The 138,740-nt window shown below is 35.9% G+C and overlaps 1 protein-coding gene across 4 annotated transcripts; it reads left to right on the top strand.

Annotated features, from left to right (window-relative positions):
* Window positions 1–42,238: 42,238 nt before the first annotated feature.
* Window positions 42,239–134,910, top strand: Ptbp3 (polypyrimidine tract binding protein 3). Of its 4 annotated transcripts, none has more exons than XM_026391133.2 (15): window positions 42,332–42,414; window positions 45,269–45,302; window positions 71,100–71,175; window positions 86,280–86,449; window positions 93,104–93,250; window positions 101,985–102,149; window positions 113,928–114,038; window positions 115,780–115,954; window positions 119,586–119,663; window positions 124,734–124,873; window positions 125,617–125,650; window positions 128,906–128,998; window positions 129,839–130,055; window positions 133,203–133,280; window positions 133,408–134,910. In XM_026391133.2, the coding sequence occupies exons 1-15, from the start codon at window positions 42,407–42,409 to the stop codon at window positions 133,538–133,540; spliced, it is 1,659 nt and encodes a 552-aa protein (XP_026246918.1). In that variant the 5' UTR covers window positions 42,332–42,406; the 3' UTR covers window positions 133,541–134,910. The 4 variants fall into 4 exon arrangements, with proteins under 4 accessions (XP_026246920.1, XP_026246918.1, XP_026246917.1 ...); XM_026391132.2 differs by having other exon boundaries at window positions 71,100–71,184; XM_026391135.2 differs by lacking the exon at window positions 45,269–45,302 and having other exon boundaries at window positions 42,239–42,414; window positions 71,100–71,184.
* The last annotated feature ends 3,830 nt before the right edge of the window (window positions 134,911–138,740 follow it).

Genomic DNA, 138,740 nt, shown 5'->3' with positions numbered 1-138,740 from the left:
AAGTCGCGCTGAAGAATTCATACTAAATCTCGGCAGCAAAAGCCAAATTTGGAGAAGGAAAGTTTTCCTCCTAGAATAAGGTCAATTCTGGGATTCGGTTTTCCTTTTGGAAGTTAAGCCTGGAAGTAACTCAGCCACCCTAAGTGAACCAAAGGCCATGGCATATTTGAAATGAAGAAATTGTTTTGTATTTTGTAGGGGCAGACAGAATGCTAAGGAGATTGATACAGGACGCCTACTTAAGGAAACTATTTCGCTATGGGGTATGTAACTGCCCCGTGTATTGTAGGCCTGTAATGGCTCTGTCACCTGCCCAACCTGTCAGTCTCTTATAGGTATTTCAACTTGTGAACCATTATATGGTTCTTCAAGACTTGAGGAATTTACTTATTCAGCAAATCTTAGCCCCTACCACGCACAGGTCACTTGAGACACAGGACAAGATCTCCGTGTATATATGGGAGGAGATCTATCCGAAAAGTGTCTTAGAAAGAGAGTTATAAAGATGGTTGAAAAGATGAACTGTCCACTAACTCTTGGAAGCTTTTGCTGAAGGGTACGTATAGGGTGGCATCTCTTGCATAACGTCTAAAAAACTCCCGACTTTTTGAAAGCACTTTGTCCTTGGTCTTTTAGATTCCACTTCCTTGAGTGGTGTGCTTCTGTTTCCATTTGTTAAAGAAAAAGAGTTCAGCTAAGTGGCAAAACTAAAAGCCTTAGCCAACTTTTCAGTCATAATGTTGCTATTTTGTGAAACTGAACACCTGTACTTATGCTGTTTTTTATACTTTTGTAGAAGATAAATTTATTCCTAAATTATTAGAGGTAGTTTAAATTTAATCCATTGTATTCAATATTTTGTCTAGTGTTAAAGTATGATTTTGAGTTATCTATGAGCTCCTATACTATTACATTGATAAATCTAGTATTAGATTAATATTAGAGGAGGTAAGTGGGATTGAGGAAAAACTGGTTTTAAAAGATGAATGTTTTTGGCTTAGAATGAACAATGTAGAAAGTGTTCTGGCTGCAATGTGAAGAATAGCTTGGGAATAGATGGAGGTACAGAAGCTCATAATAATGTAGTAAGAAAAGTGAAAGGTAACCTGACTTAAAGCAGTAAGAGTGGAAATGGAAAGAGAGGCTCTTAAGAACAGACCTGATTTAACTAATGATTAGATGTGGTGTCAAACATGACTGCTGGATTTCTAGTGTAAACTCCTGGGAGGACAGTGGTACCACAACCAAGATGGGTGATACTGGAGCAGAAATCCTGCAGCAGACCACTATTGTGCTTTCATCCACAGGAAACATTTAGCTATGTTAATCTTGCAGTGACATATAGTCATGAGATTGAGTCAATGAGATGTCAGCAGAAGTGAGTTAAGCAATGTCTATTGCTTGCCTCAGCTTTCCATCCTCCTTCCTGTAGGTTGGGACATAGATATGGACTTCAGTCAGTCTAAGACAGTGGTCCTCAAACTTTACCATAAATCAGAATCACACTGTGGGGGCTGGGGTTGTGGTTCAGTGTAGCACTCTTGCCTCACACATGTGAGGCACTGGGTTCGATCCTCAGCACCACATTAAAATAAATAAATAAAATAAAGGTATTGTGTCCATCTATAACTAAAAAAAAATTTAAAAAACACACTGTGCACAAGAAAGTAGTTTCTTGAAAAATTAAAAATAGCTAGACACAGGAAAATGTGCCTATAATCTCAAAGACTCAGGAGGCTGAGGTAGGAGGATCACAAGTTTGAGATCAATCTTCCCAACTTAGCAAAACCAAAGAAAATGTAAAAGAAAAATCACCACATGACCCTGCACTTCCTCTTCTGTGCATAGACCCCAAGGAAAAACAAAAGAGAGATTTGCATACCCATTTTTGTAGCAGCATTCTTCAAAATAGATTACAAGTGTCCCTTGAATAAATGCATAAACTAAATGTGGAATATCCAATGTAATATTAACTCACCCTTAAAGAAAATGGTGGCTTATGTGACAACATGGATAAACTTTGAAAACATGTAAAGTTAAATAAGCCATAAAGGGCATATACTAAATACTTCGATTTATATGAGGGATATAGAGTAGTCAAATTCAAAGAGACAAAGTAGAAAGGTGGTTTTGTCTGGAGCCAATAGGAGGGGGCATGACAGAGTTTCAGTTTTAGAAGATGAAAAAAGTTTTGGAGACAGATGGAGATGGATGTGTAATTGTTGTACACAGTGTGAGTGTACTTATTGCCACTGACCTGTATACTTAAGAAATGGTAGAGTGCTTGCCTAGCATGCACAAGGCCCTGGCTTCCATCCCTGCACTACCAAAAAAAAAAGTTAACAATGGTAAATTGGGAGGCTGAGGTAGTACAATTAACCAGCCTAGGCAATTTAGCGAGACCCTGTCTCAAAATGAAAATTTAAAACAAGGACTGTGGATGGCGCTGAAGTCATAGCACAGTGATAGAGCACTTGCCTAGCATGTGTAAGGTACTGGGTTCGATTCTCAGCACCCCATATAAATAAATAAATATTCATTGAAAACTAAAAAAAAAAAAGGACTGTGGATATATCTCAGTTGGAGATCACTTGCCTAACATGCACAAGTCTTAGGTTCATTGTCAAAGGAGTAAAAAATGAAGTGCTGGGTTTCAACTATAATGTTTCTGATTCAGTAGAGCTGCAATATTTGCTGAAAATGTGCTGTTGTTACTTATCCAGGGAAGCTACTTTGAAAACAACTGCCTTAGGGTATAATAGAGAAACAATGTGGAAGGTACTTGGGTCCCTGCATGTTCCTCAAAGGACAGAGTTGCCTTTTCAACCTGGACCATATACCAACCTCCATACTGTTATGAGAGAAAGAAATAAACTGCATTTTTAAAATTATTGTATTGCTTTTTTTATAGCCTCTAAACTTGTAATTTAATTAGTATAAACCCATTGCAGTGGAAAATGACCATTTCAAACTCAAGGTATTCAGAATTGCTATCAGACACTCAAATGAAGATGTTGGTGAGCAACTTTGAGCAAGCACATTATTTATTAAAGTTGGAAATAATACATTTCATAGCCTTTACCTTATAGGTTTCAAAGATATGTATATGAAAGTCACCAGCGCATATTCCCTTGATTGCCATAACACATTACACCACAAACTTGGTGGCTTAAAATAGCAGAAAGTTGCTGAGCATGGTGGCACATACCTGTAATCCCAGCAACTCAGGAGGCTAAGGCAGGAGGATTGTTAGTTCAAAGCCAGCCTCAGAAATTTAGCAAGGCCCTCAACAACTTAATGAGACCCTGTCTCTAAATAAAATATATGTAAATAAGAAAGGGCTGGGCTGGGGATATAGCTCAGTTGGTAGAGTGCTTGCCTCACATGTACAAGGCTCTGGATTCAATCCCCAGTACCATACACACACACAAAAAGGGGGGGGGGGCAAAGGGCTGGGCATGTGGCTCAGTGGGTAAGTGGCTCTTGGTTCAAGCCTGGGTACCAAAATAAGAAGAAAAAAAAATAATAGAAAGTTATTCTTTCACAGTTTTGGAGCCAAGAGTCTGAAATTAGTTTCACTAGGCTATAATCAAAGTGTCAGCAAGCCTGCACTCCTGACTGGAAGCTTTAGAAGAGAATCCATTTATTGCCTCTTCCAGTTTCTACTGGCTTGATGACTACCAGCATTGTTTGGCTTCTGACTGCATCACACCAACATTCAAGGCCTACATCTTCACATCTCTCTGTTCCATCTCCACATTGCCTTCTCTGTGTGTCAGATTTCCCTCTTTTCCCCCTTAAGTATATCTGTAATGGCATTTAGAGCCCAGCCAGAATACAATGTAGGAAAATCTCTCAGTCTAAGAATCTTTAATCACATATGCAAAGATCCTTTTTCTAAATAAGGTAACATTATCAGGTTCCAGAAACTAGGACCTGAAAAGAAATTGGAAAAGAAAAAAAAAAAAACATTCAATGAAGAAGAAATGATTTGAAAACTAGTTATTGTGAATGCCAAATAAGTCTCACTGGTTTCACTCCAAATCTGCTTGATAAAACCAACTCAAAATACTCCATATTTCCTTGATGGGCTATTTGCTGCAACACACTCTCCCATACCAATTTTTTCCTTTAAATGTTGTTTATACATAACAGTAATTTAATCTGGCTAGTTTAAACCAAATTAAAGGGGGAAGGTAGAGGGGAACTTACTAGGAGAATTCTGAGTTGGTTTATATAATTAAAGGGGTTTAATGACTAACCCTAATAGTGGGAACCAGAGTAATTCTAAGAACCTATCTTCTCTGTGTATCTATTCAGTTCCAAATACTAACAAAAACACTAGTAAAATTATTCAACCTGCAAATCAGCCATGACCAGGGATAAAAATAGACATGAACAACTGGGAAGTAATGAAACATTGCCTGCCTGCCTACCAAACACAGGTCATCTCAGTTGTGTAAATGTAGAATTAACATATTGGAATTCATGATTCAGGGAAGAAAGGGTTGGTAGTATTTTTCATTTGGAGAGCTTAATTAAGGCTTCTCTCCTTGGTATGTAGTATTCTAGGCAGGTCAAACAACTATATGCATAAAGAACCTAGGAACCTGGAGGTAGGGAAGGGATCAATGTCCGACCCATTTTCCTTGAGATCTGAGGTTAGTAAAGGAATTTTGGAGAGGTTCTGACAAATGATCAGGGGCAGAAAAATAATAAGCCCCCGAATTAAAATTAACTTACGTGAGACACCTAGGCTTAAGCTCAGGGCTCTACAAAGAGGCCTAACAATATGAAGAGGTATTCACATGTTTATGGCAGAGTTATTCATAATAACCAAAAGGTGGAAATAACCCAAATGTCTGTCAACTGATGAATACATAAACAAAATATGGCATATGTAATAAATGGGATGTTATTCCTCCATAAAAGGGAATGAAGTACTGATAAGTACAATGTGGATGAAACTCAAAAACTTGCACTAAGTGAAAGGAGGCAGAAACCAAATATCACATAATGTATGATTTCATTTAAATGAAATGTCATAATAGACAAGTCTATAGGGATAGAAACCAGATTGGTGGTTGCCATAGGCTGAGGGGAAGTGAGAAATAGGGAGTAACTGCTTTACATCAACCCTTTTGGGATAATGAAAATATTTTAGAACTAGATATCGGTCATAGTTGCACAACAGTGAATATGCTCAGTGTTCTGATTTGTTCACTTTAAAATGGTGAATTTCACCTCGAAAAAAGTGCTAGAAAAATATTCATGGAGGAAGGCTAACTTTGAACAGAATGTGGCTGGTAATAAATAGGAAGTTCTTCAAGACCCAGTCACCTTTGTATACTTATGTTTTGGAAAGCAGTGACTAAGCAATGAAGAATGAAGTGTAAACTAAGAAATGAAATATATTAGTGGGGGCTGGAGTTGTGTCTCAGTGGTAGAGCACTTGCCTTGCAAGTGTGAGGCACTGGGTTTGATTTTAGCACCACCCCTTTATTTAAAGAGGGCTGGGGTTGTGGCTCAGCTGTAGAGTACTTGCCTAGCACATGCAAGGCCCTGGGTTTGATCCTCAGCACCACATAAAAAATAAATAAAGGTATATTATTGTGTCCAACTGCAACTAAAAAAAAAATAGTAATTTCCTCACAAGCATTGGTTCTAAACTTTGAAGTATTCCAAAATTCATACATTCAGTACTCTTTCAAAAAAGGATATGAAGATACTTGAAAACTTTAATACTAGTCTAGTGGGTGAAAACTCACTAGTATTAAAAGTTTCTCAAGTTCTCATTCTCCTTGGATTTTGAAAGCAGAACTGATTGATGAATTGTGGAATCCATCAAAGTTTTAGAACAATTTGTGGAGGAAAGTACTATGTTTGTTTTGTATTCCCCAAGGTAATACCTTTATGTCTTTTCATGTCAAATACCCTCCATCTGCTTCTGCTCTTTTATTAGCTGATTGGGATAGAGTTTTTTATTGAGGTAGAAGCAACCAGATGCATTTTGAGTTCAGGTGAAAAATTCAACTGCAGTGAGCAGGAGCAACCCATATTTAGAAAATATGGCCACAAGTAATAGGTCAAGGGCATAAAATGAGGCAGTCGAGTAGCAGTAGACAACATGTTAGAATCCATGTGATAGGAGTGTCGATCACAGAGTTTAAGGAGAATGCCGTCTTTCAGAGGAGACTTGAATAAGCAAATCAGGTGCTATTCTAAAAGTGGGTGGGCAAAACAAGGATATCCACTTTGGTCACTTAGATTTAACATTATTGGGTGCTCTAGCCAGGTCAATTAAGCAAGAAAAAGAAAAGCATCCAGACAGGAAAGGAAGAAATAAAATATATTTTATTTCTAAAATATATTTGCAGATGACATGGTCTTGTTTTACATAATCCCAAAGAACACACACACACACACACACATGGATTAGAGCCAATAAGTGAGTTCATTTGGGTCATAGAATATGGAATATTAAAATTCAGTCTTTGGGGCTGGAGATGTGGCTCAAGTGGTAGTGCACTCGCCTAGCATGCATGCGGCCCGGGCTCAATCCTCAGCACCACATACAAACAAAGATGTTGTGTCCGCCAAAAAAAAAACTAAACAATAAATATTAAAATTTTCTCTCTCTCTCAAAAAAAAAACCAAAAAAAACAAAAACAAAACAAAACATGGTATCTTATCAAAGTTTCAGTTTGTATTTCTTTTAAAAAATGAATAAAAATAAAATAAAATAAAATTCAGTCTTATTTCTGAACACTATTAATAAATGATCCAGAAAGAAAATAATTTCATTTACAATAGCACCCAAAAAAATAAAATACTTAGGAATAAACTTAACCAAAGAAGTGTAAAACTTGTACATCTAAAATTACAAGACATTGCTGAAAGAAACTAAAGAAGACCTAAACAAATGGAAAGATATTTTATGTCCATGGATTAGAAGATAATATCGTCAAGATTACAATACTCTTAAAAGCAATCTTTCAGGGCTCGGGATGTGGCTCAAGCGGTAGCGTGCTCGCCTAGCATGCGTGCGGCCTGGGCTCGATCCTCACCTCCACATACAAATAAGGATGTTGTGTCCGCTGAAAACTAAAAAAATAAACATTAAAAATTCCCCCCCTCTTTAAAAAAAAAAAAAAGCAATCTTTGGATTCAACATATTCCCTATCAAAATTCCAATAGACTTATTTTTAACAGAAATGGAAAGGCCTGTCCTTAAATATGGAATTGTGAGAGATTTCCAATAGTCAGGAAAATCTTGAAAAAGAACAACAACATTGGAGGATTCACACTTCCAGATTTTAAAACTACAGAACTACAGTCATTAAAAGTGGAAGGAGGAGCTAAATGTATAGCTCAGCAATCCAGTGCCTGCCCTGCATGCACAAGGTCCTGTGTTCAATCCCCAGCACCATGGGGGTAAAAAGTAGAAGTAATGTCATCAGCAAGATAAAACAGGACTCCCAGTACCTGCGCCCTTATAGAAACCTACTTGCAAGAAATACTAATGGAAGCTCTTTAAATTGAAACAAATGGATGCTAACAAGATGAAAAATACAAAGGCATAAAATTATCAAGGTAGTAATACAGTCAAATTCAGAATGCTCTAACAATGAGCATTATTTATATATTATTTATTATATATTTATTATATATAGCATATTTTATACCCTAACAATGGTATAAAATATCTTGTAATTCTAGTATGAAAGTTTAAAATGTAATTTAAAAAAAATATATGCCCAGGGGCTGGGGCTGTAGCTCAGTGGCAGAGCACTTGCCTAGCGTGTATGAAGCACTGGGTTCAATTCTGAGCACCTCATATAAATAAATGAATAAAATAAAGGTCCATCAATATCTAAAAAATATTTTTTAAAAAACTGTGCCACAATATATTTGGTCATGAATACATGAAGTAAAAGTAAAAGGTGTAAATTGTGACATGAAGAACAAAATGTGGGGGCTGGAGTTGTGGCTCAAGCGGTAGCGCGCTCGCCTGGCATGCGTGTGCAACCCAGGTTCAATCCTCAGCCCCACATACAAACAAAGATGTTGTGTCCGCCCAAAACTAGAAAATAAATATTAAAAAATTCTCTCTACAAAGAGCTCTTAGAGTAACAAAAAGATAAATAACCCAATGTAATAAAATGGGCAAGGAGTTGGGAGTGGTGTCCTGCACCTATATAGTCCCAACTACTTAGGTCGCTGAGGCAGGAAGATCTCCTGAGCCCAGGAGCTTGAGGCCAGACTAGGCAACGAAGGGATCTGAATAAATGTTTCTCAAAACAACCTGTAATGCTCACCAGCATTGGTTGGTAGGGAAATGCAACAAGACTAGAATGGCTACAAATCAAAAAATGGTGCATGCTGGGCTGGGGTTGTGGCTCAGGGGTAGAGCACTTCCCTAGCGTGGGTGAGGCACTGGGTTGGATCCTCAGCACCACATAAAAACAAATAAGTAGGGCTGGGGTTGTGGCTCAGGGGTAGAGCGCTCACCTACCACATGTCCATCCACAATTGAAAAGTAAATATTAAATAAATAAATAAAGGTTAAATTCTTTTTTAAAATATTTATTTATTTTTTAGTTTTTTAGGTACAATATATTTATTTATTTTTTTATGTGGTGTTGGGGATCTAACCCAGTGCCCTGAGCATGCCAGGCAAGCGCACTATTGCTTGAGCCACATCCCCAGCCCTAAAGGTTCAATTCTTTAAAATAAAATAAAAGGTGTATTCTGTGTGTGTTGCTTGCCTGTAATCTCAGCTACTTGGGAGGTGGAGACAAAATGATCCCAGGTTCAAGGCCAGCTTGGGCAACTTTGCAAGATCCTGTCTCAAAATAAAAAATGGCTGGGGTGTATTTTAGTGGTAGAGCATTTGCCTATCATGTATAAAGCCCTGGGTTCAATTCCTAGTACAAGAAAGAAAAAAAGAGAAAGATGGAAAATAACAAGTATTGGTCAGAATGTGGAGAAATTAGAACCCTCATACATTGCTGGAGTGAATGTTAAATGGTGCAGCAGTTTTTGTTAAGGGCTTGGCAATCTCTCAAGTTAAATGTAGTTACCAGCTCCTAGACATCCCCATACCAAAAACCAATTCCTCTCCTAGGTATATACCCAAGGGAAATAAAAACATATGTGCAGGGGCAGGGATGGTAGCTCAGTGGTAGAGTGCTTGCCTCTATATGTGAGGCACTGGGTTTGATCCTCAGCACCCCATAAAAATAAATAAATAAATACATAAAGGTATTGTGTCTGAAAAAAAATATGTTCAGGCTGGGGTTGTGGCTCAATGGTAGAGATCCTCAGCACCACATAAAAATAAATAAATAAAGGTTTAAAAAATGTTCAGAATAACCACCAGATGGCACTGTTATTTTAAAGTTCAAATTTTATATTTATGCAGAAAAATGTTATTTAATAGTATTATGATATAATAGTATAATTAATTTAAGAAAAAATAGCATGAGGTTCTCTAAAGGACTAGTAAGGAAATAAGAGGATATATAAATCTGAAATACCTTAAAGAAAATAATGCTTTGTATCTTTAAAGCTGGATGTGATATATATATATATATATATATATATATATATATATATATATATATATATATATATTTTTTTTTTTTTTTTTTTTAACTCAGGGGTACTCAACCACCCAGTGACATCCCAACATTCATTAGTTTGTATTTTGTTTGGAGACAGGGTCTCACTGAGTTGCTTAGCAAGTCTTCCTGTTGCTGACCTGGCATTTTTTCTTTTTTTTTTTTTTGTGTGTGTGTGTGTGCTGGCGATTGAACCCAGGGCTTGGGTAGGCGAGGCAAGCACTCTATCAAATATATATATATATAATATTTTTATTAGTTATTGATGAACCTTTACTTATTTATTTATAGGCCACTGCCTCACACATGCGAAGCAAGTACTCTACCACTGAGTCACAACCCCGACTCTCATTTTATATTATTAATGTTTTTAAAATTACCATAAAAGGGCCTGGCACAGTGGCACATGCCTGTGATCCCAGCGGCTTGGGAGGCTGAGGCAAGATTGTGAGTTCAAAGCCAGCCTCAGGAAAAGTGAGGCACTAAGCACTCAGTGAGACCCTGTCTCTAAATAAAATACAAAATAGGGCTAGAGATGTAGCTCGGTGGTTAAGTGCCACAATTCAATCCCTGGTACAAAAAAAAAATTAAGAATATGATATTAAAAATAACTTTAGGAGCTGGTATTGTGGCTCAGCAGTAGAGCGCTCGCCTAGCAGGGCAGGACCCAGGTTCGATCCTCAGCACCACATAAAAATAAAAGCATTGTATTGTGTCCATCTACACCTAAAAAAAATAAATAAATATATTTTTAAAAATATATAACTTTAAACTTAAATTATCAACTAAGGACTCTTCTAACCCTGAGCTTGTGTATTCAGATTTTTTAAAAATGTGTAATCCATTAATCTTCAAATTTATTGATCACAACCCGTACAAATAAATAATTTAGTTATTATCTAGACCTAGTACACAGTTTTCTATTTTATTTGAATTCAAACTGTCTTGTTTTATTTTTAAAGTAGATCATAGCCTACTAAGTAAATTCAATAACTCATTAATGAACTCAAACCTACCATTTGAAAAGCATTGCTTTAACTGTTATAACTTGCCACTGTGATGTTTTAAGACGTTTTATGCTTCTCCAGTCAAATATAACTGATGGGCAGAAGCCAACAATATGTGCGACCAAGAGGAGACATTGTCAATGGCTTTGGGAGAGTCAAAGATCTCTTCAAAACTTTCTTCCCTTCATCCACAAGACACTCATCCTGCCTCAGAATCACCTTCTAAGAAGACTCTGGGGTTTTGAGTGTTTGGCAATTGCTCCTGATAACCTTCCCCATAAGACTCTTAGCCATGCCTTTTTTTGTTCATTAATTACTGTCAGTCATTATTTAATTAGTAATTGTAGGTCATTAATATCATCAGGGTATTTTGATATCTGTATTTTTTGGCCAATACATGATTTTAAAAATCAAGAAAGTGAGAGTTCTTTTCCCAATACCAGCCTTCATAGTTAATAATGATAAAGTTTAATATATATATATGTAGGTGGGCACAATGCCTTTATTTTTATTTATTTTTATGTGGTACTGAGGTAGAGTGCCTCACCTTCACTAGGCGAGCACTCTACCACTGAGCCACAACCCCAGCCCCACATTTTTAAGTTTTATATGTATGCTTTAAGGCTGAAATATTTATTGCATTAATTATGATGGCTTTTATAGTGAAGAGACCATGAGTGTTATATTTTTTGAAATCTTTTTTTAAACCTAGTATATTAGAGATATATTTTGCTTGGAGTTATCATAGATATCTTTCCAAATTTGCACACAAGTCAACCTTAACTGTTTAAAATAGGTGTACAGTTTTCCTTCATATGAATGTATTCCAAATTAACTTAGCAATTTTCATTTGTGGCCAAACACAAATATATGATATTTAAGTAGTTTCAAAACATATCTCTATAGTATAATAAATAGTGTTGCAATAAAAACCTTTATGTGGGCTGGAGGGGGGATGGCTCAGCGAGAGAGCACTCACCTAGCATGCTTGAGGCCCTGGGTTTGATCCTCAGCACCACATAAAAATAAATAAATAAAATAAAGCTATAGGAGTTAGGGTTGTGGCTCAGTGGTAGAGCGCTTGCCTAGCATGTCTGAGGCACTGGGTTCGATTCTCAGCACCACATACAAATAAATAAAATAAAGGCCCATTAACAACTAAAAAATATTTTTTATTTTTTTAGAATTTTAATATTTATTTTTTAGTTCTCAGCAGACACAACATCTTTGTTTGTATGTGGTGCTGAGGATCGAACCCCGGGCCACACGTATGCCAGGCGAGCGCGCTACCACTTGAGCCATATCCCCAGCCCAAAAAATATTTTTTAAAAATAAAAAAAAAATAAAGCTATTAAAAAAAAAAAAACTTTATGAATACAACCCTAGAATACATTTCTAGAAATGAGATTGTTTGCTTGGTGGATATACACACTTCTGCCCTTAGCAAGGCTATGCTAATACTTTACACCAGGATTTCTCAACTTTGGCACTTTTAACCTTCTGGGTTGGATAATCCCTTTTCTAGGAGGTCCGTGTATTTATCAGCTTTGCTGATTACAGAATCTGTAGATGCCCTAATACTGCCTTCCAGCTTTTTCATTTGCTTTGCTGAAGAATACCTAACATAAAATTTAACATTTTAACCATGTTTAAGTATATATATAGCTCAGTGGCATTAAATACACTGTTGTGCAACTCCACCCACCTCTAGTCCTTTGATTTTTGGAAACCAAAAATGTCTACAAAAGTTGCCAAATGTCCCCTGGAGGGCTAATTGTCCTGGTTATTTTACACCATCACAAAGATGAATAAGAAGAAAAAAATGTCAATGTCTTAAAAACAAAACAAAACAAAAACCACAATAACAACAACAAAACAAAGAAAAGCTGAAGAATTGCAACAGGTTAGAGAAGCTAAATGCAGTAAATGATCCTGGACTAGTTCCTGTATAGAAAAAAAAAAAAAAAGAACACTGTTGGCACAATTAACTAACTGAAAATGTCCTACAGATTAAAATATCCTATCAATAAAAATTTTCTGGTTTGACAACTGCAAGGAGTTATGTAAATGTAAATGTTATGTAAAATGTCTTTGTTCTTAGTACCATGTATTATGGGGTAGAGGGAAATAAATATTCATCTACTCTTAAATCATTGAGGACAAAGTGCGCAGGTCTCTTCATCTTTTTATTGAAGATACTAGTACAAATATGGAAAAATGTTAAGATATTGGTCATTTGGAGTAAAGGAATATGAGAGTTCCTTACTCTTGCAAATTTTTTGTAAGCTTAAAATTAATTTGAATTAAAAATTTTGTTATTTGCCATTATTGTGTGTTTTTAAATAATTTTTGTTTTTAATGACACTTAGTGAAAGGGAGTCAGGAATTTAAAAGGGGATTCTGGGGATGGGGTTGTGGCTCAATGGCAGAGCACTTGCCTCTACATATTTATGGATTACAATGTAACCTTTCAATACATGTATACAATGTATAACGATCAAGTAGGTATAAATGACATATTTATCACCTCGGATATGTATCATTTCCTTGTGTGAAAAATATTCTAAATGTTCTCTATGGCTACTGTTATGCTCGAATTCGGGACCCCCAAAAGACCACAAGAGACCAAGATGGATGTAAACAGCAAAGAGGTGTTTATTGAGAGCCAGCTGGATCCTCCACGCGCACACACAGCAATTGGTGACGCTGAAAGGCCCAGAGCCCAGGGTTTGCAGCAGTTTTATACATTCTTTGGAGAAGGCAGGGACCTCCACATACATCATAGCATCTCTTAGCAAATCATTAATCACTGCGGGAAAATCAAACAACAACTCTAAAACATGATTAGCACATTCACTGGAGGGAACAAGTTGGGTAGGGGTGATTGGTTACTACAAGAGGGAGATTCATTTGAACTGATTGGTTTAAGCCAAGAGGGGTGTTCCTGCTGAACTACATGGTTTCCCAACACATTATCAACCACCATAAACTACTGGGAGGGTCATCTGGCATCCCAGGTATTTCCCTGTATCATGCTGATTGGTGGCTGCTTGGGGGTTACTATGGATCCCCACCTAGCCTGACTGAGTCAGGGACACCTGGTGCAGTAGATCTCTCCTGTTATTCTTAGATAAACCACTTAGCAGGGTGGAAATGTGCCTAGGAGTGCTCTGTGGGTCTTTCCAAGGACAAAGGACATGTCCCTTCCTTGGACAGGCTTTGCTCTGAAGTAGAGGCTGGTTTTTCACTACTTTGAAATATTCAATCAATTTTTGTCAATCTGAGTTATAGAATATTAGAAGCAATTCCTCCTATTCAATTGTGTCTCTGTACTCATGAACCATCCTCTCTCCAACCCCCTGTCCCCCATTTGCTTCCAAGGTCAGTACCACTATTATATTCTCTTCTTCTTTTTTTTTAATATTTATTTTTTAGTTGGACATAATATCTTTATTTTATTTATTTATTTTTATGTGGTGCTAAGGATTGAACCCAGAGCCTCCCATGTGCTAGGTGAGCACTCTGCCGCTGAGCCACAACCTTAGCCCATATATTCTCTTCTTCACAATGAACATTTTAGCTTCCATATAGATGAGATATAGTATTTGTCTTTCTGTGTCTGACTTATTTTATTTAATGTATGTCCTCCAGTTCCATCCTCATTAGACACAATTCTTTTTATGGCTGAATAATATTTTATGTATCATAGTTCTTTATCTATTCATCCATCCAAGGACACTTGGGTAGATGCCATATCTTGGCTATTATAAATAGTGCTGCAATCAACATGGAAGTGTAAATGTGTCTTTGGAATACTGATTTTAATTCAGTAAATAGGATTGCTACATATCCTATGGTAGGTCTTATTCTAGTTTTTTGAGGAACCCCCCTACTCTTTTCCTTAATGGCTAATTAACATTCCTGTCAACAGCATGGGAGAGTTCCCCTTTGTCCACATCTTCAGGGGCATTGTGTGTGTGTGTGTGTGTGTGTGTGTGTGTGTTGATTATATCCATTCTAACTGGGGTAAAAATAATACCCCATTGTGGAATTTATTTGCAGCTGATGATTAGTGATGTTGAGCATTTTTTCAACATATTGTTGATCATTGGTACATCTTCTTTTGAAATATGGTTATCTAAGACATTTGCCCATGTTTTATTTTTTGTTTTCTGAGAAGAGGTCTTGATATGTCCCTCAGGCTGACCTCAAACTTCCAGACTCAAGTGATCTTCCTGCCTCAACCTCTAAAATAGTTGGGACTACAGATGAATGTTACCATCTCAATGTGCCCCCCCCCCTTTTATTGATGACACTGTAAGAGGACAAACAGATGAGGATGGTGGGAACACAAAATTAAGAGAGTAATTCTATAAAATGAGCCCACTCTACTGACTCCCTACATACTTTTTTGCCAAAAAGCAATCTGCCTGCAGTCCCTCCTGGCCTGAGGAGACAGGAAATGTCACATTCCTCAACAAATGAGGCTGGGGCAGAATGCCTGGCAGTCAGCAAATAAAGAATGTTGGGGTGGGTTGCTAACACCTCAGGGGATCACACTTCCCAACAAGAGGGATTACCAGCTATGCTCCTGCTTCTTCCTGCCTTTAGAAGAAAGGGAGTCAGGAATTCAAAGGGGGATTCTGGGACTGGCTCAATGGCAGAACACTTGCCTCATACATGTGAGGCTAGGTTCCATCCTCAGCACCACATAAAAAAATAAAATAAACAAAGATACTGTGTCCATGTATAACTAAACAAATATATTTTAAAAATAAAGGTGAATTCTGGGGTGTCTATAAAAGAGCAAGGCACACCCACGCTCCCAGGCATCCAGCTCTGGGCCCTCTTCTCTCCAGAGAAGTCCACCTCTACCTCTGTCCCTCTCTTAGATGAAACTTGCTTTCTACATTGTCTCAGCATTTTGGGGTGAAAAACCAGCCTCTATCTCAGAGCAAAGCTGTCCAAGGAAGGGACATGACCTTTGTCCTTGGAAAACTCACAGAGCATTCCTAAGCACATTCCCACACTGCTAAGTTGTTTATCTACAAATAACAGGAGAGATCTGCTGCACCAGGTGTCCCTGACTCAGTCAGGCTAGGTGGGGATCCATAGCAGCCCCCTAGCAGCCACCAATCAGCATGAGACAGGGAAATACCTGGGATGCCAGATGACCCTCCCAGTAGTTTAAGGTGGTTGATAACATATTGGGAAACCATGTAGTTCAGCAGGAACACCCCTCTTGGCTCAAACCAATCAGTTCAAACAAATACCCCTCTTGTACTGACCAATCACCCCTACCCAACTTGTTCCCGCCAGTGAATGTGCTAATCATGTTTTAGAGTTGTTTTTTGATTTTCCTGCGGTGTGTGATGATTTGCTAAGAGATGCTATGATGTATGTGGAGGTCCCTGCCTTCTCCAAAGAATGTATAAAAATGCTGCAAACCCTGGGCTCCGGGCCTCTCAGCGTCACCAGTTGCTGTGTGCATGCGGTGGACGGAGCTAGCTCCCAATAAACACCTCTTTGCTCCTTACATCGATCTTGGGTCTCTGGTGGTCTTTGGGGGTCCCGAATTCGAGCATAACAGGGGGTGTTTAATCTTCAACACCAGAGCAAGGAGGACCGGTTTTTGATCTTCAAGATCAGGTTATCAATACTAAGGATTAAACTCAGGAGCTGACTCCTTTTTATTTTTTAAAAGTGAAACTTGTGATCCTCCTGCCTTAGCCTCCTGAATAGCTGGGATTACAGGCATGCACTCAGATTTTAATCAGGGATTATTTGTTTGTTTTTCTGTTGAGTTGAGTCTCTTCTATATCCTGGAAATACATCTCAGATGAATAGTTCACAAATATTTTCTCTCATTCTATTGGTTACCTCTTCACTCCTGTTGATTTTTTTCCTTTGCTATATAGACATTTTTTTAGTTTTATGTAATCTCATTGGTCAGTTTTTGCTTTTGTGTCCTGGCTTTGGGGATTACATTTAAAAAAAAAAAAAAAAAAAAAAAAAAAAAAAAACTTTGTCAAGGTTTCCTAATTATAAAATCACATCATCCTCAAACAAGAATAATGTGACCTCCTCTGCAGCAGTCTGGTTGGGCACAAATAACCGAGCCTCCACGAGGCACATGTAGGTTCAAACAGGAACTACTTTATTGCAAGAACTCTCACTGGCACTCCACTCCTGCTCCCTGGGAACTCTCTCTTCCCTCAACTCACCAGGGAACTCCGCAAGAACTCAAAAGTATCAGGAGCCCCCGGAGGCAGCAGGAGCCGCCCTATTGCCAAACAGCAGGGGTCTATATACAACTGAATAAATACACAGCCTGTTTCAATCCAGCATCATCCAGTCTCAGCAATTATACACAGCTTAATTTAATTATCATCATCTTAATGGCTCGCTGGTCACCTCTCAACCACTCCTTCTGGCAATGCCAGGTGTCATCCAGACTGGGCTGTGGCTCTCAACACTCCTCCACTTCTATTTGAACATTCACTATTTCTTTCTTTTTTCTTATTGTTATAACTAGGACTTCGAATACTACATTGAATAAGAGCAGTGAAAGCAGACATACTTTCTTTGTTCCTAATCTTAGAGGAAATGATTTCAGGTCTTCCTGACTTGGTATGATATAGGCATGGATCTGTCATATATAATGCTTATTGTGTTAAGCTACATTCTTTCTTTCTTTTTTTTTTTTTTTTTTTTTGAGGGGGGGTACTGGGACTTGAACTCAGAGGCACATTACTACTGAGCCACATCCCCATCCCTTTTTTATTTTTATTATTTATTTTGAGACAGGATCTCACTAAGTTGCTTAGGACTGCGCTAGGCCTCAAACTTGCAAACCTCCTGTCTCAGATTCCTGAGTTGCAGGATTACAGGTGTGTGCCACTGTGCCAGACTTTTGTTTGTTTGTTTGTTTGTTTGTTTGTTTTAGGGTTTTACCCTGAGGATGTTGGAGCCAGGGTGCAGTTAATGGTTAATCCTGGCCTCATAGAACTAGTTTGGAAGGATTCCCTTCTTTTCAAGTGTTTGGAATAGTTTGAGAAGAATTGGCATTCATTCTTCTTTGAAATGTTGGTAAAATGCAGCAATGAGGTCTTCTGGTCCTGGGCTTATTTTGGTTAGGAGACTTTTAAAAATATATATATATTTATTTTTTAGTTGTAGTTGGACACAATGTTATGCTCGAATTCGGGACCCCCAAAAGACCACCAGAGACCAAGATCAATGTAAACAGCAAAGAGGTGTTTATTGCGAGCTAGCTCGGTCCTCCACACACACACAGCAACAGGTGACGCTAAGAGGCCCAGAGCCCAGGGTTTGCAGCAGTTTTATACATTCTTTGGAGAAGGCAGGGACCTCCACATACATCATAGCATCTCCTAGCAAATCATCACACACCGCGGGAAAATCAAATAACAATTCTAAAACATGATTAGCACATTTACTGGTGGGAACAAGTTGGGTAGGAGGGATTGGTCACTACAAGAGGGGGATTCATTTAAACTGATTGGTTTAAACTGTGAGGATGTCCCAAGGGGAGTACGTGCCACACCTAGGTGGAAGCCATCCGGAATTTCAGATATGTGGTTATCTTGGCCTATCTGCGGCTTTTCCGGCTTTTGCACAGAGCTTTTCTGTAGATTTTTTTCTTGACTTTAGGATTACAATAAGTCAGAGGTTAAGTTTCAGAGCAAAATAAGATCCCAAGCAGAATGAAATTGCTTAGGTCTTTCAGTTGACACATAGTTGTTCTTAATAATTCTTTGTATTTCTGGTATCAGTTGAAATGTCTCCTTTTCCATCTCTGATTTTATTTGGGTCTTCTTTTTCTTTTATTAACTTAAATAAAGATTTGTCAATTTTGATTATCTTAAAAAAAAACAACAATTCTGTTTCATTGGTCTTTGTATTGACCTTTTAGCCTTTATTTCACTTTTTTTTTTTACACAATACCTTTATTTTTATGTGGTGCTGAGGATCAAACCCGGGCCCCACCCATGCTAGGCAAATGGCTCTACCCCTAAGCCACAATTCCAGCCCCAATTTCACTTTTTTATGCCCTTTATTATTCCTTTTTTCTCACTCCTACTAATTTGGGGTTTGGTTTGTTCTAGTTTTTCTAGTTCCATTGGAAGCATTGTTAGGTAGCTTATTCAAAATCTCTCTTTATTGATAAAGGCACTGATTGCTATAAATCTCCCTCTTAGTATTGCTTTTACTGTATCCCACAGGTTTTGGTATGAGGTGTTTTCATTTTCATTTGTTTTAAAAAATTTAAATTTCTCTTTTGATTTCTTTAGTGGCCCACTGTTAATTCAAGAGGATGTTGTTTAATATCCACGTATTTGCACAATTTCTAAAATTTCTCTTGTTCTCATTCCATTATAGTAAGAGAAAAATATTTGCTGTGATTTCATTTTTTTTTTGAAGAGAGAGTGAGAGAGGAGAGAGAGAGCGAGAATTTTTAATATTTATTTCTTAGTTCTCGGCGGACACAACATCTTTGTTGGTATGTGGTGCTGAGGATCGAACCTGGGCCGCACGCATGCCAGAGGAGCGAGCGCGCTACAGCCTGAGCCACATTCCCAGCCCTGTGATTTTATTTTTGTTTTTAATTTGTTGAGACTTACATTGTGGATTGACATATGAACTATCCTAGAGAATGTCCCCTGTGCTTATGAGGAGAAAATATATTCTATAGCTGCTGAATGACACATTATGTAGCTAGTAGATTCATTGGGTGCATTGTATAGTTTAATTACAATGATTCTTTGTAGAGTTTTTGATCTGGATGATGTGTCCATTGAAGAAATTCTGGTGTTGAAGTCCCAACTATTGTTTTATTAAAGACTATCACTCCTTTTAGATCAAATAATGTTTGTCTTATATAATTGGGCTTTATATAATTTATATATGAGTACATATAAGTTTACACTTGCTATTTCTTCTTGTTGAATTTATCCCTTAATCATGATGTAGTAATCTTTATTGATTCTTTACAGTGTTGTATTTAAAATCTAATTTACTTGATATAACTACTGTTCACTTTTGGTTTATGTTTGAATGGTATATCTATTTCCACTCCTTGGCTTCAGTCTATGTGGGCTTTACTGATGAAGTGAGTTTCTTTTTTGGGGGGTAAGGAGGACCAAGGATTGAACTCAGGGGCTCTCGACCACTGAGCCACATCTCCAGCCCTATTTTGTATTTTATTTAGAGACAGAGTCTCACTGAGTTGCTTTAATGCCTCACTGTTGCTGGGGCTGGCTTTGAATTCACAATCCTCCTGCCTCAGCTGCTAGGATTACAGGTGTGCACCACCGTGCCTGGCTTGAAATGAGTTTCTTATAGGTGGTATATTATTGGGTCTACATTCTTTTATCCATTTTAGTTTATATCCTGTGTGTGTGTGTGTGTGTGTGTGAGAGAGAGAGAGAGAGAGAGAGAGAGAGAGAGATCCTGGGATTGAATCTAGGGGCATTCTACTACTGAGATACATCACATGTCCAATCCTTTCTATTTTTTATTTTGAGCCAGTGTAACAGTGGTCCATTTCACCTTTTGAGTATAGTTCTGAGGTTTATTTTTAAAAGGGACATTTTTTTCCTTTTCCCTTCACCTTCTCCCCCTCCCTAATTGGGGGTGGGGACCAAGATTACCCTGAGTTATCCGTACTCCACAGGAAGGAGATGTCTGCCAGAGGATCCAGGAAGTGACAAATTAACAAGTGAATCCTAATAGGGCTTCAAAGTGCCTGGGACCTCCTGTCAGGGCACACCTGGAATGTAGCCCTTGAAGAGCTCCTTTAAAATCCCCCTGTTCCTCCTGATGGGGAGAATCCCAGCCTTTGGGACAGAAGTTTCCTGTGTTCCTCTTTTGCTAACAAAGCAATAAACCCTCTTTTTCCTTTTTCTCAAAACCATGTCCTCATTATTAAATTGGCAATAATTGGCATTTGGGACTGTAAGAGTAAAAGAAATTGAAGTTAAAGTGTAAAAGACCCGGTATTGTAAAGTTTCTAAGCTGCAAGGCCTGAGTTAAAAAGTGAAGGACCAGGGGCTGGGGATGTGGCTCAAGCGGTAGCGCACTCGCCTGGCATGGGTTCGATCCTCAGCACCACATACCAACAAAGATGTTGTGTCCGCCGAGAACTAAAAAATAAATATTAAAAATTCTCTCTCACTCTCTCCTCTCTCACTCTGTCTTTAAAAAAAAAAAAAAGAATTAAAAAAAAAAAAGAATTCTCTCTCTCTCTCTCTCTCTCTCTCAAAAAAAAAAAAAAAAAAAGTGAAGGACCAGGTATTGTTAAATTCCTCTGCTACACCCCAAACCTGAAATTCCTGTAGCTATAAGGACAATGCCCAGAACTGCCCAGTAAATATTCCCCCGACCCTCTGGTTGTTTAATAACCTAGGACCCTGTGTAGCCTGGCACGTGGGCATTCAAGGCCCAAACCAATCAGTTTGAATGTGTACCCCACTTAGGAGTGACCAATCACCCCTGCCCGCCCTGTTCCCACCAATGAATGTACTAATCAAGTCTAAGAATTATTGTTTGATTTTCCCGCGGTGTATGGTGATTTGTTAAAGGAGACTGTGATGTGTGTAAAGTCCCCGCCCTCCCCAAAAAGTGTACTTAAGCACTGCTCAACCCCTGCCCGGGGCTCTGGGCTGCTCTCCCTTCTTGAGTGGGCAAGGAGCCCCAGCATGCTGGATCAATAAATCCCCTTCTGCCAATTGCATGAGTGGTCTCTTGGTGGTCTCTTCCTCCGATGCTTCGCCGGTCCCTTACAGGGACCAGGACCAAGCTTTCAATTACAACAGCATATCACTAAATTGCCAAGGTTGGCCTTGAATTTACAATCCCCCTGCTTCAGCCTCCCAAGTAGCTGAAATTATAGTCATACATCACCATGTCTGGCTTCTGGTGTTATCTTTTAATTGGGAGAATTTATCTGTTTGCATACAAGGTTATTGTTGATAAATAAAGACATAGTCTTATCATGATACTATTTTTTTTCTAGTTGTTTTTATACCTCTTGTTCTGTTCTTTCTTGCTTGTTCATCTTTGTGGTTTGGTGGTTTTCTGAATTGAAGAGGTTTGATTCTCTTCTCTTTGTCTTCTATGTATGAGCTCTACTATTGAGTCTGGCACTTGCTTATATTTTGAGATGGTGGTTACCATCCTTTCATTTTGGGTCTAGGACTCCCTTAATAATTTCTTGCAGGTCTACCTGTGATGAGCTCCCTCAGTTTTTGCTTGTCTTGGAAAAGTATTCTCTATTATTTCTCTATAGCTTTGCTGGGTATAGAATTCTTGGTTGGCAATTTTTTTCTTTTAGAGCTTTTAATATATCTTCCTACTCTCTCCTTGTCTACAAGCTTTCTGCTAATGGGGATTCCCTCATAAGTGACTTGACACTTTTCTCTTACTGTTTTTAGAAGTCTCCTTATCTTGTACATTTATTTTATATATATATATTAGTTGTTGATAGATCTTTATTTTATTTATTATTTATATACGGTGCTGAGAATTGAACCCAGTGCCTCACACATGCCAGGCAAGTGTGCTACTACTGAGCCACAGCCCCAACCTCCTCTTGTACTTTTTATTTTTATTTTTTTTAAAGAGAGAGTGAGAGAGGAGAGAGAGAGAGAGAGAGAGAGAGAGAGAATTTTTAGTATTTATTTTTTAGTTCTCGGCGGTCACAACATCTTTGTTTGTATGTGGTGCTGAGGATCGAACCCGGGCCGCACGCATGCCAGGCGAGTGCGCTACCGCTTGAGCCACATCCCCAGCCCTCTTGTACTTTTTATAAAAAAATTTTTTTTTAGTTGTAGATGGATACAATATCTTTATTTTATAATAGAGAGAGAGAGAGAGAGATCCTGGGATTGAATCTAGGGGCATTCTACTACTGAGATACATCACATCTCCAATCCTTTGTATTTTTTATTTTGAGCCAATGTAACCCAGTGCCTCACACATTGGATGAGCACTCTACCACTGAGCTACAACTCCAACCCCCTTATCTTGTACTTTTGATGGTATAACTATAATATGTCGGGCTGGGGATGTGGCTCAAGCGGTAGCGCGCTCGCCTGGCATGCGTGCGGCCCGGGTTCGATCCTCAGCACCACATACCAACAAAGATGTTGTGTCCGCCGAGAACTAAAAAATTAAAAATTTTCTCTCTCTCTCTCTCTCTCTCTCTCTCTCTCTCTCAAAACAAAAAACAAAAATAAATAAAATCCACAACATTATTTATAAAAAAAAAAAAAACTATAATATGTCTCAGGGATGATCTTTATTGGTTGAATCTCTTAGTAGTCTTCTAAGATTTGTGAACTTAGACGTCTATATCCTTTTCAATATTTGGAAAATTTTCAATAATGATTTAATTGAATGGATTTTGTATAGTTTCCCTTCTGTTCTTCTTTAGGAGTATTCATAATTCATAGGTTTGTTTGCATAAATGTGTGCCATAAATCTCAAAATGTTTCTTTTTATTTCTCCTTAGTATTTTTTTTCCTCATCTTACTAGGTTATTTCACAAAGCCAGTCTTTTTTTTTTTTTTTTTTTTTTTTAAGAGAGAGAGAGAGAATTTTTTTTAATATTTATTTTTTAGTTCTTGGCGGACACAACATCTTTGTTTGTATGTGGTGCTGAGGAAGGTACCCAGCCGCAAGCATGCCAGGCAAGTGTGCTACCGCTTGAGCCACATCTCCAGCCCCACAAAGCCAGTCTTTAAGTTCAGAAGTTTTTTCTACGTTTGATCAATTCTTCTGTTGAGTTTCTCAACTGTATTTTTAATTTTATTTGTTGAGTTCCTTAGCTCTAAAATTTCTGATAGGTTCTTTTTCTTCTTCTTCTTTTTAAAAAAACTATCTCTTGTTTCTTTGCTGAATTTCTTAATCTGCAAAGCACCATAGTAGTTCTTAACTTTTTTAAAGATTTAAGTTACTTGGAGGACCCTTGTAAAATTTTGATGTCTTATTTCAATATATACTTATGGAACTGTTATGGGATCATGTTGGTCAAATTTCCAACACTCTAACAAATACTTGAGAAAATAAACTTATAAAGAGGAAAGGTTTATTTTGACTCACAGTTTTGTAGATTCCAGTTTGTGATTAGTTGGTCCTTTTGCTTCTAGGGCTGTGGTGAGGCAGAACATCTCAGTGGAAACATGTGGCAGAGCAAAGCTGCACACCTCATGACCAAGAAGCAAGAAAGAGTCAAGAAGAGACCAGGATCCTAGAATCCTTTTGGAGGAAACACCCCCATTGACCCAAAACCATCCCACTAGGCCTCTCCTTTTAAAGTTCCTACCACTTCCCAATAGTGCTGTGCCAAGCTGGGGACCAAACCTTCAACATGTGGGCCTTTGAGGGGTACTGTAGATCTAAACTATAGCAAGGGTACACACAGGAAGTGGTATTTTAAAAAGCCCTTTGGGTAGTTCTAAAACGCAAGCAAGGATGAGAATCACTGATCTTGATCCATATAATTCCATTCCCTGTGGACATGTGATCCCACTCTGATAAGTGTGGGGTGGTCTCCTGGGAAACATTTTCACACTATAAGAAAGTGATCACAGAGCCAGATGTGGTACATGCCTATAATGCCAGCAACTTAGAGGCTGCAGCAGGAGCATCAAAAGTTTGATGCTACCCTGGCAAGTCTCTGTCTCAAAATTTTAAGAAAGAGCTGGGGATGCAGCTCAGTGGTAGAGTGCCCCAGTGTTCAATCCCCAGTACTGCAAACAAAACAAAACAAAACAAACTAAAGAAACAAACAACAATAACAAAAAACAACCCATAATCACACAATAGATTGCATCTTTTTTTCTAGATGTTATTCCTGGATATGTTGTGTAGAGCATCTGCAACTATCTTGTAACCATAAACAATGCTGGACTTCCCTTTTTAGTCAGCTCCTTCAAAGTTGAACTTTGTTTTTCATTTGTTTTTTTGTTTTTGTTTTGTTTTATAGGCAGTGCTAGGTATTGAACCCAGGGCATGTACATGATAGGCAAACACTCTACAACTGAGCTATATCCCAGCCAAAAGATGAACTTCAATTACTTTATTACATAATATAAAACCCACGAAGGAAAGGTTGCAGTTTGAGACAGTAGTCTCAGAATCCTCCTGAACCTTCCAACTAGCTTTCTGATACTTTGTTTCTTTTGATAAACTGGGAATTGAACCCAGGGGCGTTTAACCACTTAGCCACATCCCAACCTCCCCCCCTTTTGGGGGGTACTAGGGATTTAATTCAGGGGCACTAGACCACTGAGCCACATCCCCAGCCCTATTTTGTATTTTATTTAGAGACAGGGTCTCACTGACTTGCTTAAGACCTGCTAAGTTGCTAAGGTTAGCTTTGAACTCACAATCCTCCTGTCTCAGCCTCCTGAGCCACTGTGATTACAGGTGTGCGCCACCATGCCTGGCTTCTTTCTGATACTTCTACTGTTCAAATTCCCCTCCATAGACAACAGCTCCCTTTCCTTGCATGAGAACAAATAGTAGAGTGAATATAGGGGAGGGAGGGTTGTTATGCTCGAATTTGGGACCCCCAAAAGACCACCAGAGACCAAGATCAATGTAAACAGCAAAGAGGTGTTTATTGCGAGCTAGCTTGGTTCTCCGAGCACACAGCAACTGGTGACCCTGAGAGGCCCCGAGCCCAGGGTTTGCAGCAGTTTTATACATTCTTTGGGGAAGGCAGGGACCCCCCACACATCATAGCATTTCTTAGCAAATCATCACACACTGCGGGAAAATCAAACAACAACTCTAAAACATGATTAGCACATTCACTGGCAGGAACAAGTTGGGTAAGGGTGATTGGTTATTACAAGAGGGGGATTCATTTGAACTGATTGGTTTGAGCCAAGAGGGGTGTTCCTGCTAAACTACATGGTTTCCCAACACTATAAACTACTGTGAGGATCATCTGGCATCCCAGGTATTTCCTTGTCTCATGCTGATTGGTGGCTGCTAGGGGTTCCCACCTAGCCTGAGTCAGGGACAACTGGTGCAGCAGATCTCTCCTGTTATTTGTAGATTAAACCACTTAGCAGGGTGGGAATGTGCCTAGGAGTGCTCTGTGGGTCTTTCCAAGGACAAAGGACATGTCCCTTCCTTGGACAGGCTTTGCTCTGTGGTAGAGGCTGGTTTTTGAGGGTTCCCTCATTATCTCCCCCACCACCTGAGCTTTAGGGTTTTTTGGTTTGTTTTTTAGTTGTCGATGGACACAATACCTTTATTTTATTTGTTTTTATTTGGTGCTGAGGATCGAACACAGTGCTGCACATGTGCTAGGCAAGTGCTCTACCACTGAGCTACAGCCATTTTTTTTTTTAAATGTGAGATTGAACCAGGGCCTTATCATGCTAGGCAATTGCTGAGTTGTATCCTCATCCCTTCAACCTTAATTCTTTTATTTTTATATGTATTTTTTAGTTGTATACAGTACCTTTATTTCACCCATCACTTTATTTATTTTTATGTGGTGCTGAGGATTGAACCCAGGGTCTTATATGTGCAAGGGGAGTGCTCTACCATTGAGCCACAACCACAGCCCCCACCTTAATTCTTATGTGGCCTTTTTGTCTATGTAGAAACCAAATCAACACATGCAGATTGACAAGAGAAAAGCATAAAAATTTTATTAAACTTCACAAGACAGTGAAGTACAAAGAATACAAGATGATTTTAGATTTTTAGATTTTTTTTAGATTTTTTAGACAAACAATGAAGAAATTACAAAGGGATCTCTCAACTAGGGGTACTAAACTCTAGGGAAGTTCCTGAGAGATATCTGGGAAGACAGAAAGTTCATAGAGTAAAAAGGTTACTTCATTAAGTTTATTTCTTCAGGTTTGTCACAGCCCCAATTATCAATCTGTGCTGATAAAGGCTATTTTCTTACACTGGTGTGTGAAAAAGTCTTTGAAAAAGAATCTTTTAGGCTTACTGTTTGTAGAAAAAGTTAGACCAAATGGCCCAACTTGAAATAATAAATCTGGAATATTTGAGGGGTGTTATGGTTTGGATCTGTAATTTCCCTTAAAGGCTCATGTACTTTGAGGCTTGGTTTCTAATGCAGCAAGGTCCAGAGGTAAAGCTTTTAAGAAATTATTAGATCATGAGGGCTTTCACTTCATCAGTGGATTAATCCATTTGGTGAATTCATAATTTGCATGAATTACTGGGAGGTGGGATCTTATTGGAAGAAGTAGTTCCCTGGGAACGTGCTCTGGACGGGTATTTCTTATGTCCAGCCATCTTCTCTCTGTTTTCCAGCTGCCAAGAACTGGGCAGTTTTCCTCTGCCGTGCCCCTCTGCCATGATGTTCTACCTCACCTCAGGCCCAGAGAAATGGAGCTGAGTGACCATGAACTGAGACCACTGAAACTATGAGCCAAAATAACCTTTCCTTATTTGTTTATGTCCGGTATTTTGGTCACAGCCACAAAAAGCTTACTAACACAAAAAGGTAAGTCCTTACCTTCTCCATGGGTAAACGACTAAGTTTTCACTTTATATGATGGTTACCACATCAAGACTACTAGTTGCTTATGTACTCCTACTCATTCTCCACTTGTACTTACCAACCCTCTCTCTCTATTACTCCTGGTAGCAATATATTCAACAAAAACATTGTATCTCTCACTGTGTCTTTCAACTAGGGCTGGTTACATGACTGAATGATGTGTGAGACATAAGTGGAAGATGTTGGAACAAAGATCTGGGAAAGCTTTTTTTAAAAAACTGGAAGGGGCTCAGACTAGGGGAGTGATAGAGCAGGTGCTTATCATGCACAAGGCTCTGGGTTCTATCCCCAGCACCAAAAACAAAAACAAAAAGAGCTTTCAATCATTTTGCGATTTGAAAATGAGAATCATATACGCACATGATAAAATCAAAGGAGTCTAGGTCTTTGATGAATATGAATTGCCACACCAGCCCTGGACACACTACTTCTGGACCTACTTTGGACCTACTTACATTGAGTTTCCTGTTATATGACTGAACCTAACTCTTAAATGATACCTTGGTCTCAAGGCAAAGTATTTAAAAACTTTTGTTGTTTTTCCTGGTACTGGGGATTGAATCCAGGGCCTTGCACATGCTAGGCAAGTGCTCTACCATTGAGCAATATCCCTAGCCTTTTTAATTTTATTTTAAGTAAGGGCCTCACTGAGTTACCCAGGCAGGCCTAGGGGTTTACTTTCATGGTTTGGATCTGGAATGTCCCCCAAAAGCTCAGGTGCTGAAAGAATAGTCCCCAAGGCAACAAGGGTCAGGGGTGGGGCTTTTAAACAATGTTGGATCATGAGGGCTCTGAACTCACCAGTAGATTTCTTTCTTTTTTTAAATTAATTCTTTGGTAGCTTAACAAACTACTGGGAGGTAGAACCACTCCACCCCTCTTCCTAGCTACCATGAGCTAAGCCACTTTCCTTCATCATGCTCTCTGCCAGGCTGCTTTGCCTTACCTCACACCCAGAGCAATGGAGGCAGCTGGCCATGGACTGAACCCTCTGAAACTCAGAGCCAAAATAAACTTTTCCTCTTCTAAATTGTTCTTGTCAGATATTTTGGTCACATCAATAAAAAGCTGACTGACACACTTGCTATCCTCCTACCTTAACCTCCTAAGTAGATGGAATTATAGGCATGCAACACTGTACCCAGCACCATGACTACGTTCTTTTTTTTTTTTTTTTTTGTACTGGGGATTGAACCCAGGGGTGCTTCACCACTGATCCATATCTCCAAATCTCCAGCCCTTTTCATTTTTAAAAAATATTTATTTATTTTTTTGTAGCTGTACAAAATAACTTTTATTTATTTTGATGTGGTGCTGAGGATCAAACCCACGGCCTTGCACATTCGAGGCGAGTGCTCTACCGCTGAGCCATAACCCCAGCCGCCCCCCCTTTTCATTTTTTATTTTGAGACAGGGTCTCACTAAGTTGCTTTGAGCTTTGTTAAAATGCGGAGGCTGCTTGAGATTGTGATCCTCCTGCCTCAGCATCTTGAGTCACTGGGATTACAGGCCTGTGTCACCACACCCAGCCCATTACTGGGTTTTTAAGCACACCCAAATCCCTAGTGTTGCTCCTTGTCTTCACACCTGAATTTTTTCCCTGAGAACATCTCTTTTGTTCTAATTGCCCTCTTTAAAAATGCCTTTCAGAAGATCCATACCCCTGCCTTACAAGAGTTTATCTCATATAAAGATCCAGCCTCCTGTCATAAGTCAAACATTTTCTCAAATCTGAATTATTCATTTCATTTAGAATAGGACTTTAGCAAGAATGTTGAAGATGACTGCAGGTAGGTCAAGTTCAGTTCTCTTGGAGGTATTTCCACTTCATTCTCTCTGGTGTCCAGTAAGTAACTATTGATAGTTAATATCAAACACACCCACTTCTCCCAAAGATAGGCATTAATACTGAGAACCAGTGCTGTACTGAGTACATATACTTTTTTCATGCTGAGAAAGTGAAATATTTGACTCTCCCATAATCAACATGGCTTTACTCCTCCTCATTGATATAACAGTAAAAGTTTTCTTTTGTATCTTCTATTTTTCAGACTGTGCCTAATCAGACATTAAAAAGAAGGAGGAGAAGAAGTTCAAAATTAGCTTAAGAAGCAGGCTTCATAATTGAGCCATTCACCTCATAATGGCCTCGACTTTGCTACACAAAGGTCAGGTTTTGGAAATACCCCATATCTTTACTCTGTGCCAAATTAAATTCTTGTAGGTGTCCTCCTCCTCCTACTCTCTACAAAATTAAATTTCTGATTAAGTTTGCATACTACTGCTGCTTTAGTAGAAGAGAGGCAATATGAAGACTTATTATCTTCTGATACTGGTACTCCTCCACCCCATGGCTGAGGGTAAATGGGGAGATTTGTTTTTCTAGTTACATAAATAATATATTCTCATAGAGAAGGTTTCCAGATTTTTCTTGTTGTTTTTATCTTGTTTTGTTTTTTTGGATTGACCTTTTGCTTTTTGCCTAGTCAAGGCTGAACATTTGCCTGGTACCCCATGGTATTATCAGCAGTTAAACATTTTCCAGAACCATATTGAAAAGAGGGAACAACTCTGTTCAGTTGTTTTGCACCCCAGGTATACCTTCCCACTGAAATTACAGACTAAGGTCTGCTTTTTTTCCCCACAAGGTTTTTTCTTTTTAAAGCTATTATTTTAATAAAAGGCAAATCAGGAAAAGTAAAGAAGGTATTCTCTAACCAATCCACTTGGTTCTTTTTTATCCAGTTATGCCAAAAGGCTTAGAAAATAAGTTTAAATAAATTAGTGGCCAGAGCCTAGTATGGTGGCAGATATCTGTAATCCCAGTGAATTGGGAGGCTATATAAGAGAATTGCAAGTTTGAGGATAGCCTCAGCAATTTAGCAAGGCCTTAAGCAACTTAGTGAGACCCTGTTTCAAAAAATAAAAAGGGCTGTGAATAAGTATCTCTGGGCTCAATTTTGGTACCAAAAAAAAAAAAAAAAAAAAAAAAAACCAGTGTCCAGAGTACATAAAGGTATTGTTCTAGTTTCAAAGTTTATATTTCCTATTAGTGATATGGTGTCAGATACCTGAAAAGAAACTATTTTGTCTTATAGAATAATGACAATATTATGAGCATCTATAAACTTCATATTTCTGCAGACAAATAGAAATGCTAAGGCAAGAAAAGCAAATAAACTCTTTTAGCACAGTAGGCTATCGTGAGTTATACATAACAGGTTGAAGGGATAAGAGAAAAAAAAAGAAAAAGAAGGAAAGAAAAGGAAAAAAGAGAGAGTTGTTCTTTTTTCTGCTTCCTAACAGCTGTTCCTTCCACCTCCACTTCTTTGAAAAGATTAGGATAAATTACAATTTACTTAAATAATTACTGCTAACTTAGGAGAGAAGCATGTTAAGGGCAAGTTGAAGGACAATATCCACAGTTACAGGGGATAATGGAAATACTTCAGTGCAAGTCAGGAATCATTACATAACTCCTAGGAAAGATGACATTCTAGGAAAATGAACAAAAATGAACTGAAACTAGTAAAGAAATTTTAACTATTCCAGGGAACAGATAAAACCCATAACATAGACTATAAAAAATATCTTCCAATTCATACCCAAATCAAGGAAAGCAGTGGGACTGACAAGAAGTCAAATCCAAAAATTAATTCAGTATCATTTTTTTTGCAAGTAAATGAGATATTTCTGAAGACTTAGTAGCAACCTGAAGCTTGGAGGAATAGGACTAGGCAGGATGAGCCCTAGAAAAATTAAAAAGAACACCTTTAGGTTCCATTCTCAGGTGGTGAGGGAAGTGGAAATGATGAAGAAACCATGTAAATGTAAGAATACATTTTTATTTTCCAGGATTCTGTTTCCTGACCCATGACTGAAACTTGGAAGTAAAGGGAGTCTGAAGGGTTAAGAGGGATCTGCAAGGCAGAGATCCCACAAACACACTAGGACTTTCTAGGCAGACCTGCAACTTCAACCAAAGTAAACTGAACAGAGTAAATAAGTACGGACTATCTGGTAGAAATCCTACAACAGGCTAGATCTCCTCAAACTATCAAACTAAAAAACAAAACAACTTACTTGTAGCAGCAATAGGCACTCCCAGATCTTGTTTCTGGTTCTCAAGAAACCAAAGTTCTTTGAGAAATGGCTGATTTTAGGACTGGGAAATACAAAAGATGACATTAGAGTATTTATAGTGCCATAAAGTAAGGAAGTGTCCCAAGAACAGACAGCTGGGTGCAGTGGTACGTTCCTGGAGTCCCAGCATTCAGGAGGCTGAGGCAGGAGGGTCACTTGAGCCCAGGAGTTTGAGATAAGCCTGGGCAAAGGAGAGACCTCATCTGAAAATGAAACAAGACAAAACAAAAAGTAAACAAAACAAACAAAAAACTCCACATTGATGGATATATGTAAAAACAAAACAAAACAAAAACCACAGAAATCAATTTAAAAAGCTCCCAATGGCTAAAGCTTGAAAAATTTAGAAACCAAAATAAAGTAGTATTGGATGACAACCAAAGTATTAAATAAATATCCATGAATCCATAGTGGTATAATTAAATGATTAAACATAGAAATAAACGTCAAACTACTTGTACAGAAGAATTCCAAATAATTTATGTGAATACTGTCCATCTCAAGGAGGTGGAGCATAACTCCCTAGTCATTAAGCGTGACCTGTGTGTGATGACTTCTTTCCAAAGACTACAAAATGCAAAGGAGGAAAAATAACTACAATGAGGAAACCTGACCAACACTACCTCCATCAGGTGATCGAAGTTAACATTAGCTATGATGAGCCATGGTGATGAAAATGGCATTTTATCTTTGCTGGTTATGTAATCCCAGCAACTCAGGAGTCTGAGCCCACAAGGATCATGAGTTCAAAGGCAGCCTCAGCAACTCAGCAAAGCACTAAGCCACCCAGTGAGACCCTGTCTCTAAATAAAACACAAAATAGGGCTGGGGATGTGGCTCAGTGGTTGAGTGCACCTGAGGTCAATTCCCAGTAAGCCCCTCCAAGCCCCCCCCAATGCCAAAAAGGCATTTTATCTTTCTTCCCAAAACCTATAATCCTTGTTTAATTTTGACAAAAACAAATTCCAATTAAAGGAAATTCTACAAAATACCTAAACAGCCAGGTGGTGGTACATGTCTGTAATCCCGGCAATTTGGGAGGCTGGGGTAGGAGGATTGCAAATTCAAGGACAACTTCAGCAATTCAACAAGGCTCTAAACAATTTTGAGAGGCTCTGTCTCAAAATTAAAAAAAATAAAATTAAAAAAAAAAAAAAAATTATATATATATATATATATATATATATATATATATATATATATAAAATAAAGGGCTGGGGATATGACTCATTGGTTAAGCATACCTGTATTTAATCCCTGTACCAAAACAAAAATAAAAACACCCAAACAGTATTGTTCAAACTTTCAAAGTTGGAGAAACTCTCACAGCCAAGAAGATCCTAAGGGGGCACAATGACTTACTGTAATGTGAGATCCTGGAACAGAAAGACACTATTAGGTAAAAACTAAGCAAATAAAGTATGGACTTGAATTAATAACTGTAAGGGACTGGCGAAACGTCGGAGGAAGAGACCACAAGAGACTGGTTCATGCAATAAGCAGACGGGGACTTTTATTTAGGATCCAATTCATCGCGCTGAGACTCTAGGCCCACTCAAGAAGTGAGAGCAGCCCAGAGCCCAGAGCAGGGGTTGAACAATGCTTAAGTACACCTTTTGGGGAGGATGGGGGGGCGGGGGGGGGAGCTTTGCATACATCACAGTCTCCTTTAACAAATCACCTTATACCTAGGGAAAATCAAACAATAATTTTTAGACTTGATTAGTACATTCATTGGCGGGAACAGGGCTGGCTGGAGTGATAGGTCTTTCCTAAGGAGGGGGTTACATTTAAACTGATTGGTTCGGACCCTGAATATCTACGTGACAAACTGCACAGGGTCTTGAATGCTTACGTGAGGAGTTGCACAGGACCCCAGGCCATAAATCACTAAATGGCCAGTAGGGCCTTGTCCTAACTGCCTCAGGAATTTAACCCATGCTTTGCAGTTTTGGAAGCAGGTTTACAATGCCTGGTCCTTTACATTTTAACTCAGGCTTTGCAGCTTGGAAACTTTACCCTTTCAATAACAATGTATCAATATTGAATTTAAAAAAAAAATTGATACTGGGACTTGCTATGTTGCCCAGGCTGGCCTTGAACTTAAGATCCTACTGCCTCAGCCTCCCAAGTGACTGACTGGGTCACTTACAGGTATATATATATATATATATATATATATATATATATATATATATATATTACAGGTGTATATATATATCACCATTCTGGCTAGTATTGATTATTAACTATAACAAATGTTCTCTACTAGTGTAAGCTATTATGGAAAATGGGAGCAGGGCATGTAACTCTAGTATCTTCAAAAATTTTCTGTAAATTAAAAATTGCTTGAAAAATAGTCAATTTAAAAAAATTTTAAAATTTATGTAGCATTAAAAAATTAAATAAATTTAAATGCTCCATCTTTTTTTACTATTTATTTTATTTTTTATTAGTTTTTAGCGAACACAACGTCTTTGTTTGTATGTGGTGCTGAGGATTGAACCAGGGCTGCATGCACACCAGGCGAGTGCTCTACCACTTGAGCCACATCCCCAGCCCTAAATGCTCCAAGAACAAACAACAATAAGAATGAAAAACATGTGAGAAAGGGTTGGGGATATAGCCCAGTTGTGGAGCACATGCTTAAAGTAGTCAGGCCTTGGGTTTAATCCCTAGTATCACCCTGACCAAACCAAACAAAAAAACATGTGAGGGAAGCCCTGTATTTCTTTATACTCTCACACAACGCAGACCTTCTGTGCCTAAACGTATGGTGATTTTTTCCCCCCATGGACCAAACAATTCTTCAGCAAACATCAACTGTTGTCTTATAATTCAATCGAATTCTGAATCTATTTGGTTGATACCTGCACTTTTCACCACGTGGCATTGGAGGCTCCCACTGAAAAGGTCGGGCGAATGTCGGAGGAAAAGACCACCAAGAGACCGTCCCATGCAACAGCAAAGGGTTTATTGGGGGTCCAGCATGCTGGGGCTCAGAGCTCACTTCAGAAGAGCAGAGAACAAAGAGCCCCAAGAACAACTTAAGCAGAGTTTATATACATTCTTTGGAGAGGGCAGAGACTTTACATACATCATAGCATCCCTTAGCAAATCATCACATTTGAGGGAAAATCAAATAACAACTCTAAAACATGATTAGCACATTCACTGGCAGGAACAGGTCGGGCGGGGGTGATTGGTCAGTCCTAAGAAGGGGTATACGTTTAAACTGATTGTTTGAAGCCCTGAGATATATACGTGCTGAGCTGCATGGTTTCTCGGAGGGGGTTGTTAAGTAAATAGGTGGTCATCTAATGGGCAGTTCTGGGAATTGTCTTAACTGCCACAGGAATTTCAGGTTCTGAGTGCAGCTTAGAAACTTTGCAAAACCTGGTCCTTTACATTTCAATTTCAATTTCTTTTATCCTTTCACCACAACCCTCTTTTTTGGTTTGATAATTTTCTGGTATAGCTTAGAGAATTCAACAAAACACTTTTACTGGTTTATTATATAGAATACAACTCAGAAACAGGGAGATGGAACAGTTACACAGGGCAAACAAGGTATGGAGAATGGTGGAGCAGAGCTTCTGTGCTCTCTCTTCTGTGCGTCAACCTCTCAGCACCTCCATGTGTTCAGTAATCTGAAAGCTCATCAAATCTGGTTGTCATAGTTTTGCTTTGTTTTGGGGGTATTGGAGATTGAATACATGGTCTTGTGCACACTAAGCACATACTCTAACACTGACCTTTGCCCCAAGAGATTTTATAGAACTTAATCTCTTTTTTTAAAGATGGGTGGGTGGGCTGAAAGTTCAAACTTTCTAATCCTCTAATGGCTTCATCTGCCTGATAACCTGCCCCAGAAGAATTCTGGTTTAAGAATTCATTCTCAAGGTAGAAAATGGGAGTTACCAGTTTTAAGGAAAAAAAGATTAGTGCTTAAGGGGAATGATGATTCTTAATACACTGTACTGTTTATTACTCAGATGTTCTTTGGCCTACCCACATAGATTTATGCCTAAATTCTGAAGGAGGCTTTTCTCTGAATAAAAGTAGAAAGGAAGCCAGGCATGGTGGTGCACGCCTGTAATCTCAGTGACTCGGGAGGCAGGCAGGAGGATCTCAAGTTCAAAGCCAGCTTCAGTAACTTAGTGAGGCCCTAAGCAACTCAGTGAGACCTCTCTATAATAAAATATAAAAAAGTTCTGACTCTGTGGTTAAGTGCCCTTGGGAACAATCCCTGGAACGACAACAAAAAAAAGTAGAAAGGACTGTTTTATTAAAAACTCTTATGGATATAGGGACCTAGGTGATATACTATGACAAGACAGGGCAAAGAAATACTTCCCTCTTTGGAAAGGTGCTCCAGAAAGTCCAATGCAATTTTGGCACAGGCTGGATCCCAGAACTGTAGGACAGTGATGGGAGACAATAGCTTTGTTTTAGACATGCAAGTTCTCTGCACCAGGTGCTGCTCATGTTAAGACTTCATGTGGAGATTATCTCAGGGCCAGGCACAGAATGAGGAAAATGGACATGATGCACAGTAGCTGAGAAGTCAGTGAGCATACCGAGACACTTTGATGCTGTGTTTTCAAATAGGAAGGACTTTGCAGAAAGTCTCATAATTCCAAAGAAGGTGAAGTCTGTCACACTCAGTGTGTGCCAGTAGTTAATGACCTCATTTGACAACCAAGGTGAGATAACCTGAAAAATATGAATTATACTCCCACACATTTTTTCTTGAGGAAACATTCAGATAAGGTTTCTTTTTATCATTGTTTTATTTTGAAATAATTATAGATTCATAGGGAGTTTAAAAGATAATGTAACCAAAAGCTCAGTCCTCATCTTTGATGCCAGTCCAATAACAAAGACAAGGTCTTGAGAAAAAGGAAAGAGAAGTTTTATTGCTTTGCTAGCAAAGGAGAAACACAGGGGACTCCTGTCCCAAAGGAGTGATTATGCCCATCTGAAGGAACAGGGTCCGGGCTTTTATAGAGGTGATTCAGAGAAAATGAAAACAGGAAGGAGAAGTTTAGGGAGGGGATCAGGAAGGAGAAGGTTAGGGAAATAGAAGATTGGAAAAAGAAAAAAATATGTAAGTTTCAAAGCCACAAGTGAATGTAGTCAATGCAACAAGTGAATCCCTTTTACAATATACAGGTTCCTCTAATGGTAGTATTTTAATAATTACAGTGTACTATCAAAACTAGGGAATTAATTGGTGTGATGGTGCATACCTGTAATCCCAGTGGCTCAGGAGGCCAAGGCAGGAGGATTGCAGGTTCAAAGCCAGCTTCAGCAATTTAGTAAGGCCCTAAGCAATTTAGTGAGACCCTGCCTCAAAATGAAAAATAAAAAGGTCTTTGGCTCAGTGGTTAAGTGCCCCTGTGTAAGTCGGAATGGCACCTGGCATTTTGCCAGAAGGAATGGTTGAGAGGTGATGCCAGCGAGCCATTAAGATGATGATAATTAAGTTAAGCTGTGTATAATTGCTGTGACTGGATGATGCTGGATTGAAACAGGCTGTGTATTCAGTTGTATATGGACCCCTGCTGTCTGGCAATAGGGCGGCTCCAGAATAGGGTGGCTCCTGCTGCCTCTGGCGCTGGCTACTTTTGAGTTCTCTTGGAGTTCCCGTTGAGTTCCGGTTGAGCTCTCAGGTTGGTGAAGGCCCTGGGGAGGGAGTTCTGGTTGGTGTGGTGTTCCTGGAAGGGCCAGGTGGGTGGCGTTCTCTGGAGTTCAGGCAATAAAGGAGTTCCTGTTTGAACCTACAAGTGCCTCGTGGGGGCTCTGTTATTTTGTGCCCAGCCAGACTGAGGGACAAATAAATAAATCAGGAATTGATATTGGTACAATCCACAAATCTTCAGATTTTTCCATTTTTTCATGAACTTGTGTCTAAAGTCCTATGCAATTTTATCATGTGCAGATTTGTATAACCATCCCCATTGTTTTATCACTACAAACATTGCCCTTGATGGGCTGGGGATGTGGCTCAAGCGGTAGCGCGCTCGCCTGGCATGCGTGCGGCCCGGGTTCGATCCTCAGCACCACATACCAACAAAGATGTTGTGTCCGCCGAGAACTAAAAAATAAATATTAAAAAAATTCTCTCTCTCTCTCTCCTCTCTCACTCTCTCTTTAAAAAAAAACAAAAAAAAAAAAAAAAAAAAACTACTGCTTTACAGTCACGGACATTCACATCCCCTTCTACTGCCTCTTACCCTGTTCCTAATCTCCTACAACCACTCATCTGTTCTCTATATAATTTTGTCATTTTGAAAATATTATAGAAATGGATTGTATGGTATGCAACTTTTTGAAGTTGGCCTTTTTCTCTACTCAGTATAATTTTAGAGGTTTCTAAATGATGATGTTAATGATGATGATTTTTGTATTTATCATGCAATGAAATGAAATGAAATGAAAACGTTGACCTTCCCCAGATTCACCTGATTGGTATCATTTCTGCCCTACACGGGCATCTTTGCATTATTTTATATCTTAAGAAATCTTACCTGTAAACTTGAATAGGGTAATATTGGTTAAATGTTAACTAGCCACTGCATGCTAGAATGGCTTAAGGCCGGTGTTCAAAGGTTACATGTTGTCCAAATATAATAGGGAGGGGGGTATATCTCTAATTAGATCAAAGTGTTTCAGGGGAATTTATAGGCAAATTAGGATAAAACAGATTAAATATTAGAAAATTTATAAATTAATTGAAAGGGTAAAGTTTCTAAGCTGGAAAGCTTGAATGTAAAAGATCAGGTATTATTAAGTTCCTCTGTTACACCCAGATTCCTGAGATAGTTAAGACAACACCCTACTGGCCATTTAGCCTAGGGCCCTGTGCAGTTTGTCACAGGGCCCGAACCAATCAGTTTGAATGTGTACCCCGCTTAGGAATGACCAATCACCCCCGCCCGATCTGTTCCCGCCAATGAATGTGCCAATCACGTCTCAGAGTTGTTGTTCAATTTTCCTGTACCTCATGATGATTTGTTCTGATGTATGCAAAGCCTCCCGCCCTCCCCAAAAAGTGTACTTAAGCTCTGTTTGAACCTCTGCTCGGGGCTCTGGGCTGCTCTCCCTTCTTGAGTGAGCACAGAGTCCCAGCGCGCTGGAATGGATCCCCAATAAATCCCCTTTTGCCAATTGCATGGAGTCAGTCTCTTGGGTGGTCTCTCCCTCGGACGTTTAGCAGTTACCTTTACATAATTATAACTGTCTTCCTTTTCAAAGTATAGAACAATTAGCAAATAGAGAAATGTTACCATCAAGAAGCCAGTATAAGGGGGCTGGGATTGTGGCTTAGTGGTAGAACACTTGCCTAGCATATGTGAGGTATTAGGTTAGATTCTCAGCACCACATACAAATAAATATATTAAAAAAGAAAAGAAAAGAAACTATTATAAGGGCTGCAGGTAATAGCTCAGAGGTAGGACACTTGCCCAGCATGTTCAAGGCCCTGGGTTCAATTCCAATATACCAAACATAAAGTGCTCATATTAAGGTCAATATCAGATTACTCCAGAAACCTAGAAGCTTCTGAGATTATAGAAAGTCAATATTATTCCATTTCATGTAGGCTATGGAAATAGCTAGCATTCTAAATGTGGGTCTTCAAGAGCTAAACTCTATTTTTTTTATATTTATTTTTTAGTTGTAGTTGGACACAATACCTTTTCTTTATTTATTTTTATGTGGTGCTGAGGATCGCACCCAGGGCCTTGCACATGCTAGGCTAGTGCTCTACCACTGAGCCACAACCCCAGCCCCCAACTCTATTGTTTTTGAATCAGAGTAACTCACAAAATCACAGGCTAATTCATAGTCTTTGAGTTTAAGATCAAGGTCAAGGTCAAGATTTCACCTTGTTTTCCATTATAAACTGTTTTTTCTTATATAGATTTCTGTTGTAAAGCTGGACTTGTTGAATGTTTAGGAAATGCTGTACAGTTTTTTAAAGCTTATTGTTATTTAAGTGCATTATTTTTAAAGATTTTTGAAAAGATGGACACTTTTTAATTTTTTTAAATTTATATATGACAGTGGAATGCATTACAATTCTTATTACACATATAGAGCATAATTTTTCATATCTCTGGTTGTATACAAAGAATATTCACACCAATTCTTGGACATAATATCTGTATTTATTTTTATGTGATGCTGAGGATTGAACCCAGTGCCTCACATGTGCAAGGCAAGTGCTCTACCACTGAGCTATAACCCCAGCCCCAAGTGCATTATCTTTACACTGCAGACTTTTTAGAATGATTGTATGGATATGGAAAGGAAACATACTTCACATTTTTTTTTTTAATATTGAAATTTGCTATTTTAAGGAATGGAGTTAAAAGAGACTCTTCTCTTTCTTAAGAAACTGTAAATTGGTATGGACTTTGTGGAATCATTTTGGCACTATTTATCAGGTTTGAAGTGCTTAGATCCTATTTTTTTTTTACAATTCTACTTCTAGCAACCTATTTCTTAGATGTAATCATAACTGTGCAGTTGATGTTCATGCATATGTAATGTTTTCTGCCACATTGTTAGTTATATTGAATAACTAGAAAAAATGTGAATTCTAGTATATTGACAAAGGTTAAATAAATTATACATTAAGTTATGAAATTCTATGTAGTATTAAAAATAATTAAGTTGATTAAAAGTATTATAATAAAAAATAAAAAAATAGTAAAGATCTAGAAGGATGTACACAAAATAATTTCTTTGGTTATCATGGGCATGAGGGGTTTGGAAAGGAAACACATTTTAATATTTAATACTGTTTGGATTTTCTAAAATGAGCACCTACATTTATATTACTTGTGTAGCTTTAAAAAGGTTCAACTGAATATATCCCAAATACAATAGAAGACTGCATCAACTACTTTATTTTGCTCTTTTAAAATTCTAACAATAGAGTTGCAATGTTTACAAATGTAACAATATTTGGATTTAACATATAAAACAAAATATGCTTGACATTTTGGTTAGGTGTAGTACTTTAAAAATGTCTATACTGGGCTGGGGTTGTGACTCAGTGATAGAGGGCGTGCCTAGCATGTGAGGCACTGGGTTGGATCCTCAGCACCACATAAAAATAGATAAATAAAATAAAGGTATTGTGTCCATCTACAACTACAAAAAAATTTTTTTAAATGACTGTACTGAATTAGATAACTTACCTATTTGAAAATTGTTTTCTACCAAAACAAAAACAAACAAAACCTCATAAACACTGACTGAGCAATCCATTCAATCACCAATGATGGAAACTTATTTTGCACATCATGACAGTATCAGCAGATAGTAAAAATTCAGTAAATACTGACTGGATGAGTAAATCTTATTAGTAGCACCTACTTAAGCAGAACATAAGTAAGATTGCATGCTTGAGGCTCCTTTTACTTTTCAAATGGGGAGAGGAAGTGCCCTCTTCATTCTTAAGGAGGTTGCAAGCTTGGTTGAAGATAGGGCTTAGGTGGTTCACATTTTGGTGGTATGTGAACTGAAAAATCATTCAATTTTAGAATCAGACAGACTAAAGGAGAAAAAAAAAAGCAAGCAAAGTATCATGTTACATATGTTACATGTATATATACTATATAGTTATTATACACATATACACACACATGTATTTATTTTTGCTCAGACTAGAGGAAAGAGATTTGGTGCAAACTTTTCCTCACTGTGAAACTGTGATACCACTATTGGTTATACTTTCATCTGGAAAATGAGTATGAGTAATGAGTCCTTCCCAAAAGCCTCCCCCTCCCCTACTTTGGGACGTATGAATGAGTAATCTCATAAAATGCTGGTAATATAATGGCCATACTACACATATGTAATGAAAGTTTAATGTAAATTAAATATCAGACCACTAGGTAAAAAAGAACTTAAACCAAAATTATGCAAAAATGAAAATGTGGCTGGGCGTAGCGGCACGAGCCTGTAATCCCAGAGGCTCTGGAGGCTGAGATAGGAGGATCACAAGTTTGAGGCCAGACTCAGCAAAACCCTGTCTCCAAATAAAAAGGGCTGGAGATGTAGCTTAACGGTAGGGGGCCCCTGGGTTCAATCCCCAGTACCACAAACAAATAAAATAAAATGAAAATGTTCCAGCGCGATGACGGGCCTGTAATCCCAGCTGCTCAGGAGGCCGAGGCAGGAAAATCGGAAATAGTCTAGGCAATTTAGCAAGGCACCGTCTCAAAATAAAAAATAAAAAGCTCTGGGGATGTAATCCGGGGTACAGCGTCCCTGGGGCGGGTCCTAGTAGTCAACTCCCGGTGCCAGGCGGGTCCCGCACAGGCCAGAGGTTGCCCACTTCAGGGGCAGGAACCTAGAGTCTTCCTTGAGCCGGAGGGTCCAGGTCTCCGAAGACCACAACCGTGCCTGGCTCCCGGCCATCACGCCTGGCCTCGGCCGTGCTTCCGACAACCCGTCCAGCTCTGGCAGTACAGCCCGGATTCTCCGGTCCTAGCTGACACGCCGTCCTACTTTGGGGAGTTGGGTCCCAAGGCTTTTCCCGCCAGCAGGGGGAGGTATTCTGACCTGGCCGCCCAGGTCCGCGAAGCCGGAAGGCCCGCTGGGCAGAGGAGGGAGCGGGAAGCACAAGGCGCGCGCTCCCGCGAGCACTGGAGCGAGGCTGGGGACGCGCGCGCGCGTGCCTGGATAGGGGGAAGGCGGGGCGGAGAGGAGAAGACGAGCAGAGGGCGCCCTGGAGCCGAGCCGAGGGTGGGCGCGAGCGTAGGGGCGGGACCCGAGGGGAGGGCGTCGACGCCGAGGGGGCGGGGTCAGGCGAGGCGGGGGCGCGCTTGCGGGCTGGGAAGGCGGGGGCGCGGCGGTGGCGGGAGCGTGCCCGGTCCCCGCCCCTGTTTCCCACTCGCTTCCACCTCCGACCCGCCGGGGCTCGGAGAGGCGCCGCTCTCTGGTCCCCGGAGCCGCCCTGCAGCGGCCATCTACCCCCTCCGCTCGCGGCCAACCCGTCACTCTTCGCACGGTGCGCTCCTCCGTCTGGGCCATGGATGGGTAAGTGTTAGGCGGCTTGGCGGCCGCGCGGGGCTGCGGTGGCCCCGCTTCCTCTCTGCTCTCGGCGGGACGCGCCGAGGCCGGGGAGCGGGGCGCGGCGCGGGCGGCCGGAGGAGCTGCCCGGGCAGAGCCCGACGGCAGGGCTTCCGGGCGCCTTCGTGGGGCTCCCTGAATCGGCGGAGGCGCGGTCCACTGCAGCGTCTCCTCGCACGCGGCGCCCGGGTAATGTTCGCCCCTTCGCACCCCAACAGCGCAAAGCGGGAAACCGAGGAGAGCCCGGCTCGGAGTCCGTGCCTGGGTCCGCCCTCGGCGCCCAGAGTCTGGGGAGCCCAGCCGGCCTCCCGACACTTCCTCTCAGAAAATGGTGCGCGGCGCTGGGGGAGGCGGAGGCGGCGCTCGAGGCGGGCGGGCGTCCTCGGCTCGGAGAGTTGCTGTTTACCGGCGGGGTGGAGCCCTGGGGCTCTCCCCGGCGGCAAGGCGAGTGGCCGCCGGGTGGCGGACGGCCAGGATGCGCGTCGGTACACGTCTGGGCGGTAACCGGGTCCCGAACCGCGGCTCCGCGCGGCTGCCCGGGGGCCGGCCGAGGTCTTCCGACTTGCGCTGCGAGACTTGTTAACGATTTCTGTGTACCACACGTCTAGACTTAGTGACCATGGACGCTTCCCCTTCTCCCTATACCCCCTCGAAACTTCGTGAATTCGCTGCCGTGTGTGTAAGAAATTGTGTAAGTGCAATTTTCAGGGAGTTTTCAAATGCTCAGAAACTAAATGGGGTTCGTGATCAAAACGAAAAGATTTAGAATCGCCTGTACCCAATAAATATTTCTCTGGGAACTCAGGGATATAGGGTGGGATCAGATATATTTTATTGATTAAAGCGTTAATTGAAGGATCTTGGTGAATTAGTAATCATATTATGTTTACAAGTTTGTTTTTTTTTTTAAATTCCAAACTCTGTTGGGGATTCCAAATCTATTTATTTATCCCCATTAATGCAGTGAAGTTTATGACAAGGTTTCTGTAAGCTTCCTGGTTGTGGAATATATACAACTTGATGGAAAAGTAAAAGCCATTTTTACATGTTGCCATATAGTTGATGATTGTTGCAAGCTGTGAAGACACTAGAATCTTCCAACCATTTTTGTCCTCATTAGATTTCATTTATCTTAGGTTTGCAATATTAAGTGTGATAAATGGATTAATTTATTTGAATGCAGATTACGTACTTCAGCAGATGACAAAGTGCAATTTTAGATTTTATTTATGGTTGTGTTGTTCTTTAAAGTATTATTTTTATTTAATTGAAGCTATTTTGTTTAATTGGAGCTTCTCTGGGCATTATTGAAGACTTGTTTCACATTATCTTGTTGTTACATTTTATATATGTGCAAAGTTTGCTACTCTAATGATTTATGTCATTGTGCCAGTATTTTAGTTCAGGAAGCCTGTAAAATTAGTATTTCAGTATGTGAATTGTCCTTAAAAGGTTTTACTTCATATATAGAAGCAGGCTAGCTTTTTGAGTCTTAAAATTTATAGTAAAAATAAAGAGGACTCTTGAATTGTGTGTCTTGGCTCTTAAACTCTTTGATAGCTGTGAAGTGCAAAGTTACTCTTTGATAGTGTTAACTCTCCCTTTGCCTTATTTGTGGTTTTAAAGCTAAGAATGAGTTTATTGGCTTAAATATCCAGGGTAATGATACAGAAGGTAAGTTCATTTGGGAGTTCTGGTAGGAATATCATTTGTTCTTTGCATCAGTAATGATAGTATTATTACACACTTATGCACAAAACATTAGTTGTCATGTTTAAATTTTAGAAAAATGGATTTCAAGTTTCAGAAGTCTACAAGGGAAGATGAAATCTACAAGCTTACTGTTTAAAACAATCAGATTAATGTTACTTAACGATCCAGATCCATACATTTGTTTACATGTAGTAATGATGACATTATAAGTTATTAAATGGTATATAGGACTTATTTGTAGGTTTGTTTTAGGAAATATGGAGCCTATTCATTGAAGATGTAGAAGAATTAATTTTTTGTACAGCAAGACTTTATAGGAATTTTTACATCTTGGTCTTAAGGGGAGAATGTGCCCTCAGGAAGCTAATTAAATTTCTTCATTTTCTCACAGCCCGAAAAAGCTTCTTTTCCTTTATTTTGTTTGAAAAACAAACAACAGACCACTAATCAAAATTATCTTTCTAGTGTCTCTTCATATCCCACTGGTGTGTGTGTGTGTGTGTGTGTGTTTTTTCACTTCTTCCTAAGAGAATGATTTTATACTTGCATTATTTTGACATGGCAGAATTTTTTTTAAAGCATTTTTTTTTTTTTAAATTTTGATGCCTGAAATTTGATGTTTGTACCTATTTTAGTTCTGAGAGATTGTCTTAACTGTATTTTGGTGAGCAGGTTTTTGTGTAAATGCAGATTTGCTTTCTAAGTCTATAAAACACAAGCACTGGTTTTGTTTTATTTGAAACTTTAGATGTAATCATTCATACCAGTGATTCAAAGGAATGAACTTTGGTGATTTTAAATTTTGGTATGAATTTATTAAACAGGTAAATAAATAAATTTTAACACATTGTTTTGATGCATCAGTATAGTACTAAAAGATAATTTTAAATTTCTTACTTTGCTATTGAGGCTTTGCTTTTACACTCTGCTGTTACTAGACATTCCATCATTTTTGTTTTTATTAACATTTCACAACTCATTACATTTTTATTTTTGTTATTTGTTAAGTGCTTTTTCTTTTTTTCTTTGACCTTATTATCTCTGTCTTTTTAAAAAACTTGTTCTCTAACTTTGTTTTCCATTTTCTCTTTTTACTTTTTCCATACAGTGTTGTTACAGATCTTATAGCAGTCGGTTTAAAGGTAGGAATCTTTTACTATCCTTTTGTAATTTAGTTTTGGAATTTTTTAAATGGTAAAACCATCTCATCTGTTCATAAAATTATCTGTTATGTGAGAGTAATATTTCATTTTTATTTACTCCAAAATAAGACACCAGTTATTATTGGAATTTCTTTATTTAAGAAGCAGCTATAATAACACCATATACACAAATAAAGTATGAACAGAAAATTGAGCCCAAAGTTTAACTTGAAATATTAAAGGTGTTTTTGTTTTTTAGTAGTTAAATGTAACCAAGATTCTGAGCATCTTCCTGTCATGTCCTTTCTTATATCCTCTCTTTTCATGGGTGCTTATAAGTAATAAAATATTAATAGTTGATATTTCTTTAGTATCTCATGCTGAGTACTTTATATATGTATTTTTTCCCACTGATCATTATTGCAAACCTTAAAGGTAGGTAATTAATATTCCCACTTTAGAGATGAAAAAGTGAGATGAGGGGCTGGGGATGTGGCTCAAGCGGTAGCGCGCTCGCCTGGTATGCGTGCGGCCCGGGTTCCATCCTTAGCACCACATACAAACAAAGATGTTGTGTCCGCCAAATACTAAAAAATAAATATTAAAAAAAAAAAAAAGAAAAAAAAAAGTGAGATCAGAAAGTTCATGTCCAAGACGTGGTACACTGGTGTTCAAATCCATATCCTCCTGGTTCCAAAGCTTGACCTTTTTATGTTATGCCTTACATGGTAGCATACAGGGTTCTAGCTAAAAAGTGTACAGCCTAGAGAGCTGGATGATTAATATAATTATTTCTGTAAGTTCTACATCACTTGTTTTATCAGTCTTGTCATTTATTTGATTTAAAAATATAAATCAAGCAAACAATACGCAATATGAGACTTTTAAAATATAGCTGGTGTAATAAGGTTTTCTTTTGTAATTTGGTATCTGATATAGCTGAGTTAGGAATCTAGTTCAGATTACAGTAGAAATCAGATGATAGTATTATTACACACTTATGCACAAAACATTAGTTGTTTGTATTGCATGTGTTTTAAATATTTTAGATAAATTTATGTAAGGTGTTCCATCCCTTTGTAGTATAAATGCTGCTAAAGAGAGCACATGATTCTACCACTGTCCATTTCTGTGTATCATCTTGCTAGCAGATTCTATGCTTTTACTTCATTTGCATTTATTGTGGTTGATGGTGGTCCTCATTCTTTTTTTTTTTAATATATGAATTTTTTAGATGTTTATGGACCTTTATTTTATTTATTTATTTACCTGTGGTGCTGAGAATCGAACCCAGTGCCTCACACATGCTAGGCAAGCGCTCTACCACTGAGCTACAACCCCAGCCTGGACCTCATATTCTTAAAGACAACTTGAAAAAGAAGCACAAATACAACGACTAGCACAATTGGGAGGAACTACTGCTCATACAGTTTTGGAGTTGGGTGGAATTGACCTGCTTTGACAAACTTTGAATATATTTATTATTTGGAAATAAATGGAGAGGTCTCTTCTGTTGGAATTTTTTTTTTGGTAGATATGTTAATTCAGTTTCTCATTTGGAAATGACACTTAGATTAGAAATTATAGGCTTGACCATGTCAGATTACTTTTGGTGTCTGTTGGTGCCTGTGGGAGAAAGAATATTTAATGCAAATGCTGTTTTACTCTTATCAGAAATGTAATTTGTGATTCTAGAGTTTTATCTGGCAAAAATGAATACAGAAGATATTTTAAAAAACTTAACATTTAGGAGCTAAGGGACTGTCATGCCCTTTTTTTTTTTTAATTTTTGGTACTAAAGATTGAACTTAGGGACACTCAACCACTGAGCCACATCCCAGCCCTTTTTTGTATTGTATTTAGAGGCAGGGTCTCACTGAGTTGCTTAGTGCCTCACTTTTGCTGAGGCTGGCTTTGAACTAGAGATCCTCCTTCCTCAGCTTCCTGAGCTTCTGATATTACAGGTGTGTGCCACTGCACCTTGCCTTGCCCATTTTATTGTGGGGAAAATATATATCCATGTAAAAGAAAATTTGTTAGGCACAAGAACCATATGTGAATACAGAACTGGGCTTTTCTGACTACATGTTTTGCAGCAAGCACTTTGAAAACATAACTACTCTGAAGAGAAGATAAACTGACTACTTGATTCAATAATAATTTGTATTTTTATAGACTTACATACTGGAAGTGTGTATAAACTTATTCATTATATGGAATTTCTCATAAAATTGTTCTTTCTTTGAACCCATCCAAGAAAGTTTAATTATGAAATAATAGGCCAGTAAGCTTCATATTTTATTTAGATTGAAAGATATACTAACAGTTACTTCCTCTGCTGTCTGAATATGATAACACATGGTTTTAGCTAGTGGCAAGAGTGGATTTCAGGTTATATGATTAAATAAATTTACTTTCCTGGATTCAGAAGAGCAATAGCAGATTTTTTTTTAAAGAATTGAAATACTTAAATATAAAATTCATTATTTTAGCTAAGAAAGAAAACAGTTGTTTTTAGAGATTTAGTGATTTAGAATGTGTCATACATAAGGACAGGGATTTTTGATATTCACTGCTGTGTCTGGTGCATAATATCTCAAAAATGATGAATGAATGGATGTGCCACATTGTCACAAAGCTAGTTAGGTGGCAAATTTATACTTGAACCCAAGTCTTCAATTTTGCTGGTATTTCTTCTTTTGGTTATATACCATAGTGAGAAAGAATTCATTTCATTTTTAGATTGGAACTTTGTTGAAGGCGGCTAAATGTTTTCTAGCAGTTTCCGGGCAGTACCATCTTTTATATTTAGGTGTATACTTTGGATGTTTCATGTTTTTCTTTTTTCTTTTTTTCTTTTTTTTTTGTACTGAGGATTGAACCCTGGGGCCCTCAACCACTGAGCCACATCCCCAGCCTTTTTACATATTTTATTTAGATACAGGGTCTTTCTAAGTTGCTGAGGCTAGGTTTGAACTCTCAATCCTCCTGTCTCAGCTTTCCGACCCATTGGGATTACTAGTGTGCACCCGGCTGTTCCATGTAATTTTTGCACCTTTCCCGAACTTAAGAAAATGGTCTTTTGATTACTTATGAAATATTACTTTTATTTCTGTATGTTGTTTTGTGTTTTGAAATGCTTATTGAGAAACAGTGAGAAGTAACAAAAATCTTTAATTTTGAATTCTTCTAAGTAAAGAACCAGCCAGGTGATTGAGTGAGCTGTGCATGTTCCAAGAACTTTATTATGCCAGATAAAGTGTCAGTATTATAAGTAACAGTTTTTTTTGTGTGTAACAATGTATATTAAATAATTAAATAATAAATAAATAAGTAGTTACACAGTGCTGGGAATCAAACCCAGGACCTCACACATGCTGGCATGAAAAGTTTTCTATCACTGAACCTTATCCCCAGACCCAAAGGATAATTAAAGATTTCAGTTTATCCTGGCTTATTTTATTATTTTTATTTATTTATAATATTTTTTTAGTTGTTGATGGTCTTTATTGTCTTTATTTATTTTTTTTAAAGAGAGAGAGAGAGAGAGAGAGAGAATTTTAATATTTATTTTTCAGTTTTCGGCGGACACAACATCTTTGTTTGTATGTGGTGCTGAGGATCGAACCCGGGCCGCACGCATGCCAGGCGAGCGCGCTACCACTGAGCCACAATCCCAGCCCCTAGCTGGCTTATTTTAAATTCATCTATTTCCCATATTCCTGTTTAAGTTGGTCTTCTATTTAAATGTTTCAGTTTCTGGGTTATCATCATCATCATCATCATCATCATCATCATCTTATTTTTTTGGTACCAAGTATTGAACCCAGGGGTGCTTAACCACTGAGCCACATCCTGAGCCTTTATTATCATTATTATTTTGAACTTTGAGACAGGCTCTCACTAAGTTGCTTAGAAACTGCTAAGTTGCTTAGGGACTTGTTAAGTTGCTGAGGCTGGCTTTAAACTTGGGATCCTCCTGCCTCAGCCTCTCTAGCTGCTGGGATTCCAGGCATGCACCCTGGCATCTGACTATCATCCTATTTTAAGTGAGTAGTTGAATGTAGAAAACTCAATGTGCTTCTGGAGGAGCATAACTGGCTTCTAGCTGCTGATCTGATTTTAATCGGTGTAAATAAATCATACTTCAAATGATGATTAATAGAGTTGGATGAATATTTGCCATGTTCATTAACTTTTCTGTTTATTATACTTGTTCTTATTTCTCCTTTCATTTTATGCCTTCTCTCGTTTTAATTGTTTTATAATTCTATTTATTTCTCTCCACATATTAATTATACTTCCTCTAAACATTTTTCTTTATTCTTACCCTATACATTTTACTATGTATATTTACACTTATCTAAGTACATAATCAAATAACACTCTTGCTCTACATGATATGTAATGTGGGTACAATGTAATGTAACATTCTTAGTTCTTCCATCCCTTCTTTTTGTGACACTACTGATCTTCATTTCACTTAATCTTAAGCAATAATTGCCCTTTACATTGTTACTATTATAATTTGCAGTAGATACCTTATAGCTCAATTAAATTTAAAGATTTATTTTACCTTCATTTATTACTTTTCTGATATTCTTTATGTAGATCAAATATTTGCTTTATAATAAAAAACTTTTTTTTTTTTTTTTTGGATACTAAGGATTGAACCCAAGGGCACTTAACCACTGAGCCACATCCCTAGCCCTTTTTTTTTTTTTTTTTGGGAAATGTTCTCAATAAGTTACTTAGGGCCTTGCTAAATTGCTCGGGCTGCCTTTGATTTATATCATGATCATCCTGCCTCTTCCTTCCAAGCTGCTGGGATAACAGGCATGTGCCTCCTCCCCAGTTCAAATAACTTCTTGCAAAGCAGATCTACTGATAGTGAATTCTCTTGATGTTTATTGTCTGACAAAACATTTTTTGTGGTGCTAGAGATATTGGGTTGACCTTTTTTCTTTTTGATATTTAAAAAATTTAAATTTAAAGTCTTACATAAAAATATCATAAATGTATGTATTTATGGGGGTACCATGTGATATGTTAATACGGGTACCCATTGTATGATATTTAAAACAGGTTAAACATTTAATCTCCTCATTTATCATTTGTTTTTAAATTTTTAAAAAAATTTTTAGTTGTAGTTGGATACAATTCATTTATTTTTATTTACTTATATTGATGCTGAGGATCAAACCCAAGATCTCACACAAGCTAGGCGAGCCATCTACCACTAAGCCACAACCCCAGCCCCATTTATCATTTCTTTATAGATAAAACATTCAAAAGGTTTTTAAAAATGCTTTAAATATTTTACTTCAGTTTTCCTTACTTTCAGTTTCTGTTGAAACTCTGTAATTATTATTTTTATTTCTTCATTATCTGTTTTCCCCCCTATTTCTTTCATGTTTCTTTTATCTTTGGTTTTCTGTAGAAGTGTAGATGTCTTTGTTATTTATTCTGCTTGATGATCTTTGAGTTTCCTATCTGTGGTTTTAGTATCACTAGTAGTAAAATTATTAGCCACTGTTATTTTAAATGCTTCTTCTGTACTCTTCTTTTTCTTTTGTGGTACTGGAGATTAAATACAGGGCCTTGCACATGCCCAAGCTACCAACTGAGCTACCTCTTTTCTCTTTCTGGTATTTCATTTATGTCTGTGCTACATGTTTGAAATTGTCCCACAGTTTTTGGATGTTCTGGGTTTTTTTTGATGATGTTGTTTGTTTGTTTGTTTGTTCTCATTCTTTTTACTTTGCATTTCAGTTTGGAAAGTCTATTGAAATATCTTCAAGCTCATTTATTTGTGTGTGTGTGTGTGTGTGTGTGTGTACACACACACACACACACACACACACACACCTTTTTTTTTTTTATTGTAGATGGACACAATACCTTTATTTATATGGTGCTGAGGTTCAAACCCAGTGCCTCACACATGGGAGGCAAGCACTCTACCACTGAGCCACAGCCCCAACTCCAAGCTCATTTATTCTTCAGATATGTCTAGTCAACTGATGAGTATATCAAAGATTTCTTCATTTTTGTTGTAGTGTTTTTGATTTCTAGCATTTCACTTTGCTTCTTTTTTAGAGTTTTCCTCTGCTTACATTATAGCATATTATCTACTTTTTCCATTAGATCCTTAAGCATGTTGATTATAGTTACTTTAAACCTTGTCCAGTAATTCTAGAATCCCTTACTATTTGAATCTGGTCCTGATGCTTGCTTTGTCTCTTTAGTCTGTGTTTATTCTTGCCTTTTAACATAATTTGGTTTTTGGCTGAAAGCCATAGTATCAGACAATAGAAATTGAGTGGTAAAACCCCTTTAGTGAGAGTTTCATGTTAATCTGGCTAGGAGTTGGGCTGTAGATTTGCTATGGGTGCTAAAGCTTCAAATTCCCTAGTGTCCTTGTTTTTGTCTTCTCCTTAAAGTCTGACTCTTGCAGCTCTTTCAGCTGTAATCCATTGCTGTTAAGCTAGAGCCCTGTGATGTGGTGGTAAGGCATGGAGAGGAAGAAGCATTCTATTCTCTTTATATCCATTTTTTTTTTTTTTGTATTGAGGATTGAGCCCAGGGGCCGTAGGCATGGTAGGCAAGTGTTCTATGATGGAGTTATATTCTCAACTGTTTTCATTTTTGATAGGATCTTGCTGAATTACCCAATTTGGCCTTGAACTAGTTATTGTCCTGTCACTGCTTCCCTAGTAGCTGGGATTACATGTGTGTGTCACTAAGCCCAGGTTAAATTAGGCCTGTGACCATGGGCTGTGACTTTGGCAGGTTTTTTTGTTGTTGTTGTTGTTGTTTCAGGTAAATCAGGAAGACTAAGAAGGGGCTGGAGTTGAGGAAATGCTTTTCCCTTACATTAGATAGAGTAGAGTAGGACTTTGTTTTGAGGAAACATGAATGCACATTTCACAATGGTTATGTTCCCTCTTCTGCTAGAGGCAGAAGAACCTTTCTTTTCTCTTTACCTTGAGAACTTGATGAGTTTATTAGAGGTAAAACTCAGGAATGCATTGGGACCCCTAATATTGAAGGCTGCAGAGATTTATCCTGGGCAAGTTAATACTTATCCTCCAGTAGCTTGTCAAAGTTCCCACATAAGGGAACTTTGGATATATGTTGGCTGTGACTCTGGATTATCCATTTCTCTAAGATTTTGAGGTAGTAGTTTGCCCAGTAGTCAACAGTTCTCTGCTAGGCCCAAGAAAAGTTGATGATTTTTAGTTTGGTATTTTTTTCTTTTTGTAAAGATGGGAGGTGGTGACAGTTTTCAAACTCCTTACTGAACTGAAAGTCTTTTAACTTTTTTCCAGTTAGGGTTTATGTGTCTATTACTGGATATGTGGATATTTATTTGTGTATTGTCAGATACATTTAAAAAAGATTTTAGTTGTTGATGGACCTTTATTTTATTCATTTGTTTATACATGGTGCTGAAAATCAAACTCACACATGTGAGGCAAGCACTCTACCATGGAGCTTAACCCCAGCCCATCAGATATATTTTCTCTCATTGCATGACTTCTGTGTTTAATCATGTCTCTGGTAAAGAGAAGCATTTTATTTGATAAATATATTTTCTTTTTAAAAAATTTTTGGTTATGGCTTTCTCTTTGTTTAACTTAGAAATCTACTTATTCCCAAGGACATGAAGAAAGTTATTGCCCATTATTTGTTTCAAGAAACCTTCATAGTTTTAGCTTTTATAGATATGTCTAAAGAGAATTTTTTTTTTTTTTTGGCAATGGGGATAGAACCCAGGGGTGCTTTACTCCCCAGCCCTTTTTGTATTTTATTTTGAGGCAGGGTCTCTCCAAGTTGCTGAGGTTGACCTTGAACTTGATATCCTCATGCCTCAATCTCCTGAGTTGCTGGGATTACAGGTATGCACCACTGTGCCTGGCCTATTTATTTTTTGTATATGGTGTAAAGTAGAGGTGGAGATTGATTTGTTTCCATGTAGTTATACAGTTAGATTGGCACCATTATTGAAAGATTTCCTTTCCAGACTAAGTTTTTTTGGAAACATTATTTGAAAGTTCATCATATGTGATTGGATCTATTTCTACATCCTCTTATTTTCATTCCTTGCTCAATTTGTCTATTTTTGGTTAATATTGCACTGACCTGACAACAGGGGGTTTATATAATATGTCTTAAAATGTGTAATGTCCAATTTTGTTCTTTATCAAAACTACTTCAGTTTTTCTAGGTTATTTGAATTCATTTTATAATTTAAAATCAGGGGCTGGAGTTGTGGCTCAGTGGTAGAGCGCTTGCCTAGCTTGTGTGTGGTACTGGGTTGGATCCTCAGCACCACATAAAAATAAATAAATAAATAAAATAAAGGTATTGTGTCCATCTACAGCTAAAGCAACTTAAAAAAAATTTAAAATCAGCTTGTTATTTTCTTCAGAGGAAGCTAAAATTTTGACTGGGATAGATCAGTTAATACTTAAAACTAAATTTTTAAAAAACATGGCTATAATTTTTTAAAAATTAAATAAGTATCTCATTTAAATTTCTTGTTTTCTGGTATGTGTATTTATAAATTACCTTAATTACATAAGCTGTGATTTACAAGTTTTTGATTAATGTTTTTCTTTTCTTTTTATATTTTTATTTTGTTTATTTATATTTATGTGGTGCTGAGGATTGAACCCAGTGCCTCACATGTGCAAGGCAAGTGCTCTGCTGCTGAGCCACAATCCCAGCCCATTGTTTTTATTGTCATTATTTCAAAGTGTTTCTATATTTTTCCTATGATTTTCCCCCTAATTTCTTTTTTTTAATATTTATTTTTTAGCTTTCGGTGGACACAATATCTTTATTTTATTTTTATGTGGTGTTGGAGATCGAACCCAGTGCCTCACACATGCCAGGATCCTCATTAAGTGAAGTAACTTTCAGCTTCCTCAGGGTTTTTCTTTCATTATTTTGATTAGAATTTTAAAAATTTAAATCCACACATTCTTCTAGTTTCTACAGTTTTCTACAGATGAATTTGGAGACAGGGGTTAGTAACTCATGCAGATTACAGACTTCAGACCAAAAGACCCACTAGTTAATTAGGACAGTGAGTACAAAGACCCATTGCCTAGATATATTGTTATGTTATTGCAAAATTTCAGAATTCCATGGATGAAGAAATGATTCCCATAACTTCCAGGGAGGAATAAGTCAATATCAAATAAATGAATGTCATATGGGTATCTTATCAGTCATGCTAATCTTGGATGAAAATGGGACAGTATTTTAATTTTCTTGGGGGAAATATATATATGTATATGTATATATATATATTTTTTTTTTAATTTTTTAATCCCCCCCCCTTGGTACTATCGCGTGAACTCAGGGATACTCTACTACTAGCCACATTCCCAGCCCTATTTGGTATTTTATTTAGAAACAGGTTCTCACGGAGTTGCTTAGTGCCTTGCCATTGCTGAGGTTGGCTTTGCACTTGCGATTCTCCTGTCTCAGCCTCCTGAGCTGCTGGGATAACAGGTGGGTGCCACTGCGCCCTGCTGGGAAAAATAATTTTTTAACCAAAAATTCTCTACTAATTCAAATGATCATTTATGAGGGTAGAATTCTCATCCATGGGCTGGATCCAGAAACTTTACTTTCTTTAACTGTCATTTAGATAGTTATTTAAGGATGTGCTCATGATGAAATAACAACAAAGACGACACTGGTTTAAGAAAAATTGAGCCATCCTAGAAGAGAAAGTGAGAAGGCGATATAGATTGACAACAGCTGTTCAGAAGACCCAGAGAAAACAATTATTCTAGGTTAGAGCAGAAGGACAAAGTAGGGTTTTAGGAAGATTTTTTTTTTGGGAAAAATGGGGATCGGATATGATGAAGAGTGTCATGGAAAGTTTGGGACAAAGTTGATGCTATGATAAAAGAGAGTAGTATGAATTTTAAAAGGCACTTGAAGATATTATGGAAAGCTAATAAACTGGAGAAAATCTTGGTTATATGAATCAGATTAGAATGTGGCATGATGTTAAGCAATATATATGGGACTGTAATAATGAATCCATTTGACCTTGAATCTCAGAATGGTGTTTTTTAAGTAGTCCTAAGATTGTCACATTGGACCACAGAGTAAAAAACAAAGTGTGCCAAGATCATGTTTCCTTAAATAATATTTACAGTTATGAAAATATGTTTACTGTTTCTTGATTTTCAACTTTTTGGTAGGGGCTGCTGGGAATAGCTTTACCACTGAGCCACATCCATAGCCCATTTTTTTTTTTTTTATTTTGAACAGGGTCTTGCTGAGTTGCTTAGGGCCTTACTAAGTTTCTGAGGCTGGCCTTGAATTTATAATCCTCCTGCCTCAGCCTCCTGAGCTGCTGGGATTATAGGTGTGTGCCACCACACCTGGGGATTTTCAACTTTTGAGTCAACCTTTTGTAACTACATGAATGAACAGAGCCCAAATGCTGCTGTAGCAGGACAGAATGAAATTGTTAACAATATAAAGGGTAAATTGATGGAAGGGGGAAGGAAGATAAGAAAGTACTAACACTAACATGTTTGTCTTTCAGAATGATAAATTATGTAATGTTGAATTAACCACATAAGCAATAAAGGTATAATTTTGTTTTTATTCATATAGCAGTTATTATTAAAATTCACAAGTACTTATAGAATAATTAAAAGTTAGAATATGTTTCAGACATTGATAGTATGGGAAAAGGACGATAAATAATTAAATTTTCATATTAGACATCAGATGGTTTACTTTTAAAGTTGATAATTTAAAAATATGAGGTAAGCATATTATTCTGGGTTATTGGTTCAAACATAAGAATAAATGAGAATTGTTTGAATTGGAGTGAGAGATTTGCTTTAATCATATAAACTCTTAATTGATATACTGTGTATGCTTTGATAAAATTAAATTTATTTAAAAATGCAAAAAGAATAGTAGATGTAATTTAACAGAAATGAAATTCAGCTATGTTGTATATTTCTGACATTCTCAGCCTTGTCTGCATTTTTTCCTCTACCCAAAGGTAAACATTTTACTGTTTTTTAAAAATCTTTTTGGTATTTTTTTATGCAAATAAAGGTAAACACATAATTTTTCTTCTTCAAATATAAAATGCAGGAGATGGGTGGCCCTACCCACTTACCCATTACCCTGTTTAGCAAACAACTTACCCTGTTCAGCTTAGCCCCTAAGGTTTCTGGAATGCAACTGAGTGATGCATCTTGTCTCCTCAAGAAGCAGCTGGGTAATTCTCAGAAATTTAGCTAGCTGAGACTAGAGAAACAAATGGATTGCTCCTCACTCTTGGTCCCAGGAAGCAGCTGCTCTGAGCAGGTTGGTGCTCAGAGGTTCTATGAAGTCAACCTGTGTGAACCTCAGATGTAGACAGGTCCTCAATCTGTGCCATACATTTGCTGCCACACCAGCCATATCTCACCTTCACTGGCCCACCAGAGCAATCCTTTCCCTGCCCTGTCCAAGGAAACTGATGTTTCTCACATTCCCCACAGGGGGCCACACAGTTCCCAGTGTTCCCAGTGAACCCAACCACTCTAAGAGAAATGACATTCCAGTTGACAGGGCAGTCCCACAGTCCTAGGCCAGTGAGACACCTGTAGACATTACTGACCTTGATCATAGCTGAAGAAGCTATGTGGACACTGCTCTAAAGTGCTAATATGGAGTCAGAGCCAGTGCAGTCTATGCAGAAAAAAAGTCTTTTATTATAAAATCCATCCTATGAAATTGGTAGAGGAAACTAACCCAACAGATACAGTGACGTAAGAAACATGAAAAAACAGGGTGAACATTATGCTTCCAAAGGAACATCATAACTCTTTAGCAAAACTCCAAAGCAAAGGAAATAAATGAATTGCCTGACAAAGAATTCAAAAGTTGATGTATTTATTTAATTATTTATTTTCGCAGTTCTGGGGATTGAACTCTGGGCCTCATACATGCTAGACAAGTGTTCTAATACTGAGCTAAAACCCAGCCATCAAAAGTGTGATTTAAAAGAAACTTAATGGTAGATGAGAGAATACAGGCAGTTTATGATATGCATGAGAAATTTAGCAAAGAAAGAGTATAAAAATAGTTAGAAATCTTGTAGCCAAAGAACTCTATAGCTAAAATAAAAAATACACTTGAGGACCTCAGTTGTGGAATTGATCAGAGAGAAGAAAGAATTTCTGAGCTTGAACAAAAGTTTGTTGAAATAACTCAGTCAAGGAAAAAAAAAGAAGCAACAGAGGAGACTTATGGGGCACCTTTGAGCAAATCTTCAAATTATGAGTGTTCTAGAAGAAGAGACAGGAAAAGGCATTTCAAAATGTATTCAGTGAATAATTATTGAAAACTTCCTAAATTCTGGGAAGATATAAACATACAAGTCCAGGAATTTCGAAGAACCCCTGTAATAGAGGTTAAAAAAAATATATATCCTTTGTGAGACTTGTTATAGTTAACTTGTCAAAAGTACAAGACAGAATTCTAAAAGTATCAGGAAAAAAGTGTCACATCACTTAGTAAAGAATCCCCATTAGACCGACAGGAGATATCTTAGCAGAAACCTTACAGGCAGAAGAGAGTGGGATGATGATACATTCAAAGTCCTGACAGGAAAAAAAAAACAACATCAATGAAAACAAAAGAAACAGTTGCCTACCGAGAAGAGTTATCCTTCAGAAAAATGAAGAAATATTTTCCAAGATAATTTATCACTGCCAGACTGGCCATGTAAGAAATACTTAAGAGTTCCTATGTTAGAAGTGGAGGAATGGTAACTGCCATTGTGAGAATATGGGAAGATTCCAAACTCAACAGCAGACCACATACCCAAAAGAGAAAGTGAAAAGAATCAAATCTTCTCAATACAGAAAACCACCAAACTTACAAAGATGAACAAGAGGAAGAAAGGAGCAAAAGGGTATACAGAACAACCAGAAAAAACATAAACTAGCAGAATAATAGTGATGTCTTTACTTGTCAGTAATTATCACCTTGAATTCAAGCAGGTTAAATTCTGCCAATTAAAAGATATAGACCAACTGAAGGGATTAAAAATCACAGAGCTAATAATATGTTGTCCCTGGTAAACTGATTTCAACAGTAAAGACACAAACTGAAAACTAAGGGATAGGAAAAGATACACCATGCATATAGAAACCAAACGTGAGCACGAGTAGCTCTAAAATATAAAATAGTAGCTCTTAAAAAAAACCTGACTTCAGATAAAAAACTGAAGAGCCAGTGAAGGTCACTATATAATGATAAAAGGGATAATTCAGCAGGAGAGGATAACAATTGTAAATATATATGCATTCAATGCTGGAGTTTCCAATTATATAAAGTAACATTATTAGATCTAAGAGGAGAGACTAATACAGTCATAGTTGGAGAGTTCAGCGTCTCAGGTTCATCTGTGGACACATCAGACAAAAAACATCAACAAAGAAACATTAGAGATAAACTATACTGTAGACCCAAAGGATCAATATGCATTTACAACATTTCATCCAACAGTTTAAGGTACAAATTCTTCTCCTCAGCACTTGGAACATTCTCCAGGATAGACCATATGTTAGGCCACAAAACAAGTGTCAACAAATCCAAGAAAATTTAAGTCATAACATGTATCTTCTCTGACTATAGTGAAATAAAAGTAGAATCAATAAAAGGAACTTTAAAAATTGTACAGATACACAGAAATGAAACCATATTCTCTTTAACAACCAATGGGTCAAAGAATTCAGAAGGAAATTTTTAAAAAATTATTGAAACAAAGCCAGGACGGGTGGCATACACCTGTATTCCCAGTGGCTTGGGAGGCTGAGGCAGGAGGATTGCAAGTTCAAAGCCAGCCTCAACAACTGCAAGGCAGTAAGCAACTCAATGAGACCCTGTCTCTAAATAAAATACAAAATGGAGCCTGGGAATGTGACTCGGGGATCGAGTATTCCTGATTCAATCCCCATTCCCACCCCCCTCCCCCCCAAAAAAAAAAACAAGAACAAATCAAGCAAGCCCCATATTTATAGAAGAAATAATAGAGATCAGAGAAGAAATGAGTGAAATAGAGAGTTGTGGGAAAATAATGAAAACTAGGAATCAAGTCCCCCCACCCCCCAAAGAAACTCCAATAGGATAAAGAACTGGTTTTTTGAAAAATGAGCAAAATTGGAAAACCTTTAGTGAGACTAATCAAGGCAAAAGAGGAGACACAAATGAGATTGAAAAGGAGGCATTGCAACCAATATGCCACAGAAATGCAAAGGATTATTAGGGACCATTATGACCACATATATGTTAGCAGACTGGAAAACTTAGGACAAATAGATGTGTTTCTGAACACAAAATTTACCAGAACTGAATCTTAAGGACACAGAAAACTGGAACAGACCAATATCAACTTTCTACCACTGAGCTATATCCTCAGGCATTTTAATTTTTTATTTTGGAACTGGGTTTTGCTAAATTGCCAAACTTGGCCTTAAACTTGGGATCTTCTAGCCTTAACCTCCTGAATCTCTGGGATTCCAGGTATATGCTGTTGGACCTGACACCTTTTTAAAGTTTTATAAGACGGGGGCTTCCTAAGTTGCCCAGGCTGGCTTTGTATTTGTGATCCTCTTGCATTAACCTCCTGAGTACCTGGAATTGCAGGCATGTACCACCACACCTGGCCAGTATTTTTTAACAGCTGCAAAATATTTTGAGAAAACAGCAATTACAAGGATAATATCTCTCTCTCTCCCATTCTCTCTCTCATTCTCTCTCTCTCCCATTCTCTCTCTCATTCTCTCTCCCATTCTCTCTCTCCCATTCTCTCTGTCTCCCAGTTTTTTTCTTTTTTTTTGGGGGGGGGTGGTGCTGAGGATCAAACACAGGACCTTGTGCATGTAAGGCAAACATTCTACCAACTGAGCTATAGCCCCAGCCCAATTACAAGGATTTCCACTGATGGATTCTTATTTCTAGTATTGTGCACTGTTAAGTAATTACTTAAGAATAATCCTGGGCTGGGGATGTGGCTCAAGTGGTAGCGCACTCGCCTGGCATGCGTGTGGCCCGGGTTCAAACCTCAGCACCACATACAAACAAAGATGTGTTCGCCCGCTAAGAACTAAAAAAAAAAAAAAAAAAAAAAAGAATAATCCTTATGCATGCCACCATTTCATGTCATACATATGTATTTGTGAAATGGAATGCAGACATTGGATTACTTATGTGTCTCTAGGAAAATATTAACCAGATTCACCTTCAGTGTGGTTGTACAATTTTGTACTCCCAATTCGAATTGAAAAATTGTGCTGTCAGAGTTGTGTTTTTGCCAGTGTTAAAGGTGAGAAATACTATTTTAATTTAGTTATATTTATTCTATGAGTAAGGTAGAGCACATTTTTTATTTTTAAGGTTCTCATCCTATATTTCTGTTGGCACAGTCTTTTTCTTCTCAACTTCTCGAAGCTCCTTGTAAAATAGGTAAACCCTTTGCCTGTAATGAACTGTAAATATTTTTCCTGTTGTGTCTTTTGACTTGCTTATGAAGTTTTCTGTCATACCAAACCTTTTTATTTTTGGATAACTGAATTTATTGTTGTTTAGCTCTGGATTTTAAGTCATAAGTGGCTTTCCCCATTTGAGGATTATAAAGGATTTACTTCTATTTTCTTCTAATACTTTTCTGATTTTTTAAAAATTTATTTACATTTTCATACACTTGGGCTTTCTTCTAAAGAGGGATTTAAGATATAGAGTCATTATTGTCTTTCTTAAGATGGCTCCCCAGTTGTCCACATATCATTTATAATAAAGTCCATTTTCTCCTCTGTAAATTCATGATGTATATTGGTATTTAACTGTTGCTAAACAGTTGGATATCATGATTGTATGTCATGACCATTGGTATAAGACCCTTGCTGTTCTGATTGTCATTTAACCTCAGAGAGACTTCAATAGGGACTAAGTGAGGAGTGGAACTTCTTTTATTTTATTTTTACTTTTTCAGTTGTACACAATACCTTTATTTTATTTATTTTTATGTGGTGCTGAGGATAGAATCCAGTTCCTTGCACATGCTAGGCCAGCAGTCTACTACTGAGCCACAATCCCAGCCCAGGAACTTCTTTTAATAGTAGCATGTAATCCTTACCAGTAACACTGAAGAAAATAATTTTTTATTTTCACTATTTCAGATAGGAAACTGAGGTGGAAATATACCAAATAACTTATCTATAATACAACAATCAGTGGAGCCAGGACTTGAGTCCAAATGCCTGAACTCCCTAGCCTGAATCTTTTGTTATATCTGTCTCTGATATTTTGTTGGCCTCCAGTGTTTCAGATTCTTCCTCTTCTAAATCCCTTGCTAAAATGGAAATACAACCTTAATTTTGAAGAAGCGTGTCTGGGTTCCATTGTTAATGAGATAACTCTTTAAAAAAAATTAAAATTTAGTTTGTTTTTTAGGCTTGGCTGATGTGTAGAAAGCATGTAATGTAGCAAGACTGAGATTGCTATCCTTAGAAAGGTTGCTTCTGCCAGGCATGATGGCACACACCTGTAATAATCCCAGCAGCTCGGTAAGCTGAGGTAGGAGAACCACAAGTCCAAAGCCAGCCTCAGCAAAAGCGAGGCACTGAGCAACTCAGTGAGACCCTGTCTCTAAATAAAATATAAAAAATAGGGATGGGGATGTGGCTCAGTGGTAGAATGCCCCTGAGTTCAATCCTGAGTACCCCCCGCCCACACATACACAAAAAATAAGCTTATGGTTTTAAAGTTAAATACTTAACGTTCTGTTAGTTCTTACCTTGTGAAAAGGCATTTGAGAGAGGTCCAGAACTTAAAATGTAGAAAGAAAAAGGATAGAATTAGTATTTTTAACAGTGGGGTATAACATCTTGTACCAATGTTGGTCAGCATAATAGTACTTAATTCTTGGAGTTTTGTAAAGATTCAGTGCATTGATTCTAAGGCCTTTTTCCCCCATACCTACATTTTCTGTATCAGGATGCATCCTAAATTTGATAGGTATAATTTAATTGGCAGCATTTTTACTTTTTAGATGTCAGATAAAATGATGGGTTCTTCAAATCAATGGCTTCTTAGCTTTCATAAAATAGGAATATAAAAAGTATGTTGAACAGTATGTGGCATATACTAATCAATCCATACTAGTTATCATTGTATTTTCTTTTGCTCTTATAAAGGATAACTATATACAAGTATTCTTATTTAAGTTTAATATAAAATGATATTTATATGTAGAATAAATGGGTCACAGGATTGGCATAAAATTGAGGGGAGATTTGTATGAAATGATGGAAAACAGATATCTGGGGTTAAAAATAAATTGGACCTAGTGATGCTGCTGCTCTTCTCCCTGCTCCTTCTCCATCTCCTCCCCCCTTGTATCTGGTAGGCTAAAATGAATCATCACATATATTTTAGCTATGATCTGAAGGTTAACATGAATTAATGATTTATTTTTAGAATCTTCCTTACATTTTATTTCAGTGTCTGTCTTTCAGTTGTGTGTATTACCTTTTATCATATTAATACTCTCACTTTAATGCTAAATAAAACCAATTCTCATCAAATTTGATAATGAAACACTTTATTTGTGTTGCTTTATTGCATTATTCCTTTGCCTTGTTGGTCCTGTTAGTTTTTTCCCTCTTCAATCAGGAAGGAGCTTCAATAATTGATACTTGAGGGAAGTGTAGCTGATTAGTGTGTTGACTTAACCAGAGAGCTAACAAGTCTGCAGGAAACTGCTGGACTCAATGTAAATTTACTGTGTGTTTCTAAGGAGACTGTTGATCCAGTAGTGTCTGTTGCTCCTCCCCATTATATCTTTATTATTTGTCCTGTTAAGGCTGCCTTTGTGTACTGTTAATTTGTTAACTGTTGATACAAGATATTTTATTTTCCTTCTCTTAAGTCTTTTCATTGTGCTGGAATATCTTTCATTCTTCCCTTAAGCCACATTTCTTATAGCACTCAAACCTAATGGGAGAAATTTTGAGTTTTAGTTACGTCTGCATTATTTCTCCTCTGCTATTAAGGAAAATTACTTATAGACTTAGGGTATATAATTTTCAGTAAAAAATTATTTTATACTGAAATAGCCTGTATGTTTTTGAGACAAAAATTGTGTCTAGGAAAGAAAGGTTTTATTTCTTTTAATAAAAGAAGTGTTTAAAGTGACAATACAGAACTAATTATGTTTTTTATCATGTTTTACAAAGTAACATAACTCTTGGGATTTAAGCTTTATAATATGAAATCCCCCCCCCCCCCGTGTAATTTGAACATAAATTCTTGGGGGGAAAACTTGGCCAGTAAATTGTAGCTTAAGACTTAAAAAAAATACTTATTTAAAATATCTTTATTTATTTATTTTTATGTGGTCCTAAGGATTGAACCTAGGGCTGTGCATGTGCTAGGCAAGCGCTCTACTTGTGGCTGAGCCACAAACTCAGCCCAGCTTAAGACTTTTTAATGACTACATTTTCAGATGTAAACTCCTTTTGTTCTTTTGTTTATCACATTCTGAAATTACTAGGGTAAAAAAAATGTTCCCAGTATCATAATAATTTGAGTCTGGTTTATTCTGTGTGATGAGTGATAAACCCCATCACTGATGAATAGGATTCCAAATATAAATTTCAAGAGTCTTTTTTTGTGTGTGTTTATTGTGTAATGTAAGACAATAAAAATATCTGTCTCAGTATATCACTTGATGCTATAGAATTTCCTTTATGTATGCATTATTTAAAGCATTTTTTATTCTATTTTTTATTTATTTATTTTTTTTAATTTTTATTGGTTGTTCACAACATTACAAAGCTCTTGACATATCATATTTCATACATTAGATTGAATATTCTATTTTTTAAAAGCTCTTTATATCATTGAAAGAGCTTAGTAGAATTATCCAACTTAGTCATTTATTTTGAAGAATCTTGCAGTGTTCGCCATTTCCTTATTTAATTGATATTTTGTGTGTATATTTTGAATGTGACAGTTAAGAGGTTGCATTAATTTAAGATGTATAAATTTAAATTAATTTCTAATTTTCCTAATTTTTTTCAACAGAAGTTCAGTGGTAATTCAAAAGTTCAGAATAAAGTTTAAAAAGTTTTGTTAAATGAATAATTTGATTATGTTTAATGATTCATCATTTAACCCTGTGAAGAGTTAGGCCACTTGTGAAATCATGAGACACAGTCCATACAAGTCTTGTTTTTCTTATACCACTTGTAAGTCTAGCAAGTTCTCCAAATTACTACCCTCAGGTCTGATAATTTGCTAGGACACGCAATACACTGAAAGCTATTAAACTATGGTTTATTACATAGAAAGGCTACAGATTAAAATCAGTCAAGGGAACAACATATAAGGCAGAGTCCAAGGAAATAACCAAACTTGGAGCTTTGGTGTTCTCCCCATGGACACATTACTTTCTCAGCTTCACTGTGTGGTAGTAGGTATGGTGCATTGTCAACCGGGAAAGCTCATCAGAGCTTTGGTGTTTACAGTTTATATAGGGGCTCCATTATGTGAACATAACTGGTTTCCCACAAGGGTTATCTTTGTCTAACATCTCCAGCTGCTTGCTCCAGGCATGACCCACAGGCCCCTAACTAAATGATGTATAGTCAGCTCTTATACTGAGGACTACCTGGTAACCTAAAGCCCCTAGGCTGGAGAGAAAAAAAAGGTAGCCCTCTTAGACATGACATTCCAAGAGCTTAGAGATTGCTTCCCAGGAGAAGGCAAAAGCTATACCTCTCTTTGGGCAAGGTTAAATTCTTTGTTACTCAAACACTGAGTCATATTAAAATGAGGCAGTCATGTGCTAATTTTAACAATATTTGGAAGACAGCCTGTAGAGATAAAATGCTTCTTAGTAGTCAGCATACTAATAATTTGAAATTATTCTACATGTTCTACGGGAATTTGAGTTTTTTTGCAGCTGTTGTAGTTTGGATATTTAGCTCTTGTGTGAGGCAACAGAAGAAGATTTAGAGGTGAAGTGATTGGGTTGTGAGTGCTTTAACCCAGTGTCCCCTGATATGGCTGGTAGGGTATGGCTGAAGGAAGTAGGTCATTGGGGTTGTGCCTTTGGGGTATATAGTTGTTGAGTTGAGGTTAGTTTCTTTCTGCTTCCTGGTGTGATGTCTTGAGCCACCTCTATACTCTTCCACCATGATGTTCATCTTTATCTTAAGCCCCAAGGAATGGAGCAGCTGTCTGTGGACTGAGACCTCTGAAACTGTGAGCCGTAAAATAAACTTTTCTTCCTCTAATTGTTCTTATAAGGTCTTTTGGTTGCAGCAATGAAAAAAGCTGACTAAAACAGTAGCTTTACTTTTCACGTAATCAAAAATTGTCTGTTTTATTCTTGAAGATTTATTCTACAAATAAAATACAAAATCTAGGAAAAATGCTGTTTTTCCCCATATTTTAATTGGTGCATTATAGTTGTACATAATGATGGGATTTGTTGTTACATGTTCATAAATGACATAATGTAACAATATAATTTGGCCAATATCACTCCCCAGCGCTTCCCTCTTCCCCGCTCCCCACCTGCCACCCCTTGGTTGCTTTCCTCTACTGATCTTTTGATTTCCTTTTACTTCTCCAGCTTCTGCAAATGAGAGAAAACATAGGATCCTTGACCTGAATTTGGTTTATTTCAGTTAACACGATGGTCTCAAGTTCCATTCATTTTCCTGAAAATGACATAATTTTTTATGCATAATTAAAATTCCATTGTGTATATATTCCACATTTTCTTTATCCATTCATCCACTGACAGACACCTAGGCTGGTTCCATAGTTTGAATTGTGAATTGTGCTGCTATAAACATGAGTATGCATGTATCACTGTAGTAATTATTCAGGGTAAATACTGATGAGTGGCATAGCTGGGTCATGTCGTGGTTCCATGCATAATCTTTCAAGGAACCTCCATACTGATTTCCATAGTAGTAGTATTAATTTATAGTCCCACCAACAATGTAAAAGTGCTCCTTTTTTCTCCACATTCTCTGCAGCATTTATTATTATTTGTGTTCTTGGTGACTGCCGTTTTTTGATGTGAGATAAAATCTCAGTGTAGTTTTGGTTTGCATTTCTGTAATTGCTAATGATATCGAACATTTTTCATGCATTTATTGGCTATTTGTATTTGTTCTTTTGAGAAGTGTCTATTTAGTTCATTTGCCTATTAATTGGGTTATTTGACTTTTTTTGATGTAAAGTTTTTTGAGCTCTTTACATGTTCTAGATATTAATTCTCTCTCAGAAGAGTAGATAGCAAAGATTTTCTCCCATCTACAGATAAAAATACAGGAAAAATGCTGTTCTAAAAGAATTATTGCAGCATGATTTATAGCAATAATTTGGAAGCACAGTTAATAATAGGGAAATAGTTATAGATGACATAATTTTTAAAAATAATTGTGAAGACTTTAACAACTTGAAAAACCTATCAGTTGAAAGGGTTATAGAGACACTCATAGATTCATATTGTAATTTCACAAAATGCGTAGTAAGATGAATGAATCATAAAATGAAAAAAATAATTTAAAATCTACAGATAATGAGGTAATTGGATGAGTATGCATAGAGGTTTAAATAAGGATGGTAACATATAAAAAGAACATTTCCCCTCTTAAAAAAAGTATCACAGTATTCTGGAGAAGTCCTAATGCATAGGAAAATAACATGTTTTGTTTTTATTCTGTTAAGGTTAATCATCAATGAGATTTTAATCTCCCATACAATTCTAAACAAAGTAAAAATCAACTCTAGTTATTAAAAATGGATACACATTTTAAGAGTTTGCTATATAGAATGTGAAATTACTGCTTTCAGTTTCTAAGACCATTTTATCAAATCAAGTCTTTTATAATTTATCTGAGAGAAGGAAATTAAAAAATGTATTAAGGGAATGTTTCCTTTAGAAATTTTGGAAAGTTTTCCATATTGAAAGAATAATTCTCACTTTTAGGTGATTACTTTCCAGTATTAATTGCATTGAATATAAGTAACTATTGGCATATATAGCTTTTGAAAAGGACCAAGTAATTATTAAACATTGCCAGTGTTTAATGAAACCTATATACTAGAAATAATGATCCTCAGAGCAACTCATCAGAGTGGGTATTATTATGATTCATCTAAGTGAGCAAACTGAGTCTTACAGAGGGTTAAATAATTTGTATAATATAAAGGTAATTTACTTTGTGGAGCCTAAATTCAAACCTAGATTTGATTTACTCTAGAAGACTACATTTTTAACTGCATTACTGTTCTGCTCTGTGTTCATTACATATCTGTTGTGGTGGTTCTCAGTTGGCTACATATTAAAATCAGCTATGGAGCTTTGGAACTGTCTAGGTGTCTAGGTTCTATTGTAGACCTATGGATTAAGAATCTCTGGAGTGAGGGCTGGGGTTGTGGCTCAGGGTAGAGCACTTGCTTTGCATGTGTGAAACACTGGGTTCGATCCTCAACACCACATAAAAATAAATAAGTGAAATAAAGGTATTGGGTCCAACTATAACCAAAAATAAATATTTTTAAAAAAAGAATCTCTGAGTGAGACCTGGTATAGAGCATTTATTTTAAAACTGGACGTAAGATTATAATGCATAGCCAAGAGATTTTACACCTGACACCACAGGCTGTGATGGAATATAATCTAGTATAAGGTGCAATAATAGAGCTCAAAGTAGCTGAGAAAAAACTTTGTACACATATTTGAAAAAACTCGATACTGATATTACTTATACAGAAAGAGTGTATTATGTGAACTATACTAAAGTCCTAGAACCATACACATTGTCATGTTGAAAACAAAATTAAGTTGAACCTTTACTTTTGGGATGAAAACATTTTCAAGAATGTAGTACCATTGTCTGTGACCAGTAGTGAAGAGATAGTGTTTGAGGCAGAAGACAAGAATAAAAACAAGCAGCATAAATGCTGATGTATTTTGGGAAAATTATATGGCTGAGAAGGGGATCCAGATTAGAGCTTTTAATTGCTATCACAGTATATTTAGATTTGATTCAGTAAATAACAGAAACTAATTTCATATTAATGGTTAGATATTTATTTGGTAGGAAATTAGGTAACCATTTATCCAATGAGATAGAAATAGAAGAAACATGAATCACTTTTTCTCCAAAAATTAAAAGTGTGCATTATGAAGACTGCCATGAACTTTTAAAATTCTTAGCTGGCAAGCCATGGCTGGGACCTGTATTCACAACTAAATTTATTTTCTAGAAGCTTTTCAGGTAATCTCAGGTCATTCCAAGAAAGTGCTTTCTTGAACATTTCTTTTTTTTTTTTTTGAGTTTTTTTTTTAATATGAAAATTATAGAAAGAGTTGGTTCCTTACAGCAGGTAATTTATTTAGATGGTAGAAAATTGTTTGCATTTTTTACTTTCTAATCCTTTCCATGAAATGTTTGACTTTTGAGGTATTTGTTTATTTATTTTTGCACCAATCTCACTTTTATTCCTTTAGTCAATTTCTTATTTGCCTCTCCCTTGAGTATTGTATCCCTTTGTATTCAGGAGAGGCTACTATATGAACAAATTTAAAGTTATATTATTTTCTGGTGTATGTAGTCTCTCTTCTATAATTATAGTTTCTTTTCTTTTTTTTTTAACCTTACACATAGATTTCCATAAGGAATCCATGTGGTTCTGTTTTGAATATTGTTCATCTTTAAAGCATAGTGTGGGGATGAACAGTGACAGTGAACCCTGGGTGGGTTCAGCACAGGTGTTAGTGATGACTAGTCTAAGAAGCCTCTCAAGCCAGTAGGAGTTCTCTACCTCAACATGAAATATCTCTTATCTTAGATTATTGTTTTTATTTTACTTTAAAATTCTTAAGCAATTAGAGATTCATAGCAAAGTGTAAAAATACCATAAACAGGTCCTATGAACACTTCACCAAGTTTCTCAATACTTATGTCTTACATAATTATAGTATATTATTAAAACAAGGATGGAGACACTGATACAATGCCTGTATATGGCATTTTTATTTCCATATTTCTTTTTGTTTCATTTTATGGCATATACAGATTCATGTAACTACCACCAAAATCAAGATATAGAACTAGGCTATCACCACAAAGATCTCCCTTATTGGTACCCTTTTATAATCATTTCACCTTTCCCCAAGTGTCTGTACCCACTGCGAATGGTCATTTTGAGAATATTGTATGGGTAAAATCATATTATTTATTTTGGAGTATGTCTTTTTTTTTTTTTTTTAATCGTCCTGGGGCTCAAACCTAGGTCTCACACATGCTATGCAAACACTGTATCACTGAGCTATATTCCCACCCTTCCAAGAACATGTCATCTTTTAAGATAACATTTTATGTTTAGTTAAAAACCTCAAAATGTACTGTCTCACATTCCTACCAGCTGTGTATTCAAAGAGCCAGATTCTTCCACATCCTTGTCAAGAGTTTGTCACTGTTTTATTTTAGTTCTGATAAGTGTATGTTGATAAGGTCTTTTTTTTTTCTCTGTATTTTTTTATTAGTGATTTATAGTTGTACATAATGGTGGGATTTGTTGCATGTACACTTATGGTCTTAACTTTTATTCAAAGTTGGTTTTTAAAATTTGTAACACTGGACATTGAACCCGGAGTGCTTTACCACTGGCTTACATACCCAACTTTTTAGATGGACAGATTGCGTTTATTGTTTGCTTTCATATGGTGCTAAAGATGGAAACTAGTGTGCCACTCATGCTAGGGGAAGACTCTGCCACTGAGCTAAAGCCGAACCCACCTTTTGCATTTTAATGTAATTATAATATTTTGTTGACATTTTAACATATTATTGCCAGAAATAGTGGAAGTGGATTCTAATATCAAACTAACTTGATTTTCAAATGAAACATTGATCCTAACCTCACATGTATGTAGAAAATATATCTATTAGTAACACATACTTTACCAAATTTCTCATACATAAAAACCATGTTTGGTACATTTAGATTTTTACTATATTTAAAATTGCAAAAAGTTTTATCTTTCTATATCTCCATGTAGCCAGTGAACTACAAGGTTTGTCTGATAATTATAAGGCTGCAAAGCCCAATAAGACCTACATTTTAGAAATTATCAGGAAGACCTATGCTTTAAGTGAAGCCTTAATCTTTATCTTTGGGGGAATGGAGATTTTCAGTTTTCTGAATAAAATATTTAAGACATAGTACACATTAGAATTAATGGTTGAAAAATCACTGATTTTAAAGAATTTGTTCAATATAGAAATAAATTGTATTTTGAGTTCTATTTAAAAAATATAGGTATTGAAAAATCAGGATTCTAAGGAGGGCAACAAAAATTACTTGAATGTTTATATATATTATAAAAAGAATGTCAGAACGCAACCACCTAAATACAGTTTAGTACTAAAGTAACACTTCCTGGGGAACTGGATTTTGGGGGAAAAATGGTTGAAAGATTATACTCCCATTTTTGCAATGGCAGTTTTTTTTAAAAGCTATTATTAGTCATGTGAATATGTTATAATTTTTCCTTATCCTACAGTTCACTTCCAAACTTTAGATTTTGTGATGCTCAAGAATTTCTAAATGTCTTCATACTAAAATATTAAGTTAATTAGCTCTTAATATTTTTAGTAGTAAATATAAACCATTATCTAAAACCTATTTCATTAATTGATGATTGGTTTTGCTTTTCAGCGGGGGTCTGATGAACTTCTTTCTTCTGGTATTATTAACGGATCTTCTACCATGAACAATTCTACTTCTTCTACAGGTGTGTATGGTAAGTTTTAATTTTCTTTTCCAAATATTTTATTTTTATGGGTTTTAATTTTTTATAGTGTTCCTATTTTGCTCATCTTATGAACATGTTGAAGTGATACTGTTTATAATATAATATAAACTAAAAATTTGTTGTATTGAGATACTGTTCTGTTTATGTAGATGAAATCACCAGTTATAGCTCTCTTTAAGTTTTAAGGATTCCTTTGAATCTAATTTGATAATTCCTTTTTTATTGATTTGTATTACATAGTTGTGATGAAACTATCATTGATGTTTGTGATCCAGAACTACTGAGCGAAAGAGCTGCTGCTCATTGGGGGACTTTTTTGGCTCCGCCCATGCGACCCAGCCAATCGGCCTCAAGAGCAAGAGGAGGGGGGAGGTGGAGAGGCTTGTGGGAAGCCGGTGGTAGCAGTTGGGCTCTGAAGGTTTTTCCTGAGGAGCTATTTTGTTTGGTGTGTGTGGTTCTAAAAATAAAGTTTGTTTCTTTTCACAAGTGGCTCCTGAATTGTGCCCAGACTGCGGCATTGGAGAACTTGTAGAAGGTAAAATTGACAGTAATTGGTAATTAATTGAATGTTTAAGGGATTCTATCAATGACTTCTAGGCTCTTAGAGTTGGACTTTGATAATTAGATGAGTGGTGTGCTGTTCATTTCTGTCAGAGAATATAGAAGAACATAGTAGGTTCAGATTTGTATATATTGAGTTTGAGGTTCCTGTGGAACATCAAATAGAGAAGTGGAGGTGCTTGGTATCAACCAAGAGCTTTGTGCATTCCAGAGGCAAGAGCTATACCAGTGAGCTGCATTCCTAACCCCCAAATATATAACTTTAAAAGACTTTCAAAAATATTTTTTCGTTGTTGACGGACCTTTATTTTATTTATGTGTATGTGGTGCTGAAAATCAAACCCTGTGCCTCACATGCTAGGTAAGTGCTCTACCACTTAGCCACAATCTCAGCCCAGCTTTAGACTTTTTATAACTTCAGATTTTACAATTATGGGGTTCTTAGGGGTACTAACATTCCTATTTTCTATATAATATATGTTAGTGTTCGCTGATGCTATGTTCTTTTCTTTGTGTGAGTCAAAGTTTTTGGTTGTGGGAGAGTCTTTAGTTGATTTATTGTTTTCTTCTATGAAAATCTCTGGGGTAATTTTGTGTTTGCTTTGCTAGGTTAGCCACTGTATCATCAGCATCTAACGTCTTCTAATGTGTTTGTTGCTTTGGGGAATTCCTTTCTAAGAAAGGAAGAGAAAATTCAGAATCCAAACATTTATAATTTTCCCATCAAAATACCTGAATAGGTAGACTTCCTTGTTAAATATATCTGGTATATGGAATTATGATTTTATTTCGCTTTCCACTGAGGATATAGTCTTCTAAGGGGCTCACTTTTCTGAAGTTCTTTTCCTCCCCCTGCACACGAGTCTAGCTTCTTTATTGGTGTGGAGTAGAGATACCGGGGATTCCACTCAACCACTGAGCCACATCCCCAGCCCTATTTTGTATTTTATTTAGAGACAGGATCTCACTGAGTTACTTAGCACCTCGCTTTTGCTGAGACTGGCTTTTAAACTGGAGATCCTCCTGCCTCAGCCTCCCAAGCCACTGGAATTACAGCTTCTTGACTTTAAGAAACTCAAAGCTTTAAAATTTGGAAGTGCTGTTTTCTCTTACCCCTGGATATTTTATTGTTGACTTGTGGGCCTACCACTCTTTCAGTTCCCTAGTGACTGTTGACATTTGAAAAAAAAAATTTTTTTAACATGATTTTTAGTGTACTTTAAAATATTTTTGTAATGTTTTCTAATATTTGTAATTTTATAAAAGCTTAAAAACCTGATGATTTTGGAGTTTAATGGATTTGCAAGACACTTAATTCTTCAAAGATGAAAACATTTTAAAGATGTGATCAATAATGTGTAGCAAAATGAGAGCCATGTATACTATCTTAGAGAAGGGCTTTTTTTATTTAATATAGTCTTCATCACAAAAATTTTGCAGATAATCTAAAGACCAATTTAAAAGTATTTTGTAAAATTTGACAACTGTCGTTTGTTTCATTTGGTAGATTATTGCTTGTTTGGAAACAGGAATTAGGTTTGCACCAAACGATTTGCAAGTACATGTCTGCCCTGTAAGATTTTCAGTAATAATTGTGTTTTTACCATGACTCATTTGGTGTGGTATTACACCAAAGTTTATATTTTTTTATTATCTCCAAAAATGTTGTCTTTAATGTTGAACTTTTAAGCTTAATTTTTATTAATGTCACATATTTTTAATTTAAATAGCATAAATCCTAAGAAACCTAATTTTAATTCCTTCTAAAGGACCCCAAAACCAGTACTGGGTAATAACTGATATTCTAATGTTAGTACATAATGATAAAACTAATATAATTTAGCTGTTTGCAAAGTGTATTAATTGAGCTAACAGTAGAACAACTTCAAAGTCCTGTATATTGTCAATGAGAAAGTTGTGAAAAGATTTAGCTTGTTAATGGTTGACTTTCAGATTTAACCTTTCTTTTTTTTTTATTGGTTATTCAAAACATTAAATAGATTGCAGAATCATATCGGTTACACATCCACATTTTTACATAATGCCATAATAGTAACTATTGTATTCTGCTACCTTTCCTATCCTCTACTGTCCCCCTCCCCTCCCCTCCCATCTTCTCTCTCTACCCCATCTACTGTAGTTCATTTCTCTCCTTATTTTTTTTCCCATTCCCTTCACAACCTCTTATATGTAATTTTGTATAACAATGAGGGTCTCCTTCCATTTCCATGCAATTTCCCTTTTCTCTCCCTTTCCCTCCCACCTCATGACTCTATTTAATGTTAATCTTTTCCTCCTGCTCTTCCTCCCTGTTCTGTTCTTGGTTGCTCTCATTATATCAAAGAAGACATTTGGCATTTGTTTTTTAGGGATTGGCTAGCTTCACTTAGCATAATGTGCTCTAATGCCATCCATTTCCCTGCAAATTCCATGATTTTGTCATTTTTTAGTGCTGCATAGTACGCCATTGTGTATAAATGCCACATTTTTTTTTATCCATTCATCTATTGAGGGGCATCAGGGTTGGTTCCACAGTCTAGCTATTGTGAATTGTGCTGCTGTGAACATCAATGTGGCAGTATCCCTCTTTTAAGGTCTTCAGGGAATAGTACGAGAAGGGCAATAGCTGGGTCAAATGGTGGTTCCATTCCGAGCTTTCCCAGGAATCCCCATACTGCTTTCCATATTGGCCGCACCAATTGGCAGTCCCACCAGCAATGTACAAGAGTACCCTTTTCCCTACATCCTCACCAGCACTTGTTGTTGTTTGACTTCATAATGGCTGCCAATCTTACTGGAGTGAGATGGTATCTTAGGGTGGTTTTGATTTGCATTTCTCGACTGCTAGAGATGGTGAGCATTTTTTCATGTACTTGTTGATTGATTGTATGTCCTCCTCTGAGAAGTGTCTGTTCAGGTCTTTGGCCCATTGTTGATTGGGTTATTTGTTTTCTTATTGTTTAATTTTTTGAGTTCTTTGTATACTCTGGATATTAGGGCTCTATCTGAAGTGTGAGGAGTAAACATTTGTTCCCATGATGTAGGCTCCCTGTTTGCCTCTCTTATTGTTTCTCTTGCTGAGAAAAAACTTTTTAGTTTAAGTAAGTCCCATTTGTTGATTCTAGTTATTAACTCTTGTGCTATGGGTGTCCTATTAAGGAATTTGGAGCCTGACCCCACAATATGTAAATCGGAGCCAACCTTTTCTTCTATCAGATGCATAGTCTCTGATTTGATATCAAGGTCCTTGATCCATTTTGAGTTAACTTTTATGCATGGCGAGAGAAGGGGATTCAGTTTCATTTTGTTGCATATGGATTTCCAGTTTTCCCAGCACCATTTGTTGAAGATGCTGTCCTTCCTCCATTGCATGCTTTTAGCCCCTTTATTGAATATAAGATAGTTGTAATTTTGTGGATTAGTCTCTGTGTCCTCTATTCTATACCATTGGTCCACCCGCCTGTTTTGGTACCAGTACCATGCTGTTTTTGTTATTATTGCTCTGTAGTACAGTTTGAAATCTGGTATCGCTACACCTCCTGATTCACACTTCTTGCTTAGAATTGCTTTTGCTATTCTGGGTCTTTTATTTTTCCATATGAATTTCATGATTGCTTTATCTATTTCTACAAGAAATGCTGTTGGGATTTTGATTGGCATTGCATTAAACCTATAGAGAACTTTTGGTAATATCGCCATTTTGATGATGTTAGTTCTGCCTATCCATGAACAGGGTATATTTTTCCATCTTCTAAGATCTTCTTTTAAAATCATATCATCCGAAAATAGTGATAATTAAGTTCTTCTTTTCCTATCTTAATGCCTTTAATTTCTTTTGTCTGTCTAATTGCTCTGGCCAGTATTTCGAGAACTATATTGAATAGAAGTGGTGAGAGAGGGCATCCCTGTCTTGTTCCAGATTTTAGAGGGAATGCCTTCAGTTTTTTTCCATTTAGAATGATGCTAGCCTGAGGCTTAGCATATATAGCTTTTACAATGTTGAGGTAAGTTCCTGTTATCCCTAGTTTTTCTAATGTTTTGAACATGAAGGGATGCTGTACTTTGTCGAATGCTTTTTCTGCGTCTATCGAGATGATCATATGGTTCTTATCTTTAAGTCTATTGATGTGGTGAATAACGTTTATTGATTTCCGTATATTGAAACAGCCTTGCATCCCAGGGATGAATCCTACTTGATCATGGTGCACGATCTTTTTGATATGTTTTTGTATACGATTTGCCAGAATTTTATTGAGGATTTTTGCATCTAAATTCATTAGGGATATTGGTCTGTAGTTTTCTTTCTTTGAGGTGTCTTTATCTGGTTTGGGAATCAGGGTGATATTGGCCTCATAGAGTGAATTTGGAAGTTCTCCCTCTTTTTCTATCTCCTGAAATAGATTGTGGAGTATTGGTATTAGTTCTTCTTTAAGGTCATTTATTTGTTGGCTTTTCTTTCTTTTAAAGAATGAACTCCATGAAATGAATTTTCCTCTTAGTACTGCTTTCATAGTGTCCCAGAGATTTCGATATGTTGTGTCTGAGTTTTCGTTTACTTCTAAGAATTTTTTAATTTCCTCTTTGATGTCTTCTGTAACCCTTTGTTCATTCAGTAGCATATTGTTTAATCTCCATGTGATGTAGGATTTTTCCTTTCTCATTTTATTATTGATTCCCAATTTCATTCCATTATGATCAGATAAAATGCATGGTAGTATCTCAACTCCTTTGTAATTGCTAAGATTTACCCTGTGACATAATATATGGTCTATTTTTGAGAAGGATCCATGTGCTGCTGAGAAGAAAGTGTATCTGCTTGATGTTGGGTGGTATATTCTGTATATATCAATTAAGTCTAAATTATTAATTGTATTATTGAGCTCTATGGTTTCTTTATTCAACTTTTGTTTGGAAGATCTGTCCAGTGGTGAGAGAGTGTGTTGAAGTCTCCCGTGATTATTGTATGGTGGTCTATTAGACTCTTGAACTTGAGAAGAGTTTGTTTGATGAACATAGCTGCACCATTGTTTGGGGCATATATATTAATGATCGTCAAGTCTTGTTGGTGTATGGTTCCCTTGAGCAGTATGTAGTGTCCTTGTTTATCCCTTTTGATTAACTTTGGCTTGAAGTCTATTTTATTTGATACAAGTATGGACACCCCTGCTTGCTTCCGAGGTCCGTAATGAGTGATATGATTTTTCCCAACCTTTCACCTTCAGTCTGTGTATGTCTTTTCCTATCAGATGAGTCTTCTGTAGGCAGCATATTGTTGGATCTTTTTTAAATCCATTCTACTAGCCTATGTCTTTTGATTGATGCATTTAAGCCATTAACATTTAGGGTTACTATTGAGATATGGTTTGTATTTTCAGCCATATTTGGTTATGTATGATACTTAACATGATTTGTTTTTCCTCTAGGCTTAGTTTTTCCTTTACTGTACTACCTCCCGCTGTTGGTTTTCATTGTTATTTTTCATTTCCTCTTCCTGTAATGTTTTGCCAAGGATGTTTTGAAGAGCTGGTTTTCTAGCTGCAAATTCTTTTAACTTTTGTTTATCGTGGAAGATTTTTATTTTATCTTCAATCCCGAAGCTTAATTTTGCTGGATACATGATTCTTGGTTGGAACCCTTTTTCTTTCAGCGTTTGAAATATGTTGTTCCAGGATCTTCTAGCTTTCAGAGTCTGTGTTGAAAGATCAGCAGTTTTCCTGATTGGTTTACCCCTAAATGTAATCTGCTTCCTCTCTCTTGTGGCTTTTAAGATTCTCTCCTTATTCTGTATGTTGGGCATCTTCATTATTATGTTTCTTGGTGTGGATCTCTTATGATTTTGTACATTCGGTGTCCTGTAGGCTTCTAGTATTTGGATTTCTTTTTCATTCTTTAAGTCTGGGAAGTTTTCTAGTATTATTTCATTGAATAGATTGCTCATTCCCTTGGTTTGGACCTCTGTACCCTCTTGTATCCCAATAACTCTTAGGTTTGGTTTCTTGATGTTATCCCATAATTCTTGTATGTTCTGCTCATGATTTCTTAACATTCTCACTGAGCTGTCTATGTTCTTTTCAAGTTGAAAAACTTTGTCTTCGTTGTCTGAAGTTCTATCTTCTAAGTGTTCTACTCTGCTGGTAATACTTTCATTTGTTTTTTTAATTTGGTTTATTGTTTCCTGCATTTCCAGGATTTCTGTTTGTTTGTTTTTTATATCCTCTATCTCCCTATAAAGTTGATCTTTTGCTTCTTGGATTTGTTTATGTAATTCATTGTCAAAGTGATTTTTCATTGTCTGAATTTGATGTATAATGTCTTCCTTGAGACTCCAGATCATCCTAAGCATGTATATCCTGAACTCTTTGTCTGACATTCCATCAGCTTCAGATATTACCTCATCTAATGTTGAATTGACCTGTATTGTTTGTGGTCCTTTCTTTCCTTGTCTTTTCATACTGCTCATGATTATTTCTAGCTTTGTGAAACTGTTGTGCTAATGTTTTTCCCCTTATATATTTGTATTGTTCTTGTATAGCTCCAAAATCCCTCTTTTGCGGAGAAAGACAATGTTAACAGATCCCAATATCAACAGTACATTATCTAAGCACAAGTTTTCATTATTAATACATTTATAGTTAGATTCTAAGACTATAGATATTGGTTTTAATTATTACTTAAGAATATATTCATTAGTTTCATAAAAGGCGTACCATATCTGGTGGCATATAGAGAACTTAATTTCAGACGAAGGATGTTATACTTAGAGGGAAAGGAGTGAGGGTATGAGGTTAAACTAACTTAGCACCTTTGGAGAACTCTAACCACTAGACTGGTAATTTATGGAAGAATGTATAGACTCAACCTCCTATCTATTTAGATAGTTACCCTATGTATAGATAGCAAAAGTTAGGAGGTTGAAAGTGGGATAGAGAGAATACGAATTTAAAAAAAAGAAGAAAAAAAAATAACAACGAAGAAGAGAAATAAGAGAAGGAAAAGGGAAGTAAGAAATAAAAAAAATGGGATGGAGGTGGGGTATATGCAATTCCTCTATATTATATTACTTTGATAATTCGGTTGTTCATGCACAGTTTTTGGTTTCACATATGCTGAAGTTGTGGAAGAGAGAGAATAAAAGAAATAAAGAGAAAAAAAAGTCTCTCAGAACACTGTTTTCCTTGCTTCCAGTAGGTGGCGTTGTCTATTCCTAGCTTGAGCCTCTGTATTCAGGGTGGTGGGTATAGCCAGTGTGAAAGGAAATGAGTTTCCACCTGTATCTTCCCTACTCTAGTCTCTGAGGTAGAAACCAGGTGCCTGTACAGTTGTTGTTTTGTGTTGATAGCTACAACCCCCAAAAGCTTGTGGGAAATATTTTGAGTTATCGCAGCTAAGGGTGGGGGAGTTGGAAACCGGGTACCTGGATCAGGTACCTGGATCAGCCGCAGAACTGTGCTGGTAGCCACACCCGCTTTGATGGGTTTTAAGGGTTGATGGGCTTCCTCCGGACTAGCACTCGGCTAGCACTCGGGTCGGGGCGGACTTCCTCCTCCGGTCTCAGATTTAACCTTTCTAAGTGGTTTATAAACTAGTAGATGAGGCTATGACAGAAATTGGAAGGTTAAAATAAAAATTGCACTTTAAGCAGTACAGGGTGATAGAATATTGGTGCCAAGTAGTGACTGTTTCAGGCACACTAGGACCTATGGTTATTCTATTTAGGTGTTATTTATACTCCTTTAAAATTTATCTTAGCTTATTGTGGACTTATCATTCTTTGAGCTTTAAATTATGTCATGTAGTTCTAAGATAGAATCCCCATTCTCTCTTAGGGGTTCTGATTTGACTTAGGTTAATTCATATATTAATGTAAAATGTTGATTTTTTTTTTTTTTTGGTGTGGTATTGCTTTCCATCTGGGATAATTATATGTGAGTCCACATTTTTAGATGTTATTTTTTTTTTTTTTAATTTTTGATATTTATTTTTCAGTTTTCAGCAGACGCAACATCTTTGTATGTGGTGCTGAGGATCGAACCCGGGCCGCACACATGCCAGGCGAGCGCGCTACGGCTTGAGCCACATCCCCAGCCCATAGATGTTATCTTATTGAGTTTTTTTTTTTTTTTTTTTAAAGATGTTAAAGATGTTATTTTAACTCCAGTGACAGCTTTGCATAAGTTTCATACTTCATTAATCCAAATGCTATTTTTAAATGTAATATTAGGAATTAAAAGCAGACATTGTTTATGGTATATCCCAGTATTATTATTTTCATTCTGTTTAGTAACAGATTGCTAATTTTTCTTTGGATACTTTTTTTTTTTTTTTTAGAGAGAGAGAGAATTTTAATATTTATTTTTTGTTTAGTTTTCGGCAGACACAACATCCTTTTTTTTTTTTAGAGAGAGAGAGAGAATTTTTAATATTTATTTTTTAGTTCTCGGCGGTCACAATATCTTTGTTGGTATGTGGTGCTGAGGATTGAACCCGGGCCGCACGCACGCCAGGCAAGAGTGCTACCGCTTGAGCCACATCCCCAGCCCTTCTTTGGGTACTTGCCACCCAGATTAAATAACTATACTTTTCTGTCTTATAGCTGGATATGATCATATGGTTTAGTCCTGGCTAATGAGATAAAAATAGATGTATTACATGGGACTTCTGTGGTATCTCTGCATGGTTATACTATTTTCCCTTTCTTCTATCCTACTGCCTGAAGGAGTTTGTTATGATTTGGATCTATAATGTCCCTGAAATGTTCATTTGTTGAAGGCTTAGTCCCCAATGTAGCAATGCTCAGATATGGGGCTTTGGAGAAGTGATCAGACCATGAGGGCTTTAACATCATTAATGGAGTAATTCATTGATAAATTCATAGCTTAATGAATTATTGGAAGGTAGTGAAACTGTGGGTGGTAGGGCCTATTTGGAGGAAGTAGGTCTTTAGGAGCATGCCTTTGAAGGCAATATCTTGTCCCTGGACTCTTCTGTCTCTTTCTCTTTGCTTTTGCAGCCAACATGAGGTGAACAGCTTTGTTCCTGTATACCCTCCCTACTATGATGTTCTGTCTCACCACAGGCACATAGCAATTAGGCCAGCTGACTATGGACTGAAACCTCTTAAACCCGAAGCCAAAATAAATCTTGCCTCCTTTGAGGTTTTTTTTTTTTTTTAATATTTATTTTTTAGGTGTAGATGGACACAAGACAATGCCTTTATTTTTATGTGGTGCTGAGGATCAAACCCGGGTCCCGCCCATGCTAGGCAATCAGCTCTACTGCTGAGCCACAATCCCAGCTCTCCTTTAAGTTTTTTAAGGTATTTTGCTAACACTGAGTTTTAGCTTTTATCTCAGATGATGAGGGTGGAAATGGCTTTATTAGTCTTTTAATATTATGTATGTTATTAGGGTTTAGTAGTAATTTCTTATGTTGAATGTGGTGGCATATGCCTATAATTCCATCTATTTGGGAGGCAGAGATCCTGGGATATTTGTAGTTTGGATGACTAAAATTGTTAAGATGTGAATTTTTCTGAAATAAGAACCTGATTTCAGGGCTGGGGTTGTGGCTCAGTGATAGCGTGCTTGCCTAGCATGCATGAGGCACTGGGTTTGAGTCTCAGCACCACATACAAATAAATAAAAAAAAGGTCCATCAATAACTAAAAAATATTTTTAAAAAAGAACCTGATTTCAAGAATTGTTATAAAACTTTAGAAATCAAGGAAATGTGGTAGTGGCAAATGATGGACGTTTAGATTAATTAAACAGAATAGAGTCAGATTATCTGGGTCTGGGGACTTTGGAAGGCCTACAAACTGCAAAATGTCTTTAGGAAACATTTTGGGATATTTGATGGTAATATCCTACATCTTAATTTTTGTGGTTGTCATATTGGTATACACATGTCAGAACTCATCAAAATCTACACTTAAGATGTGGATGGATTTTTATTATATCTAAAAGTATACCCTCATAAATTTAATTGTTAAAAAAAAAATCCATAACATCTAAGGTAGTTTTCCTGACAAATTCCTCCAGTTTTGTAATATCCAGTTTTGAAGTAAGAATATATGAATTCAAAAAAAAACACTTCCACATAACTCTTTCAGAACATGACTAACATGTAGTATGCATTTGATAGTTTTCAGTATGTTTTCTGACAGAATGCAACAAAATATACAAGTTTTTCAAATGCTTACTTTCATATTAAAATTGTATCTATTCTCTTGTACAGAGAATAATTCTTCAAATTTGTGTGCTTGGTGGATTAAAATTTCCTTGTTTCTTGTTGGCTTTTCTTAATTATGGCTATAATTACATACATTCTCCATTTTGAAATTATCAAATCTTCAGATACAAACTTTTTCTGATGATCTAAATGACTTAGACATCTTTTTTAGATTTCATATGATAACATTTTCAATTAATTTTGAGCATTTTCCCAATTTTGCCAAATAATGACATTGAGAGACACTTAGAATTAAAAAAAAAAATATTCCTTCACATTGTTCTTTTGTTGTTATTGTTAATCCACATAAGCCTGCTCATACTTTGAAAAATTTCAGTGTCAGTGTCAAGTTACGTAGTTTTTTTTTTAGGAATTTTAAGACATACTTTGAGGTTTTTGTGGTTTAAAAAAACTAACTTTAGACTATAATGATATTTTTGAGACTCTAATGAGGCAGTTTTTAAACACTGCAAACTAAAGGACATGTATTGGTATTTGGAAACTTGTCAGTTTCTAGAATAGGTTAAGACATGATAAACTCTTTGAGTTAGGTTGATGTGATACTGAATCCTAGGAACATGGGACTGCGCTCACAGGAAATAAGACAAGATCAAAAGGTGAGGTTGGTGATATTGCGAGTGAAAATGCAAGTTGGGGCTGGGGTTGTGGCTCAGTGGTAGCACGCTTGCCTAGCATGTGTGAGGCACTGGGTTCGATTCTCCACATACAATGCACCACATACAAATAAATAAAATAAAGGTCCATCAACTAAAAAAAAAATATAAAAAGAAAAAAGAAAATGGAAGCATATAATCAGTGGTGATTTTTGAGGAGAAAAAGGTGAATTTCTTGGTAATTGATGAAATAGAGGAGAAGGAATCCTTTGTTCCCAGATTAATTGATATAAAAATGTTTGAGTCTCATTCATAATCTGACTGCCGCATTTACTATATGAAGACTATATGGACTACTAAGAATAAATAGTGTTGGTGCTGGATAAGATGCTACATACATTTACAGAGAGAATTTGGGAGCAAGTGCTGTGAACACATTGAGTTCTGTGCCATACATGTGGGTCCAATCTATCGTATATGATTTTTATGTGGTTCTCATGAAATTTTTAAATTTAGGATCACAGATATTATTCTTTCATTAGAAAAAAGGTATTCGCAGGTGTTTGAAAAGAAATTTTTCCTCCAAATAGTGAAAAATATGGCATTTTTATTATAAAGCATTGTGGTGGAACTTTTGGCTTTTAAATAATTTATATGAAGTCTTACATGATGCTATTTCTGGAAAAAAATTCTGAATCTTATCTACATAAACTTTAGTATTCCTTACAGGCTTGTCAGTTCTACTTATGTCAATGTTCAAACCAATAGGATTTAAACAAAACTTAGCTATGTGCTAGGATAATGAATTTATTTTATAGCAGCATTTTACAAACTTCAGAGTGAATCATAATTACATGGAGGACATTTTTAAATGTAGAAGGCTGGGTACCAGCCCTGAACTTTCTGATGAAGTAAGTCTGGTATGGTGTTGAAACTGTGCATCTTTGACAAGGTGGCACTTATGTTAAGATTTACTGTAATAATGAATCCAGAGTAGTAGTGTATGCGTATAATATGAGCAGTTTGAAAGGCTGAGGCAGGAGGGTCACAAGTTCAAGGGCAGCCTCAACAATTTAATAAGTTAGGAAGAGCCTTTCTCAAAACAAAAAATAAAAAGGGCTGTGGACTTAGCTCACTGATAAAGCACTCCTGGGTTCAATCCCAAATACCAAAAAATAAACGAACTACTGTAATAATGAATAGGATTATTATATATCAATAAATGAATTAAATAATAAATTAATAAAACTTTTAATGCCTAAGAAATGAGTCTAATTTTCATAAACAGCTCAAATTCAGATCTTAGATGTGATAAATATAAATTTTTTTCATAATCTTTCCTAAAATTTATTGTATAGTTATTTGTTTATAAATATTGAACAAATTAGAAAAAAATTTTAAAGCCATAAATATTGTTCTCTATTCATAACAAAAATTTGAGTATTTAGAAGTACCCTAATTAAAATGGGGATGCTTTCAGAGAAATGCATTATAGGCTATTTCATCATTATTAAGGGAATGTCATAGTGTGTATACTTACACAGATCTACATGGTATAGGTTACTTACTACATACCTAGGATATATGGTTTAGCTCATTATCTTTAGCTACAAATATGTGTAGCACATTACAGTACTGAATACTGCAGGCATTTGTAGCACAATAGTATTGTGTACCTGAACATAGAAAAGATATACTTGTATAGGGCCCTTTCCCTGAATGGAGATTATGACATGACCCCTAGCTGCCTAGCCACACAGCCAGCCCAATAATCTTTTCCAGAATTGGTGGTAGAGCTACAACCCTGGTGGATTGCTGTGCTGGTGGGAAGCACAGGTTCTGGCTCACAGGTCCTGAGACTGCCATGCTAGCTGGGGCAAGCCAGGGCATGCCCACCTGGCACCTCTTCTAGATCCCTGAGCCTGGGATTACAGATGAGCTATGAAAAAGCGGAAGTGGAACAGACTTGAATGGAAGTTCTGACTCAAGAGTTAACCAACAGCATTAATACTTTTCCAAAATTTAATTAGCATAAATTTGGACCAGTAGCATTGACCCAAGTGCTCTTTACTCTATAAACTACTAGACTAACACTTAGGTGGCAATCCCTGTCTGGTCTTCTTTGGTCCTGCAGGAGTTCTTTTTCTACATATACTTGAATAAATTCTATTATACTCACTCATCCTTGTCTGTGGATTTCATTCTTCAAATTCACAAGAACCTAGAAAGAAGAAATCGATAGTGAGCTGCTGGGGTCTGTTTCAACACTGGAAGGCATAGCCTGTCATTAAGAGCTACAGCATGTATCTCAGATGCAGATACCTGCAGTTTCAGCAGACCCCACCTGCCAGTGGAAATAGCTTCTGCCTTCAGCTACAAATATGTATAGCACTATTACTATACTGAATCCTACAGGCATTTGTAATACAATGGTATTTCTGTTCCTAAACATAGAAAAGATGTTTAGGGCATTTATCCCAAATGGAGATTGCGGGTCTGAAGGTGCTCTGAATGAATCAGTGAGTAAAAAGTGAATGTAAAGGCCTAAGACATTATTGTACACTAATGTACCTTTGTGAACATGGTACATTTAGGGTCTGCCAAATATGTAAAAAAAAAAAAAATTTTTTTTTTCAATAATAAATTAACCTTAGATTACCATAACATTTTCTTTATAAATTTTAGCTTTTTTAAAAAAGCTTTTGATTGACTGTATAGGCCCATTGTTTAGCTGTACAAAAATATTTTTCTTAATTTACTTATGATGGGATTTTCATATTTTTAAAAAGTTTTTATTTTACTTAATGTAAGGGTCAGGATCTTCAATTTCATTGTCTTCCACTTCCACATCTTGTCCCACTGAAAGGTCTTCATGTGTAGTAACATGGAACCTTCATCTCATGATAACAGTGCCTTCTTCTAGAATACTTTCTAAAAGACCTGCCTGTGGCTGTTTTACAGTTAACTTTTTGTTTTTGTTTTTGTAAGTATAAAGAGTATACCCCTAAATGATGATAAAATTGTAATCTATGTAAATCAGTAAGTCATTTATTTTACAAGTATTGTCTACTGTATGTAATAGTATGTGATATACTTTTACATGACTGGAAGCACAGTAGGTTTGTTTACACCAGCATCATTACAATCATGAATAATGGATTGTGTTAAAATGTCACTAGGTGATAGAGATATTTTAGCTCCCTTATAATCTTATGAGATCATTAGCCTGTATGTGGTCCATTTCTTGACAGAAGAATCATCATTATGTGGCGCATGACTGTATTTGAAATGATGTATTTCATTTATATTAATACTTTTTCTTGAAGTTAAAGATGAAGTCAGGGAGCATACCTGTAATCTTAGCCACTCAAGAGACTGAGGGAAGAGAATCTGAAGTTCCAGGCCAGTTAGGGCAGCTTAGTTAGATGCTGTCTTTAGATATAAAGAGTTGGAAAAATAAATAAATGGCTTAATATTCACAGTGGAAAAAAAAAACTAGAAAAAAGACTCATAGAAATGTGGTTGATTTTGTTTCCCATTCTTCTCTCCCCCCCATCAATGCCTATAGTTTTCTGAATTTCACATTCTAAACCTCTAGAGGATCAATTATGACAATATAGTTGATGTAGTATAGCAACCATATTAGTTTTAGTAATTTTTAAAAATCTTGTTTTTTAGCTAATGGGAATGACAACAAGAAATTTAAAGGAGATAGACCTCCCTGTTCACCTTCCCGTGTTCTCCATCTTCGCAAAATTCCATGTGATGTCACCGAAGCAGAGGTCATATCATTAGGTCTACCATTTGGCAAAGTAACTAATCTTTTGATGTTGAAAGGAAAAAGCCAGGTATGTAATATTTAAAGAGTAACACAGAATGATTATCTCTGGGTGTATTACAGATAATTTTTCAACTTTTCTTATTTTCTAAATTTTATGATCATTAATTTTTAAAGTAGAAGAGTTTCGTTTTTTTTTTTTGGTATACCAGGAATCAACAAATATTAATGCAAAAATAATAGTATTTACCACTTGTTGATTTATAAACATTTTCCTTCCTAACAAGAAATATTTTTGTATTTTACTCATAAGATGGTTTATGAAAACATCCTGTGATTACTAGAAGACCCTGATAGAGAGGATATAAATCACACCATATTTGACAAAGAACAGTGAAGTTTCCCAAAATCTAGATAGAAATGTATAGTATTGTCACAAGACAAAATTACAACGATTTTTAAGGTCTAATTGACTTTTATGTGAGATGTTAGAATTAATCAATACTTAATTCTATAAGATAGTATGAGTGTTAAGCTGGACATGATAGAATGGTTTAGCATTTTTAAGGTGGAAACAACACTTTCTTACTAAGTGGATTATTGTAAGAGTTAAAGCAGAGGGTAAACATTAAACATGTTTGGGTAGAATGAGCTCATGCTAATGGGTTGCTGTGAACCTTCTGTTAAAAACTTGTAATTTTGGAGGCTGGGGATATAGCTCAGTTGGTAGAGTGCTTGCCTTGCATGCACAAGGCCCTGGGTTCGATCCCTAATACCAAAAGGAAAAAAAGAAAAGAAAAAGAAACTTGTTATTTTGGAAATTTATCTACCTTGTGTAGGGGGCTAGTACAAAACAATGACTTCCTGTAAACTCATTTAACAGTGTGTATATTCAGTTGTAGAATTAATATGTAATTTATTTAATAATTTGAGGGAGATATAAGAGAGGCTTCATTTGGTAAGTTAATAGGGTTTTTTAAAATTAGTTATATTTTAACTGATACACAATAATACAAAAATTGGCACTGAGAGTGTATGCAGCTCAGAGAGTGGCTTGCCTAGCATGTACAAAAGCTGTAGGTTTTGATTCTCAGCCCTGCACTTAAAAAAATTCTATACACACACACACACACACACACACACACACACATACATATATATGGTATATAAGAATCATACATATTTATGGGGTACCATGTGATTTTTGGTACATGTATATGTTGTGTGTTGTTTAAATCAGATTAAGCATATTTCCTGATTGATCATTTCTTTATGGTGAAAACATTTAAAATCATTTCTTCTAGCTTTTTGAAATATGCTGCACATTATCATTATCTGTAGTCACTCTACTGTTCAACATAGCACACCAGAACTACTTATTTCTACTTACAATAACTTAATACCCACCCACTGATCAGCCTTTCCCCATACCTTCTTCCCCTACACTCCCCACCCTCTGTTAACCACTGTTCCACTCAGCTTGTGAGTTCAGTTTTTTATATTCCATAAGATCATTCAGTACTTGTTTTCTGTGTCTGGTGTATTTCATTTACATAATGATTTCTAGTTCCATCTGTGTTGTCACGAATGATAGAATTTCATTCTTTTTTATGGCTAGATGGTATTCCATTATGTATGTTTCACATTTTCTTTAAGATACATCCATCCTTTGATGGATGCTTTGGTTATTTCTGTTTCTTGACTATTGTGAATAGTGCTGCAATAAACATGGAAGTGCAGATGTCTTTGACATATGGGTTTCCTTTCCTTTGGATATATACTCAGTAGTAGGATTGCTAGATCATATGATAGTTCTGTTTTTAATTTTTAAAGTAATCTCTATACTGATTTCCATAATGAGTGAGCTAATTTACATTCCAACCAACAAGTGTACAGGCGTTCTCTTTTCTCCACATTCTTGCCAGCACTTGTTATTTTTTGATAATGGAATGAAGTAGCCTCTCATTTTTTTTTCCAGTTTGCATTTCTTTGATGTTGAACTTTTTTTTAATATTTTACTTTTTTTAGTTGTGGTTGGACACATTATCTTATTTTTTTATTTTTATGTGGTGCTGAGGCTCTAACCCAGGGCCCTGCATGTGCTAGGCGAGCACTGTACCACTGAGCCACAGCCCCAGCCCCGATGTTGAACATTTTTAAGATACCTTTGACTATTTGTATGTTTCCTTCTGAGATATATCTGTTTAGGTCTATTGTCTATTATTTAATTTTTTTCTTTTTTGCTGTTGAGTTTTTGGAGTTCCTTATATATTATAGATATTGTTGATAATTTCCTTTGCTTTGCAGATGCTTTTTAAAAACTTGATCTAATCTCATTTGTCTGATTTTTGCTTTTTTGGACTTTAACCCCAAATTTTTTGCCTGTTTCAATGTCCTGAAAAAAATAAGTTTTTCTGAAAATAACTAAGAAAATTTGATTCTCTCATGACCATAACAAAAATACAATACTTGTTATATTGATTTGAATGATTGCGTGCTTTCTTGTTCCAAAATGAGACCTCACTGGGATGTATTCTTTAGTTCCCCCCCCCTTTTTTTTAAATGAGGGGGGGGGAGAATTTTTTAATATTTATTTTTTAGTTTTCGGCGGACACAACATCTTTGTTTGTATGTGGTGCTGAGGATCGAACCCGGGCCGCACGCACGCCAGGCGAGCGCGCTACCGCTTGAGCCACATCCCCATCCTGAAAATCTTTAGTGCTAAGCATTATTATAGAGAAGAGGACATGGAATCTAGACTATAAAATTTATAGTACATTGTGATATGTCACTGTTGTTTCTTTTTGTAAATAAAAGTTTTAGAAACATGACTACACTTATAAATAAATAGAGCCAGCTGTGGTGTGGAACACCTATAATCCCAGCGGCTCAGGAAGCTGAAGCAGAAGGATTGTGAGTTGAAAGCCAGCCTCAGCAACTTGGTGAGGCCCTAAGCAATTGAGAAAGACCCTGTCTCTAAGTAAAATACATAAAGGGCTGGGGATGAGGCTCAGTAGTTAAGTGTCCCTGGGTTTAATTCCTGGTACCTAAAAAATCAAAAAAATAGTCAAGTGTGGGTATGAAAGTAATTGGATCATGTCTGATTCAGTCCTCCTCTAGTAAACTGCTTGATTAATATCCCCACTTAATTCAGATGAGGTTACTAAGATTCAGAGAGGTTACAAACATGCTCTAGTATGTATTCCTCATGTGTGCACATTTCTTACATCTATTGGAGACTAGTTCATGGGGGCTATTTTCTTTATTATTTAACAAGAGTTAAACAAGAGTTGCTACTGCTGGAAATCCTGTGGTCTGTGTGATTTGAAAAAAGCAAGCATGATCATCTCTAATATTGGTTGTGATAGGCAGTAGGCAAGGTCACAATTTTTTTTTCTTGTCTTTACTGTTTATTCTGGGGTTTATCTGTAAGCTAACTGTACCTGTTAATTACTTTTCTTAAATCATAAATTCTGTTTAGAAAATACCTATTTAGTAATACACTTCATGATTACTGAGCCAATTATGGGCTATAACCTTTCCCAGAGCATTTGGAATGATGGGGGAAGAGAGGGGCTATTTTAAGTCCTCCGGGCAATGACTTGTAGTTGTCTCTCCACCCCACATGATGAAGACTGAATTCTTTGACTAGCTACTTTGGAAAATCATAAATTATTACTGGATTTCATGTGAGAAATTTATTTTTACATATAAAAGTCTAGATTCTGTATACTCTTAGGGGAAAAAAAAAACAACCCTTCCTATTTCAAGAATCACATATTCCAAAAACATTGTTAAACTTTTCCTTTATGTGACTGATGTTAGAAATTGAACTATTTCTTAACACTCAGCAAAGAGTTAGTAAAAATATACTTTCTTCCCTTATGGAGAATATTATTGGAATAATGTTTACAAATTCTTTATTGAATGGCGATTAAAAACCAGGTAGAAACTATTGCCATAACTTTTTTCTTTTTTAAAAAAATTTTAAAAATTTTATTTATTCTAATAAGTTATATGAGATGGCAGAGTGCAGTTCAATTCATGTTTCACAAATAGAACACAACTTTTCATGTCTCTGGTTGAATACAAAGTAGAGTCACACCATATGTGTTTCCATACATGTACCTTAGGGTAATGATGTCCATCTCATTCCACCATCTTTCCCACCCCTATGCTCCCCTTCCCCTGTCTATCCTTTGACCTATCTAAAGTTCTTCTATTCCTCCCATGCTTCCTCCTCATCCTCATTATGAATCAGCATCGTTATATCAGAGAAGACACGTGGCATTTGGTTTTTTGGGATTGGCTTACTTCACTTAGCATTATATTCTCCAACTCCATTTTCCTGCAAATGCTATGATTTTATTCTCTTTTATTTCTGAGTAATATTCCATTGTGTATATATATCACATTTTCTTTATCCATTCATCTACTGAAGGGTATCTAGGTTGGATCTACAATTTAGCTATTGTGAATTGTGCTGCAATAAACATTGATGTGGCTGTGTCCCTGTAGTATGCTGCTTTTAAGTTCTTTTGGTATAAATTCAGGAGAGAGATAGCTGGGTCAAAAGGTTGTTCCATTCCACGTTTTCAAAGGAATCTCCATACTGCCTTCCATATTGGCTGTACCATTTTGCAGTCCCAACAGCAGTGTATGAGTGTGCCTTTTTCCCTACATCCTTGCTAACACATACTGTTGATTGTATTCTTAATAGGTGCCATTCTGACTGGAGTGAGATAAAATATTAGTTTTGATTTGCATTTATCTAATTGCTAGAGATGTTGAGCATTTTTTTGTATATTTGTTGATTGATTGTATATCACTTTCTGAGAAGTGTCTGTTCAGTTCCTTGGCCCATTTATTGATTGGATTATTTGGTTTTTTGGTGTTAAGATTTTTGAGTTCTTTATATATACTAGAGATTAGTGCTCTATCTGATGTATGTGTGGTAAAAATTTGCTCCCAAGCTGTAGTCTCTGTTCACCTCACTGATTTTTTTTTTTTTTTTTTTTGCTGAGAAGAAGCTTTGGAGTTTGAATCCCAGCTTTTTTTTTTCCTTGCCTTAATCATTTTTATACTCCTGTCTTATAAATATTAGAAAAAGTCTATTACCGATACTTTAAAGAATATCATGGACATTTATATCTTTTAGATGTATAATGACTTGAAGCCACTTTTGTCTCTTTAAGATAGTGGAATTTTATGTTTATTGTGAATTGATTCCTTGACTTGTGATATTTGATTCACCCTCATGGGCTAATAACATAACTACCTCTTGGGGAATTATTGTTAATTTGAAACATCTAATTGGTTCAGTTGTGACATTTGGTCGATACCATTATACATCATATTTAACATTTATATATTTGATATTCCTTTACTGGATTTCATATGAAAACATCTGACAGTTAAGATAACTATTAACAAAGGCATAGTTGGATTTATAGATATTTGCCATTTTCTGTGTTCAGTAAATTTTATTGTTAATAAATGTATGTTTTATAAATTTTAAGTGTTTTATACATAAGTTGAAGTGGTTGCTGTATGCTTGCTAATTAAATGTTTTATAGTGAAAAAATAGTTGGGTTATATAACTAGAGGTTTGTGTTGATTTTGATTAGTAGTAATTTATTATGATGCCACACAAGAAATATATGTAACATACAGATGTGTAGATATAGTGTTTATGTGTGTGCATGTGTATAAGCATATAATATAAATATATAAAATAGGGAAAAGAACTCTGAATACTTACATGTAACTTTTGCTTCAAAGTGTAACATGAGTGTTGATTGAGAACATATTTGTAAAGTAAGTACAAACTAATTCTGGGCACCACCACTCGAAAAAGATGCTTTCCAATAGTTCTTTCCTGTAAACTCTCAGACTGATCACCTAACAGGAATTCTACCTAAAATGTGAGAAGACTTAAAGATCATATTGGGCAGTACTTCATATTTTAGATGAGGAAATCTAAGGTTCAGAGGTGTTAATGACCTCTAAGTTATCGAAATTGTCATAGCTAGATATAGGTTCCCTTTCTACCAAGTCTTGACAACTCTCGTTCTTGCTATCAGATCAGATAAGTTGGTTTCTAGTTGGCAAAGTATGAAATAATAACTATTGAAAAATGAACGCTCAATTTAATTTTATTTGTGCTGTTGTTTCACAACCACCACCAAAAGAAAAGGAAAGAAAAAAAAAACCAAGAATTTAAATAGTTAGTACAATGCTCTCTCCTTCCTTTTTTCCTCTAAAGGGCATTTGAGACTTAAAAAAAAAAATTCCTTATTGCCTCATGAAATTTCAGTATCTTGATGTAGAATAAAGCCCATTAGCCCCAGAGTTTTCACAGAAAACTATTAAATCACAGTCTCTGAAAACATCCATTTATAATGTTGATTTATATATTTATTTTAACCTTTTTAATTGTTTTTAAATTTTAGAAGAAGCAAAAATAATAGGAAGATAAAACACATGAAATTATTTAATCAACTGACAGTTTCTCAAGTCCAAACCTTTCTCAAACCCAGCTTTTCCAGTATATTTCTATTTACCATCCATGATATATTTTGGAACAAAAGATTTTTCATCTTTTTGAGGAAATTTATTTCTGTTGAGAATGCATGAGTTTTAGAGTGAGTTAGACTGATAAAATAGTGAACTGTCTTATTTTAAAAGACGAGCTTTCCCCCTTACCTTCTTATGCTTGTTGCAGGCTTTCTTAGAAATGGCTTCTGAGGAAGCTGCAGTTACTATGGTGAATTATTACACTCCTGTTACTCCTCAACTTCGAAGCCAGCCAGTTTATATTCAGTATTCCAATCACAGAGAACTTAAGACTGACAATCTGCCTAATCAAGCTGTAAGTATTTAAGACATCTTTAAAAATAGGAGTAAAAATATATGATATCATAACTTAAAATTAATTTTCTATAGTTATGAACCTTTTAACATTTCAAATCTGAAAGGAACTTTAGAAGTCATTCATTTTAACTCCTCCTTTTTACAGAATTTATAGCAAAGGATTTGAGAAGTTGAGTGTGATGCTTATATTGTAATGTTGAGTAACCTATATAAGATGTTAATGAGAATGTGTTTAGAATTAAGTGATTTTTGACTCCTTAAGATGAATGTGGAATGTAGTCTATCAATGTTTATTACCTTACTTTTCTATTTTTATTTTAATGTATTTCATATTGAGTCTTTTGTGTCCTTCCAGGTTAATTTTTAAATAGATAAAAGTAGTAATTTGAAGTTACTTAAAGATAGGAAAATTTTATCTACAAAGCAAGTAGTTTTTAAGTGGGTTTTATTACGTAAAGAGCATATTTGGCCTCTTTATTCTTGCTCTATACAAAGAACTTAAAAGTCTTTGATTCTGTGTTAAAAGGCATTACAATGCAAACTGTATTTAAATTTATTGAGTTTTAGTTTTCCACATTGATCACAATGGGCATTTCCTACACATAATCCTTGTTTTAAGACACAGGGCATATAATATAAACTAGAATAAGTGCAGTATTTAATTTTTCTTTCTTTCTTTTTGTACTGGGAATTGAACCTAGTGGTGCTTTACCACTGAGCTACATCCTACGACCTTTTACTTTGAGACAGGTTTCCCCAAGTTTCTGAGGCTGATCTTGAACTTGAGATTCTCCTGGCTCAGCCTCTGGAGTACCTGGGATTACAGATGGGTTCCACCGAGTCTGGCAGCATTTGATATTTTAAAATAGAATAGATTTCATTTAATTTATTTTACCCCCCACACGTATGATAGGGTTTGAACCTGGGGCCTTGCCTTTGCATGATCTTTATCACTGAGCTGTATCCCCAGGGCTTAGAACTGATTTTGTAAAATGAAAAAATTGCCTTTATAAATTACAGTTACAATATGTACACATGGTAAAACACTCAATCTAGAGAAGTTAAAGAAAAAAAATCATCTAGTTGTCCAGAGATAACTAATAAGTAGTAAACCTAATATTTTAGTATGTGCCCTTCCATTTTCTGGTATCTGTGTTATCTATTTTATACAAATGGAATTCTGATGTTTAGAAACCTTTTATTTTTTTTCTCTATATGTTATGCACATGGTTTCATAACCACAAATCAGAGGTACTTCATAAGTTTTCAACAATTACCTATTATTCCTCTATATAGGAAAGCCATCGTATATCCAATTACTTTTTCTTAGACATTGAAGTTGTTTCTTATTTAATGCTTTCACAAATAGTACTCCAAGAACATATTTTAGCACACTTCCAACATTATCTTATTAGATTATATTTTATATTTCAATATGTTGCATGAATGCTTGCTGTAAAGATTATATACCAATTTAGGGTGCTCTTGATAATGTATAAGCAAGTGGTTTTCCTGCTTATCTTTGTTAATATGATAGGTGATAAATTATAACTTATTGTTTTACTTTTATTTGATCATTTTTAAAAAATTTTTTTTAGTTGCAGATGGACACAATACTTTTATTCTATTTATTTTTATATGGTGCTGAGGATCGAACCCAGTGCCCCATACGCGTGAGGGAAGCACTCTCCCGCTGAGCCACAATCCCAACCCTAATCATTTAAAAAAAAATTTTTTTTTAAATTTGTTTTAATTAGTTACACATGATAGTACAATGATTTTGACATATCATACATTTGAATCAGATAGGGTATAATTTCTTATTTTTCTGAGTGTACAGGTTGCAGAATCACATTGGTCATGCAGTCACGTATATACATACAGCAATAATAATGACTATTTTATTCTGCTGTCCTTCCTTTCCCCCCTTCCTCTCCCCTCCCCTCCCATCACTCCTGATCATTTTTAATATATTTATTTATAGTGATTTCTATTTATGCCATTTCCACCCATTTAAAATTTGTTTTTAAATATCGGGCTGGGATTGTGGCTCCATGGTAGAGTGCTTGCCTAATATGTATGAGGCACTGGGTTTGATTCTCAGTACCACATATAAATAAATAAATATCCATCAATGACTAATAAAAAATATTAAGAAAATATATATACCTAATGCCAAATTATTCACCACATTTTTAAATGTGCACTTTAGTGGCATTAAGCACGTTCACATTATTGTATAACCCACCACCACCACTGATCTTCAGAACATATTCATCATCTAAAACTGAAATTTCCTATCCATTAAATAATAACTTCCCACTTATTCTTCCCATCAGCCTCTGTCTACGATTCTACTTTCTGTTTCTATAAATGTTTTTTCGTATACGTTTTAAAAATATTTTTTATATGTATAGTAAAAACTCTTGTTAAGATTGTCATGATGCAGTCTGACTTTGGTACCATGCTCAGAAAAACCTAGCACACCCAGATTTAAACAAACAAGCAATATGCTAATATTTTCATGTTTTGGTTCCTTTTATTTTGATGTTTAAATCTTTGTTCTATTATGAAGTTTTTTTGATGTGGGGAATAAGGGCAGCAATGTTGTTGTTATTGTTTTTAACTTTTTATAGTTGTAGATGGACAGAATGCCTTTATTTTATTGCTTATTTTTATGTGGTGCTGAGGATTGAACCCAGTGCCTCATGTATGCTAGGCAAGCACTCTGCCACTGAGCTACAGTCCCAGCCCCAAACATTGTTATTTTAATAACCCACTTACTATTCTAGTTTTTCTATCAATATACAGACAGACAGACACCTTCATTAGACATGTCTGCATTCTGCTTGCATGGCTTGGTCTATCCTCGTGTGTGCTGCTCCATCTCTAACTGGACTAGCTTCCATTCTATTGCATTCCTGCTTCAGCGCATACTATAACTTAGTATATTATAGGATAATATACCCTCTCTTCAGAAATTAACATCAGTATTTCTGATTTCTCCAGATATATCACAGAATTATTTTGGTAATATCTGCTCCTTAAAAAACGCAATTGGAATAGGATAGATTTTGTAGGTTAATTTGGGAATAACTAACACATTTCTATTTCTCTGTGATCCTTTAGAGGAAGAAGTTACATTGTTTTCTTTTACGTCTTTCAGTAAAGTTTAAGTTTTCCTTAAAAAAGTCTTACAGTTTTCCCATTAGTGTGTTTCCTGAATATGTTATAAATTATAAAGTATAAATTGAAGTATAAATCTTGAAGAAGAAAAAATAGTTTAGTAAAACTTTTTAATGATTAAATTATTCCAATGGGAAACAGAAATACCGGTTGCTTGGCAACCAGAGCCACCCAAATGACCTACTTTATTCTTAGATAGCTTTGATTTCTTCCTAATACCCTTTCCATTTTATTACTTTTGTGCAATCTTTGTGCATTAATGTTTGATAAAATGGAATTGAGATTTCTTTTATTCAAAGTCCAACACCAAACTGAGATCAAAGTAGATGGTACCTGTTTATATAAATAAAATGTACCATATTTCCTTTTATTCTGACAGTCCTAGGAAGTTAATAGATTAGTGTTTCTTTCATTATTGTTGTCTGAACTGCACATATCTGCATGTAACTTCTTTTCCAGCTCATGGACATAACTTGTTAGTCAGGTGAATATCAAATACTTTGGGGTCCCTTATTTAAAAGACATTTTTAAAATTTTTAAAAATATTCAGATCATATCCTGAAGCATAACATTTGAGAGGTGATTATGTTAATGGCAGTCGTTGTAGATAGTTTATATGTTTTGTTTTCAATCACATGGGTAGAAGTATAAATCTTCAGAGATGACTTTAGGAAAATTTGCCCTTAAAATGGTCCCTAAAAAATTATTAAACCAAACACTTGACTGTGTACATTTACTATATGTTAATTTCATCTTCTTTTTTTAAAAAAATATTTATTTTTTAGTTTTAGGTGGACACAATATCTTTATTTTTATGTGGTGTGAGGATCGAACCCAGAGCCCCACACATGCCAGGAGAGCACGCTACCTACCGCTTGAGCCACATCCCCAGCCCTAATTTTATCTTCTTAATTCTAGAAATGTGCTTTTCACATTATCTAGGCTTCTTTATATTTTATGTGAAATATATGTCCCTGTTCTAACAATAAAATCTTTGTTGCTTTTCCAGTTATACTGTTTCCTTTTTAATAGTTAGTATAATTATTCCAGAGAATTCGTTTCCCAGATATTTAAAAATCATTTCCCATTAGCTTTGTGTAGTAATCTTAACAGAGGCAGGATGATTACAAGTTCAGGTCTGTAGAGGCAACTTAGTGAAACTCTGTCTCAAAATAAAATTTAAAAAGGGCTGGGAATATATCTCAGTGGTAGAGTGCTTTCCTATCATGTGGGGCTCTGAGTTCAATTGTCAGTACTGAAAAGAAAAAAGTAATCATTTTAATCTAAGAGGAATAGGGACAGTTATTATACTTAAAATCTCCCTAGGATGCTATCTTTTCCCAGAGATCCTCTAGAACTGTGATGTCCAACATGGCAACCAGTAGCTATATGTGACTACATTTAAAAATTCAGTTTCTCAGTTGTAATAGCTACATTTCAGATGCTCACTAGCCTCTTGTGACTAGTTGCTATCATAGAACAGCATAGAAATCACATTTCTACAATCCCAGGAGTCTGTTGGATAGCACTGTTTTTTATGTCTTCCAAGCCTCTGCTTTACTTTTTTCTTTTGGCAGAGTTGGGGATTGAACCCAGGACCTTGTGCATGCTAGGCAAGCACTCTGCATAACTTTTCAAGTGTGTAGAATAGAGTTATAACACTAATTTCATTGCTTTGATTCCTAATTCTAACCCCTGTGTCAGTTCAGGGTCTTTTAATTGATTGATTCATTTCCCTCTGCCATTGTATGTCAGTCATCTTTTTGTCACTTTGCCAAATACCTGACCAGAACAACTGAGAGAAGGAAAAGTTTGTGTTTTGACTTATGGTTTCAGAGATTTGGTCCATGGTTGACCACTCCATTGTTCTGGGTTAGAGGTAAGTCAGAACATCTTGGCAGAAGGATGTGGTGGTAGGAAGCTGCTCCGCTCATGTCAGCAAGGAAGAAGAGAGAGGTTAGGGCACAGAGGACAAAATATAATCTCAAAAGGCATGTCCTCAGTGACCTGTTTCCTCCAGCCACACCCTAGTTGCCCACAGTTAACCTAGTATGTTAGTCCTTTTAAATTATTAATCTATCAAATAGATTAACCCACTGATTAGTTCTCAGCTTTTATAATTGAATCATTTTATCTCTGAACATTCCTGTGTTGTCTCTCACATCAGCATTTGGAGGACACCTCATATCTAAACCATAAAGACATCACCAACTGTGGATTCAACATGGAAGTCTGAATCAGTTTTCAGTTGTTAAAAGCAGTACCACCCTTGCTTTTCAATAAAATCTTATTGGGGAGAACAGTGTGAAAAAGATGAGATAAAATGCCATGTTTGAATTGAAGTGATATTGAGGTGGCCAATATCCCATTACAATTAATTGTCTGCCTAAAAGCATGGTTTTTAAGAATTAATGATACAAAATATTCAAATAATTATTCATACCTTCTCAAAGATGCTGCTGCTTTGGAAACTGAACATTTAGCAGTTTGTGTATCATTTGATACCTAAAAATCTGTGTGTGGTATAAAAAATGTTTGTATGCAAGTAATTTCAAAAGGAATAGTGCTCATTTCCACAGCATGTTTTTTAAAAGGGGCAAAAAGAATATATACAAGTATAAAAGTGAAATTTGTTTAAATGTTAAGCGTATAGAAAATGAAAGACTTCCGATTTTCAGACAGGTATTTGTTACTTAAAGCAAAATGGTGAAAACTCAAATATCTCACACAGTATAATAAATAGTAAACAGTAACTAAAAATTAGAATCATGAAAAGAAAACAAGAAATGTCATGTCCTTGACACTGTTGAAAATTATATGCAGTTTGATTTCTAGAATGTCCCTCAGTTTATGATTTACATACAAAAAAAGTATTGTGATGTTTAAAATTGCAACTGACTGTGATATGTAAAAATTAAAGTGACATTAAAGTGGTAGAATTTTTTATTTTATCATTCAGATATCATCACCTTAAGAAATGATAAGTATGGAGCAAAAGATTCATTAAAAGCATTCATTTAATTTTAGTAATCACTAACTATGCTTTTTTCTTTTTATTTTCCCTCCTTTGTGCTACTTTTTTTGGTGGGAGGGTACTGAGGATTGAACTTGGGGGCCCTTGACCACTGAGTCACATCCCCAGCCCCATTGTATGTGTATGTATGTATATATGTAGGGTGTTTTTTTTTTTTTTTTGTATTTTATTTACAGACAGGATTTCACTGAGTTGTTTAGTGCCTTGCTTTTGTTGAGGCTGGCTTTGAACTTGTGATCCTCCAGCCTTAGCCTCCTGAGCAGCTGGGATTATAGGCACCACCGCATCCAGCCTACTGCATTTTTTGAATAATTTAATAAATTAAATTTTGAAGGAGTCAAATTTTAAAAAGTTTTATTTTAAAAATTAAAAAAAGTCAAATTTCAAAAAGGACTTTCAGGGGCTGGCGTTGTGGCTCAGTGGTAGAGCGCTCGCCTAGCATGCGCGAGGCACTAGCTTCAATCCTTAGTACCACATAAATGTAAAATAAAGATATTGTGTCCACCTAAAGCTAAAAAATAAACATTAAAAAAATTAAAAAGGACTTTCATGCCCTTGATACTGTTGAAAATTATAGGCAATTTATTTTCTAGAATGTCCCTCAATTTGAGTTTGTCTGATGTTTCTTCATGTTTCCATTCAGGGTAAGTATCTTTTATAGGTACACCACAGAAGTAATACTCTTTTCTTCTTATTGTGTAATTTCAGGTAGCATGTATTTTCAATTTGTTCCTTTACTGATCGTGTACTCCTCTGTCTCTTGATTAGGCTGGTATTTGACAGGCTTCTCTGCCGTCAAGTTATTGTAGTTGCCCTTTAGTACTCAGGGGAGTTGTTTCCAGGACCCCTCCCAATACCGGAATTCAAGGATGTTCAAGTTATTTACTTCCACACATACTTCCATATTCTTGAAATCACCTAGAGATTGCTATATCTTTTGCAATATAAGTGCTATGTAAATAGTTGTAACATTGTACTGTTCAAGGAATAATGACAAGGAAAGCCTATTTATGTTCAATACAGATGCAGGTTTTTTCTGAGTATTTTTCAATTCATAGTTGGACACAGAACCCACAGACACAGAAGACCAAGTGTACTTAAAAAGAGGGAGGAATAGGGTTGGAGGTGTAGCTCAGTAGTAGAGCACCTGCCTAACATGTACAAGGTCCTCAATTCCATCCTCAGCACTGAAAACAAAGGGGGGGGGGAATAGGACTTTATGGGCAGGTTTTTTTATTTTTAATATTTTTTGTTGTTGTAGATGGATATAATACCTTTTTATTTATTTATTTTTATGTGGTGCTGAGTTTTGAACCCAGTGCCTCACACATGCCAGGCAAGTGCTCTACCACTGAGCCATAACCTCAACCCCCATGGGCAGGTATTTTAAGACATTGTAAACACACTGTTCATTACTCAATTTTTACCATGAACTTCGGAGTTCCTGTTTTGTTTCATGGATTATTTTTTTGTATAATTATTACTATTTTAATCCACAAAATGTCTCACATTTGACCAGTAGGAACCCCTTCATGTTGGTCTCTATATCCTTTGGACAAATCTCTACCATTCTTTCTATATTTTTTATATTCTGGCAAAAACAAGAAAAACACCATAAAAACAAAAACATTTCACATTTATCTTGTGGTTTTCCTGCCCCAGCTCTGGAATTAGCTATTTTTAGATTCCCTTGTTTCTTTTTAATGGAGAATGATTTTTAGCAACTTGCCGGGCTGTCCTTCTATTGAATGACTTTTTTAGCCTCTTGACTTTTCATACCAGCTCACCCACTTCCCATGGACCTCCTCTTTACCTGCTTAGGCTGTCTTCATATCTTGACTATCAATACCATATGGATCCCTCTGAACTCTCCTTGGGCCTGATGGTCTTGGCCAGGTACCCCTTCCTCTGTATGCCTTCTTTACTCTTCTCATGTTTCTCAGGTTCTGATCGTCAACACTGAACCATTCCCCACACAGATCCTTCCTTACCTTACCTTTGGGCTAAGATTCCCCTTACCAGGCCGCTCTGCCATATGGATGCTTTCCTCACCTTGCTTAGGCTCTGATGATTCATGTCAGGATGCCTACCTATATGAATGGCCTCTTTTCCCCACTTTGGGCCACCACACCCCCTTTTCTCCTTGTTTACACTTATTTTATGCCACCCAGATGCTTGAATTATTTGAGAATAGAAAGGAATAGAGTGAAGAAGAGGGACTTGAGTGATTATTACATGATCTTTGCTCTTTTCTTCCTCATTGTCTTTTAAAAATTAGGAAATACAAATTGTATCAAGTAAACTTAAGCAACTTTATTAAGTACTGTATCAATGTGATAAGATAGGTCTTTGTTGGATTTTTGACTGATTGAGAACTTAGGCTATATGCATCTAGATAAAGTGGGGGGTGATTTAACTATCTTACTTCATATTGTTTTTGTATCAGCTGGCTTTTAAGATTCATTTAAATGCTTTTATATAATAAAAAGCCTGATTTTGGATTGTTCTCTAGAGAGCCCAAGCTGCATTGCAGGCTGTCAGTGCTGTCCAGTCAGGAAACCTGGCCCTTCCTGGAGCTCCTTCCAATGAAGGCACAGTCCTACCTGGACAGAGCCCTGTGCTCCGAATAATAATTGAAAACCTCTTTTATCCCGTTACTCTGGAAGTTCTTCATCAGGTAAGAAGGAGTATTCTTATAGAAAACATACTCAAATGTGTTGTCTGAAACTTTTGATATTCATTAAATCTGTGTTCTTCAGATTGTTATTTTGGGTTGATATTTTTGTTTCAGTAATGAGAAAAAGCATCCTATTTCATAAAAGAATTTTGATCAAGCTGAGTACCACAGTAGTACACTTGGGAGGCTGAGGCAGGAGGATACCAAGTTCAAAGCCAATCTCAGTAACTTAGGGAGATCCTATCTCAAAATAAAAAGGTCCTGGGGAATGTAGCTCAATGATTGTCTCTGGATTCAATTCCCAGTACCAAAAAAGAAGAAAAGAAAAAGAGGTTATTTTAACTAGAGACAATTTTTCATAGTCTCCTGTTTCTAACTTGAATACTTGATTTTTAAAAGGTGGGAAAGGGGCTGGATGCAGTGGTGCACACCTGCAATCCCAGTAACTCTAGAGGCTGTACAGGAAGATCGTGAGTTCAAAGCCAGCCTGAGCAAAAGCAAGATGCTTAACAACTCAGTGAGACCCTGTCTCTAAATAAAATACAAAATAGGGCTGGGGATGTGGCTCAGTGGTTGAGTGCCCATGAGTTCAATCCCCAGTACCCCCCCACCCCCCAACGAAAAAAGGTAGATAAGAGGGACTGGGACAGAGCTCAGTGATACAGCATATGCTTAACATGATGCATGAAACCCTTGGTTCAGTCCCCAGCACATAAACAAACAAACAAATAAATCCCAACACTAAAATACAAATGGTAGGCAAGAAATTCAGTTTTGTAAATAGGTACATGTGGAAATGAACAAAGCATAGAATCCTCTAGAAAGCCCAAGTAGTGGTTGTTTTTTAGAAAATAATGTCACTATAGAATACAACTAACTTCTATTGAACTCTTTGTACATTTGAATACTCACTTAAAAAATTCTGAAGGGAGGCTAAGTAATAGATCTTCACATGTTATATGGATGTATCATACTCATCATGTTAAATGCTGACTGATACCAAATGTAACCTTTATATATCCAGATTGTCTTGATAAAAGGCCTTCCACCAAATCATGACTAATAATATTTAGAATTTAAGAACAGGAAGGTCACCTATGTTCATAATTTTATAATGAATAAAACTGAAAGTCAGATACTTGGGTAATTAAAAATCCAGTTAAGCCAGGTGCGGTGGCTCTTGCCTGTAATCCCAGCAGCTCCAGAGGCTGAGGCAGGAGGATCTTAAGTTCAAAGCCAGCTTCAGCAAAAGCGAGGCATTAAGCAATTCAGCGAGACACTGTCTTTAAATAAAATACAAAATAGGGCTTAGGATGTGGCTCAGTGATACAGCGCCCCTGAATTCAATCCCTGGTACCCCCCCCCAAAAAAAATCCAGTTAAAACTCGAGTCCAGTGTTTTATTTATATATAGAGTTCAGTGTTTGTTTTTAAATGTTTGTTATATCTTTAATATTCCATATATACATATCCTCAAAATGTAAGTTATTTGATAAATCTTTGTACACAGATATTTGACATCTAGCTTCAGAATTTGAGTTTTTATCCCCTTTAGCTAACTATTGATTACATTTCATTATACTTATCAACCTATATATTAAAATACAGAGATACTAAAACAAACTTTAAGCTTATTTTTATTTAACCTTTTTTATATCTTTGGATTTATACATCAAATGAAGGGTTGTAGAGGGTATTGTGCATATGTGTTTTAAGAATTGAAATGCATATATATTCTGTTCTTATATTTTGCAAATAAGGAAAGGTGGAGTTGTGTATACTCTTCCATGGTCATTATACCAATTGGTGATAATGCTCAGTCATTTTTCCCAGTACAGTTCCATGCTGTGCATGTAAATATTAAATACACAGTGTGGAACTGTACTGGGAATAGGCTTGCTATGTTCCTTTTGGTAGTTTTCTGAGTATCATTTTCAGAATAAATGCATTTGTGAAACATGTCCTAGAGAGGACAATAGCCATCATTGCTCCCTAGAGGGATTTAATAATTCCTTAAGTGATTGATTTCACGTTTTTGGTGAATTTTCTTTTTTTAATTTCTATCCCACAAAGTAACATTGTGCAATCCATCAGCTGTATGTGTTTGTATTTGCTACTAAGATTCTGCAGGCTTGCTGACCTACACTATTTTTAACAGACATTTTTATATCTGTGACTCGAACAGTGCCAACATCCATCTGTGAGCCTAATCAGTATTACGTGCTCATGTCCTATCATTTCACTTATCATATCCCTGAAAGCAGTAAAACCCCAAATCAAGACCCTCAAATCATGGGTCCTTCGGGTGAAGAGAACTAATCCTGAAAGTTCTCAATAGAAACTGTTGGATCATGACTCTCAGTCTTTTAATTGCAACAGTCCTTCATTTAACTCTTTTTCAAGGGGCCACTTGAATTAAACCAACCCCTTACTAAAGCATTTATTAAGGCCTCCATGTGCAAACACCTTTAAAAAATCTCTTTAATCTCTCTATGCATCACTCTGCTTATTGAACACTGTGACCTTTTTACCCCCTCTCTTTTTGTCTCCCCTCCCAGCTTAGTCCTTTCTTAGTTGCCTATTTCTTAAGCCTGGGAGACTCTTTTACCCATGGTCACTTGGCTATGAGTACATCATTCAGTCTTTATCCCAGATGTTACCCCCTTGAAGAGTCTTTTTCTAATTACGGTAACTAAGCCCTCTCCCCCAGCACTCTATTCTATGTTTAGTCATCCAAGAGATAGTATAACATAATAATTAAGGATACAGGATCTGGAGTTGTTTGGAATCCTGTCTATACCACTAGCTACCTACCTCTGCAACCTTGGGTAAGCAATTTTCCTAACTTCTGTTTTCTTTTTGTTTGGTTTCAGGGATTGAATCCAGGGATGCTTAACCACTGAACCACATTCCTAGTTCTTTTTATATTTTATTTTGAGACAGGATCTCTTAAGTTGCTCACTAGGTTGCCAAGGCTGGCTTTGAACTAAAAATTCTCCTTTCTCAGCCTCCTGAGACTCTGGGATTACAGGTGTGCGCCACTGTGCCAGGCTTGTTTTATTATTTTTATAATGAAGATGAAATTGGTAGTTTTTATACCTTCATTGTGAGGATTACATGAGTTAATATGCTTAAAGCAGGTAGAACAGTGCCTAGTACATATTAATTCCTCTAGAAACATTAGTTATCAGATACTAAAGAATTGCAATGTAAGATACTGTTCCTTGCTCTTATGGGTAATAGTAATTTTGTAAATAATGGTGTGAAAAAGTAAGGAGTTGGTTTTATCTATTATAACTAAGCTAATTGTTTTAGTATTTTATTTGCTGAAAAGTTGTCTTTAGTTAAACTACTGTATAATGTCTGTAGAAGCTAGGGCTCTTCTTTTAGCTCATGGTAAGGGGACTGAGAAACTGAGATGGGAGAAGTGCTGTATTAGATGAGGGAAGTTAGGGAAGGTTTTTCTTGTATGACATTTAAGCAGAGCCTTTGAACAGAACCTTGAAGAATGTGAGGATTTAAGTTATATATATGTGGAGGAGTAGTGAACCAGTCAGAAAGAATAGCAAGTCCCTAAGATGGAAGTGTGCTTGATATGTTTAGTATCAGGCTGCTAGTGTAGAGAGACTAGGAAAGCTATAGCAATAGAATCAGGGAAGAGGGGTTGGAAGCCAAGCAGCGCAAAGTTTTTATACCATTTTACATTGAATAAAATGGGAAATGATTGGGAGATTTTAAATAGAGCAATGAGAGGTTATCATTTAATGTTTTAACAGAATCACTCATTGTTGTGTTAACCGTAATCTGTCATACAGTTCTTGTCATTGTCCATGTTAGATGATGGTGACCTGAGTGAGGGTGTGGCACTAGAACTGGGTGTAATTTGAAGGATATTCTGATGGATTAATTAGATGTGGGTTATAAAGAGAAAGGGAGTAATCAAGAATGCCTCCCAGATTTGGATCTGAACCTCTGATAAAATGGAGCTACCCTAAACCGTGATAGATTAAGGAAGGAAAAAAATTGGTGCAGGAATTGGAAGTAGAGCAGGAATCAAAATTGGTTTTAGACATATTAAGTTTGAGGTATCTATTAGATTGACACATGAGAAATATTGAGACAGTTTGGAGATAAATCTGGATTCAGTGGAAGAATTCCAGTCTGGAGTTTGATAATCATCAGTATATGTATAGGTATAAAGCCACTGGACTGGACAGCATTACCTGGACAGCATTTGTAGATAGAGAGAAAATTTATCAGCTGATCCCTTTTGTAACCTCTCAACCCTGCATACTAAAAATTTTCTTGATGTACTAAAAAAGTAGCTCACAACAGTATTCTCATATAATCTATCACTTTCAGGCACTACATATAAGGAAATAATTTATGAATTTCAGATAGAGCTTTTTAAGAGAAAGGACTAATCTTTTTTTAAAAATTTTTTGATATTTATTTTTTAGTTTTCGGTGGACACATCATCTTTTTATTTTTATGTGGTGCTGAAGATCAAACCCAGCGCCCCCCGCATGCCAGGCGAGCATGCTAGCGCTTGAGCCACATCCCTAGCCCAGGACTCATCTTTTTAATTATAATAAAGATATATAGCTTGAGAAAACAAGTTATCATGGTACTAAATAAAAGAATGAACATTAATGTAAAATAATATTTCTTAATTTTTCCTGTTTTGTTGATTACAAACACTATTATGTTTAGATTATGACTCATGAGTTTAATATTAAAGTAAAATATTCTTGTGTTGTATGTGGTAGTACACATCTATAATTCCAGCCTTTTAGGAAGCCAAGACAGAAGAATTTCAAATTCAAGACCAGCATGGGCAACTTAGTAAGACCCTGTCTCAAAATTAAAAATAAAAATAAAGAAAGGGCTGGAGATGTAGCTCAGTGCTTCAGGCTCTGGGTTCAGTCCTAGTATTGAAAAATATAAACAAACAAACAAACAATAAAAGTTCTGATATGAATATTCTTTTCACAAGTGAATACTAGTGAACATTTTCAATTTCTGGCAAATTCTGCCTTTATAAAAATTACCCTGAGGGCTGGCTATATAGCTCGGTGGTAGAGCACTTACCTAGCATACATGAGGCCCTGGTTCAATTCCTAGCACCACAATAGTAACAATAATAATAACAACAACTCTGGAACTGGGTACAGGGGTATGCCAGCAGTTCGCAGGAGGTGGTGGGGAGGCAGGTAGATGACTTGAGCCCAGGAATTTGGGGCCAGCCTGGGTAATATAGCAAAAACTCCCATCTCAAAAAAAAAAAAAATCCCCCGAAGAATAATTTTATGAGAATTTGACCTTTGATATCTTCTTAGTCCCATTTTATAGTCTGAAAAGACAGGAGACCTCTAGAATAGAATCTTTTTTATCTATGACAGCAAAATAAACATTTTAGGGAATAGAGTCAAAGACCTTATAATTACGAAAACACAAATTTGTATATATATAAAACTTTTATGAATTTTTATGTTTTAGACTATATCTTTTCAAAATTTTACTATTTTTTTTAAAAAACTTTATTAGTTATTGATGGACCTTTATTCATTTATTTGTTTATATGTGGTACTGAGAATCGAACCCAGTGCTTCACACATGATAGGCAAGTGCTCTACCACTGAGCCACAACCCCAGCCCCCCAAATTTACTATTTAAAAAAAATTTTTTTTAATTGTCAATGGACCTTTACTTTATTTATTTATATGTGGTGCTGAGAATTGATCCAAATGCTTCACCCATATTAGGCAAGTGCACTGCCACGGAGCCACCACCCAAGCCTCTTTACTATTTTGATAATTATGAAAAGGTGTTGAAAATTGCACTTCAGGCATTTCTGGATTCCTGATGTTGGTACTCCTTATTTTATTCAAAAATTTTCAGATGGATCTTAGTTCCTCCTTGCTTGGTGAATACAGTCCAGGGGGCACTATAGCATTAACCATGCTAGCTAGTTCAGTTCTGTTTTCTTAGCACATTCATATAAAAATCACACAATCAAGGGCCTGGAGATATAGCCCAGTAGTAGAGCACTTGCTTAGAATATGTGAGGCCTTGGGTTCAATCCCTGGCTCTACAAAATAATAATAATAATAATAATAATAATAATAATAATAATAATAATAATATCACAACCAAATATAAGCTGTCAGTAAAGATAAGTATCAGGTGATTATTAAATCTGGTGAAAGAATCTAAATATTAATAAGATCTGAAAGTTAAGTGGAAATTAACTAGGCTTTGTAGCATAATTTAGTATGTAAGTATCCCAAGTTTTAGAGCAAATTATATGTTCTTATTACTTTCTCATCAAGAATATTTATCATTTAAAATATGCATACCATCATTATTCTCCAGCTAGGAGTTCTCAAAGAGTATTTTTTAAATAGGCATAATATTGAATGCATGCTAGACAAGTACTCTTTATTAATTAATAAGCACTTTACACAAATTAAAAAAAGATACACTTTACTCTGTACTGTTTATTTATATATATATATATACACACACACAAACACACATATATATTTTAGTTGTAGTTGTACACAATAACTTTATTTTATTTGTTTATTTTTATATGGTGCTGAGGATCGAACCCAGTGCCTCACACGTACAAGGCAAGCACTCTACCACTGAGCCACAACCCCAGTCCGAATTCTGTATTTTTTGTTTGTTTTAATACATTTAATTTATTTATTTTTATGTGTTACTGAGGATCAAACCCAGGGCCTCACGCATGCTAGGCGAGTGCTGTACCACTGAGCCACAGCCCTGGCCCCTACCTTTGTACTCTTTTATGCCAAGAATTTTACTTAATATAAGTACAACAACAAGGTAAATAACTATATGAGGGCAAGAAGGGGATGATACTTAGAAAAGAGAATTAACTTTGTTGGGATTTGAGGGAAACAATTTTCTGGTTCCATTGCTTTCTGAACTGTTTTTAAATGAAGATTTACTAGGTTTTATACTCAGTTCTGGAAATGGGAAAATCCATAAGTATTGGCATAGAAGTCTGAAATCACTTGCTATACTTGGAGAAGTATAGCCAATTGATACTGTTTATGTAAATTCTGTGATATAAGAAATGTCAGGTTGAAGAGGTATACCAAGGCAAATGCTTATGAGTACATAGTAAAGTGTTTTTTTTATCTTTATTTTTATTTATTTATTTTTTTATGTGGTGCTGAGGACCGAACCCAGGGCCTCATGAATTGGAGGCGAGCGCTCTAGTGCTGAGCTACAACCCCAGCCCCATAGTAAATGATTTTCAGCAGGGGTATATATAATCTGGTTTGTAATTTAGGACACTACCTTGGCTGCAATATAAAGGAGGGAGATTCAACATTTGTTATATTATTCTCCCTTTTTCATTTTAAAAAACAAGTTGTAATGTTGCTCTTTTATTGGGGGGAAAACGCTGTTGATACATGTATTTATATATATATATTTATATATATATATCTATATCTATATATATCTATATCTATATATATGTAGATATATATATATAGACACACACACACTTTATTATATAGAGAGCTTCCTAAAAGTGATTACATATATATTACATAAAGTTTCCCATGTTAAACTAAAACTACCATTTTTGAGTAAACAGTTCAGTGGAATTAAGTGTATTCACATTTCGATATTGTTTGAATATGAAGTGTTTGGCAAAAACTCCTGTGTTGCCAGGACTGGTGGTGCACAACTGTAATCCCAGCAACTCAGGAGGCTGAGGCCGGAGGATCGTGAGTTCAAAGCCAGCCTCAGTAACTGAGAGAGACCCTAAAGTGCTGGGGACGTGGCTCAGTGGTTCAGCACCCCCAGATTCAATCCTTAGTACAAACAAAACCCTCCTGTGTTGAAGGCTTGTTCCACAATTTAGCAGTGTTAAAAGGTCAAGCTTTTAAAGAAATGATTGGATCATGAGGTCTCTAGACTCATCAGTGGATTGATGATCTGATGAATTACTCATTTGAATGAACTATTTGGAGGTGATGGAAACTGTAGGAGATGAGACCTAATTGGAGGAAGCAAATCACTGGGGGCCTTTTTTGTTTGTTTGTTTTAACTTTATTTTGAGACAGGGATCTCACTAAGTTGCTGCCCTGTAAGAATGTCACTTCAGCTCTGTCCCTCCTTCCCTCTCTCTTTAGCTGCTGTGAGCTGAGCAGCTTTCCTCTGCCATGCCCTTCTGCTATGATGTTTGACCTCATCTAAGGCCCAAAGTAATGAGCCAGATGTTCATGGACTGAAACCTCTGTAACTGTGGGTCAAAATAAATCTCCTTTAATTTGGTAATAACTATTCTTTAACTTATTCATGTTGAGTATTTTGGTCATGGTAATGAAAAGCTAACACAACATTTTTTTTGTAGCCATCGCCGAACACTATGTTTCCCCAATGTTTTTTCATCTTTTCATACTGAAACTCCTGTACCCATTAAACAATAACTCACCATTTTTTACTCTTTCCAGCTCCTGGCAAGCAATATTTCACTTTCTATATGAATTTGACTATTCTGTGTTTCTCATATAAGTGGAATCATGCAGTACTTGTCGTTTTGACTACATATTTCACTTAGCATAATGTCTTGAAGATATTGTAGCATCTATCCGAATTTCTTTCCTTTTTAAGAATTAATAATATTCCTCTGTGTGTATCACCTTTTGTTCATCCATTCATCTGTTAATGGACACTTGATTTTTTTTCTTTTGACTATTTTGAATGATGCTACTCTGAGCTTGGTTGTACCAGTATCTCTTTCAGTCCCTGCTTTCAATTCTTTGGGTATATACCTAGAAGTATAATTGCTGATTCACATAGTCATTTTTAATTTTTTTAGGAACTGCCATATTGTTTCCATAGTGGCTGCAACATTTGACATTCCCTCCTACAGCTTACAAGATTTCATTTTCTCCACATCCTCCCTTAACACTTCATTATTTTATGGATACACACACATTGTCCTACAGGGTGTGAGTGATATGGTATGTGCATGTGTGTTTGTAGTACTGGAGATTGAAACTGGGTTCTATACCATTGAGCTACATCCTTAGCCCTCCATTCCCTTCCTTTTTAACTTTATTTTGAGACAGTTTTTATGAGTTGCTGAGGCTGGCCTTGAACTTGCAATCCTTCTTGCTCTACCTCCTGAGTAGCTGAAATTACAGGTGTGTGCCTTTGTGCCCAGCTATCTCATGTAATTTTAATTTGCATTTCCTTAGTAGTTAGTGATCGTCACCATCTTTTCCTTGCTTATTGGTCATTTGAGAAATGTCTATTTAAATCCTATGCCCATTTTTAAATTGGATTTCTTTTTTGTTGTAGGAATTCTTTCTATATCTTGAGTGTTGTCAGAAATAGGGTTTGCAAAATGTTATATCCCATTCTTTGGGTTGCTTTTTCACTCTGTTGATTGTGTCCTTTGATGCCCCAAATTTTGAGGTAGTCCAGTTTATTTTTTATTTATTTGTTAAAGCAGGACTAATTGCTTATTCAGCACACTTATGCATAATGCTTAGTAATGGCAAAATCTTATTAGCATAGGAAATGGTTAACCTTTTTATTCTCACTGGTAGAAAGACAAATTTCTTATTCATTAAGGTCTAGTTTTAAAATGGATTAACAAAGGAAAACAAAATGTTTTATTGTTTTATGCTACCTAGATAAGCTTTTGGAATGAGACAGTAGTAACAATAGCCATGACTCAGTGCTACTGTGGTAGAACAAGTTTTGTAAGAACTTGATAACTAGGAATCTGTCAGGAAGACTTATTTATTCCATTTCTCAGAAGACACTTAAGCAAGATCTTCTCTGACCACTTTTGCACTATCCCAACTTGCACGATGGTTCAGTCTCACCCTTCCCCTTTTCTATTTTTATTTGTAACATTTTTGTATGACTAGACATCATAATATTTGTTTATTTTTTATAGTCTTCACTGCTATCTTCCCAGTGCTTAGAATAGTACCCTGTGAATATTTGATATAGAATAACCTCTAAGTTTTCTGGCTACAAAACCTTCCAGAACAAGGATGAGGAGGAAAGGGTACATTGTTCGTAGAATTACAAATTAATACAACTGCTTTGGAAAGATTTGAGATTCCTCAAAAGACTAGGAATGGAACTTCCACGGAACCCAGCTGTCCCCTCCTTGGTATTTATTTTAATCAGCTTTTTCACCACTGTGACCAAAAGACCTGACAAGAACAATTTTAGGGGAGGAAAATCTTATTTGGGGCTCACAATTTCAGAGGTCTCTGTCCATAGACAGCTGGCTCCATTCTGCAGAGCTCGAAGTGAAGCAGAATTCTCATCATGGCAGAAGGGTGTTACAGAGGAAAATCACATCAGAATGCAGAAAGAACTCTGCTCATCAACCCCAAAATATATAACCCCTATGACCCACCTTCTTTAGCCACACCTACCTGTCTACAGTTACTACCAGTTAATCTCTTTTAGGGGATCAGTTTGCTGATTTGGTTAAAACTCTCAAAGGGCTGTGGATGTGGCTCAAGCTGCAGCGTGCTTGCCTGGCATGCACGGGGCGCTGGGTTCGATCCTCAGCACCACATAAAAATAAAATAAAGATGTTGTGTCCACTGAAAACTAAAAAATATTTTAAAAATTCTCTCTCTCAAAAAACTCTCAAAGCCAAATCACTTTACCACTAAAATGTCTTCCATTGTCCCACAACGAGCTTTTGGAAGATACCTAAACCATAACAGTATTTATCCAAAAGAACTAAAATCTGCATACTGTAATGATACTTGCATACCAGTGTTTATAGCAGTGCAGTTCACAATAGCCATGTTAAGAAACCAATCTTCAACAGATTGGATAAAGAAAATGTGGTGTATATATACACAATGGAGTTTTACTCAGCCATAAGAAGAATGAAATTATGTCGTTTTCTGGTAAATGAATGGAACTGAAGAAGCTAAGTGAACTAGTCTAGTCTCAAAAAGTTAAATATTTGCTCTCCCATGGAATATAGAGAAAACGAAAAGGGGGAATTAAAAAAAAAAGGGATCTCCTCAAAATAAAAAGGAGAACAACAGAGTAAGAGGAAGGGGATCAAGAAGAAGGGAGGAGCAGAAGGCATGGACAATGAAATCTACCAAATTATGCATGTGTCTATGTATGAATATACTACAATGAATTTCACTTATATATTTATGATGTATTAAAATAATAACAATACAAGGGGGATCAGTAGAGTTAAATAAATGGATCAAGAGTAGGGAAGAGAGGAGGAAAAGGGATGATACTGGTAAATGAGATTGGTCAAATTATGTGTGTGAATGAATATGGAATAATGAATCCCACTATTATTTATAATATGCCAATAAAAATAAATTTTGTTTTTAAGATTACAAGTTTAAAAAAAACAACAACAAATTCTCCAGAAGTATATGCTGATTCCCAGGGTGAAATATGCTTTTGTAACATCATTATACTATCAATTTCTGTTGTCACCTTCTGTTTTACTATTTATCATTTATACATGTTATGAAGTAGATTACATGTTTTGAGTTTTCTTGTGTACAAGGTACTCTTCCAAGATATGAATGGGTATTGAAACATTAACATTTTAGGTTTGGCTTTTTTCGGGGCGGGGGGTGCATACCAACAGTTTTAATAAAAGAGAAAATTATTTTCATTTAAAAAGGGGATTCATGAGCCAGATTGTATTTATAAAGGTAGATTAGTTTAATATTTTCCTTAGATTTAACTAATATGAACTTGTTTCCAGATATTTTCTAAATTTGGAACAGTCTTGAAGATTATCACCTTTACAAAGAATAATCAATTTCAAGCCTTGCTTCAGTATGCTGACCCAGTGAATGCACATTATGCCAAAATGGTAATTATGATTATTTTTCATTTTTCAATAATTAATCACTTTCTAAAGGAAACCATCATGTGTTCTCTCTTCTAGTTTACTGTGTGTGATTTTTTAAATAGTGATAAAATATATAAAGTAATATCTACCATTTTAACCATTTTTAATCGTATAATCGCATGTGTTCCCTCCCCTAGTTAAAAATTATTATTTTCCTCATAGAAATGGTTCCTGCCCCTCAGGACTCTTGAAACTCTTTGCTGTTTGTTATGTTTAGAGTTTAAGCACAGTACTCCTGATGTAATCTAAGAGAATAGGTTTTTGCCCTTTGTACTTCATTTAGTTCTATTAAATCAGCTAAATATTGATTTCACTACTTTTAAAAATTTTTCAGCATTCATTTCTGTTGAGCTCTAATTTGGTGAAAACATTATCTCAAGAATTATGCTGTTGTCAATTCATGTTTTTTTAAAGTACACAGATACTTGATAGTATAACAAATTTCACATTAATTTGCTTATATTACATACATCTGTTGAGATCTATCCCCAATGCTATTCTGTCTTCTGTTCCTGAATCATTTCTAATTTCTGCTCAAATTAGAGACTAGAGACTAAGGCTTATAGTTCTTTTGTATATCATGCACTGTCTAGCCCTAATTAGGAAGATAGCCTTATTGCATATATTATTTTGTGTACCATTTTAATAGCACAATGACTTTTGTTAATGACTTTTATTGTAAATCAGAGTTTTTAATGTATTTGTTTCATTTGTATGTGCTTTTGGTTTCTGGTATCTGTTTTTATAAATTCAAGTTATAGAAATCACAAAAATCACAAGCAGTGACAGTTATTCTGTTGGTAAGATTTTATTCTTGCAAAGGGAGGGATTACTGATTTTTGATCACAATTGACTCCAAATTTTCCTCAGCTCATTGTTAAAGTATTACAGGATAAATTCACAAAAGAATAAGTGGTAGATAATATTTTGTATATTATATTTCTGATAAATACAAATTACAAAGGCTTTGTTTCATCTTAATCTATATAAATTATAGTAAAATAATTAAGGTGAAATGTGAAATAGGAATATCTTAAACACTCATTTATGTTTATCATGTTTAGAGTTTGTTGTAGGCAGAATTGCCGTAGTATTTCTTTTTTTATTGTTGGTCGTTCAAAACATTACATAGTTCTTGATATATCATATTTTACAGTTTGATTCAAGTGGGTTATGAACTCCCATTTTTACCCCGTATACAGATTGCTGAATCACATCAGTTACACTTCCATTGATTTACATATCAGCTTAGTATTTCTATGTTCTTCTCTTTTGTTTGCTCCTACCATAGGTAAGATGGATGTTATTTTCTTTTCTTTTCTTTTTTTTAAGAGAGAGTGAGAAAGAGAATTTTTTTTTAATATTTATTTTTTAGTTTTCGGCGGACACAACATCTTTGTTTGTATGTGGTGCTGAGGATCGAACCCAGGCCGCACGCATGCCAGGCGAGAGCGCTACCGCTTGAGCCACATCCCCAGCCTCAGATGTTATTTTCTTTATACAAATATATATTGAGGCTCAGCATCTTTTTTTCTCCCTTAGATTCATAGTGACAGGGATGAAAGTAAACCTAGTTCTTTGGCATTTTTTTCATTGCTCTCTGCTTTATACCTGATTACCACTCATTGTCACAGTAGAGGTTATTTGATTCATCAGTGGTATTGTCTTGCAAAAACATCAGTCCCTTTCTCACGTGCTTTAGGCTCTGGATGGCCAGAATATATATAATGCATGCTGCACTCTGCGTATTGACTTCTCCAAGCTCACCAGCCTTAATGTGAAATATAATAATGACAAAAGCAGAGACTTCACTCGCTTAGATCTTCCCACTGGTGATGGCCAGCCATCTCTTGAACCCCCTATGGCTGCTGCTTTTGGTGAGTAGTTCCTTTTTGGGCCACAAAGCAAGTTTTCTGAAGTTATAAGTTTCATTTATTAATCTGTTAAGTTAGCCTTCTTTGTTTTTTGTTTTCAGAATTTCTAAAGGAAAGCAAGAATCTTGGAACAAATGTAACCATTCATTAAATCTATTTTTTAAAAAATATTTAATTTTATTTGTAGTTGGACACAACACCTGTATCTATTTATTTACTTATTTAAGCTTTAGGTGGACAGAATATCTTTATTTTTATTTTTATGCTGTGCTGAGGATCGAACCCAGTGCCTCACGCATGCCAGGCGAGCATGCTACTACTTGAGCCATATCCCCAGCCCCTTATTTATTTACTTTTATGTGGTACTGAGGAATGAACCCAGGGCCTTGCATGTTCTAGGCAAGTACTATACTGCTGGCCACAACCCCAGTCCCTCATTAACTCTTTTTTATTTTATTTTTTTTTAGATGTATGGACCTTTATTTTATTAATTTATTTATACGTGGTACTGAGAATCAAACCCAGGGCCTCACACATGCTAGGCAAGTGCTCTACCACTGAGCCACAGCCTAAGCCCCTCATTAACTCTTTAATATTAGAAAGTTCTATTATTTGTCAAAACAAGTAGATATCTCAAATTGAATTACAATATTTATTTTCTAACATTGATATTACTCATAAGTTATACAACTATTTGCTTCTAATTGATTCTTAAAAATTAAATTGATTTATACTCAGCACAATTTTGCCATAAGTACTCTTGAAAATTATTTTTCCTTTTTAAATAGTGATACTTTAAATCAGTGGCCTTAACTAATCATATGTTTTTCCTGTATTCAAAGACGAGAATTTATCTTGTTTTTTTAAACATTAGAACTAACATTTTGGGCTGGAGTTGGGCTCAGAGGTAAAGCCCTTGCCTAGCATGTGTGAGGCACTGGGTTCTATCCTCAGCACCCCATACAAATAAATAAAGGTATTGTGTTTTGTTTTTAAAAAGAACTTATATCTTTAAGTTTATGTGGTATTGGATTTTTCATTAATAAAAATACAAGCAGTATCACTAATTGAGACCTTAAGTAGTATTTAATCCATCTTCTTTTGTAGGTGAGAAGCTATCAAATGCAGGACCATGTTTATTCTAATAATTAAATATATACTCATGGTGTAATTAATGTTCTGTATTGTGGGAGTAGGACATTTGGAAAATATGGTTAAGAGTTTTGCTTTCTGAATATAAAGTATCACTATTCACATTCTTTTTCATTGTTATTAATAAATCTTTAGTCGTTGCAAAATAATATTTCCATCTTGAGTAATTCATCAGAGAAAAATATGCTTTACATATTGTGTAAAAGTTTCTCTTCTTTGCCTATCACTAATTTTTGACACAGTTCACTATTCCCTCCTTTCTTAGCTTCTGCAACACCACATTCTCCCTACTTTATGCCTTCCTCACTGGTTGATATTTGCTTGCCAGTTTTTTTTTTTTTAATTGATGTGTATTAAGTGTTCTGTGATAGTTATCTCAAATTTTTTTCTTATTTCTCTAATACTTAATGGCTAGCATTCTGCTTTACTCCCTGTAGCCATCTGTATTAGCCACTTGGCTGTGCTTGAAAACTGGCCCTCATCAGCACTTTATGGCAATTAACATTTTTCTAACGTGCCTCAGCAGCAGCTGTGAATCAGCTTTCACAGCACTCCTCCCTCTTGTGATATAGGGCCCTTCGGAAGGTGTTTTGATGTTCTTGTGGCAGAGCGTAAAGAATAAGAGAGCTGGTGTAAACTTTAAATGCCTTTTAAAGCTTCTGTGGCACATGTCATTTCTGCCTTTATTTTTTGCAGAAACATATGATGTAATCAAATCCAGTGTGAATTACAAAGAAATGCATGCTTTTCCTTTTTTTTTTTCTGTTTGTGGTTATTGAACCCAGGGTTTCACACGTGCTAAGCAAACACTGTTTACTGAACTATATCTCCAGCCCTTTTTAAAATTTTATTTTTTGAGCCAGGATCTCACTAAGTTGCCCAGGCTGTCCTTAAACTTTGGAACTTTCTGCCTCAGTCTCCCCAGTCAATGGGATTATGGAGATGGGCCTGCAGGCTTTATTTTGAAGACTTATTAAATCTTCCTTTAATGTACAAATATATTAATGAATGAATGAATGAATCATTTTTACTGATGATCTTGAGCCTCCTTGTGTCTAAGTTTATCAAGGACAGAGATTCATATCTGCTTTGTTCAGTGATTCCTCAGCAGTAAAATAAATAAATAAATAAATAAATAAATAAATAAATAAATAAAGCATATGTTTGTTGGGTGTATTTCAGTATCCTTATTTTATCAGTTATTTTTTCAGTCTGTTTTTTGTACTTTATCTCTGCTGGTTCTGTCCTTGCAGATCTACATTTTCTTGAATGATGCTAAATTACAGCTACATATTTAAGTTAAACAGTTTTTTAGTAAAGAGAGTGAAATTATATGTGCTTTTAACTCCTCTGGAAAATAAAGCTTGAATATTTCTGCTTATAAATATGTTCATCTTCTTGTCATTAAATAATCTAAAACTCTCCCTTTGACTTTTTGCAATGTATATTTTCTAAAACAATTACACTTCTTTTACTTACTCTGTGTGAATTTTATTGTAGATCCTCCTTTCCCCTTTTAAAACTAGATCCTGAGGTACTGTATAATTCACTACCTTTTTCCCCCTATTTATTGGACTCTTCTCTTTTTCTTTTCTGTAGAATATTCCTCTTCCTTCTGCTGAAGTGTACTAATACTCTCAGACTGTGTTTTGGGCTCTCTTCTGTTTTTCTCTTTGGCTTTTTTTAGTGGAGCTCTGATTCGTATGGTTTTCACATCTATTTCAGATGATTACAAATCTGTGTGTTTGCTTGTGATAATTACTCTGAATTTTCTCCTTGTGAGCATTTCCATTTAAATATCTTACTACCACATCAAATTTTACATATTCCAAACCACATTCACTATTTTTCTGCAAGAGCTGACTTATTCTTTGGAATTATCTCCTGTTTTTTGTTAATGATACACAGTCAGTCGACTTCTAGAGAAGATCAGTATTTATTTCATCATCCGGTACACACCAAGCATTATGCTTTTCAGTTACTCTAACTCATCGTCGTGAATCCCTTGTGACTCCTTAGTCCACTTGTGGTACATTTCATTTACACCACTATATGACCCTCATGATATTAATTTCCTGTAATTCAGACTTACATTTTGTAAGCCTCTCAGACAAAGATTTAATCTCATACCTCTTTATGTCATCACAATGCACCACAGATAAGAGTACATTTTAATGAGTGTTTGATGACTATTCATACAGAAAAAAAAATGCTCTAAATAAGGACCAGAAATCTCAGCCTAGTCAAGACTCAATGAACAGCTAAACTATACACTTGATCATTGAACCCAGCTGAAAGTGGTTAGGCCCCCCAAAATGGCAGAGGCTCTTATACCTTAAAGATCACCTGTTGAACAAATATTTATTCTGTAATATTTTTCTTTTTCTGTAATAAACTCTAATGTACTCATTTTATATTGCTTTGGTTAGCATATTCATAGAAGGTAGTATATTTATTTTAGCTTCTCTTTCTTCCTCACTAGGTGCACCAGGTATAATCTCTTCACCATATGCAGGGGCTGCTGGATTTGCCCCAGCCATTGGATTTCCTCAAGCTACAGGTGAATCTTTTAAAGTTGATTTTGAAATAATTTTCAAATGATTTTCCAGGAACTTAGCAAGATGAAAAATGAAAATTTTGAAGAATGTAGAATAAAAGCATTGGGCATCTGGGCGTGGCAGCACCTGCCCCATAATCCTGGTGGCTTAGGAGGTGGTGGCAAGAGGATGGCAAATTCACAGTCAATCTTAGCAATTTAGTGAGGCCGTAAGCAATTTAGCCAGACCCTGTTTCTAAATAAAATATAAAAAGGTGCTGGGGATGTGGTTAAGTGCTTAAGCACCCCTGGGTTCAATCCTCACTACCAGGAAAAAAAAAAAAAAAAAGCATTAGGCATATCAAGCACAGAAGTGACTGTATAGTACACAACTTCCTCCTATTTATAAGTAATTTTCTCTGGCTCCAGTTTGAATTTCACTTGTTCCATTATATGTTCTGCATCACTTATACTTTCCATTTGCACAGGTAACTATAGGTTGGCTACATTAAATGATTTTTAATCAAATTATTGCATAAAACGTATGAGCTGCTTAGGTCATTAACAATAGGCTTATTGATTATGTGTTGAATAGATCTGAACTTTGTGTCTTCAGTTCCTTTGAAGGCACTGAATACACAGTATACCCTCAGTAAATATTTTATTTAATAAATATTTACTATTCAGTTTGAGAAATCTCTTTTTAATGATGCACTTAGTGTTTTGTTTTTTTTTTTCCTTTCTGCTTTTTATTTATTTATTTATTTTTTTGCAGTGCTAGGGATTGAATCCAGGGCCTTGCATACGCTAGGCAAGTGCTCTCTACCTCTGAACTAAATCCTCAGCCCTCATTGAGGGACTTGGGGATTACCATGGAAGGTTATGCATGTTATTTATTTCAAAGGATTTTTTTTTCTCTTTAGATAATGGAAATAATTAAGAAATGGAAGTTGATTAGTACCTTGATAATGGCTCATTCTTTTATAAAGGGTAAACAAAATGAATTTGATCACAACTTAAGGAAAAAGAGAAAATGCTGTATGGTTTTATCTCTGTAAAGAAAACACTGAAGTTGGTAATTTAGGGAAATGACATGCTATAAAGCCAATTTTATACATCATATTTTCATATTCTAGCTAATTCATGAATGTAGCTATGTTTTAAATTTATACCCTAATATTCCAAATCTGGGATTTTGAACTATGGTCTCTCTGATGGAGAGGATAGTGTTAACCAAAAAAAAAAAAAAAAAAAAGTGATATGAAGTTGAGTTTTAAGTTTATCTAAGTTATTGTTCTGCATAATTTGTTGAAAACATAGTTTTTATTTATTTGAAGCTCCCCAAAGCTTAATTAATAAACATTTGGAATCAGCAATGTGTTTTCCCTCCGTTTAGGTATTTCTTTTAGAGACGCTTTGCATATAAAACGCAGTAGTAGATATTTAGGAAAGATAAAAAGTGATTAAAGAGAGGGCTTCTGACTTAATACTTTTACAATGTGGTATATAATACACACACAGTAAGCTGTACTCTTAGCTAATACATAATAGAGACAGTTGCAAACGTTGCAGTAATGAATTGGAGGGAATGGAGAAAGGGTTTTTCTGTGTGGATTTCATGAAAAAGCAATCAACCTGAGAATTTAGTTGCATAGCCAATATGGATAATGGTAGTAAAGACCTTCTTAGATTCTCAAGAGGAATAGGCTGAATGTGAAATACATTGCAATTTAATTGCACAGTTTTAATAAACTAGTGGTCAGACTGTTAAAAGAATTTTGAGCTTAAAGAATCAACAAATTGGGCCTGGGGTTGTGGCTCAGTGGTGGAGTGCTTGCCTAGCATGTGTGAGGCACTGGGTTCAATCCTCAGCACCACATAAAATAAAGATATCGTGTCCAACTACAACTAAAATATATGTTTTTTAAAAATCAGCAAATTGGGCTGGGGTTATAGCTCCATAGTTGAGCATTTGCCTACCGTGCACAAAGCCATTGGGTTTGATTCCAGAACCACCAAAAGAAAACAACAAATTAAAGAATTAGTTCAAATATAATGTCAGTATTACAGTATTATAAAACATTCAATGATTTCAGAATATCTAGGAGAGTAGAGAGCTGTGAAACAAATTCTACAAAAGAATATTGAATTCTGTAAATCTATTATTTTAATATTTATTTAGAACTTAATAAGGTGACAAAATTTAGACTGGCATATAGAACTACCCAGCACCTCTTTGTGGCTTCTGCTGAAGGACTTTTAAAAAATACTTTCCTGATTTTATGGTATATGTCAATGTGAAAATTGCATGCTTTTACTAGAAAGGTGCTTTTGAATATATTTATTTTGGGATAGCAGGAGTGCTTGTAGTTGATAGACTGACCCTCAGAGAAATCTAACAACTTTTTTTTGAAGACCAATGATTTCAGTTACTCTGTCAAGTATGGTAAAGTACTGAGTAAATGGTTTCAACAAATAAGGGACTCAGCTGCCAGACAGACTCTATGGGGCAGAAAATGGGCCTTTGATATATTCTTTATGGGTAGCTTGACACCCTTTCTTCCATGTTTGCTTTTTTTTTTTTTTATTGGTTGTTCATAACATTACATAGTTCTTAATACATCATATTACACGGTTTGATTCAAGTGGATTATGAACTCCCGCTTTTACCCCGTATACAAATTGCTGTATCACATCAGTTACCCTTCCATTGATTGACATATTGCCTTTCTAGTGTCTGATGTATTCTGCTGTCTATATTATTCTCTACTATCCCCCCTCCCCTCCCCTCCCCTCCCCTTTTCTCTCTCTACCCCTTCTACTGTAAATCACTTCTTCCATTTGAATTATCTTGTCTTGCCCCTCCTTTCCTCTTATATGTCATTTTGTATAACCCTGAGGATCGCCTTCCATTTCCATGCGATTCCCCTTCTCGTTTCCTTTCCCTCCCACCTCTCAACCCTGTTAATGAAAATCTTCGTCTCAAGCTCTTCGTCCCTACCCTGTCCTTGTTTCCTCCCCTTATATCAGAGGAGTCATTTGGTATTTGTTTTTTAAAGATTGACTAGCTTCACTTAGCATAATCTGCTCTAATGCCATCCATTTCCCTCCAAATTCTATGATTTTGTCATTTTTAAATGCAGAGTAATACTCCATTGTGTATAAATGCCACATTTTTTTAATCCATTCATCTATTGAAGGGCATCTAGGCTGATTCCACAATCTTGCTATCGTGAATTGTGCTGCTATGAACATCGATGTAGCAGTGTCCCTGTAGCATGCTCTTGTTAGGGCTTTAGGGAATAGACCGAGAAGGGGAATAGCTGGGTCAAATGGTGGTTCCATTCCCAGCTTTCCGAGAAATCTCCATACTGCTTTCCAAATTGGCTGCACCAATTTGCAGTCCCACCAGCAATGAACAAGAGTGCCCCTTTCCCCGCATCCTCTCCAGCACTTATTGTTGTTTGACTTCCTAATGGCTGCCAGTCTTACTGGAGTGAGATGGTATCTTAGGGTAGTTTTGATTTGCATTTCTCTGACTGCTAGCGATGGTGAGCATTTTTTCATGTACTTGTTGATTGATTGTATGTCCTCCTCTGAGAAGTGTCTGTTCAGGTCCTTGGCCCATTTATTGATTGGGTTATTTGTTATCTTATTGTCTAATTTTTTGAGTTCTTTGTATATTCTGGTTATTAGGGCTCTATCTGAAGTGTGTGGAGTAAAGATTTGTTCCCAGGATGTAGGCTCCCTATTTATCTCTCTTATTGTTTCTTTTGCTGAGAAAAAACTTTTTAGTTTGAGTAAGTCCCATTTGTTGATTCTATTTGTTAACTCTAGCGCTATGGGTGTCCTATTGAGGAATTTGGAGCCCGATCCCACAGCGTGTAGATCATAACCAACTTTTTCTTCTATCAGATGCCGTGTCTCTGATTTAATATCAAGCTCCTTGATCCATTTTGAGTTAACTTTTGTGCACGGCGAGAGATAGGGATTCAGATTCATTTTGGTGCAAATGGATTTCCAGTTTTCCCAGCACCATTTGTTGAAGATGCTATCCTTCCTCCATTGCATGCTTTTAGCCCCTTTATCAAAAATAAGATAGTTGTAGTTTTGTGGATTGGTTACTGTGTCCTCTATTCTGTACCATTGGTCCACCCGCCTGTTTTGGTACCAGTACCATGCTGTTTTTGTTACTATTGCTCTGTAGTATAGTTTGAAGTCTGGTATCGCTATACCGCCTGATTCACACTTCCTGCTTAGTATTGTTTTTGCTATTCTGGGTCTTTTATTATTCCATATGAATTTCATGATTCTTTTATCTATTTCTACAAGATATGCTGTTGGGATTTTGATTGGCATTGCATTGAACTTATAGAGAACTTTTGGTAATATCGCCATTTTGATGATGTTAGTTCTGCCTATCCATGAGCAGGGTATATTTTTCCATCTTCTAAGGTCTTCTTCTATGTCTTTCTTTAGGGTTCTGTAATTTTCATTGTATAAATCTTTCACCTCTTTTGTTAGGTTGGTTCCCAAGTATTTTATTTTTGGGGGGGATATTGTGAATGGAGTAGTTGTCCTCATTTCCGTTTCAGAGGATTTGTCGCTGATATACAGGAATGCCTTTGATTTATGCGTGTTGATCTTATATCCTGCCACTTTGCTGAATTCATTTATTAGCTCTAATAGCTTCTTTGTAGACCCTTTTGGGTCTGCTAGGTATAGAATCATATCATCTGCAAATAGTGATAATTTAAGTTCTTCTTTTCCTATTTTTATGCCTTTAATTTCTTTTGACTGTCTAATTGCTCTGGCCAGTGTTTCGAGGACTATGTTGAACAGAAGTGGTGAGAGAGGGCATCCCTGTCTTGTACCAGATCTTAGAGGGAATGCCTTCAATTTTTCTCCATTCAGAATGATGCTGGCCTGTGGCTTATCATAGATTGCTTCCATGTTTGCTTTTGTCTTCATTTATTTATTTCATTTATTTACAGATTTTGCTTCATAAGTTTACTTCATTATATACTTTATTATATTAACTGTTTAGTTTTTCAGATAACTATAGAGTATGAAATGCTTTTTGTGTTTTCAAAGGTCTATCAGTCCCAGCTGTTCCTGGAGCTCTTGGTCCTCTCACCCTCACCTCCTCTGCTGTCACTGGAAGGATGGCCATTCCTGGAGCAAGTGGTATACCAGGAAATTCTGTTCTACTTGTCACCAATCTCAATCCTGATGTGAGTTGAGAAGTATTGTATGTAAATAGTCTTTTTTTTTTTTTTTGTGGTGGTGCTGGGGATCAAACCCAGGGCCTTGTTCATGCAGGGCAAGCACTCTACCAACTGAACTATATCCCCAGCCCCTATAAGTAGTCTTTCAAGAAGAGATGTAGTAGGGGATGCGGGGATCAAGAGTTCAAAGCCAGCCTCATGAAAAGCAAGGTACTAAGCAACTCAGTGAGACCTTGTCTCTAAATAAAATACCAAAAAAAAAAAAAAAAATAGGGCTGGAGATGTGGTTCACTGGTCAAGTGCCCTTGAGTTTAGTCCCTGGTGTTCACACACGCCCACCTACCCCCACAAGCGCCAAAAAAAAAGAGGAGATATAGTGACTTCTGAGCTAGGATTGTATTTAGATCAAAATGTTTTTTAAGTTTGGTTGGCTATGCATGCTACTTGGAAATCGAAGGCAAGAGAATCACAAGTTCAAGGACATCCTGGGCAATTTAGCAAGACCTTGTTTTAAAACAAAAATAAAAAGGGCTGAGGCTGTATCTTATTACTTACCTTGCATGTCAGAGGCCCTGTGTTTATACTCCCCCATCCCCCCAAAATGCTTAAGTTTGTTCATTATAGAGAAGCATATAAAATAATACTTTAAGAAAAGTCAACTCTTTATTACATTATAATAAAATTATTTTAAAATTTTACTTAAATTATTTAGTTAAGACTTAATATTTTGTATTATCCTTTTTAAACAGCTTATCACACCACATGGGCTTTTTATTCTATTTGGTAAGTTCATTTTTATTGTTTTTGATGTTACCTATAGATATGAATTGAGTACATTTGATTCATTTAATAATATTTCTTGATTATGCCAAGTAGTGTACTTGACACTGAGTGTAGGTCAGTGAATAAGACTTAAGTAATTACAGTAAAGTTTTATAATAGGGGTGATAATGGTTGTAAATGGGTGCATAAAATAGACCTAACCTAGCCCAGGGATTCAGTAGAAATGATAGTTAAGCTGACTTAGGAAAAATGAGAATGGGTTAGCCAGGCAGAAATGAGGAGAGTAAATGTCTTTTCAGATATTAGTAGTGGGTGAGATTTCCTAGTACATGAAAGAGAAGAAATCCTAATGAAGATTATAAGAAAGAAAGATATTGAAGCTGGGCAGATGCATAAAGACAAGATGATGAAGAGGTTTGTAGGCTATATGAAGGAGTTTGGTTCCCTATGAGGAATATGAAGGCATTAAATAGTTTTTATACAACAGTGTGTCTTAATGAGCGTCATGTTTTAAAGATCGCCTCTATACTTTCTAAAAGTTTTCCCCTCTTGCTTAACTTAAAAAGAAAGCTAAGCATGCCTGTTTATGGAGGATTAAAGTATTTATAAATTGCCTCTTTTACTGTGCTCATTATATATAGCATAAGTACACAAGCATAGAAATATGAGAGCAACAAAATGAATAATACTTACTATTTTAAGAAGTTTTCTTAATGACAAAATCTTTTTGCATTAAAGAATTAATATGTAGTGAGGAATACAATTTAGTATGCTTTATTTTGGATAAGAAATATTTTGTTTTTCATTTTGGCTCATTATTCCAAGGATAAAACAAGCAATCTAAATAGAACTGTTTCATTGTTGATGTACTTTATTAATTACTTTACTAGTTTTTCAGTCTAATCCACTAATGTTTGTTGTACTTCATCTAGAAAGTTTTTTTCTATTTTTTTATGCTTTATCCTTTTCCTGTTAAATCAGTACATCTTGTGGGGCTGGAGTTGTGGCTTAGTGATAAGAGTGTGCGCTTTGCAGGTGTGAGGCACTGGGTTCAATCCTCAGCACCACATAAAAATAAATAATAAAAAAAGGTAACGTGTCCATCTATAACTAAAAATTATATATGTTAAAAAATCAGTACAGCTTGAATTAAAAGTTATTTTAAGTGTGTTAAAAATCTGGGTTGCTACTCTGATAGTCTTCATTTGTAAGATTTTTTCTTACCAAGATAGAAAAGTTTGTTTCTAAATTCTTTGAGCATTGATAGGGTTTTTTTTTTAACAGCATTTTTGAGGTATAATTTACAACCATACAATTTACCTGCTTTCGTTGTTTTTTTTTTTAAGTAAATACATGGTTATGCAGCCATCATCACAGTCCAATTTAGAACTTTTCCTTCCTTACTTAGAAAACCTCATACAAAAGTAAGAGAGAAAGAAAATTATATGCTCATTTGCAGTCACTGTAAAGTTTTTTAATAATGCAAATTTAGGTAATTTTCAATAATAAAATCATGGAAGGCAATAATACATCTTCATATGACTCATATAAACTTACTTGGACTGGGGTTGTAGCTCAGTGGTAGAGCACTTGCCTGCCATGTGTGAGGCACTGGGTTTGATTCTCAGCCCTGCATAGAAATAAAATAAAGATCGGACAACAACTAAACAAAAATATAAAAAAAAAAAAAAAAAAAAAACTTATTCGGGCTGGGGTTGTGGCTCAGAGGTAGAATACTTGCCTACCATGCATGAGGCACTGGGTTCGTCCTCAAGCACTATTGTTATAACTAAAAAAAAAAATATTTAAAAAAATTATTTTAAAAAAATCACCCATACCTTGAAGAACAAATTATTTGTGTTTAGTTTTTAAAAGAATATCTACTTCAGCCACTTGTCATTGCCAAGAAAGGCAGCAAATTTGGAATGCTTTTCTCTGTTTTAAATTTGAAAAGTACAGTTCATTTCTAGGTTTTCAGTTGCCTTTAGGTGCTTGACAAGATAACCAGCTGTCCTCTGTGTCCCTTGTAGGCATTCTTTTATTGTATTGCAAAGTATGATAATGATACTCTTATGCGTAAGCTCTAATGTATTATAATACACTGGATGGAGAAAAATAAGAAAATGCTATTTATATCACAGAACCTTTTAATTTCATCTGTAGATTGAAATTCATAAAATGTTTTTTCATGTTGGTTTATATAAATAGATTGGTATAAATAAGAGTTTGAGGCGAGGTGCTGTGTTACACACCTGTAATATCAGTTATTTAGGAGCTGGGGTGGGAAGATCAGAAGTTCAAGACCAGCCTCATAACTTAGGCCTTAAGCTATTTAGCAAGACCCCATCTCAGAATAAAATAAACAAAAGGGTTGGATGTGTCACAGTGGTAGAGCATCCCTGGGTTCAATCCCCAGTACCAGGGGAAAAAAACTTTGAAACAGGGTGTAGCAGTGCATGCTTATAGTCTCAGCTACTCAGGAGGCTGAGGAGGAAGAATTGTTTGAGCCTCGTGGGTTTCAGACCAACCGGGGCAATGTAGCAAGACCCAGTCTCAAAAAAAATTAATTATTTTTTTCCACATCCATATATGAATCATTTTTTCCATTCTCTGGGATGTGGAATCCACTTTGGGAAACTCCTTATTAAGAAAAAAATTGAGTGTAATGAGATGAATTAAGAAGCCATTGTGGTCGTTCTCATAGTCTCATGGGAAATGGTGATAGCTATGATAATAGTGAGGATTGTGAGAAGTGGACAAATGTAAGAGAGATTTAGGCCATAGAATCTGTGGGTGCTTGTGAGTAGTAATAGACTGGATGTAAGGGTTTAAGGAAAGGGAGATGTTAAAGGATATCTCCCATTGAGCTGGAATTGTGGCTCAGTGGTAGAGTGCCCGCCTAGTATTCATGAGGCACTGGGTTCGATCCTCATTATCACATAAAAATAAAATAAAAACATAGTGTCCACCTAAAACTAAAAAATAAATATTAAAAAGAAAGATGACTCCCAGGTATCTGACTACAGTAATTATGTGCATGATGGTACTATTTATCTACAGCTATTCAGCACTGAAAATGGGGAGAGCTAAGTGGGGATGAACGTGTTTGGAACGCATTAAATTTGAAGTGTTTATGGGACATCCAAGTGAAAAACTTGAGTAGATAAATAGATCTGGGACTTGGGTGAATATGTATGAAAGAGTAAAATTAATTAAACATTAAATAGTGTTTTTGTTTTGCTTTGTTCTAATTAGGAGTATATGGTGATGTCCATAGAGTGAAGATCATGTTTAATAAGAAAGAAAATGCCTTGGTTCAGATGGCAGATGCAAGTCAAGCTCAGCTAGGTACTAATTATTAATAATAATGTGATGATGATGATGATGACGATGACGATCTACCTTTGAATTTTTTTTCAATATAAACAAATGTAAAGCTATTAGAAATATAATATTATAAGAGTACTTGCTGGTGGTAATATCTTCATTTTATTTGTACTTGCTTGTACTTTAAGTTTTAAAGATATTTTTTCTGAAGTTCATTTATCTATTTGATCTTTCATTAAGTTTAAACTAATAAACATGGCATTTTGTTTCATTTTATTTGGTTTTGTTTTCCTTCTAAATTAAGTTTTCTTTAACAGGTGAGTGGCTCAAAAGTTTAGGCAAACTTCCAAATGATGGTATAAGAAAGTGTCTTTCTAAGGCCATACTGTAACAAGGGCTATTAAAATATTGCTACTCAGGGGCTAGGGAATGTAGCTCAGGTAGAGCAGCTATTAGTTGCTCAGCATGCCCAAGGTCCTGGGTTCTATCCCCAGCACTACAAAAGGAAAAATAACAATAGTAAAAGAAAAACATCACTATTCTTTATTTCTTTGCTTTAGATAAAACTAATATATTCAGTAACCATTTCATTAATATTTACTATGTTCCAGGCATTCTGAAACTTCCTAGCACTCTGCTTTGAAAGTAGTCCCTTTTTGTTTGTTTGTTTGTTTGTTTGTTTAAAATTGCTTTCATTATAATAAAATGAGGTTATTTAATACATTTCCCTAAAATATTTTAGATTTAAAACTCTTTTAACACTTCAACTGACTATAATTTTAAATGACTAAATGATAACTTAGGACATATTACTGAGAGTCTGACTTAATACTCAAACTTCCCTTTTCTCCTGTACACTAGCAATGAACCATTTAAGTGGTCAGAGACTTTATGGAAAAGTGCTTCGTGCTACATTGTCCAAACACCAGTCAGTTCAGCTTCCTCGAGAGGGACAAGAAGACCAAGGTCTGACTAAGGATTTCAGCAATAGCCCTTTGCATCGCTTTAAAAAGCCTGGCTCTAAGAATTTCCAGAATATCTTTCCACCATCAGCCACTCTGCATCTTTCCAACATTCCGTATGTACTTAATAAGTTACTTATTTAGGTGATTGATGATCTATAGTATGTGGGCTGGGAAAGGTAAAACAGGGGTATTCTAACTATATCTCCAGTCATGCTTTCCAAAAGTGATCCAATGTTTTGTAATTTTTATTTCAAATAGGAAATGAACAATTAGTTGCTGTTCGGTAATATAAGGGCATAAAAATAAATGCATGTGGAAATATTCCTGCCCATTCCTTTGTAGAAGTAACAACTTTTAAGTAACTAATATAGCAAAAGCAACTTATGTATCTAAGAATTTCCTAAAAATGAATTCTCTACTCTTTATCTACAAACTACAAAGTCGTAAATATGTTATATATATGGATTACTTAAAAGCTATAAAAGTTATCTTCCTGTAACCACTTTAAGGAGATCTCTGTTAATCAGTGTTTTATTTATATCTTCTTCAGTTATCTGTCTAACTCAGGGATTAACCATCTGTAGCCCATGTCTGTTTTTGTATGGTCTGTGGACAAAGAATGATTTTTATAATTTAAAATGGTTGGGAAAAAAAGAAAAAAAGTGATATGATAAAATTCAGATTTCCCTTTCCTTAAAGTTTGGTGTAAGTCATAAAGTAAGTTTTGTCTGTACTCATCATGGAATATCTGTGGCTACCTTTGAGCTATAGTAGCAAAGCTGAGTAGCTACAGTAGAGATTATATGGCCCACAAAGCCTGAGATTTTTACTATCTGGCCCTTTAAGAAAAACATTTGGCCACTCCTGTTCTAATTCTTGAAATTGTAGACTTACAGAAAAGGCAATTTTGTATATTTTAAACTAATTTCTCAAATGGGGTAACCTTTGAAAAGAGGAGTAAAAGCTGTGGGGAGTGTATTTGTATATGTGTATGTAAAAATTTGACCTATTTTTAAGTCCCAAGTTTTCAGTTCTGTGAATATTTCAACCAAATTGACACAGGAGCATTAAAGTAAATTAGAAATCATAATCTCAAGCTTATAGTTTACAATAATTAACATTATAATATATTCTTATATAATTACTTACTGTGTACTACATTTAAGTTTTTGTAGGTGGTATGATAGGACAGAATAGGTTAAAGTTCTGGGACATTATTAAGAATAAGAAGGTAAGCTAAGGGCTGGGAGTGTTGTTCAATGGTACATTGCTTTCCTGCCATGTTCAAAGACATAGGTTAGATCTCAAGCACCCCCGTTCCAGCGGGAGCTAAATAGGAAAGGAAAATAATTACTTTAAATAGTATTCAATGCCCACCTCTCTGCTTGTCTGATTAGGCTATGAGGAGAAACCAACATTACATTTTCCATTTTGGTTGCTTTTAATTGTATAGTACTTGTACATTCACATTGGGGCTGGGGTTGTGGCTCGGTGGTAGAGCACTTGCCTACCATTTTTGAAGCACTGGGTTTGATTCTCAGCACCACATATAAATAAATGAATAAAATAAAGGTCCATCAACAACTAAAAAAAATTGAAAAATACATTCACATTATTGTGCATATATAACTTTTAGCTGCAGAAACTCTTCATCATCCCTAATTAAAACTATATTCACTAAGCAATAACTCCCATTTCTCCATAATCCTGGACCCTGGTAACCACTGTTCTATATTCTGTCTTTGTCAATTTCTCTATAATAACCTTTGAAGCTGTTTGCAGTGGTGCACACCTGTAATCCCAGCAGCTTGGGAGGATGAGGCATGAGGATTGTAAGTTCAAAGGCAGCTTCAGCAGCTTAACAAGGCCCTAAGTAAATTATCGAGACCTTGTCTCAATGAAAAAAAATACAGGCTGGGGATATGACTCAGTGGTTAAGTACCTCTCAGTTTAATCCCTGGTACCAAAAAAAGCATCTATAATAATCCTTGAAGTAAGGTCATCCCTTACTTCAAGGGTTATTATGAAATAAAAGAAAATAGTTTCATTTTGATGATGGAACAAAGATTCAGGATAAGTAATTTTACTCAAAATTATATACCAAGTGAGTGAGGAATAGAATTGGAGTTCATATCTGTCTCTGCAGAGCCAGTGATTGCTCTACACTATTATTGCTGGCAATCATGAGAAGATGAGGAATCTACTTTTCATCTATTAACTCTCATGTGATAGATCACTGTATTATAATCTTGTCTACTATTGCATAACAGATCACAGAAGAATGTAACAGCTTGGCACAGAAGTAAATATTCAAATACTCATTATCTTATATTGTTACAGTGAATCAAGAATAGCAAGGTGACTTAGCTGGGAAGGTTTACTGAGATTCTTTCATAAGATTGCAGTCAAAATATTGGGGTGGAGGGGCATAGCTCATAACTATGGAGCTAATGTAGTTGACTTCAGTAGCAGAGCATGTGCTTAGCATGTGCAAGGTCCTGGGTTTAATTTCCATCACCAAAAGCAAAGTCTAGGGAAGGGTGCAATTATTTGAAGGAGCATATCATTATTTCTGTTATGTCCTAAAAATTACAGAGGTCATTTCTATTCAGTTATAAGAGGGAAATATTAGGGCTTGGGTTGGGGCTCAGTGGTTGAGTACTCATCTCCCATGTGTGAGGCCCTCGGTTTGATCCTTAGCACCACATAAAAATAAAATAAAGGTATCATATTTATCTACAACTTAAAAAAATTTTTAAAAAAAGAGAGAGAGAGAGAGGAATAACCTCCAGGGGTGTGAATATTAGAAGGCAAAAGTAATTGGGGGCCATCTCAAAGCCTGGCTACCATAATTCTGCTGTCAGAATTACCTTGAAAACAATTGAAGATGTAGAACCCTGGACTATAGCTGAAAGAACAGACCTAGAAAAGTAACTTTGGAAGTACTGGAATTAATTACTGGAGTCAAGTGGTGTGAAGAATAATCACTTTGATAGAATATATATAGAAGGAATTTTTGACCTTTATATACATGACATTTTTTTTTTTACAGCAAAGATTGAGACAAAATTCCATTGTTTAGACATGTATGTGTCATCTTGAATATTTTCCTGGATACGTCCAAATCATGTCTGTTACCTGGCTCAGTAATTCTGCTTGAAATGTAAAATACTTGAGAGAATTGATGATTACCAGAGTTAATCTGTGCTTCATTTGAGAAGTGGAGCTGATGTAGTTGACATTCTGTAATGTTTTCACAGACCTTCTGTTACAATGGATGATTTGAAGAACCTTTTCACGGAAGCTGGATGTTCAGTGAAGGCTTTTAAATTCTTTCAGTAAGTCCTTGCTTTTACAAAATATATTATTTAACACACCATGCAGATTTCTAAGAGTCTTCTGGTGGAAGAAGGTTTGGAAACAATTAATTCTGAATACTTTCTCTATTTCTTATGCCATTTTCAGGAAAGATCGTAAAATGGCGCTCATTCAGTTGGCATCTGTAGAAGAAGCAATCCAGGCCCTCATTGAGCTTCATAATCATGATCTTGGAGAAAATCACCACCTCAGAGTTTCTTTCTCAAAATCTACAATCTGACTTTTCTGTGAATTTTTCTCCTCTAAAACTGGACCATAATTTTAGTAAAACCTACAGACATAGACTGAAGTAGCTCAAGACCAATTTTGCCTCTTTCAAAAAAAAACTCTGAGTTTCATATTCAAGTATATTCAAAACAAAGGATGGTCTCCCCCCCCCCCCCATTTTTCCCCTTCCAGTATATGATCGAAGGTTTGTTATTCCTTTGTACCATGGTTTGTATAAAAATAACCTTCAGGAAAAAATCAGGAAAAATATTTTTCAGTAATTTAATTCCCTATGTTAAATTAGATTTCAAAAGAACATGCTTTCTTTTAGTTTGGGTCCAGATCAGCCTTATATAACATCTCTAAACTCCTTTTGAGCTTTGAGAAATTTAAACATATGGACTTTTAAAATTACTTGATGTAAGTAATTTAAATCACTTGCAACCAAGTTTTTAACTTTATGATTCAGAAGTTTGACCCCTGTAGGAAATTCTGTTCACTTATAAATTATGTCAAATATTTGCCATATATTGATGGTTATACATATAAACACATTGAATTATATTGGAAGCAGACTTATAAATGTGCATGTTTTCTTTCAATGATTTCTTTTTTTCCTACTGTATGACACTCCTTTGAATATGCATATCTTACCTTTTTAAGACTATCTGGAAAAAATTGTTTCAGCTGTCCCCAGGGAAATTAAGAATAATCCAACCAGGATCTATTAATAAGTCAGAATAATTAATAATTTTATTAGAAAAATCATGTTTTAAATTTCAAAATGATACTGATTTGTCAAGTAATATAATATGATCTTGAAAATTTTTTTAAAAATAATCCTACTTATAAACTACTTTTTTATAATTGTTTTCAGGAAAAAAAAGTTTACAGTCTTAAGGAAAATATTCAGGTCTATCATATGGTTTGACAGATTTTTTAGAAGTTATTTTTGGTAAGGTCTTCTTTTAGAAAAAATTAATCTCAAGGGTTTTTTGTACCACTATAATCTATCTAATACTTATTCAGAATTACTGTGTATTTACTTAATTTCTTCTTATGTGCCTTATTATGTGCTTAAGATAACAATAGGTTAGAGTTTAAATATCTTGAAAACTATATTGTGGGCTTGGTGAGCATTTTGTTTTTGCTTTCTCTGGTTTGGTAAGGATTTTAAAGACTTTTTGTTGTTGTTATTTTCATTACAATTTTAAGTGGTTTTCAATAAGTAATAGTTTTTATTCAAATCTTTGGTGCTTTGGTGCAGAGATGGGGTGGGGAAGGGTGAATGGTTTTGGGAATAACTCAGTACACATTTGTAGGCTTCTTTACATTGTGACTCGTAGCAGTTATTGCCAATTATCATACACCATTCTGGGTGTATGCAATCTCAAGTTTCTGGATCTTTTCTAATCTTTATTGCCCATCAGAATTTGTCTCAGGATAACTTGGCTCTTTTCAGTACTCAAGTGAGAACTTGCTTTTCTTTGTTAATGTAACTTGATTTCTGAATGCCCACATAGTTGGAGTATGAGAAAGCAAGTTATTTCTCATACTTTCCCTCTCTTTCTGGTTGAATGTAAGAGTACATTTTAATGTTGCTTCAGTGATTGTATTATGTAAAATTGTTTCTTTTTAACAAGAAACTGCTTTATTATTCCTTCAATGCTTGATCATATTTTTTTTAAAAAGCAGAATTATTCAGAGGGATTAATTTCATCCACCCATTGACACTTTTCATAATTCTCAGAATGGTTCATCTTAACTTTTCAAAGAATATCTCAAATCATTTTGCTTTATTCCAGCCATTAATTTGAACATAGGTTGTTTTGGGGGTTTTTTTGTTTGTTTTTTTACAAAAAAAAAAAAAAATAGAAGCTGAAAGAGATTATAGGTTGTAACTCAACACTGAGTAACAGTTAGTTGGTAAAATATAAAGGTCATTAATTTGAGACCTTTGAAATGGCTGAATAGATAGGTATACTATCATTTATCTATTGTGTTTTTTTCCCCACTTATGAAATACATTTTTACTCTAAACACCCAAGTAGGAGAGGAAGGGAAACAAATTGGAAAATCTCCCAAAATTTGTTTTTTTGTTTTTGTTTTTCCTTCTACACAAGCAACTTTCAGTGACATGTTAAATTGGATTACTTTGTTTACTTTGGGATGACTATGTAATTTATTAATTCATAATTCTCATAACATCCAGCATTAAGTGTAGCAAGTAACTGATAGCAGAAGGGAAATAATGGTGTTGAATGTAATTTTGAAGTGGGGGATGGCCTTTAAATCTGAGAGAGAACATTTAAATCCTTTTCAGGGATTTATGTAGATATGTGTGTGTGTGTTGTTTGTGTGTATGTGTGTGTGTGTGTGTATAGATTCATGTATATACATACATACACTTCTAATGTATATACATATGCACATTACATACATTTTTATTTATTGAAAAAGAAAATTAACCAAATTAAGATTTGGAAAAGTGGGATATTATTTTAAAAGTGCATGTTTGAAGCCATCAGATTGTGTCTAAAATTAGCTATAGAGCACATGGATGTTGTCCATATTGAACTCTTTGCTATTAGAATTATAGAGATCTACAGTATTTGTGTTGGCATAGTTTTTGTAAAAAGACTCAAAGAAAAATTCAGGATAGTGGAAAAACTAGATTTGTTTTTTTATTGTTTGTTTTGGCACAAATTTTTTTCAGTATCTTCTAAGCAGTGGTTTGTTTTCACTGTTGATCTATCATAGTATCCTATTTTTAAGTTTATTCACTTTATTTTAAGGTATACTTATATCACTTTTCAAGGTATATTGACTTTTACACAAAGTGTGTGTGCATACATATGCACACACACGCATATATCAGGACTTTAAAAAAATGGCAGTACATATTTAACAATAGCAATTTATGCCAAAACATCTTACGTTGAGTTTTAAATAAATTACATAGCAGTAAAATGTGTTTCATGTAATGTACAAGTAGAAAAATGATGCATTATCTTAATCTGTAACTTATTGGAGAAGTATCAGGATTACCTAGTAGCTCCTACAGAGAATGCCATAAATTCTTCAAGACTGAATATTACGATCTTTTATTTATAGAAATGTTTGAACTCAGTTTTTAGAGCCATAATTTTTGCCTGCCTGATTCTTTTTTTTTTTTTTTTTTAAAGAGAGAGTGAGAGAGGAGAGAGAGAGAGAGAGAGAGAATTTTTAATATTTATTTTTTAGTTCTCGGCAGACACAACATCTTTGTTGGTATGTGGTGCTGGGGATGGAACCCGGGCCGCACGCATGCCAGGCGAGCGCGCTACCGCTTGAGCCACATCCCCAGCCCCCTGCCTGATTCTTGATGGGAGTGAGGTCTTCGTTGTCTCCATCTGCTATTGTGGTCATCAGTTCTACTTCGTTTTAAGAATTAGCTGAGCTATCAATCTCTGTTCAGCTCCAAAACTTTGTTCAAAGTCTCCATGTCATCAGTGATATTTATATTTGAGTGTATTGTCATGTAGATTCTCTTCTATTCCCATTAAATATTTTTGGACAAAAATGACAAATTCAAAAGCATTTCTTTTCCTTCCGATTAAGTCCCTTAAAAACCCTAAGTTTGCCAAACGATCAGCCTGTTTCTTAGAAAACCTAATGTGTACTGCTATTTTTAAAACAACAACAAAAAGGACAGCATCACTATGTGTAAAGCATTTTTCTTAGTCTTTGTCTTGATCTTTTGTTAATGTTATCTTGTTATCTGTTAATGAACCTGCCAGACCTAAAATACTCTTATTGTGCTAAAACATGGTTTAGATTGCACAAAACTTTAAAAAGTATAACTTAGCTGTCTTTTAAAAGAGTTGTGTTGATACCTGTAAGACTATTTGCAGTCTTTTTTCAGAGCAAATTCTAACAATGGCTTAAAAAATAACTCAATCTTAATATGGGGGGTTTTATAAAGGGAAAAAAGCAAAACAGGACCAAAGTTTATGTGCCTTCTTCAGTAGTCTTAAATGACCTTTTCTTCTTGTTCGAGACTAAGATAGTATCAGTATTCTGGTTTTCAGGAAATATATACTATAGAGTTTTAAAAGAATGTTGTCCCACAAATTAGTCATACAAGCAAATAATTGTAATTGTGTTAAGTCTCAGTTATACTTTTGTCTTATCACATAATCTTCTATTATAGAGCATTATGCTGGTTCAAGAACAGAGCTGCTTTGTGGTAGTCACCTTAGTTTTTGCAACCTGAGGCATATGTTCCAGAGAACAGGGATATTTGTCTGGTCCAGTGACCTTGGTGATAATTCTCATGATTGAAAGCTGCTTATGGCAAGTTTAACTCAACACTCTCAGCAGATTATTTTTGTTGTTGTTTTCAGTTCTTGGATCTATGTAGTAGTTGTAATAAATATTTAAATAGCTATTTTTGGGGTCATTAAAAAGAATCATACTCTGGCCTTTTTCCTTTACCATTCACTGTTACCCAGATCTTTTAAAAATTCATCCCACATCGAAAAATTACTAATTATAAAGATTGCTGACCAAGCAAAGTTTTGCATCAAAATGTCACCTCATTGCTCTGACCAAAGACTGAGTGTTCTGGTTTTAACTCCTCTGTGAAACTTTTTTCCCAAGCTCCTTTCTGAAAGACCCAGTTGAGAGCGGCCTTTACTTTGTATTTTCTATTGGTGAACAGACTACTTAGAGAAAATGGGAGTTCAAATGTGAACAGATGGGTTAGGATGACAAGGGTTTGATGGGCATTTTCAGTACTGTATTTAAGAAAAACAAAACAAAATAGCACAGCTAGGAGCCTCTGACATAGTCTTGTTTTATGTGATCTGTTCATGAAAGTCCCTTTTTTCAGTTTATAAGAATAAAATGCTGTAAATATTTGTGACAACATTTTTTTTAACCAGGCCAAAAAAGAAAAAAGGTTTTTGGGAACAAGTAAACATATAAAGTGGTTTTATATAAAAACATCAATTGTCTTGTATATTTTGATAAGCAGCAGTACCAGCTTTCATTTGTAATACAGTTTGTGGCATTGGAAGAAAAGGATTCTGTGATTGTTGAAGTGAATTATGTTATAAATGCAAAGAGAAGATAAAATATTAAAAACATATTTTCTAACTACGTAGTGCATGGTTAATTCAAGCTTCTGTACACTACAGTATATTCCATTTTCCTTCAGTTTGTATATTTGC

Source organism: Urocitellus parryii, chromosome 4 (assembly GCF_045843805.1).
Source record: "Urocitellus parryii isolate mUroPar1 chromosome 4, mUroPar1.hap1, whole genome shotgun sequence".
Lineage (NCBI taxonomy): Eukaryota > Metazoa > Chordata > Mammalia > Rodentia > Sciuridae > Urocitellus > Urocitellus parryii.
Note: the sequence above shows the minus strand (reverse complement) of the source record. Positions and strands in the feature narration are given on the sequence as shown.

Coding starts and splice junctions, on each gene's coding strand:
- Ptbp3 (XM_026391132.2), top strand. Junction 125,651..128,905: donor TGGGCTTTTTATTCTATTTG/GTAAGTTCATTT, acceptor TGTTCTAATTAG/GAGTATATGGTGATGTCCAT. Junction 128,999..129,838: donor TGCAAGTCAAGCTCAGCTAG/GTACTAATTATT, acceptor CCTGTACACTAG/CAATGAACCATTTAAGTGGT.